At 40.9% G+C, this 111,825-nt stretch overlaps 6 protein-coding genes across 11 annotated transcripts in view; 5 read left to right on the forward strand and 1 right to left on the reverse strand.

The window, feature by feature from the left end:
• Nucleotides 1-4,053: 4,053 nt before the first annotated feature.
• fgf22 (fibroblast growth factor 22) lies at nucleotides 4,054-39,033 on the forward strand. The gene is made up of 4 exons (XM_058073346.2): nucleotides 4,054-4,444; nucleotides 4,565-4,971; nucleotides 34,724-34,827; nucleotides 38,195-39,033. Exons 2-4 carry the CDS (start codon nucleotides 4,614-4,616, stop codon nucleotides 38,387-38,389), a joined length of 657 nt encoding a protein of 218 aa, XP_057929329.2. The 5' UTR covers nucleotides 4,054-4,444; nucleotides 4,565-4,613; the 3' UTR covers nucleotides 38,390-39,033.
• Nucleotides 39,034-47,955: 8,922 nt separating this feature from the next.
• Nucleotides 47,956-49,922, forward strand: LOC131129856 (serine protease 57-like). Its single transcript, XM_058073765.2, has 4 exons — nucleotides 47,956-48,137; nucleotides 48,460-48,589; nucleotides 48,995-49,249; nucleotides 49,670-49,922. The coding sequence occupies exons 1-4, from the start codon at nucleotides 48,043-48,045 to the stop codon at nucleotides 49,844-49,846; spliced, it is 657 nt and encodes a 218-aa protein (XP_057929748.2). The 5' UTR covers nucleotides 47,956-48,042; the 3' UTR covers nucleotides 49,847-49,922.
• Nucleotides 49,923-50,581: 659 nt separating this feature from the next.
• On the forward strand, nucleotides 50,582-56,007 carry LOC131129857 (spindlin-1). 5 transcript variants are annotated; one of them, XM_058073768.2, is made up of 5 exons: nucleotides 50,582-50,696; nucleotides 51,281-51,322; nucleotides 51,876-52,123; nucleotides 53,080-53,313; nucleotides 54,816-56,007. In XM_058073768.2, exons 2-5 carry the CDS (start codon nucleotides 51,303-51,305, stop codon nucleotides 55,019-55,021), a joined length of 708 nt encoding a protein of 235 aa, XP_057929751.1. In that variant the 5' UTR covers nucleotides 50,582-50,696; nucleotides 51,281-51,302; the 3' UTR covers nucleotides 55,022-56,007. The 5 variants fall into 5 exon arrangements, with proteins under 5 accessions (XP_057929751.1, XP_057929750.1, XP_057929752.1 ...); XM_058073767.2 differs by having other exon boundaries at nucleotides 50,586-50,840; XM_058073769.2 differs by having other exon boundaries at nucleotides 50,586-50,840; nucleotides 51,284-51,322.
• Nucleotides 56,008-57,200: 1,193 nt separating this feature from the next.
• micos13 (mitochondrial contact site and cristae organizing system subunit 13) lies at nucleotides 57,201-58,614 on the reverse strand. Its single transcript, XM_058073771.2, has 4 exons — nucleotides 58,438-58,614; nucleotides 57,939-58,095; nucleotides 57,783-57,840; nucleotides 57,201-57,586 (listed from the first exon to the last, which is right to left on the reverse strand). The coding sequence occupies exons 1-4, from the start codon at nucleotides 58,464-58,466 to the stop codon at nucleotides 57,489-57,491; spliced, it is 342 nt and encodes a 113-aa protein (XP_057929754.2). The 5' UTR covers nucleotides 58,467-58,614; the 3' UTR covers nucleotides 57,201-57,488.
• Nucleotides 58,615-59,760: 1,146 nt separating this feature from the next.
• Nucleotides 59,761-66,116, forward strand: hsd11b1la (hydroxysteroid (11-beta) dehydrogenase 1-like a). The gene is made up of 6 exons (XM_058074097.2): nucleotides 59,761-59,990; nucleotides 63,791-63,921; nucleotides 63,986-64,189; nucleotides 64,502-64,595; nucleotides 64,670-64,835; nucleotides 65,389-66,116. The coding sequence occupies exons 1-6, from the start codon at nucleotides 59,906-59,908 to the stop codon at nucleotides 65,570-65,572; spliced, it is 864 nt and encodes a 287-aa protein (XP_057930080.2). The 5' UTR covers nucleotides 59,761-59,905; the 3' UTR covers nucleotides 65,573-66,116.
• A 37,968-nt stretch (nucleotides 66,117-104,084) lies between these two features.
• The window catches only part of rgmd (RGM domain family, member D), a 14,143-nt gene continuing 6,402 nt past the window's right edge, over nucleotides 104,085-111,825 (forward strand). The window contains exons 1-3 of one of the 2 annotated variants that reach the window (XM_058073833.2): nucleotides 104,085-104,156; nucleotides 107,464-107,504; nucleotides 111,065-111,213. In XM_058073833.2, the coding sequence (XP_057929816.2) occupies nucleotides 107,467-107,504; nucleotides 111,065-111,213 (187 nt within the window). In that variant the 5' untranslated portion in view covers nucleotides 104,085-104,156; nucleotides 107,464-107,466. Of the gene's footprint in view, nucleotides 104,157-107,463; nucleotides 107,505-110,945; nucleotides 111,214-111,825 lie in introns of those variants that run through there. The other variant, XM_058073832.2, reaches the window with a different exon arrangement.

Genomic DNA, 111,825 nt, shown 5'->3' on the forward strand with positions numbered 1-111,825 from the left:
GGGATAACTACAACAAACGATTGTTGTCTTATGTTATCTTAATAATAGTGTGAGCAAATCAAAAGATCTTTAACTTTTACTTCCATTACATTTAGAAAAGAGACTACTGGCTCGCCTGCGATGCAGACATGATCACATTTCTTCTTATTTGCCATTGATTTGAGCTAAATGACGGTCTGTCCCCCTATTAACCTAAAGTAAGAAACAAAAGGAGGCTAATGGGCTTTGAGATCTTATGACCGACAACCCGAATCCACTGGGAATGTAAGGCCACAGGATTCTGATGAGTCTGCAATTTGTCTCTATTAGCTACTAGGAGACTAGCTGTAGAAAGGTAGTGTCTCCATTGGAATTCACAGGCATAGAGTTCATGTCTGTAGCTTTTAGTATGATGCCGCGCAAACAACAACCACAATAATCAATTGAGAATTGTTATCTTTGAAACGTGATACAGCTCCTACATTGTACAGGTGTACCTAATGTTGTGTCACGCAAAGAACTGGAAGTTAGACAGTGCAAGCCGGGGGTTGTTAACTGACAACCGGGTCTAATTAGAGGCAAAGGGCTGGTTTTCTTTTTGGTGTTGTTGTTTTTACAAAGAGATGACAGCAATGTGTGATGAGAGCAGCTTTAATGAGGAGCCTGGCGGGAACGTGAGGAGAACCACATATTGTCATACTGGCTCGAAGGGTTGCCAAAAGAGGTGGCGACTTGTCTTTTTCTCATAGTTTTATTTTTATGACGTCTTAAATAGACACAAGGCAGACAACATGTCTCGGGTGTGAGAGGGGTGTATGTGTGTGTTGGGGGGGTAGTTTTAACATGAGTAGGTGTAAGAAGGGACTGTCACCTCTTTTCCCGAGAATGGCGGTCTCCAAGTCACTTCCAGCACCAGACTAGAGTTTGGCCTCAAGGTGCTGCTCAAAGGACTCCTTTTAAAAGGGAGGTAATTGGCATCACTAACTAAGAGTCCTCACGTGAGCATCTTTCAACTCCACACATAAAGGTTAATTGCTTGTTGAGAAACTAAAGACTAGTGGCATTGGAGAGATTAAATGAGGCCATGTTTCGGTTTGCCGTAGTATGATGAGGTTTGCTTTCCACCGCAGGTAATGAGTGTACCGGGGCAACTGATGCTGGGGTTAGATATTTAGGGATGTGGAAGAAACAAAGCAAAAGTCGCAGTGGATTCTGAGAAGTCCAGCATTCAGTGGAATCTCTGTTAGCGTAACTTGCTTTGACTGAAAAACTCAAGTCATTATGACATCATCGGCAGTTGACTCTGTAGTTCCTTGCTTACTAATGCAGTTACGCCACACGTTACTGCTTTTCTTAGTGATCACAGCTGCAAATTTATCCACTAACCAAGTGCCATCACTTTGATAAAAAAAATAAATGTTGATTTGGGGGAAGGGGGAAGCCATTTATTTAGGGGGAATTTACCTACCATCACCTAGTTAATTAATTCATGTCGAAAAACTTGCAAAAGAGTGAGAGAGCAATGTTGGAAACACAATGTTGCAAGCCTGTAATTTTAAAACTACAAAAACATGTTTTGTGTGTCCGAAACTGATTACTATTATATTTTTTTAATACATTGATGTTAACCAAGGTTCGCTGTAATCTGTTCTTGGATCTTCATTTTTAGAATTATTGGTGAAAAAAACCGAGACCTATAAAGTAGGTCTGGAACCTTGCTTCATTGTTTCAAAAAAATAAATTCAAGTAGTATTTTAGCTTTTTTTAAATGTTAGACAAGGGTATCCGAAACACAAAAACACAGACAGGGACTTGATTAGGTGAGAGAAATCAGATAGCGCTTTGTCCTGTCTGTCCATGTTTTTTCGAATTCTGAATTCTTGATGCGATAACATTGGATACATATAATTGAACTGAATCAAACAGTGAACAATTCAGTTTCCAGGGCTCTGACTAGTGGAGCACCTTGCCTGGGTTTAGTAATTACGATGAACAACACAGCAAAATTGCAAAAAAACAAAACAAAACACAATCTACTTACGCAGCATTTTGTGTATATGCTCCATATAGTTCAGTTAAGTAGTTTCTGTGCCCCTAACAAATGTCAATAAAAGCAGTTCTACATGCAAACACGACCCTCTTTGAATACCTTGTCCCAGCCGTTTCATTACACAGCTTGTAAAAGAAAAACAGACAGGACTGTGTGAAGCCACAAAAAAAAAGGTGTTCTTCATTTCCGCCCCGTTTGACCAAATCAAAAACTCCAAACATCAGAGGGGCTGAGCGTTCCGCTGAAATATTAACACAGGTGATCGGAACGTCTCTCAGGCTTCATCTGGACTGACTCCGCTGACACTCAACACACCAAGCTGCTCCGAGTTAGAGACCCCTTGATGGCTGGGAAAGCAGCAGGTCATAAAACAAAAGATTTGATTCGCAGAAGATGAAATAGAGTGCAAAGGTGTCAAAAGTTGTCTCGGAAGCGTCTCTGCAGACAGTAATGGAGTTGATTTGAGCGTGCTACTAAACGGTTTGGCCCTTCGCAACATGGGGAGACAGTAGAGGTCAGGGCATTGGGGATGGGGCAGGGTGGAGGATAAGTAATACCAGGTGTCTGTAGCCATGTGGACCAAAAACATATGTAAGACATTTACATGGGCAACAAGTGTTGTCCCTACATATACGTACATTTAATGATTGGCCACGTGAGTACATCTTGTACAAGGTAATGCTATGCCCTTATTACTTATAAGTATTGCAATTTTTCTCCCAGTTCCCAGTATCTTCTTGGGCGTATAATTCACCAAAGCTGTTCCAAAGTTCTTCCACTCCTCCATTATGGCAACACTGAGCTGGTGGACGTTAGATAGCCTTACGCTCCACCACCTTAATTTTGCTTTATGTCCTACAAGTGCTGAACTGGGTTCAGGTTCAGCAAGGTACTTGTCATTGTTTTGGACTCCTTGTCATGATGGAAAACTGCCAGAGAGCGGATCACGCTCTGCTTCACAATGTAACAGTACATGTTGGACTGTTTCTTGTCAATGCACCACAGCTCCCGAGTGCTGCACTCATGCAGCCCCAGACTATGATGCAACAACCACCATCAAGCTTGGCTTTTTAGGTAATAATGGCAGTGTTGATTCACTTTCAGTGCATAGTAAACCTATATTACTGTACAAGTTACTTACTGTAAGTTTTGGGAGATACCGTTCATCCAGTTCTGGATTCTGTACATAACAGTTAGCGACATCCATTAGCCTGACACATGCAGTGTTACTTTTGCAGAAACATGGAACGGGGCAGACCAGGGTTCAATTCCACCCTCGGCCTTCTCTGTGTGGAGTTTGCATGTTCTCCCCGTGCATGCGTGGGTTTTCTCCGGGTACTCCGGTTTCCTCCCACATTCCAAAAACATGCTAGGTTAATTGGCGACTCCAAATTGTCCATAGGTATGAATGTGAGTGTGAATGGTTGTTTGTCTATATGTGCCCTGCTGGTGACCAGTCCAGGGTGTACCCCGCCTCTCGCCCAAAGACAGCTGGGATAGGCTCCAGCACCCCCGCGACCCTCGTGAGGAAAAGCGGCAGAAAATGAATGAATGAATGAATGAATGGAACAGGGCTTGTTATGCCAACTTTTGATTAAAAGTTTCCATTTTGACGACCATTTTGGCCATTTAAAGCATCTTCGGAACACATCCGACTGGTATAACGTGGATAGAACGTGTTCATAGGTCTCTTAAAATAAATGCCTTATAGAACTAATTACTAATTTCTCAGCCTTTCTCATTTGGCCAAAAAATGGTTATGAATGAGATTGGAGGCCCCGCCTCCACACCCCCTTACCACTCCTGTGCTTTCAATCCTACCCCCACCACCCTACCTTCTTGGATGCTGCGACTAGCCCTGCCCAGAATAAAATACAAGGCAAGTCAACCGGTGTTCCCACTGAGAAGAAGAGTGCCTGGCTGGCTGCACACAAAGCAGAAGAGTGTGAGGCCGTCGGCTTGCTGCTTCACTGCCCCGTGTGAGCGAGCTGACACACACTCGCCCGGCTGCCGTTCACTCTGACACATGCACACACACACAGCTCCCTCCCTCCCTCTCTCTCTCTCTCGGTAATACACACTAACACACGCACACATGCAGACACACACAGTCAGTCAGTCATCAACCTCATTCAACTCCCTCCCAGCCACGGGTCAGCAGCTCAGACAGGCACCTTGTTCCTCTCCAGCTGGATACAGCGGAGCATCGCAAGGTGCATAGACACACACATTTACACACATATATAAACACAAACGCACAAGCATCATCCTTCAACCCAAGGATTTTTATCTTTGGAACGGGAAGGCGGACTTCATTCCGAGGAGGAAACCGGACAAGAGAGCAACTTTCATTCACGGAAGATATGTGAAAGGCAAGAAGATGACCTCTGCAGGAACTTTGACAAGCTTGATGCAGTAAGAAGCCCAAACATCACCATCCAGTGGGTCTTCTGTGAGTGGCTCCCCTTTTTCCTTGACATCTCCTCTCCTTTCTTCTCCATCCATCCTTCCGCTGGGACGTCTCCTGATCATCAGCATGCCTACAGCCTGCACAATAAGGTGCACCTCGGGAGTGTGACCCACCATGTGCAGATGGACGCCATCCCAAACTCACCTCCATCCTCCTGAACCTGCTCTCAGGCGACGCCAACCTCCCCCGCCGCTGACCAACGCGGCCTCCTTCTGCCGGGCATGCCTGGTCTTACTTCTGGTGGCCGCCGGTGCTGCCTCTGGGGCCTGTCCTCCCGGGTTAGGCCACGAACCCCTCCAGGTGGTGACAGGCAGCTTGAATTGCTCATGGACGTTGGAGAGGCACACTCGCAGTTACAACCACCTCGAGGGCGATGTGAGGCTGCGGCGGCTTTATTCGGCCAACAAGTTCTTCCTGTGCATTGACAAAACAGGGAAGGTGGACGGCACGCGGCGGAAAAACTACGCAGACAGTAAGTAGCCGTCAGTGTCATGAGCAGACTTGTGACGTTTTATTTTTATGGTTGGACTTTCTTATCTGCTACCTTTTATAGCCGCTCTTAGGGATACCCTGCAGCTTCTTGTGTTGTGTTTAGAGTATGAGACACACGTTGCTAGGTAAGACACCCAGTGTGGATTTGGGCGCCTCTGGGGACAGCTGCCTTTTTTTTTTCTTGAGGAAAGACATTGAGCATCAGTTGGCAAGGCGGGCATGGAAAAACTTGTGCAAACTGTGAAGAAAGTGCATCAATTGTAAGTAGCAGGTGGACAGGGGAACACACGTTAAGTCATGCATAAGTTGTCTTTGATGAGGAAATAAGTCTGACTGATGCTGTGCAAATGTCTTAGACTACTAGATTGTTTTTTTAAGCAGTAACATTCTCACCTTCTATAGACTTTGTATTTTCTGACTGCTCTTTGCACCCTCATTATCTGTTTTAATGTGCGTAAATGTCCTCAAAAAACAAACATGCGACTTTTTGTGTCTCAGGATTACACAAACTTGTATGCATGAGACCCAGCTAGAGCCAGACAGTTTGTAGTGAGCATGCGGTTCAATGACACCTGAGAAGTGCAGCGGCCGCACCTCATTGTGTCCATCAATGGATGTCTTTCAGACATTTGACCAGGTCAGAGGAGCTGACTCATGAGCTGACCTCGCCTCCATGTCCGTCACTCCCTGACTGACAGGCGGGCCCACTGTAATGACTCTGACTGTAATATTTATGTATTTGTTAATAGCGTTTTTTTTTTTGTTTACATGAGTGGGTGAGTCAGAGTTTTTCCACATGGCTACCGAGGTTGATGGGGAAGGAGCAGCTGTTTTGTTAAAGTCATTCACGGTGCTGTTGCCACTGTTCCTATGTGTTGAGTGACATTTGCTAACCTCTCCAAACGAGGCACATGGAAGATTTTCACAACTATCCAATCCTGTTACAAAGTAAAATTGACGCTACTATGTGGTGTTGAATTGGGATATGTGATGTTGAATTTTCACTCAGTCACCAATTCATTTTTAATAAATATGCATGGTACTTACTGTACTTACTTCTACTTGCTATAGACACTTTTCCATTGGCTATTTCTAGTACCTGGTATTTGGTCAACCACATCTGTCAGTTTAACATTTCACAATACAGAGTTTGAAATGTGAAAAATGTTAGCACACTCTCCACTTTGCTGCTGGCCCTATTTCATTGCTGCCCTCAGTCTCCTCTTGAATAAATAATAATAATAATCTCCTTACTCGTACTATATTACAGTATTATTGAGGATTATAATGTTGGATTTACAGAATATTTTCCAAACAGTACCTGAGTAAGTGTGATAAACTTTTATTTGCGTTTTTTATTTGCATTTTTTAATTGCATTTTCGCAAGTTTCAGTACTAAATAAGAAACACATTTGTCTTTAGTTTTACTGAATCTCATAAATGATTATGCAATTAGAATAAAACAACTTCCAGCACGACCCCATCGCCCCCGGACTGCAAGTTAATTTTATGCCACTGTGGTTAATAAGACAAGATAAGATAATAATTAATCTTTTTCATCTTTTATTACTCACACAATGGATACATTTATGTGCAGCAGCAAAGGGCAAACAACAAGTATGAGCAGGTCAATTGCATTTGTTACCTGATAATGAAGCCAAAAACAATACATGGAGGCAGGAAACTATAACTGAACTTTTATTATAACATTGTTAAATAACAATGCTAACATGTAGGTGATACATTTTCACTGAAATTAATTGAAAGTAAGCTACTGTTTTACTATGATTTAAGCATATTGATATTGATTTAAGCATGATTTAAGATGATTAAAGCACTATTATTACAAATTAGTGTAGCATTAGAGAGCTAGTTACTTCGTTCAGGGCAGTGTCCCAACAGATCCACCACTCGTCACTGCTGTTTTTCTTTGAAGACTATAAAAGACTTATTTTATTCATGTTATACTACTTACTTCAGTATGTATATGACCTTTTATTCCTGGGCCTGTCCAGGGGAACAACACTCTCAACCTTTAGTTTATAAATGGACCCTTAGGAATAAATGGAATATTGTTGTAGCTAGAGTATAGAAAACTGGTTTATGACCTTATGAATATGATTTTTAAACAATTTTAGTTACCTTTACACTCGTATGACCTAATACAGTAGATATAAAAAGAGATAATAAGACATAATAGTAAGACTCACATATCACAGTTTTGGGATAATTCCTTGTTGTTTCTTGTTTTTTACTTTTGGGACTCCCTGTGGTGGTTATTGTCTCATTGATAACATAATGATATCATATCATCACTGACACACATTGACACCAGTGTGTAGCAGTACATACCACAAAGTCATTGCTTTTTCTGAATGTCTAGTTGGATTTATTTAGTCAAGCAATCATGTTAATCTACTATATGTTGCCAGTATTTATGATGGATGGCGAATAGCCTACCTAATTAATTACGATAAAATCGCCACTGTACCTATAAGCGTTTCCAGCATAGCTCAAGTCACTCATACTTCAGGTGGTGTCGATTTCACTCCCCCTTTACGTTCCTTGTGTACTTTAGCCACCATCCTCTCATTTCCTTTGGTGGAAAGAACGGTTCTCACAAGGAGCGTTGGGCGTATACGAGTCAAGCCAAAACGGCATTTAAAAACATTCGAGGTCACTGCATAAATGCCACAATATCGTTTGTTTAGGCTTTCAATCAGACTTAAAGCCTCTTGGCCCACAGAAATTCTTGATACTGATACGGCGGCTATAGATTAGAGTGGGAGGTTGTACATATTTAATGACCACATGGGTGAATCGGATACCAGACGAGAGCTAACTGACTACAAAGGCACAACAGCTGCTTTAAAAGTTGGGCTGATCATTCCTCTCTCTCCGTCCCCTCTCGCTTTGCCCTGTACGGTCCATCCTGACGACTTCACCTCCACCCCACTCAATTTTTCCAGGCTCCCTCTCTCTCAGGTGCAAAAACAGTTGGAATTAGTCAACAAGTGCTACGTTAATTGAGGGCTGGAAAATATTGTATCAATCCCGGTGGAACAGTGGCATGGAGCAGCTGAGGGAAGAGGCCACTGGGAGGGAAAGTGGCTTTGGATGAAAGGAGTGGGACGGGATTGACAGAAGACATCGAAAAGAATGGAAAAAAAAAACAAGGAAGTGTCTTGGGTTACTGATTATGACGAATGAGCTGTCAGGATGAGATTGATGCGCCTTTTTCAGATGCCTCATCGGAACCAGGGAGGTCCAAACGTGTATCACTTACATCTTCAAAGTACTCGCAGTGGGACGTTCCTGCTTTACCTGTGCACACATGCGCATATGCACACAAACATGCACTCAAGCACACACAAACATTAAAGGCTTCGGGTTTCTGCGTCCACGGTGCTAAGCTAACCTAGCCCGATGATGATATTTGTAGTAATTGGACCTTGAACTAACGAAACGTTTTGGATGGTACACCGGCTTGTCTCACATTGTCACTGCTTTTCATGGTCTCTATTATCAGTGGACCAGCCAGGACATCTTGTGTTTTGTGTGTTGTACAACAACCACACAATGTTTATTTGAAGATATGATATTAAGTCAAGGTTGTAAGGGCTCCTGTGGCCAAACTCCGCGCAAAAAAACCCGCAAGAAATGCATTCATGGGCGTTCATGTGACATGATGATTTTTGAGCCATAGACTGGCTGCAGAGTCAGAAACTCCACCCATCCACGGGTCAGACAAACACTTCGTAAGTTGTCCGTACCACCAACCTCTGTACACGTTTTCGTACGTTTTGCTGATGTCCGGTTTGGGTAAGGTGTCAATTTTTTTGTACATTGGACTCCTGTATGTGTCATACGTAATTAGTGTTACTATTGCAACAACGCATCATCAGTAGGGTAAAACTAACCTGTCTCATAATGCAGTACTTCATTATGGGGATCAATTTCCCAGTGCATGCCTTCATGACTGTGCTGCTAGATCCCCAATGGAGGCGTTGACTGGGTTAAGTCACCAGCAGCGACAAATGCCTCATCTAGCTGTTCTACTTTAACTGATCCAGTCTGAGCAGAGTTTGGGGGAACGACAAAATCACACAGCCAAAAAATCGTATGTCCAGTTGCGATTTGGGCTTTACGAAAGACAACTTTTTGCATTTTTCATTTGAAAAGTAAATTCTATCGTTCAACTGTGGGGAAGCATTCATTCATTCATTTTGTACCACTTATCCTCACAACAGTCGCGGGGGTGCCTATCCTAGCTGTCTTTGGGCGAGAGGCGGGGTACACCCTGGACTGGTCGCCAGCCAATCACAGGGCACATATAGACAAACAACCATTCACACTCACATTCATACCTATGAACAATTTGGAGTCACCAATTAACCTAGCATGTTTTTGGAATGTGGGAGGAAGCCGGAGTCCTCGGAGAAGAAGCAGGGGGGAAAAAATGCCAATTCCACACACATAATAGTAAAGATTATGAACACTATTATGTTCACAAAATTTAGTTCCACCGCTTGAGACTTGCTCGGTAAAAAGTTGCTTACTGAGTAGGGGAGGGGCCTTGATATGTTTTTCTTTTTTATTATTACTTTTAAAGGGGGGAAACACACCACAAACACACAACTGTTTACAAAAGTTCCAGAGGCAAGTAGGCATCATTTGCTGTCCTGGGTCAACATCTGCAAGGCCACAGCCAAAAACCACTTCACATTTATGGTATTAGGAAATTATAAAGCTGAGAAGCAATAAAACAATCGGAAAAGCGCATGCAATTAAAGGACTTTGAATTGGTACAGTGAAAAAATAAGGTCACCTCAACGCACAAGTCGGACCAGATCCGCCAAAAAACTCTTCTAACCGGGGCGTGTGTTGTGTTTACTGAATTTCTCTCGGGTTTTCTGAGTTCACGAGCGTGCTTGAGTTGGATGGCGCCCAGTGTGTGAGAGCAGGGGGGGTGGGTGGAGTGGAGTGTCGGGGGAATCTTCCACCCCGATGAAATATGTTGTGGAAATTAGTCAAACTTGTTTTAGATGCTCACGACTTCCAGCCAAGCACTTTACGCCAGGATGAGTGTGCAGTAAGTGTCAGTGCTGACCCTTTCCAGGGTCACAGCAAGGGAGCTGGAGTCTATCCTGGCTGACTTAGGGGTGAAATCCAGACTACACCCTGGACTGCCTGCTAGTCAATCTGCAGGGTCAGTAGGATGATCACACTGAGTGGATATTTATATCTGACACAAGCTGTATTTAAGTCTGCTATGTGAACAACTACACTACCATTTCATGCAACTGAGTGTTGTGGAAACAACATAACAGTGACTGTTCACATCTCTGAAGATGAAAAATTGTGTATCACAGTAGATGTGTATATTAAATAAAATATGAATAAACAATAGTCATCATGCTACATGGAGTCATGTGAAAAATCATGGGTTGTCCTAATTTTGTGTAAGCTTCTGCTCCTGAACCATAGCACACTAAAAAGTGAAAATTTGTCAAAACACAAACCTGGACTGTGTTGCATGTGCTATTATTTTTCTAACAACTTCTATGTTGTTAAACCCTGTAAATCTGATTGACTTGGAATTTCTCACCATGCTCAGTGGGCCCTGCAATAACACCCACTGTAACCTTTGCCTGTTTAACCAAATCACCACTGAATTCGATACATTTAAGAGACTGGCAAAGACATGTCTGTAAAGTTTAAGTAGGTTTGATGATACCCTTTTTGCAGGGGCACAGGCACGACTACACAACTATTTGGCCACAAGTAATGGACCATTTGTCTAATGATTATACAACTTTGAGGATACCTGTATGCTAGCATGTCTTCCAAAGCATTTTTTGTGGCGACGCCACAAATGTCATTTACAGTCATGTAAAAAATTGTCATGTGTCTTGAAAATACAGTCATTAACACAATAATGTCATATAACCCCAAATAAATGAACACATATCTAGTAATCATTACCTCCAAAAAGGATATACAGTACATGCCAGAACACAGGTTGCCAATGAACACTGCAGACAATCACACTGACTGCTTGTTGTTATCCATTTTGAGTTCAAAACGCTGTTGTATCAACAGTAGAGAGCAGTCATATCCACTTCTCCACACAGCAGTAAGTCGGACAGAGCTCAGACAGGAACGCGTGACGGAATCACGGGGGCATAAGAGGGAAGCACCTGGTCTATGGAAGCGCATTTCGGTATTCGGCATCAACAGAATCCGCATGTTAATGAAGCAAGACGAAGGGCAGGGGGGCTGCTCTGCGCGGTATTGAGGTGGAAATTAAAGTGCTGGAGCTTTTCCAGTTGCTCATTAGGCATTATTTACAGGGTGAGAGGGGATTGGTGGATATTCCGAATTCCATAAAATCAATCATCCCAACGGCATAAATGATGACCTTTGCTTGTAAGGTACAGAACATTATTGACCACCTAATACAAGAAGCTCCCAGAACACTAAGTCCTGGGAACACTGTTGGGACAAGAGTGTTGGTGTCGGTTTAATTAACCAAGTATCCCTGCTTTCTGCTGCCAGGGCGCAGTATTGTGAATGGACTCTCGAAATGTAGCAATTAGTAGCTAACAACCTTTGGCAGTCCGGCTCCTCTGCGGGATTTACTGGGTTCATCAGCGGGTTTATAGAGTCTGACTTTGGCTCCGGCAGCCGATTCTTTTATCGTGACATCCTGTGGGTGTGAAGGTCTTCACAAAGGAGACGACTTCACAAGGGCTGCCAACAGGACACTTGGACTTTGAAGCAATTGAACTGATATTCTGACAGGCTGGTACAAATCAGATCAACGCTTTGTCGAATAAATAAAAAGATTCTAATATTCCTCAAGCCAGAGGAGAAGAAAAATATATGAGTTTCGATTTGCATCATTCCCCATGACTAAACTAGCCAAAAGAGTCCAAAAGTTCCTCCCTTATTGATTTAGGAGGATTAGACGCCCTTGTAAAAACAAGCCACCATTAATCATACAATTTTCAAAGAACAAATAGTATTTTTCTGATTGCAACTCCCTACATCAACATGGCAAACATGCTTCAACAAAAATAACCCAATTTGCCATCAAATGTGAAATGTTTTTGGTGAGGGCTAAATATTGTTTTAACAGAATTCACAAACAAGAGTTACAAAATGACATACATTTTCTACTAATCATTATCCCCCTGAAAAGAAGTTGGGTTCCTAGGTTTTGCTATGCCAGATCGATGTGCCAATGGAGTCCTCCAGATCTCTTAACACTCAGCCATGGTCCCAACAATACTTGCACTCCCCTGGCACTTTTAAGATGTGCTCCAGGTCTACCAGGCCCCAGGTGTGCAAGTTGGAACTTGATTTGAGATGGTTCTGCTTTCTGGTTTGGCATCTGCAGAGACTTGAAACTCATCTGTTTAAACTGAAAGGAAGGTACAGTTTGGTGGAATGGCCGTACAGGGCGATTCTGTTCAAGGACTGAGGGAGCCCCAGCCATTTCCTGAGAAACTGGGTGATGGACTCTTGAGAGCCTCTACCATTATTATTGGGACTTTGTGGAATAATAGCAGCCAGAGTGTTCTTGGCAGGACTCCATGCTGGTAGGTCCAGGCTTTGAATTATCCTGGGAGACCAGATGTGTCCATCACTGTGAGCCAGGTGGTTAGGTTGCTCTTGGCTAGTTGTATGGCAGGTGAGACCCTCGGGGAGCTGTCAAAGATCTTGACCAGAGTCCTGACTGGTTTTTCAGTACTTGACATCCGGACTTAGTGGGCTTGAATCAAATGTGATTTATTAAACAATATGAATATATTTTATATGAATGTATATGTACTAATGCTATTTGTTTGGGGCACCTTGTTCAGACGTGGTCCGTAGGGGGACTCCGAAACGTTCCGCACCCATCCTCAGGCGCAGTTGAGGGTTGTCCACTGCTGTCAGTGTAGGTGCTCACCAGGGACTTCTGTGGGGTCCTCAATGTAACAGTGGAGCCTGGAAGGTCCTGCTGCTCCCTACTGTTCCCGCCATCTTGTCTTGATCCATTAAGATCTGTTGACCAATTACTGAACATGCGGGGCAAATGGGCACCAGGATTTGAGGTGCTTGCTCTGCGATCTCTCCGTGAAGGTCTTGTGGAGGAGGTGAGGTTCACTCGTCTGTACCTTCCAAGCAAGAGCAAGCACAACTCCTTCTTGTCTGACCTCGGTTGGGGCGATTCCAGTTAGGGCATGTATTTGGTGGGTTGATGTGGCTTGTAGGCATCCAGAGACTGTGCGAAGGGCAGTGTCAAGCTTTTTTTTACATGAGGACTGTGACACCAGACTGGGGAACAGTATTCAGCAGCAGTAAAGACCATGCGCAGCCGTGGTGCACCTGCCCTGCACCACACCTGAGCCGTGCCAACAGGGTGTGGCCAGCGCACTTTGGATGCCATTGAGCACCCCAGGACCTCAATGGAAATGCACAGTGTCCTTGTTGTGGTTGCTGAGACTGGTTGCAGCTAAGTAGTGCACTCCATTTGTCTAAATTGCTTTAAGACACAATTAACTTCATTTCCTTGCCACACTTGATTAAGCGTTATTATTATTATGTATTGCACAACCAAAAAACAATTGTGTAAAATAAGGAAGCTGAATTTGATTTTCTTTCACAAGGACAAGTGGGTGGCCATGTTGGCCACACAGTCAGGAGATCTCTGTGTGGAGTTTGCATGTTCTCTGGGCACTCCAGCTTCCTCCCACATTCCAAAAACATGCTAGGTTAATTGGCGACTCTAAATTGTCCATAGGTATGAATGTGAGTGTGAATGGTTGTTTGTCTATATGTGCCTTGTGATTGGCTGGCCACCAGTCCAGTCCCTGTATCTTTCCCAAAGTCAGCTGGGATAGGCTCCAGCATAGTCCGGCGATTCTAATGGGGATAAGCGGTATACAAAATGGATATGTGATGATCATTGGTGGCTGTTAGCATGTTTGACTATTTGTCACATTAATATCGCTTCATTCTTGTGATTTGCCGTTACCACAATCAATCATCTGAACTAAGCTGCTCTGTTTATTGTTTCTTTCAAAAATGCCTTTTTTTTCACAATGTACTGTAGATATCCATAAACAGATTTATGCCCCCTGCTATGATCGCATTAATGGCTTTGTTTTGACTCTTCTTGAACTGAGCCAGACGTGTGTCGGAAAGCTTTTAACCACTGGCCCAGGACTAAAGCACCCCTGCTGGATGGACTTGGCATCCTTACTGCACTTTATAGCTTTAAATGTCAGCCTGGCACTACAGAGGAATGTCATGCACCTGTTGCCCTAAAGACAGACAAAACCTCCAATGCCTTGTTTGATTTGGTCATGCAGGAAGTAATAAGTCAGTAAAATCAGGCGTTTCCTCCGGTCTTACGCGTGACGTGCAGGTTGATCTTTTTTCCGATTATTATCACAGGTGCACAAAGAAGCTCCATAAAGTCCCAATAGACTTTAAACACTCTGTCTTCTGTGAAATAACCCACTTACACACACACACACACACTCACACACACAAATAGAGCAAGCACAACATGAAGGCCAAATATTGACTCGCTGTCAGGCAATCATGCCATAAAAAAATCGACTTTACAATGGCAATAGAGTTGAAATTGGACAAATCATGAACACCTCAGGAGAATGTGTGAAAGGGATATTTAGCACATTTACTTGATTACACTCGTCTGTAACCACACACCAGAAAGCACAAGATGGACCAACTGCATCATAAAGTGTTGTAGTTATACGTTTTTAGGACTGGTGTTTTTTTTTTTATACACAAGCCTGAAACTGAAACTAGTGATCATTATACTACCTATAACTTGTCTATATACGTTTTTACTAATAAGTCAACCACAAAAAAACGATTAACTCTTAATTACTGAGAGAAAAAACGTGAAAAAAGAGAGCTATGTTCGAACCGCGATGTAGCGAAGACCAACACTAATTAAATTTTGAAGCTGTACGATAATGAATGGCAAAATTAAATATCCTTACACTTTTTAAGCACTGAAATAATACCCTCCAGGTTTCACTATTGCACAATAAATGGTGTTGCACTGTAGAACACATGCATCTTCTTGTTAGTTTGTTGTGCAGTTAGCAACTTTTTGATTGCGGACCCCACCATGTTTAGCTATGCCCAATAAATGACGTAGCATCATAACCACTGTTGCCAAATCCTCAGTAAGAAAAGGAGGTATTTGCTGTCCTAGAAGTCGCTAGATGGCATCATCATCATCATCGGCTAAAAAAGCTTAACCTCATAGGAGAGACAAAAAAAAGTGATGGAAAGACATCTTATTTTTTTATTCTTGAATATTTGTTCATTAAAAATTAACCACAACTTATAAATAACCACAACTTCTGCATGAAACTTTATACTGGCTTCTTCCTTGGAATAAGTGGAAGTCAAAGGCATGCCTTTCAAATTTTTTTCATTACTTTTTTCTAAAGCAGCTCAATTGTGTTGAGCTGACAATGTGTGTTAAACTCTCCATCTCCTATTAGTCAAGATAGTAAACAATAAATGGCAAATCATAGATGTCTCATATAGTAAAATGATGACCATAAGGACTTACAAATTGCTGGAATGGAGCAGATTGATGTTTCAACAAATGAATATTGTAGCTCTTTGTAGAATGAAAAACTGAGGTTATAGGAATGAGTCATCTTTGACGATAATGAATGCAAATGCGTGTGGTTTAAAAAACATTTGTGTCCTCATATGATCACACATCCACAAGGACCTGTTTTCTATCTTCTCTGCTTCCCAAGCAGCAGGGATGTGAATTTGGCATTGCTTTGGTGCTCTTTGAAGGTGTGTACATTTGTAATGCATGCGCCTGTGTTTATACTTGTGCCATTGCATCAGCATGAAGTGGACCCTAAACTGAAAAAGAAGATTTGTGCTTCCTCTCTAATATGGCTAATATGAGCCAGACTGTAGCTCACACTCCATTGTAATGCACGTGAGTGCAGATGTGAGTGAAGGTGGGTGTTTTTTGTATCTAGGAGGGAAGAGACACTCTTTAGCATCAAAGGTGTTTCCTTACCTTCTGTAGAGGAAGCAGAATATGAAGACACAAATGCGGACACGTCCACCACCACACCTTCTCAGCAGCGCGTTAATGAGTTTTGGCCTAAATTCCTCAAAGTGCTGGAAGCTTTTCCATGTCTCTTGAACATTGCATGGAAGCTGTGAACAGTAACTCGGCCTGCAAAGAAAATCAATAAATCAATTAAATAAATAAAAACATAGCATTGATATTTTCTCCAGCCACGATACATTGATTGCGCACACGTGGTTGTTATCCTCCTCTCTCTCAACCAAACTGGGTGACAAGAGACCCAAAACAAATAAGGCATGGGAGGGTTTGTCTGTCTTTAGGGCAGTATCTCTGTATCTGGTTGAGGTCGACAGGCAAGCCAGTGAAGTATCTGCAGTCATGCGGTCACTGTACTGGATGGTGAAGGTGAAGAGAGGACAGCAATTTAGCCGTGATTTAGCCGTTGTTCTACGTTTCCACCACTCACAAATGAGCTTTGGGTAGTGATCAAAAGAGTAAGAGCAAGAGTTTGCCCCGTAGAGTGGTTGGACTCATCCTAAGAGATAGGGTGAGGAGCTCAGTCATACAGGAAGAGCTCAGAAGTGAGCTACTGCTCCTGCACATTGAGAGGATCCACTTGAGGTGGCTCTAGCATCTAGTCCGGATGCCACCCTGGTGAGATGTAATGGGTATTATCAAGGCATGATGGCGCTGGAAGAGGTGGCTGGAGATCAGAAAGTCGGGTTTCCCTTTGAGATCGCTGGAGAAGAAAATGGATGGAAGGTGTAGCACTAAATGCTGCACTCTTTCTGAAGGCTCAGCCCTGATGAGTCTTGTCTCTGACCGTGCATCTAATAGACACTCTCCAGACACTTCATTTCTTCGGTAAACCCGGTAATGCAAACGTAATAAAGAATATTGACTGTAGAAAAATAATAATGCTCATAATCTGTCAGGGAAGATTTTTTCAAATCAATCACATTTTTGATTAGATTTTTCTTTCTGGATTTTTAATAAAAAAATAGCTAAGCTAATACATTTTACATTTTGGTGTTAATCCATCTGTTTTTGTGATTTTTTTTCAAATTTGCTTACTTTTCCTGAATTTATAAACAAATTATAATAACAATACAATGAATCATTTCTTAATTTATGTGGATATCTAGGCAACCAGAATGTATTCCACCAGTAGTACAGTTTACACAGTAGTTTATACAGTAGTACATTTTAGGTTCATCCTGAAATGTATCTTAAATATCCCTAACTTCTTGTGGGTAGTATGCATATATGTATATATGTCTTACATAATAAACATTCAGCAAAACAGCTTCCGATAAGAAGATATCAGGTTTGGTGAATTTCAAGTACTGTTACACACTGATCCAAATTCTCCCCTAACAGTGTCAAAAACTGAGAATTTGTGGTACTGGTTTGTTTTGGATAGTGTAACTATCCAAAGCTTTGTGTCGGTCAGTGCTTTCCGATGAATCGCAACTATGTCTCTCCCCCACCTACCCCCTCCACGCCTGGATAGTGGATCATATTGGGGTCAAGGCCACCATTTGGCCAGTGGAGCAAGAGACAGTTCTGACAAGACTCCTGACTTTGTTTGGGCGCCCTCTGTCACCTCGCCTGTGTGCCCGTCTCATTTGAATAATAATGGAAATGTCGGCTACGGCGAGGGCACAGTGTCAGTCAGGTCTGTGCTCGCTCACTGGAACACACCTGAGAGTCACACACCGACGCTTGAGGCTGGCTGCAGGTGGAAGTAAATACTGCACAATAAATAGGAGCTGACATGATTGACACAATTAAGAAAATAGTAAACTTGGTAAGATAAGTGGATAGATCTCAGGTTATTGGTACAAATTGTGGTTCAAAGTCAAAGTCATTGGTGTTCTTGCCATGTAACCTTGAATATCACTTAAAATAGTTTGACAATAATGTGACAAGGACCAGCTTTGATTCCAAATACATTCCAAATAAATACAGTACATTTAAAAATCAATCGGCACTTTAGCAATGAAAGGCTGAAGAAGATTAGTTTGAAAATTGTGAGAAATGTGAGTGACAAACCTCAAAATCAATCTGGACTCATTTGATTTGGTTTAAAATATAGTCCCTGCCCTGGAAGTTTAAAGAAGATCTGTGTAGCAATGGGGTTTTAAACCAGTACCAGTCGTGTAGAGTAACAGAGTCATTAGCAGTGCAAAACATTCAGAGTGAGGTGCTGCCACCAATACACTTGACTGACGTTAGTGCTAGTAACTTTGAGTCCAATCTTGTGTATCGTGTTGTCTCGTGAGCTGGGTGTTTTGTGACGCCGCGACCTGTTACCTTAAGCATTTCACCTTAGGTAGCAACAAATACACCTCAAAACCATGCAACATATAATGTTGCATGAATCAAGTGTGTTCTTGCTCTCTAACATAGAACAATAATCTGTGCATGTTTACGTACAAGCCACATATTGTAGTCAAAGCAAAAACATAAAGCAGTAGCAAAAACAGTGGTACTTGCAATGTAAAATATTTTTGAGGTGGTACTGGGTGGAAAGAGTTTGAGAAGCATTGCAGTAGATAATGACATCAAGTCATTGCAGTTTACAACAGAATAAACATTTTTTTGTCATCGCCCAATTGTCTTCCATGCTTGAGTTTGGCTTTGGACGTTCAGCTTAAACCAACCACAGATGCAGCAGCAGTGCGCCAGCTTTCTGCAATTTAGTGGCACGGGGAGGGAATGACCTCAGACTAATGTGGATTCCACCATCCCGGCCACTATTCCCAGGGAAGCAAAGTGCAGGAAACTGCAGAAGTTGTGAGTCACAAAGGCGCTCTGCTTGTAACTATCTGTAAAAGCCTTTGATAGGCGGGCCGTTGGCTTGTTATGGATGTGATGCATGATTTGGAGGGCACTTTGCTCTTGCTGTCTCCCCCCATGCCTTGATTAAAGAAAAGGCCTCCTTAGGCAGGAAGATTGGTACCACACAGGCACACACTCTTGTTTAACCTTTTTCACCTCCGCTATCCATCAGTTTCATTGCCCCCCAGTGCCCCCCTTCCCCCTCAGGTTGCCTGCTAGTTTTACCTTTCCTGGTGGAGTCCCCCTACACGCTTGTAAATTTACGTTTTGATCACCAGAGGGACAGCATGCTGGAAGTTAAATACAATCACATCTTTGGTGAAAGGATTGATTCTCAAACTGTGGCAAAAAATCCAGTAGTGGTTCGCATGCTCCATTTAGTCGTACTGAGGAACACCAGCTAAATAATATTAAAGATCTTTTTTGTATAATGATTGCTGATTTTGTAAGTTTACCTGCTTAAAAAGATATAAGGTAATTTAGGTATGATCCTCTACAAATCAGCAAGCATTCTGACCCACACAGACCAGTAATGTGCCTGTGAAGCACCGAAGAATCGAGAATGAGAACCTCCTGGCCTCAGCCTGAAAATTGAATATGGGTCATACATGGATCATGGCCAAGGCCACAAAGAAGTGGCTGAAAAACAAACATATTAAGATCATGGAGTTGCCAGTTTCCTGAAGTTAATCCCATTGGAAATCTATGGAGGGAGCTATCAAGCAACAGCCTCAAGACCTACAGGATTTGGAAAGAGGAGTGAACCAAAATCCCTCATCTGGTGACTGTTTTGTGATCAAATAATTATTTTTCCATCCATCCATTTTCTATGTCACTTATCCTCACTGGGGTGCAGGGGTATGCTAGAGCCTATCCCAGCTGACTTTAGGCAAGAGGCGGGGTACACCCTGGACTGGTCGCCAGCCAATCACAGGGCACATATAGACAAACAACCATTCACACTCACATTCATACCTATGGACAATTTGGAGTCACCAATTAACCTAGCATGTTTTTGGAATGTGGAAGGAAAACAGCGTATCCGGAGAAAACTCACGCACGCACAGGGAGAACATGCAACGTATTTTTTCCTCAATAACATCCTTTGCATAATGCTATTTTATTCTAGACATAAAAAAATAGATATTTCTGTTAGAATAAACCTCCCATGAAAATTTGATTATTCTAAGTTATACAGTGACACTAAACTGAAGTAACAGTGGTGGTACTTGCAAAGTAAAAGATTTCTGTAAATCTTTTGGGAACCATTGGGATAAGGGATACTACACATGCAGCGTGTGTGCAGACACTAATTAGTGCTTGATGAGGAGTGAAAATGTAAGCCTCCAAACAGACAACCCCCCCAGCGTACCCCACTCAGACCTCTCCAGATGTGGATTGTGGACCACTGGGTCAGCCAGTCTGACTGGGGGTAAATCAGACAGAATAATCTGTCCTACAAGGGGAGGTGGGGATGAAATGGAAGGGGGGGGTAGGTAATTGGTCACATTTGACCCCAGGCCCTGCGGACTGTGGGAACACGGGTCTTATCTACTATAGCGGTAATTGGCTAATGAAACACTTCCGCAGCTCCTCCGCTAAGATTGTCATCCACCGGTTGGGATAGGGTAAAGCATGAAGCGGGTGTGTGTGGTCAATGCGTGTGTGTGATTGTTAAAAAAAAAAGAGAGAAAATGGCAGGATACGGAACTCCCTGTGGCCATCTCTACCACTTTTATCAACAACATCACCAGTCTCATGATGGCTGCAGCATAGCGATACATTGACAGCACACGTGTGTTTGCCATTAGGGCTTACATTGGGGCTCTGGAGCATGGATGGTTAATGTAATTCCGCAATGACATTAAGGCTTGGGAAGCGTAGGGTACCTCAGAATACGATATGTGATACATGGCGCATCATCCATCCATTTTCTATACCGCTTCTCCTCATTAGGGTCGTGGGGGTGTACTGGAGCCTATCCCAGCTAACTTCAAACAAAAGGCGGGGTACAAACTGGACTGGTTGCCAGCCAATCGCAAAGCACATATAGACAACCATTCATGGATGAGGCAAAGTACAAAAAAAAACAATTGCATAGTTTACATTTGGCAGCTTTCAACTGGGGTAGGCTCCAGCTTATCCTTGACCTAAATGAGGAAAATTTGTGTCGAAATTCTAATTGATATTTTGCAACTTCTCATACCTCTCAAGTAGATCAAATGTATTAAGTAGAAGCAAAACAAATGTAAATATTTAGTGTAGTATATTGAGAGAATGGCCTGGGTAAAATTGAGCAGCAAGACAATGTTAGAAATAAAAGACACAATCATTTAGTAATACAATATTTAGCATTTGAATAGAAAAATCAGTATTTGTGTAACTAGATACAATTTCTCTGTGAACGTGGTGGCGAACAAGGTGACTTTGTTGTGCTTTCCATGTGTTGTATGGCGCATCTTAGAGTTTAACTTCACCACAGCCGGCATTTGTTTGGTTTTTCTTCTTCTGTGCCTTCCACCCAATTTTCTGTTACTATCGCAGGGATTTCCGCCTGGATGACATGGAAAATGGTGACTCACTGCGAAGGGATGGTGGAGAACGTTTACAGCAGCTGTATTTCAATAATAATGTAAAAACTAACCATAACCACATACTATATAGTGGAGGGAACTCATCACATGTTGGTGCAGATCCAGATAATAATCTTCTGCGAACATTTTGATTTTTGACAATTTAAAAAAATATTATTTTGAAGAGAACTAGAAAGATTTTTGCAGAAATTTTGAACGGGCCCGGTATTGGTATTGGATCTTTGTAGGTTGTTAGCATGCTATATAAACTGTATAGCCTGTCTTGAAGGGCGGATTCCTAATCAGGTGACCTTTATCATAATCATTTATGCTGCCATGGTTGCACAAATGTTATCAAACATAAATAAGGCCTATCCAGGGATATAACTTCTTTGCACGGTTTGCTCCTCATTAACTGCAACAGAATAATATTTACTAACAAATTATTAGTTTGGGGAATAATAAGGTGGGCTGCTGAGTGTTATAATAATGCATAAATGTCACATCTCGTTCTAATCACTTATGGGTGTGGGGATTTCAGGATCGGAGTTAATATTAAGTTTATTGTATACACATTTTTAAAAAATAATTATATGTCCAGAATGGCAAATGTTATGGCAGGTTGTATAAATGGACGGTATGAAAGTGGTGCAATGGCGTGCATGAATGTGACCTCCCATCACCCTAATCCATGCCCTGTCACATCCACACCTACAGTAGTATACAACACCTCCATAGCGCCGCCAGTGGTCAACCAATTATAGCACTCCACAATTACCCCCATAACAAACCAGATGAACTGAACCCAAACAAAGCGTAAATGGCTCCTGCAAATGTTAAGCCCTTTTCAACAGAGATCACACAAAATTGGTGATCACACCTGTGCCTCCCCACCACGGTTATATATAGCTCTGACAAGTAAAGGCAGAAAATTGTTCAAAAGCAAAAAAAAAATAAAAAATCGGTATACGCATAAGGCTCTATGAAGGGTGAAGAACTGATTTTGAAAATGCTTGTATTGTAAGCCCCTTTTACATAGAATTTCCATAAAGTTGCCGCTTCAGAGATTTAACTGTATGCATTTCACACAGATCTCAGGATGCAGGACATCGCCCTTTCACACAGCGACATGCCATCCTACTATCAGACAATAAGAGGCATGTCATATATGGAGTGCATATGGAGTGACGTATAAAATATACGTCGAATGGCGAGAATTGCTTTCAATACAACAGGAAGTGAGTGTCAGGTGGTAAATCTGTCAGGTTGCACTGTCAAACAGGCACCAGCCTGGATCTGTTATGGCTCTGACACTACTGTACCAAAGCTAGAAAATGACCGGTCAGTGTTGTCCTGCACCATTCCCTGTTGGTGCTGTTCACATACTGTTTTCCTGGCAAAGTCATGCCCACATCAATCAGGAGACAAGAAAAAAGGGTTGGGAGGGAGCGGGAAGTGTGTGTATGTGTGTGTCGGGGGCTACTAAGAGAAAAAAGGGCTAAAGTTACAGTGGTGAGACAATGTCTCTGAGGTCCCATCAAGTGAGCCATTCATGGATGCGGGCCTAGCAGTTTGTGAAGCTGGGCAGACACTCCGATAGAGTGGGGCCCAGGGTGGCCTTGTCTTTTTGTCCCAAGCTGACCCCTGCTCTCCTGCGTGGCCTCTGCGCCCCTCACCTGGCCTGTCCCAGCACTCTGGTAACAGGATACCTGTAATTTGCTCTAATGGCCTTTGAAAGAACCTGGCCCGGGCTAATCCCTGGAGTCTTTCTCCCAAGCAAAAAAGGCTGGTGGTAGTGGTGGGGGACTAACAGGGTGGCGGGGGGCGGGGGGCTGAGTCCTGAAAGAGGAGGACGGGTCTCCTCGAGTGTATGTGTGGGAGAATGTCACCTCTTGCGGATGGCGCAAGGGGACGGGAGTCATCTTTCAGCAGATCCCCGCCATGTGTCGTGTTCACAGGCTCTAAAGACCTTGGATTTGTCCAGAAGATTGTCACATCCTCAAACCACTGCACCAAACCCCACCACACCCCTGACCCCTGCTTGGTCCTGTACTGAGAACAACTCGCATTTGCCTTACTTAATCTCATGGGATTTATAACAATCAGCACGTTTTTTTGTATCATTTGGCACCAACATAGCTGCACTTGATTTTAAAATATTACATCTGTATTGTGAATTTCTTGTAGAAATACAGTATCTACAGTCATGGAAATAATTACTAGATCAATTAGTTTAGTCAGTTTTATTCATTCATTTATTTTCTACCGCTTTTTCCTCACAAGGGTCGCGGGAGTGCTGGAGCCTATCCCAGCTGTCTTCGGGCGAGAGGCGGGGTTAGTCAGTTTTAATGCCTGGTAAAATTAAAAGATACAGTGAATAACTTATCAGAAGTACAATGTTATAGTTATTCATGGAAGAATATAAGTGATTTTGGAAAAATTAAGAAAACCATGGAAGTTGCTAGATATCATCTCTTAAACTCTTATGAATGATGAAGGTTATCATCATTAATAACCTCATCAGGTTCATTCAGGTATCATCAGGCATTAAAGTGAACAAAAAAAACAAGGAGGGTCTAATAGTTTTTTTCCATGACTGTATCTACCTAGGGCTGCATGGTCTAGTGGTTAGCGCGCAGGCCTCACAGCTAGGAGACCTCGGCCATCTCTGTGTGGAGTTTGCATGCTCTTCCTGTGCATGTGTGGGTTTTCTCCCGGGACTCCGGCTTCCTCCCACATTCCAAAAACATGCTAGACTCCAAATTGTCCATAGGTATGAATGTGAGTGTGAATGGTTGTTTGTCTATATGTGCCCTGTGATTGGCTGGCGACCAGTCCAGGGTGTACCCCGTCTCTCGACAGCTGGGATAGGTTCCAGCTCCACTATCATATAATCATATATAATACAAAGTCTCGGTGACTCTGTGCATGCAGGCCACCTACTGTACATCCTCAAGGGTAACGACGCCATTGTATAAAGTCACGGCCAGATGAGCATACACAGTGTCATTTCCATAGTGACAGTCTGTTTATATGTCTGCGAAAGCTCAAACGTACTAAGATGAAAAAAGGCAAAAATGAGGTTCACAAATAATCCTGGTCCTTGTTTCCTTGCCTTTCCTTTGTCAGATTTGATTTAATTAAAGCAAACATGAGCGCATAGCTGAAGGACCCCTGACTGTCCGGGATTTCCGAGTCAAGTTACTTCCAGACAATCTGAGTTCCGTTTAAAGGGAACAAATATCCCCGGATCACACTGGCCGCTTGGTCCATTGGCACAACCAGGTACTGCCAGGTACTATTACAAGTATCTGGTCATCCCGTTGGCGTACAATATGGCATGCATCTTGTCGTTTAATACAGTGTGTGAGTCCAATTGTGTTCTTAACTCATTCACTACCAAAGACGTATTTATATGTTTTTACGTTGTTTCGAGTGGTGATGATGCAACTCTACAATAGAGGAGAGCATGTTTGGTGAAGTTTTACATTGAAAAAAACGACCACAAGGTGGCAGAAATGCATTTAAGGGCACGGCCTGCATCTTCGTAGAAACCAGGAAGTAAAAAGACATCTTGCCGGAAATTTGAAATAGTTCATGGTGTTATATTTGTAAAGAAATTTTATTTAAAACAACCATTTCTGTGTGTGCACTACATGGTGATGCAGACCCCCAAAACGTGATCCACATACATTGAATTAACTTAAATTTCTCACACAGCACACAATCAACTCTACAAATTACCCACTGTATCTTTATGTGGTTGGGCCTAATCACCAGGAAACCGTGTTCACACCTTAAGGGGACTGAATGGTGCACATCTGTAAAATTTGAGTAAATTTGGTTGAAATAGATGGCCGCCATCAAGCATAACATCTTTACCAGGGCAGCTAATTGGCCATAAGTCAGCACTGTTCGTTTGTGTTAACCCAACCTGTCAAGTGTGAACAGAGGCCAAAAGTGCAGGCAGTGTCGGTTTCGGGTTCTTGCAGAAGAGTGTAGGATCTGTATAGCAGCTGTTGCTAGGTAATTAATAAATCATACCCGGAGCGAGTCAATAGGTGTGAAGCACGTCCAGAGGTCAAATGGGAGGGAGGGAAGGAAGGGCCGACAGTTTCCTAGAGAGTGAGGAAGGAGATGTGAGTCTGGCAGATGGGAGACAGGAGTGAAGAAAGGAAGGCAGGTACAGTATAAAAGGAGGTCTAGACCGACAGCTGCTCTTTAACAAAGAGTCGGTTACACACACTCATTAAATTGCACACAGCCAGCTCTCAAAGCGACATGCTAAGATGCTATATGCTACTGTTTTTCAAACGCTGAAAGCAGACTCCACAGTTGGTATTCGTCTTAACAGGAGTTGTGTTATTGTTTGATACACACTTCAAATTGACCAAAGTGGCTTGTAGCGTACTCTTAAACATCATTGCAGTTGTTTGGTTATGTTTGATCAATTAAAGATTGTCTGGAAATGTTGACTTTTTGTTTGATTGGCAAAATGAGCCCACATCTAATTGCTTTAAGGGATGCGATGCCACAATATAACATGCATTCAGAGTTTTATCAATCAAGCCCCCTAGATAAAAAATGCAATGCATCCTTTGTTAGCATCATTAATCCGTTGCAGAGTCTGACTCTTAAATAATGTAAATCCAATTAATCAGTTGCAGAGAGACAAAAAACATAAACCAAGTTGTTTAAAGTTTTGTAATTATACAATTAAATGCATAAAACAATTCCAAATGCATATGAATGAAAGGGATAAATACACATTTAAGGTTACTTCTACCTTCAGTGAAGACCTGATGTTAGTGTTCCCAAAGGCACAGTGTGTCAGGGAGATCAACACGAAAGCCATCATGAACAGTCACACCAAGAATCACATCCTCATTGAAGGTATAAGTAACCTCAAATGTTCATTTATCCCTTTCAGTCTTCATTTACATGCATTTAGAACTGTTTTATGCGTCGAAAACTACAATTCTAAAATGATAAAAAGGTGTTTTGTGTTGGGCTCACCTAATGTATTAATAAGACATGCGGCATATTTTACACTAACTGGAAAATGCACGCAAACTGAGGTTAAATTACTGCATACATTTTCAACATTAACTGAGAAACACGCTAGAGTTTATGAGTTTACATGTCATATGGCTTACAGTTCATGAGGTTTTGTAGAGTCCAACTCACTTCTCCTGCTCAAAGACTAATTTACCTCTACTGTCTTTGTATGACAGGACTTTGGCATATTCCACACTTAAGAAGTGATATATTAAGGTAGCAACACAATTACATTTGGTGGCACATATTTAGGTTAAGCATACTTGTTTCCTGTAAAGGGACGCCACTGTTCTGCAGGACATAGAGATCAGTTTTCATATCACAAAGCAACAATATCACAACTGACCTGCTATCACATGCCCCACTGTCGACACATCAGACTCCCAAAGCACAAGACCAGCCTTAATCTGTCTGCTCACAATCAATATGAAGGCTGGGTGGTGACATTTTACCAAATCAGCCTCAAATGCTACAAATGTTGAGGTTTTTAGATAACATATGCTTAAGTTTGTGGATAATCATAATCACACAGCCATGAACAATGTCATCGCTGTGTTACCACATGAAAATATGTTCATAAATGAATAAGAATAAATGTGTCATATCATTTGGCTGCAGTGATATTAAGACCTCAGTCTGCTTAAAACAAAAATTAAAAAAATTCTTGCACTGCGTCATGAGAGAAACCACAGGAAGTACTGGAAAATATTTTACGCAGCACTCCGACATAAGATCTTAAACCCAAAATGAATGGTACTCTGGGGAGAAATAATAATTGCATAAGCGAATGTTTCCTGGAGTCAAAGAATACATAAACCAAGACCATGTCAAGAACAAGACTCAGAGGAGACCAAGATCAGGTTAAGTCTTATGGGATGTTTGTAAATCCTACAAAATGTCAGGAAAAGGTTGGCGGACACAAACTGAAGTGCAGGAAAGTAGTAGCTTACCACAATGTATAAACATTGGTGTACTAATTTCTGTGACAACTTGGACACCCACTGACAAATTATGCTTGTGTAACAACAGAGCGCCATGCGTACTATTCTTTAAAATTCCCATCTCTAACCACCACCTGTGCAGGCCTCCTCGGCCGCGCCTGTTCCCATGGTAATCTCTCAAGGTGTTTAAAGCAATACGGAGTCGTGCCGCCTTTGTGTGCCACGATACACACAGGCGACCACTTTCGCCCGCTAGTACTAGACCCTCGGAGGGGGTCACAGCAGATCAAACGTGCTGGTCAGACCCGACATGAAAAGCTTGTATTTTGAAAAGGAGGGCAGCAGCAGAAGGAAAAAAAAAAACGACAGGGCCCTCTTTGGTTTTAAAAAGCGAGCAAACTGTGAAATAATTGAAAAGGTGTGTCAATCAAGCACAGGCGCACAGCGGGAACTCCCAGATTCCCAGGCTCGGCTCTGGTCGAGCACTGAGCCATGGCGGGCCGCTCAAGGGGGCGACACAAGAAATTAAAGAAATAAGAAAGGGAAAGAGCGGAAAAATGTGTGTAACTGTTTTCTATTCTTCCACACTATTGCAAATTACCTCTCAGGTGAGTGACAAAGACTTATCATGGGAGGCGGAGGGTGGGGGGGGGGCAGCCTGCACCTTCGCCCTGTACTCTTTTGCACCACCCTTCTCCCCTCATAGCATGAGGGGGACAAAAGGGAAGGAACCCCATGAGAGTTTCACTCGCTTTTTTTTCCTCCAAGGTCAGAAAAGGCTTGAATGATCTGACGATGGGCTAACGTCCAAAAAATGGGGGATGGAAGGAAAAGAAAGAGTATTAAATTTTTTTAAAAGGACCTTTTTCTGTGCCCATAGAGGAGAAAATAAATGGCAAATCCACAGTTGACTGGACATGTATAGTGCAGGATTTGCTTGTAATGGCAGCTTGAGCTTATTGACAGTCCCAGCCAAAACATGTCAAAGGTTAAGAGATCTACCCAATTGCAAGTGGGAAGCCAGAAGCACCTTTTTTCATCAGCTCAATGGGGCCATCAGTTGATACTTGCATAGCAGAACACGCTGGAGAAGGGCCCTTCAGTCCCCCATGCAACTAAAGAGCAAACAGCTAATTGGACTCCAGTGTTTCTTCTTTTGATATCATTTAAAAGACTTGCATTATGTGCGCGCTTAGCTTGTGGACTGTTAGAAATAGAAATGGTATAAGCCGCTCAGTGCAAAGTCCAACCTGGAGGACACTTCTCTCTTACTTATACCAATGAATAAGGCACTAAACATGTTTTTGGGGGTTATAATTACCCCCATAGCACACTTCAAAAAGAGGATTAATAAAATGATGGGAAGAGACAGGCCCGTAAAGACACAGTATGAGCACGGACGTAAACCTGCAGAAGGTTACTGCAAAATAAACACTTTATGTTGACTGTTTCATTTATAATAACACACATCACTTGCAGGTTTTCTGTGTCTGTTGAGATTTCTGCATGGCCAGAAAATTGTCAGAATCGCCTTTATTGTCATTGTATTTCATACAACGTGTCTCTTTCTTCGATTTTGACAATGTTATAAAAGGTTTTACTCATGAAGCTTCAATGTCATTCAAAGGGCAGCGAGACCTTATATTGGAATCTGTTATTGTTATTTTATATAATATAATGGTTCCAAAGGTGTTACAAGAAATGTCTTTTTTTTTGAGAAATTTTGTACGGAACTTCTGAACTTTTCACTTATTGGAAATTTGGTATAATTGTCTAACTTGTCAAATGATTATTTATTTTGTATTTAATTACAATGTTGATATTAAATATAATATTAATGACTAAAATAATCAACAATAATAACAACTATTATTCATACTATTTCAATGATTGTTAGATTATTTATATTGCCTAAAGGGAAACATTCTGATATATTGAATTAACTGGGAATGTTTTATTCTTGTCAAATATAATATTAGTATAGTACACTATTTAAGTTTTAAGTATGTAGTTTAAGTATGTGGTTTCCTCCCGCATTCCAAAAACATGCAAGGTTAATTGGTGACTCCAGATTGTCCATAGGTATGAATGTGTGACAGCATAATGACAGCATAATGATGCATTTCCAAGTAGCCAACATTATAGAAAATCTTATATTTGAAGTCCTATGTCAATATAATAATAAATTAGGGATGTCCAACTCTAAATTTTCGATTTCGATCTCAACCGGTACCAATGTACCGATGTGTCACATATATTTTTCTTGAGTAAAATTGTTTCTTTATTATTTTCTGTCATACCCCCCAAGGGACAGCACATTTTTTTCAATTGTCTGTACTGTACAGACTGAACTTGGTAATGGTAATAGTATCATTTCATTTGAACATGCATCACATAATCAGTTCACAGTTCCACATGTCCAAAAGGAGTAGGAAGAAGCAAAGCATATTAAATCCTACCCCTCCATCTGATACTTTTACAATCAGTAACTGTTACATTTGTTCACTTTCTGCTTTCCTAATATAATTTTTATTTTTGTATTTATTTTATAAATGTTTATTTTATTTGTTATTTTTTGTCACGTACCGAAGTACGAGTTGATATGACCATACAATGACATAATGGGTACCATGGTAATTGTCAATATAGTGATATATATAGCACATCATGACTGGTTCAAGATGCTTCATTTTTGTATTTAGCAAACATCAACTTGAAACTGAAACCAGAAAAATGAAACAAAATGGAGAGCATACAAGCGTATTCAAGAGTCAAATTGTTGAGTACTATAAAACATTTACATGTTGGTCTGGATTGAAATGAAAACATCTCACAGCCCCCAACAGTTGGTGTTGTTGTAAAGGGCTCACATTGTTGTTGGTTATTCTGCATTAGTTGTTGGTACAGTCATATCTGTTGTTATCTACTAATTAGGTTGCTGTGTGATGTCTTAGACCTTTCTTTAAGACACCATAAGTAAGAACGGTAGGTGGAATATTAACCCATCCACGATTTCAATAATGCTAGTGAGGTCATCATGAGCTCTGATGTTGCGCTGCTTGCTAAAGTAGGGTGTTAATTCTTCTTTCCCAGACAATGTTTGATACTGATATCACCTAATATCAGGTTAATTAACGACATTATTGTACATCCCTAGAATAAATGTATAATTATTGTGTCTAGCATCTTGGATTACTTTGAACAGTTATTATTAACAGCTTCATTATTAACATTTAATTTGCCCTTATAGATAAACCTGAAATTGAGTTCATTTCCAGTTTAATTGCACCTGGTGGAATGCATAGTAGTTGTTTTCGACTGTGCATCTAAGTGAAGCACATCTTAAAAATACAGTACCTGCAGAAAACATTAAATGTTCCTTTGACGTCCATTAAATGTAATTTAAAAGTTCAATCCAAAGTGACCTCTTTCCATGTGGTATGTGACAAACAAGCCTCCAACACTCCTACTGTGTCTGGAAGTCAAAGCAGCAACTAATGGCCATCACTCCTGGCACCACTTTCAGGCACCAGCGGTTTTCATTGGCCTGGACTAATCCCCCATAAATCCTTGCAGTGCTCCAATGGCCAGCCGGGTCTGGGCTAATTGCTTATGAGTCGCTTGCACGCTCCAGGTGCCACCACAGTACACCCGGTGTTTGTAAACACAGCTCGTAAAAAAAAAAAAAAAAAAAGAGGAGCGCTACCATCAAAGTATTCCTCTGAGGATCAGAGGGAGTGGAGGAATGATGGGGGTTCAGCTGGTGGTGGGCCGTGTACCTGGACAGCCAAGAGGGGCATTCCCCTGGTCCCCTGCAGCTGGATAGAGCTGAGACCAAAGACACTCAACAGGAGTTTGTGTTTGTTTACCTTGTCTTTTCTTTTGACCCTTTGTACAGCTTGGTGTCTCCGCCGTGATCTCACCTGGCAGGCATGACAAGTGATGTTCTCCAGGCTGAAAAACAATTCATGATGGTTCAATGTTAGCCGTGATGGCAGAAGCAGATGCTTGTGGTGGTGGAAGTGGCTTGCATGGCTTCTGAGTATCAGCACACTGGTCTAGCTAGCTATCTTAAAACATGTTTCTTGTAATATTAGCAGTTTGTATTCATAACATTATGACATTATCCTCAAAAAATGTTCTCATCATATTACAGCTCTTTTCTGTAATATTATGAGTTAATAACATTAAAACTACTACTACATTATTCTTCAACTTTACTCTCATAACATTCTCATACCTTTTCCCCCATTAATACAACAAGTTTATTCTTACAGAGTACAACTATTGTCACGAAAAATCTCAATAGTACAATTCTTTACATGTAATATTACAACCTTTTTCATCTTGTAATGCCAACTATTCACAATATTATGACTTTTTCTAATAACAGTCACGTATGAGTGTATTCCCATCAGTTTTTTTTGTCTTGATTCTTCTACTATACATTGAAATTCACAACATTATAATCATCATAACATTATTTTTCCATTAACATATTTTCTCCTAATATTACAACATTATAACTTAATTCTTATAATGGTAATATTTCCATAGAATATGACAATATGACATTCTCAAAGCATACTGTGTATCATGACTCTTTCTTGAAATTAAGATTCAATATTTTTACAATATTTTTCTTTTGATATGTTATCTTGTTGTCTTTTTTTCCCCTGTAATATTACTTCTTACTGTAATATTACAGAATATGTATGAAAAAAAAAATCTGGCAATTGGTTTATTCTCATGTCTGTCTGTGTTACATGATGCCTCTTGCTGTATTACATTATGCATTATGTTTGGAACATTCACACATTCATATTCACTTTTTCTCGTAATATACTATGTTCTCTGTATTTATTCTTCTATACGCTCAATATATTACAACATTTTAATTCTCAGAATGTTAATCTCATAACATGAATATTACTCATAATATTCTGACCTCCAAGATGTGCATTTTTTCTTGTAAGATTAAAAGTTTATTCTAGCAACTTTCAGACTTGTTTATTCTGAGAATATTACAATATAGCCTAAATCTGTTGACATGATTATTTTTCTTTTCCAAGTCCTCTTTTACCCTATACTTTTAAACAAGCGTTACTACTATGAACTGTACAAGTGGTAAAGCAAGTTAACCGATATGAATACTAAAATCTACAAAATGTATAAAACCATCAGAACTTTGCCGTAGCTGACTTTGTTCATGCTTCTGCCCACAGAACCATTGATGTGGAAGGCGATTTGGATTTAATTATTTATTCTGTGTAAGATATGTTAGCTGCATTTGGATGACATTAGGTGGTAAAATACATGTATATAAGGTGGTAAATACATGTCTAATAACAGTTCTATCCACAATTCTTTTTTTTATTATTACGACTCCTTCACTGCCAAGATGATTAAAGCGATATCTTTTCATGCAGTGTTTAGCTCTTTTCCATTGAGGGCCCGGGGATAAAAGCTCGGGGTCACCAGATAAAGTCTCCCCATTGTCGTTGGGACAATAGTTACACACCTCTCTCCATTCATCCATTTTCTACACAGCCTACACTCATTAGGGTCACTAGTGAACTGGAGTCTATTAGTTGTCCATATTTTCAATTTATATCTATTTGTGCGAACAAGGAACATTGCCCTAATGAACGTGATCCTGCACTGCAAAAACTGAAATCTAAACAAGATGAAATAACTGAAATCCGTTCATATGGTCTCCTATAGAGCAGATACACACAATAACCCACACAGAAAACTTTTAGATTTTGCAGAAGCGGCACCTATTCCAGATGTATTTCCTTTCGATTTGTGCTTCCTGCCAAAATGGTCTGTTTTAATTTATTCCACCCACAGCCCACCACCAGCCCACCTCCAGGCATGCCCACTCCTCTGTGATTGGTCACACACCCAAAGTGAACCATGCAAGGAAGTCCGCACCTCTGTGACATCACAAAGGGGCAGTTTTACCACCCCTTTTGAAACCGAGCATTTTGAGCCATTCCAAACTTCTTTAAGGGCACGCTTCCAAATCCCCCAAACTTCATTTGGTATCGTTTAACACGAGAATACCACATTCTAACTACATTTATAGGTCAGAAAAGTGGAAAAGGCTTAATAGGCCCCTTTTAAATAATATGTACTCAAATCTAAGATATAGCAATGAAAATAAGCAGCATAGAACATCAGCCATTATGACAAGAAAGACTTCCCACACGCTTGGTTTAGTGATATAACACATTTTCCAGTCGGAAATAATGAAAATAAAATAATCAGTTCCTTTGAAACTGTGATTCAATTGTAAAAAAAGTTAACCATTGATAATGAAAGTTGCACATGTCATTTTTACTAGTTACAAATGTAAAAAAAAGTAAACCCCTATAACATGTGATGCTGCACATGGTGACACTCAAATAACGTCCTGTGTATTCCTTTGTAGTATGCACACATTTTAAAACTGGAGGATGTAGGTGGGTGATACAATTTGTACATTAGAGATGCACCAACCAATCCATGGCAGGTCAGTGGTTTGCCTTAGTTTTGGCATCGAATGCCTTTTCTGACACAACTGCCTTGGAATCAGCACTGGACATCTCTAACACTTGGTTGTTGGCGCCCAGCTGAGAATTGAACCTGCACTACCACACGAAAGGCAACAGCATGTATCCACACCACTACACCACCAGGATAAGTCTAATATCTATTAATACTGTTATTTTACAGCATATAAATACCAAGGGCCAATAAAAAATAAGCTGCCGGGTCCACAGTTTGGACACCCGTCTCATTGTTGTTGCCGTGACAAAAGTAACGCACATTTTATGATTATTTTTTAAAGCATGCAGACAAAAGCCAGATGAACCATAAACCACATGGCACTTGTTTGCAAGCCGATGCCTGAGGAAACAATTAGCCTGCAAAAGCTTACCAGCTTGTTCTTGGAGTGCTGGGGAGACCAGCAGACAAAATTTTTTGTTGTTGTTGTTGTAAACAACTATGATCTTGATGGAGCGTCCCACCTGGAATCAAAAGAGAAACACGCAAACAATTCTACAGGAATCCTCTCTGCAATATGATCCAATTCAACTCATGCATAAAAAGCTTTGTGTGCATGTGTGCTTTCTCTTGTATTAACCACAAAGCATCTGGCATCCTATTGATTGAGCTGCTTTTGATGAAGACGCTAACTCTTGTTCTTCTTTATCCCCCTTTATTTTGCAGGTCTGATGGAAATACGATCTGTCAGTGTGGGAGTTGTTGCCATCAAATCTGTCAGCACCGGGCTGTACTTAGCCATGTCCAAGAAAGGCACGCTCTTCGGATCGGTGCGTATAAAACCTGGCAACCGTGTTTTTGGTTAGAATTAGGGCCATATTGGGAAAAAAGGCGGAATATTAGTAGAATAAAGTCGGAATATTACATGTCATGTGTGTCGGAGGAGAACTAGAGCTTAGTTTTTCAGAAAGGAAACTTTTCTCCTACTTCAGGCAAGCTTTCATTTCAAATGTGATGGTAAAACAGAGCAGTTAAGCATTTAGAATTTGCAAGTCTTTAGCCCTTCTCATTTCCACTTTCCTTACCCTGCACCATCCAAATGCTCAAGACCAAAGGTCACATAAGAAGTCCCCCCCTTTTCATAGCTGTCTCAGGCAATGCCTGTAACATAGATTTATGAGATTTATCTTGTAAATTTACGACTTTGATCTAAAAATCTCAGATTATTTCGATACTGCCTCGTAACAGGGATTGTCTGAGACAAAGACAACTATGAAAAGGGTTGACTTTTGGCCTTGACCAAAGGTCATATATCTTGCTACTTTTTTTTTGTAATTTTACAACTTTATTCTCGTAAATTCACGACTTTGAATTAACTTTCATTAATTTAAATAAATTTAAAATGTGAATTATAAAATTTCAATCCAACATCTACACATAGCTTTGATTTTAAAACTGTCCAAAAACAATTACATTATTAGTTAAATTAATAATTCTTTTAAATTAATTATTATTTCTTTCAGACATGCTGAATGAGTTACATTGGCTAATATGATATGCTTCATAAATTACAAATATTAATGTATTGGCCTCTATTTTTGTTTTGATGTATTTTTGTTTTTGTTAGCATTGGTAAAGGTAAGGTAAAGATATCAAAGTGACCCCGGATCCATTTTCTATGCGACCTTTGCGGGAAAACATTTGGACACCCCTGAAGTAAAGGGAAAAGTAGGAGAAGTTAAACTTTCCAAGATTTACCTCAAACAGGGTCAGCGTGTTGCTATCCATCATGGCGCTAACACCTGGCTGCAGTAGCATGCTATACTGTCAAAATAGACAGCAGACACAAGCATTGACAAAGAGACACCTGGCTCCTTTAAAAGTCTTTGCGTGCCATCCCCTTTCTTTTTGTCCTGCGCATTTCAAAAGTATTCCCGACTCTTTGTGACCTGAGGTGTGCGGTCTACCTCCCCCGGAAAACCAGACATCACGCAATCAGTGATGAGAATCAACCTGCGTCAAAGTAACGCATCCTGATGGATAAAGGGAAGGTGGTGGAATCTACAAGAAGGGATGTGTGTCTATCTGATAAGGAGCGCTAACCACCCGTGGAAGAGTGGCTATGCTTTGCTTGCATTAGCTTCCTTACAGATCTGTTTATCTTCACGCTAAACTAACAAAGCTCAGGGTCAGGTCCCACTTAAAGATACAACATGTGTATTCTTTTTAAATCGTTGCCAAGTTGGGGGTTTAAAATGGGTGGCAGGTTAGTTTTTTCATTGCTATTTTAACAAACTCTCAAGTTAATACAAAATGTATTGACAGATTGTAAGATCAACTACTGTAATCTGACTTGGAAAACTATGTTATTGTAGAGTAGACCACAAAATAAAAAAATTTGAAAAGTTTAGCAATATTTAAAAAAATTAAAACAATTAGAAAATTACAACACTGAAAAAAACCCATATGGATTTGACCCCAGAACTCCCCGGCCCTCTCGAAGGCAAAAAGAGTAATAATCAATTGGTTCTTGTTTTGACGTCGCATAAACATTCCAGAGAGTTTGAAGATCAGTGGAAAATCATGCCTGACAGTGTTGACAAGGAACATTTCCCTAATGAGTTGCTCTCACGCTGCAAAAACTGAAACCAAGACCAAGTGAGTAATATGCAATACGATAAATATATCTAATAAGCACCTGATCTGCTGACATACATAACTAACAATGTTACTACCCAAAAGGCCATTTTACTTGTTTCAAGCAATTTTCAACACATTTTTCAGTAGAAATATTGCCAGGGTCATATTGCCATCTAAAACCTGTATTAACTCTACAGACTTAGGTTAGATAGTGCATAACCCATCATAAATTGTATATCAGGCTGGCTTCTTGACCTGGGGCATATTTAGTCATTTGGGGGGCCCAAGTCAACCCAGTCATTGGAGACCTCCACATCTTTGCACTGCACTGACAAAAAGTTTTATTCTCAAATGATTATTCTTATTCTGTTAACGTGGCATCACTCTCAGCTTCATATGCAAAGTTGCATGGAACGGTCTATTGCATGACAAGGGATAGGGGGACGGTTGAATTACATGGAGATACAAAATTGTTCATAGGTGTGGATGTAAGTGTGAATAATTGTTGTTTGTATGTGACCTGTCTGGCGAGCAGTCCTGGTTGTACCCCGCCTCTTGCCCGAAATCAGAGCACTCGAGACCCTAATTAGAACAAGCAAGGGAAAAAATGGATGGAAGGATGGATGGATGGGGCTATTCTACTTCGAAACATTCTTTTGGAAGAAGTACTACAAAAAAGCCAAAGAAAAAACATGTTGCACAAGCCTTTTGGTCACATTGTAGAACCTTAAGGATGTGGAAATCCCAATTTGGTACCACAACGTCAATATGTAGGTACCATACTATTGTGGAAGGGTGCCAAAATGTTGTGAATTACTGTACTGTAGAATACTGTTGTGAATTACTATTACTGTAGAATCCAAATATAAGACGGTATTTTTTGTCTACAGAACATATTTTTTTTGTTTAAATGGCCTCAAATAGTTTGCCAAAAACAGGTCTTGAAAGAAAGGGTTGATTTATTTTCAGAGTTCCATGCCTGACTGCGATAAATGAATTTCCACTGTGCAGGTATAGGATTCTAATAAATGGAATATTTTCATACTTCGATCATAGAAAACCTGCTTAGGACTTTCCAAATATGTTTTTTAATATTATTAGAGCCCTTGTGATGGTTCTTTGCAAGCAAGCTAGTGAGTGAACTAACCAGTTAGCCTAAAATGTTTTTCTTCTAAACTTAAGAAGACAAAAACCTACCACTTCCACACGGATTGGGAGGAAAACTGTCGTGGGACATGCCATGGCTAGCGTTGTGGTTATGTAATGTAAGGTAATGTAAAGTAAAGTAATGTGTCCATGTTTTGTGTCATTACTGCCGCCTAGTGGGCAGAATACTACATATTACTTGGAATTTTGACAATAGCCTACCATTTATTAATTAATTTCTGAAAAAGGGAGCGATAATGGAACCACGGTATTGTCAGGGGCGACTACTTCAAAGCAAACAGTGATACTTCTAACATACAGTAAAATTTGATCACAAATTTGGGAGCAGCAGTTCTCCGCCAAACCAAACTTGTCTGTAACACCTTTTCTCCTTGTTCGGTCTCCACACAGGTCAAGTACAACCCCAGCTGTAAGTTCAAGGAGCGCATCGAGGAGAACGGCTATAACACCTACGCCTCCCTCCGCTGGAAGCACGGCGGCAGGCAGATGTTCGTCTCCCTCAATGGGCGGGGCAAGCCACGGAGAGGTCACAAGGCTCGGCGGAGACACCCGTCCACTCACTTCCTTCCGATGCTGCCCTCCTAGCTCGGCCGTGTTTAGCCTCCTCGGACTCGGATGGCCTTGTTTATTTTTATCCTCAGTTTCTCGCACCGTGTCAGATATATGTACATTGGATCAGATCTGTGACATGTATTTGTAGAGGTAGTTTGTGCTTTTAAGTTATTTTCTAAAGACTGTAAAGACAGTAGTATCTTCAGGCTGTGTGTGTGTGTGTGTGTGTGTGTGTGAACACTCAACAGGAGCTCCCATTTAAAGAAGCTTCATATGGACTGCTTTTAGTTCAAAGTCAACAAGAAGGGAAGCATCGAAGCCCGCAGGGATGAACCTATCATCCCTATCTTCACCGTCGCCTTGGATATGGGACTTCTAGTGAAAGGACATCAATTAACAAATGACAACTTCATGTCTTCATGTGATGAGAACACAGTGGAAATAGATGGACAATGACTAGCCTTTCTTTTTTAGATGAGCTGTATGTAAAGCCTATGCATGCAACCGTCAAGATGGCTTCTTCTTATTGTGTCTGGATGTAAAGTAAAACTAACATTTCCACCACACCATAGAGACCGCACTGTTAGCTCCACTCCATGTGGCTGATGTAGCAGCCAGTTCACAAGCATTTTCTACACTAAATAAAAAGGTTCCTGCTAACATTTTCCCGATCTACGACAAGCCTAATAAAACATTTAATATATTCAAGATAGTTTGTAGTCTTAATTGTCACACAGCCGTAAAAATAAGTTACCCACAATAAAACCAACTCTTGTTCAGGTACTCTATGTGTTCCACAGTGGATCACATACAAAATAAGCATTTTTTTCAAATGGGCATTTTTATAATTCAAATGTATTACTCTTTTGAACGCACTTAACTCTTTACTTAAGTGCCACCAGCAATTAACCAGAACTATATTTCTCTTCACCAAAATACGTCCAGAACTTTGCTCACGGGACCAACAGGGGAGAGGTCCCAGTTGATGCACTACACTGCAGATGGAAATGTCGTACAACTTTATGTGAAAAAATCTGAAGTATCCCATTAACTGTGACAACGGGAAATGCATTTGAAAAAAATAAGAACAAGTGGAACTAAAACAATGTACAGGGGTGTTAAACATGGAATTTGTTTGGGTCGTGAAACAACTGTTCCCATCACTATCAGTATTTCAGTATCATTTCACCTTATACTTTTTACTGCTTTGTATGTGATTCTGTTCACTTTGTGTAACTTCCTGTATATATTCGTCTTAATGTGTTTCTTTAAATCTTCTTCTTCTTCTTTCTCTTTGGGCTTTTCCCTTCAGCAGCACCACAGCAAATCAACCGCCTCCATCCAACCCTGTCTTCTGCATCTGTCTCTCTCACACCAACTACCCTCATGTCCTCCTTCCCTACATCCATAAACCTCCTCTTTGGTCTTCCTCTACGCCTCCTACCTGGCAGCTCTAAACGCAGCATCCTTCTACCAATATATTCACTATCTCTCCTCTGGACATGTCCCAACCATCTCAGTCTGGCCTCTCTGACTATCTCAAAGGCCTCTAACATGTCCCTCTGATGTACTCGTTCCTGATCCTATCCATCCTAGTCACTCCCAATAAGAACCTCAGCATCCTCATCTCTGCTACCTCCAGTTGTGCTTCCTGTCTTTTCCACTGTCTCTAGACCAAACAACATGGCTGGTCTCACCACAGTTTTGTATACCTTTCCTTTCATTTTAGCCGAAACTCTTCTTAATCTTAATCTCGTTCTTTAGATATATAATCAAAAAACAGCGACAAAACAAAGTACCAGTAATGGTGGTAGCACTTTTTTGTTCAATGACGTCCCACTTTGAACTATGAAGTAACATTAGAGGCATATTTTCTGCCCAATTCTGAATTGCACGACTTCTGTGTTGTTACCATGGAGGTTCCAGTTTGTTATGACACTGTGAAACATGACAATAGCATTTAAGCCTACAGTCTCTGACAGTTGCTAACATCTCCATCGGCGCTCTCTACAATAATCCCTCCCTCCTCCTGCTTCTTCTCATCGCCATCATCATCATAATCATGACAAGAATCCCAGCGGGGGCGGCGCTTATGATCTACGCGGGGGGACATCAAGGTCATTTAGACACAGGCGAGCGCTCCAGTGGCACAGGAGGCCACTCTGTCTTTTCAGCCGGTAGAAAAGGAGAGCGGGCGATGAATGGCGGCCGTTGGGAGGTTGTGAATAAAGGCCAAGCTTTCAGCACGTCTTTATGCCAGAACGCTGGGACAGGGAGGGACACGTCTGGCCAGGAGGGCGACGCATCCTGATTATCATCATCATCATCCTCATCATCACACTGTAGTTCAACTCCAGATAGCAGCATGGGGGGTCCTATTCAGCTGTTCCCCCTAATGTCCTTCTATCTTTTTATACATTTTCTGGCTGTGTGTACTTGTTTGTGGAAGCTTCTACTTCTGAACCGCTGCAGACAAAAGGGTGAAAATTTGTCTAAACATGAACCCCTACTGTGTTGCTTCTGTAATTATTTTTCCAACAAATATGCTGCATGGTGGCGCTGTTATTAAGCCCCATAAGTTGGATTTACTTTAAATTTCTCTCACAGCTCAAAACACTCAAAAACATCCACTGTGACTTTATGACGTTTACCCGCACACACATTCAGGAGACAAACCAGCAAATATCTGTCAAATTTGAGACTGGTTGAAACACCAGCAAAAACTTTAACACAAAGGCGTAGGTGGGACTTAACAACTAATTACCTACACAGTAAGTCACCAGCCAATGATCTCATGATTATAAAACATTGAGGATGTCTGTATTACATGTATGCTAGCATGTCTTCCAGTCTATTTTGACCACAATCTCATATGTGGTTCCACAAATGTCATTCACAGTCATGTTTGTAAGGAAAGTCAATTTGCCGGTGTTGAGCCATAAACCATGCATACTATAAAGGAACGGTGGACTGGCCTGCTCATCAGCCTCTCATGTCCTAAACTATGTAAAAACTGGACACACCAAAGAGGTGACAGGGGCTGCAATTATCATTGTGCTGACAAAACAAGACGCTTTGGGGCAAAACCAACATGGAAGGTCCCTGAAGGATCAGTGAAAGGATGGAAAGGATATCGGGATTGATGTCAAAAACACAAGGGTCCGGTCTCTGCTTGATCAGACCATGATCGCTGCTGCCAAAGTGTCTAATGCCAATGCACCAGGGAACTCAGTGGAAACATCTGCAAAGAGCGCTACATCTCTTCACAACCTCATAAAAAGCAAGCAAAAGTAATAGAATGGACAAAATCTATAGGGGCCACAAGTCATGCTGCCTCAGTGACAACAAGTGGAACCTTTGAAACCCTGTGTGGTCATTCTCTCTCACAGCGGTTGAAAAGAACTGTGGTGGGTGGGAAAGAAAGAATGAAAAAAAAATCTTATGTATGTAGAGGAAAGTGGAGGGTAGCGGTTTTGCAGGGAGTAGGGGGTGGGGTGGGTCGTCAGACAGGACCGAAGCACGATGTTTAAAGCGCTTATTGAATTGCCATTACAGCTCCTGAGACTAATTGTGGCTGTTGTGTGTCTCTCGGTGGCCTAGGGGGCTCTGGAGTGGACCCTGTATGCTCTTACCCAGTGGGGTTTTCAGACTGAGTGGCCCTGAAAGAAAAAAGGACCACCGTAGATCAATGGCAAACCTTTCACTCTTTCACGGTGCCCGGGCTAATCCGTCTCACTTGTCTGCCGTTTGTCGAGGCACATTCATGACTCCCCGAATTTAGGATTAGGACTTGTTTTGTTACAAAAACAGCCCAACGTATAGTGCGCCACTGAATGGGCCGAGTAAAGAGCGGCCGATGGAGAGACATGTATGCGAGGTGTCTATGCTGGTAGCGCCATTATTAACAGATGTTCACTGTCTTCTTTGCTTTCACAACAGAGCAGAAATTATGTAATATCACATTCTCCAATTTGTTGTACTCAAAATCCCCTTTCACACAGCCAATTGAAGGTGGGATATGTTCGCCTTTTTCATCAACCTGACACTTTGCCGGCTTCGGAGGTTGTATCAGAAGCGTAACAAAGCAAGACACTGCCTGCGTGAAAGGGTATCATGCAATGCTAAAACAGCGATGTGACATTAACTCTCCAAAACACTGCTTTCTTCTGGCTTTTGTCGATGTGGCTGTTCTGGTTGAACAGCACCAACATGAAATGGATGGTCAAACTTGACTCACTGAATTTGACGCCTTCTGAGGTTGCATCACAGAGGCATAACAGAATTCAGAATGTGAGGTTTAACATTCATGCCGCTCTCAGCAACTTCCCCATCAACAGCTTCTGTATAAAAAGCACAGGTGATTAAATGCCAGATGTAAGGTTTCGCCATTTTGTGGCATCCCTTTGTGAAAGCGACTGTAAGGTATTTCAGTATAATGTAACCATATTTTGGAAACTTAAATCCCTTTCACGCTGTCTCATAAAAGTGAATTCTTCTGATCTGTATAACCAGTACTGACACAGAATTGTCAACCTGGAGATTTTCCACCCTTAGAGGTCTGTGTGAAAAGATTTCATACAATTCTGTGTGCCAGGGGTGTAGACTTTTAGGCCCTTTTCACACAGCTTTTTATCGCAAGCTTTCCCTGGCTTTTTTCTGTGTGGGTATTCTGTGTGAACAGGAACATAGAATGAAATGTCATCTTGGACCTTCTAATTTTTATACATATTTCATCATGTAGACAAAAGATACAAGAGTCAGATGTCCATATCCTGATCTTGCTTTGAAAGTGAAATTTCATAAAGCACAGGAAAAACTTGAACGAATGGATTTAGCACAGTCAAACACCTGCAGAGGAAATTTCACCGCTTCGATCCTCTCTGTCTGAACCCTTTGCGCTTAGATCGAATTGGCACTGCCGCTGCTGCTTCACTGAGGCGCTTTCTTCTCTCTGAGGGCCCTTGGCGGACATTAGAAGGAGCTATACCAAGCCGGCACACTCACCAGTATTTCTACCCCCTGAAGCATTGCCATGCTCTGCAGAGGGATTGTGCACGGTGCACACACCCCACATCGGGCATTCCCTGGATGCCTGTTGCCTTGCCAGACACCAGGTTGGGGTGGGGGGGGGGGGGGGGGTGGCGATGGGTGAGGAGGACTGTATGTTGAATCGGAAGGGATGAGGGGAAAACAAAGGCAGGAAATACTATTAGAAGAATAAGATGTACTGGTGGAATATATTTTAAAAAATCATATATTGGCCTGATATGTTAGTATGAGGATGCATATTTAGTATACTAAATAAACTAAATACAGTACATTTTGCCTATTTACATTAGTGACACTATGTTTTTTAATTTAAAAACTGAAATAAGTGTATTCTTTTTTTATTCTCACAAGCAAAGGGATGACTATGTTGAAGGATCAAAAAGTATGGAAATTAAAGAGACCAGGACCAAGCTACAGTATCACCATCATAAAGCCTTCACTAATTGTACAGGCAGATAACACTTTAGTAATGCTTTAGTTTGTATCCAACATGCAGTGACATTGAAGATTACAATTCAACGACTCCGAAAAGCAATAGGAAGAAGCCGAGTTTTAATCCTACACCTTCTCTGTGACTCAGCAGTTACTGACAGTGTGTTCACTTCCTGTGATTAACAAGTTACAAGTTTCTTATAGCAAAAAGGTAATGAGATTCAAGCCATATAAGTGTAAAAAGAAGTAAACCCCTGTGCAACAAAACTAATTACATACTCTCAGACAGATAATGTCCAGATAGTGTAAGGGAAAGTATGGCAATAATGTTGGCAAACTTCTCTGGTCATTTCCATTTGCTAAGATGCTATTTGTATTAGCATCTGCTCTGTAAAATGTATTTGTGTATGTATGTAACTGACATGAATTAATTGTATTGCTTATATTTTACTAAGCAGACAGACCCATTCCTGTGCCACACAGTCGTCCTTGTCATATCGTCAAAGTTTGTGGCTTCGCCCTGTCACAGTTTTTCAAAAACAAACAGTCGTCCCTCGTTTATTCACTTGGTCTCAGTAATGGTACTGTAATGTTCAATGAGGCACCCAAGTATCAGACTTGATCGCTGGAATAACAGACTTTCTTTGCAAGGTTGAATTATTTCATCTGTAGAATAATTATAAGTATATAATAATAGTCATACATACACACTCAACACACATTTGACATACATAAAACGTCATAAAAATAATCATAATAGTAACACAGGCTACTGTTGCAGCAGAAACCCACTCCAAGCTAAAACTCAACTCTGAACCCCCAACGCCACTTCATGTCCTTCACACACTACACTTTTATTGCAACACACACAAGCATGAGGCTTATTTATGTCTTAAATAGATTATTTTCTCTGATTATGTCTACTACATTGAGTAATATACATGTAAAGCTGACTATGGGGTGTTATTTTGTGTCTAGAGGGCTCTAATACGGTTTAAACCCATATTTGGAAGGTTGTAAACAGGTTCATATGCTCTGAGTACAAAACTATTTTAGTTAAAAATAAGGAATCCTACTTCCCAGGGATTCACTGATCACAGTCAGGTCTAGAACCAATTTACCACGATAAATGAGGTATTACTGTATATCCCAGAGTAGTAAATATAAGTTAACCCCTGCTTATCATAAAATGTCCAACAAAACATCTAACCACTACCCTCACCTTTATAACAATGATGCATAAGCCACTGCAAAAGCAAAATGCATGCATAGAATTAATTTGACATGATGTTTGAAAGCCAAAGTTTAGAGATGCATTTTTCGCAAACAGTTCCGAATGGCCTTTAAGATTTTGCACTGTATAGCAATCCTAACAAAGCTAATAACGGCAGTTAGAAGAGTCATGCTGAGGCCCACCCTGTTGTCTGCCGTTCACTGTTCGAGTCCACATTATTAGTCACTGGCAAAAGTCAGAGCAAACAGTTTAATGCCTACCAAATGCAAGCGAAAGCAGACATCACTCTGCCTTTTGTCACTGCATCGCATGCTGACAGTTCTCAGCATTGCACTCCTTTCTGCACTAACATTCTCGGACATAAAGCTAATTTTTTAAATGCACAAAGCTGTTTTCTATTTCCTGACACTTACTGAATGAAATTGGAGAATGGGTTGCAATAATTTAACATGCACTCCAATTAGATACCACATAGTATCCAGAACAGAGTAGATTCTGAATTTGGATCCGAATAAAGGTTACATTCTGGAAACAGCACAAAAGACCACACATGTAATAATCAGGTGTGTTATTGGTTTCAACAAAGTTAATTGTAAAATACAATATTATGTTTAGATATAATATATATTTTATACCTTATACATACATATATAAAATTATATAATAAAATTAAGGTATGTTTTTGTATTTTACATTAAACTGCTATCGTGTCTATCTAATGCATGCATATAAATGACCAATAGTCATTCTTTTCATTAAGAATGAGCGTTATTCTCACAAAACAAATCAAACTGTGAAGCATCATTGGTCAAATGGTATGTAATTTTCTGTACAGAATATATAGTCTTACTATTTTGTTTTATAACCTTGAAGTTAGGCAAATTTTTAAATTGAGAAAGGGCGTCCTCTAACGGTATTCATTGGAAGAGCGTTATACCTCTTCTTGTTGACTCTGTCACCCCCTGCTGGGAAATACAAGTAATTACAATGCATATAAACAGTAACAGACATAAATGTATTCTCTAATGTAGAATTACTCACTCCAAGTTTATAAGATATTACAATGGTACAGCACAGACCTGCGCCATAGTAATTTGCAGTGCACCCCCAAAGATACCATCCCCTGCATATTGATGCTGTATATTTCATTATTAGGTACTATATATGGGAAATGAAATACAGTATGTTCTTTCTTCCACTTTTAACCAAAAATATTTGCACCTTTATACTGAATTGCACTAAAATTGTATGTGTTAATCTTTGGCCTGCAAACTGACAATAAGCAACAAAAAGCACATAGAATGAGCACAAAACGTTTGTTGTTTAAATGTGCCCTTAACATTCAGATTTACAGAAAGGTAGAGCACATAGTCAGAGTACACTATTACTGCATGCATCTTTCACAACAACCGAAGCCAAAGCAGTTGGTTCATGTGCTGTCCTGCAAGAGGAAAAGTTGACACAATCCTATTCGGTTTAACTCCACTTACAGACCACAACATTAAGTACATTCTGCAGTAACAAGCTCCAATACTGCTACATTGCTAATTCTACATTTGCGTAGATTTACAAAAAACATTTTCCCGTTTGATGGAGTCATCATAGAAAGTGAATATTGTTCTATCAAGGTGCATTCATTCTAAGGCTGCATTGAGCAAAATGTCTCACAAAAACACACTAAAGTGCCAGTAGTGCTTGCAAAAGACAAAGGGATGCATTGCGTTCAATAAACCTCATGTGCAATACTAGCACGTTTTTTAACAAATGCTTCATATGCATTATACTTATTTCCTTCCTCTGTAGGTTCATCACATTCATACAAACTTTGTAATGCAAACACCAATATCAAGTTCGAGTAAAACCGCCAAAGTGGAACACAATTCTTGAAGTTTCAAAGTGTTGCCATCATCGGAAAATTGCTAGTGGTGTTTTATATAACATTTTACTGCCATATATCCATCCATTTTCTATACAGCTTATCCTCATGAGGGCTCTTGTTGGAGCCTATTCCAGCTGTCTTTGGCTGAGAGGCGGGGTACACCCTGGACTGGTCACCAGCCAATCACAGGGCACATATAGACAAACAACCATTCACACTCACATTCATAGCGATGGACAATTTGGAGTCGCCAATTAACCTAGAATGCTTTTGGAATGTGGGAGGAAACTGGAGTACCTGGAGAAAATCCACGCACGGGGAGAACATGCAAACTCCACGAGCGGGGAATTGAGTCTCCTAGCTGTGTGGCATGAGCGCTAACCACTCAAACACCATGCAGCCATTACTGCCACACAAGTATAAAAAATAAGTTAAACACCGTGTAATGAGACTAAAATAAGGCAAAAGTACTCATCTTTTGACAGTTAATGGAGACTAATAAATGTCCCTTGTCTATTTCATGTTTGCATATGCTTGGTATATTGTGTGGTGTATGCAATTGTCATATTTAACAAATTACATGTCTCATATTGTCCGAGAGTTGCATTTCCTGTTCCATGGTTGTCATCACACTTCTCCTCTTTGCCATCACTGGTGGCCTTCTTCATTGGCATTAGAAACAATACAAAAAAAGTTTTTCAGGTTAACTTTGGAAGTTCCAATTCATTGTGGCTGATGAATTGTGTCACCCTGCTCTGTTATGTAATTTCACCAACTTTGCAAAACCTTCAACAGCATGTTGGTAAATGCAATGAAGCAACAACCACACAGTTAGTGCCCCCCCCCCCCGCCCCTCTCAAAATAAGAGAAACAAGAGTGAGAGGAAAGTGCGCACTTGACCATGGCGATCATCCTCCTGCTCTTCTTCATCCTAAACGGTGAGTTTCAGTCTACAAAAACTCAGCACTGCTGCCTTACAGGCTTCCACTAATGACAGATACAACTGAGTAATAATTGTTTCTACCTGCTTAAGGAGTTGATGGCACTCACATTGTGGGGGGCAGAGATGCTCCTCCGCACTCACGGCCCTACATGGCCTCGCTGCAAGTTCAAGGTCAGCACATCTGCGGGGGTTTGCTGATCAGAGAAGACTTTGTCCTCACTGCAGCACACTGCAGGCTACGCCGGTGAGGTTACTGTCAATGTGTCACACAAGAGATACACATATTTTTAGAGTGTTAGGGACAAAGGTTTACAGGAAAAAAGTTATTTATATGGTACAAGCTAAAATGTTTTTTTCCCATTTAGTATTATCTCATTGGCATATCTTGTTCTACATTGGTTAAGTGCAGTTTTTAATGTTTCCATATGCGACCCCTATAATTTAATGTAATTTTTGTTTGTTGTTAAACATCAGAATAACCAGCATTTATTTATTACTCTTATTGTAATGCTGTCATTTCTGTCAGCCTTGACTGTATTACATTTCCAGTCTTTCTTGCTGTCCAGGGCATACACAGTGGTTCTAGGAGTAGACTCGCTGCAGGCTGATGAGCCAACCAAACAGGTGTTTACTGCCGCCAGGGATATTCCGCATCCTGACTACGACGGTCATGCAAACGACATCATGCTGCTGAGGGTGAGGGCATTTGCAAACTGAAAAAAACATTTTAAAACAGTATTAACTATTACACAAGAGTAAAAAGTAATGATGGCATGTGTGATGGAGCTACGGCCAAAAGTATTAGGACAGCATTACTTCTTAAATGTGGGCGTACTTACTTTTTTTCTTATCCTTAATTGACATTTTTCTGATGGAAAAGGCGCAAAAAAGCCAACAAATGTGCATGCTTTAATATTTACTGAACTTAGCGTTGTCATGCACGTGGATGGTCCAAGTGTGACAACAAAGGAAAAATCGAACTTTTTGTAAACGGTTATAACAGCCATTCTTAGTTTCATAGAGATTCCACCGTACTATGCTGTGACATATGTAACCGTTTCAAAGTCTGTACATCTCATCTCATCTTTTTTTGCCTTGCAGCTTAATGCCAGTGCCCAACTGTCAGAGGAGGTGCAGCTGATTGCTCCCAAAAGAGACCGACTGGGAAGAAGAGGCTCTTGCATCACAGCGGGCTGGGGGGACATTGGTGACAACAGGACCTTGGCCAGCACTCTGCAAGAAGTCAACGTCACCTTGCTATCTCAGCGTACATGTCGCAGGCGATGGAGGGGGGTTCCAATCGCCAGGACGATGGTGTGCGGCACGGGGTCGCGAGTCGTTCAGGGCTTTTGTTCGGTAATGTTAATTCACCACTCCTTCATTTTAGGATGTGTAGTGAAGCCCTTTTAAAAGCTGTTCTCTGAGTAGTGGTAGGCATATACACGAGGCAGGCTCATCTAGCTCGGGATGGGGTCAGGACACATCTTGTCCAAGCAAATTTGCATGGTTTTACGGCCATGCAGCAAGTGCAACCAGAACTTGGCTTGTCGGCACTCTTTAGAATGCAGCATTTACAATATGTGAAAATATAACCCTATGAATAATAACACATACGCAATTATCACGTACCAGTTATCCATTTTTAGTGTCTGTTGCTTTCTGCAGCTAAGTAATTAAACTCCTTGCCTACTATTTATTTCTAAACAAACCAAATTTTCAGCCAAAATACAAACAGGTTTTGGTAAAATTGTTCTTGTTTGTCCACTACATCTTTAGGGTGATTCGGGTGGCCCACTGGTCTGTGATGGCGAGGCAGCAGGTGTGGTTTCGTTCTCTGGGCGACGATGCGGCAACCCCAGGACCCCTGACGTCTACACACGCATATCGTCCTTCTCAGACTGGATTTCCAGTGTGCTGAACAGCAATTCAACAAATGAGTCCTCATATGATTGAAGATGATGCAAGAGAATTTGTTGGTGCTGAGGTTGTGTAAAAGAATGCTAATCAATTATATTGACTGTGTGTTGTCTGCTTGTTTTTGCTTAATTTGGGGTGATTTTGCTTTGGTAGGGTTTATTAAGCATGCTTGCTTTTGGGTCAGACTAAGTATTTTCTTGTTGGGTTGACATTTTTTTAGGTTCACTGAGCTATGAAAATGCATTTTTGTGTCACCACCCAGGAGACTTATAGAAAACATGAGCAGGTTTGAACCACTAATTAAAGGATTGCTTGTTTTTCTTCAAACTATGGTAAGTTGCCTCTAACAAATATTGTCCTTTATTTACATTCTACCAATAATAAATTAACTATTATAATTATTATTAAATTAATTACATTTTAATACTTTGTAGGGCGAATTAACTATATTTAGTAACCTAATAATAATAATAAGATATTAACAATAATAATCATCATCATACTAGCCACTGTAGGTCACTGGTTCTCAATATATTATTGAGAAACATGTTATTTATTTATTTATTTAATATTTATGATTTTGAAAAGTACATTACATTACATTCTGCGTAGTAAATAAAAACAAAATATGTAAAATACATTTACTTACTCTGCCTGCTGAGCTGGTCCAAAGAGCACAGATTTCGCCGCCATTTCCCAGTGTCCATTGCGCGCCTACTAACGTCTTCTGCCACTGTTTGTGACGCTGGGCATCTTGGGAAACAGAGTACTCCCCCTTCTCCAGCTCCACAAAGGTTTCGCGAGATTTGCCGAGTGTGGTTGAGGTGTGTAGCAACATTAGTGTGACAGAAGAACCGAAGCATACTGATATGAAATCTACGTAGAGGTGAGACAAACATGAAGTCCACACAGCGGGGATGTATGGTCGTTAGTGTCCATTCTTGTCAGTATTTTTTAGCAGTGGAACTTTGGAGGGGCGGGTGTAGCCTTTTTTAGCCGCCCCCTTTGCTTCTGGAACGTCTGCATTCAGGTAAAGCTAAAGACAAGAGAGGTGAAGTATTAACACGACATGACAGTTTGACTTATATGTCGGACGGCATCCAGCACAGCTGAGACCTTTGGCCGCCTTCTAGGCTCTTCTCGTTACATTTGCAAACATGTCATGTCGCTAGTACTTGATAACACTGTATTTGGAAAGAATTTGTGTATTTCAACAGTGTTATTAGCTACAAACTCTGCTAACTAGAGCATTAGCCGTACCGTACTCCCACACACACATATGACAGCCATTGCGGCTGCATTTTAGGCAACCTTAGTACACAGGAAGTGTTTCCCTCGGACATGATGCCATTGGCTGCTGGGGCTGTCATTTTCGGCTGATTTTGATGACGTCAGTAGCTAGCGACACTTTTCTTGGTATTATGTCATAAGTGTGAATGATAATATTGTGTCTTTTTTTGTTTAATCCAGTAGCCTTTACATTTCTGGAGGCATGTCAAAGAAAAGAGGCAGGTATGTTCACACAAAGTCGCTGTAAATGATGTACACTGTAAAAACTGCAATGTACAGAAGCACTCCATTTTATATAGGAAAATAGCATTATAAGTTGTTCCAAGAATTCCAAATGTCGATGCATTTGTGTGAAGTTGCCTCACTTGAGCCTACAACAAAAGTCTACAATCTTGACCCTGTAAACGTTTATTACGTTTAAATCTTATTAAATAGTGGGGTTTTATGACAAACGTAATTACAGAAAATAACACCCCATATATACGTGAATGTATTTTAGATATGAATTCATTAAAATTGAATATTTTATTAAATTCTTCATTTATTATTTTGATTATTAATATATACTTGTATATTATCTTTAAAAATATAGACAAAAATCTGTATAATGTATTGCACCATTACTCCAATTCTGCCACCAAAAGAATAGTAGACATAATAAATTTATACCTGTTCATGAAAAAAACTTGTTTAGGCTGATGGTACATATACAGGTGTAGGTGTACCTAATGAAATGTCTCAAAGTCCCCCCTCAAGGCCATTAACTATTTTGCAGAAAGCGAAGCAGTGGGGAACTGAGTGACACACTAACCCCCGACCCCAACTGCATCCTGGGACTTCGCATTCAGCACAACTGGCGTGAGAAGGGCAACCAAAGCAAATGGAAGGGCACCGTGCTGGACAGGCTCAGTGTGAACCCATCGCTCTTCATGGTCAAGTACGATGGCTTTGACTGTGTCTACGGCATCGAGCTCTTCAAAGACGAGCGAGTGTCCAACCTGCAGGTCCTCTCTGAAAGCGTTGGTAAGCTAATGTATGTTTAAAGGGGACCTATTATGCTTTTTCCACTTTTCTGACCTTTAATGTTGTATTCTCGTGTTCAACGATGCCAAAGCTTCAGATAATGAGTTTTGCACTTTTGGAAGTGAGCCTGAAAGAAGTTAGGGATGGCTCTGAACGCTCAGTTTCAGAGAGTTTTTTTCTAACAGACTCCCTTACATGGGCGTGCCCTCCCCCGGCGGTGCACTGTTTCACAGCTCTGATTTCACCATGTTACCACGGAGCAATGGATTCTAGGAAACATTTGTTCAGGTTTGAAGGACAGCTAACTTGTTGGTTGGTTGAGTTGCAGATTCCAGGTGAAGAGAAAATTATGGGACTGTTTTGTGAACATGAGCGAAGCTGAATTATCCGCCAAACTGTTGCAGTCCAATGGCTTTCCAACATTAGGTGGTCATGGTGAAGAGTCAGAAGCGCAAGTTGTAACAACTTATAAGTGTTATAAGTGTCCTAACTGTTTATTTTCTGTAAGTAAGCAGATATCGTTGTAGCATTATAGAGTGCTCACACAGGGAGTGGAGTGCAAATTACAAGCTCACCGATGTCTAGAGTTGCTAATAGCCTTTTTCCACCACCAGTCAGTGGTCTACCAGTTTTTGAAACATGCTTAGTCCCCCCCAAAAAACTACCAGTAGCTCCTAACCACTTTTCAAGTAATTCTCCAATGGGTTTATTCATTTATTATCAATTTCAATTATCAAAATCCTGATACCGACAAAATTAGAAAGCGGGCTTCAGCAGTAGTCCAGAAGTCTTTGGGAACGTTTGGGAGTGGGAATCTGGAAGATCTAGAAAGTGTTATATGTGTAGCTGGTTGTCCACAAATTAATACAAATGGGGGAAAAACGAGCATAATAGGTCCCCTTTAAGCGATGCAGTTATCGTTATTGTTGATATCATTAATATATCTTTCTCCATAGTAAACAACAGGATCAAGATACCCCCCGGGGCAGAGGAGCTGGTGGGAAAAGCTGTGGAACATCTTTTTGAAAAGGAGGATGGAGAGAAGAATGAGTGGAGGGGCATGGTCCTGTCCAGAGCTCCTGTCATGACCAACTGGTACTATATCACCTATGAAAAGGACCCAGTGCTTTATATGTACCAACTGTGGGACGACTATGCTGATGGAGACCTTAGGATTTTGCCTGAAGCAGGTACTAGCAAATTGTGCGTAAATGGCAAATCTAAACGTGGAATGGCCTTGTTAATTGTCACTCGAGGCTCTCAATTGAAAGCGTGGAAGAACTAAACTGTGAAATTATTTGACCAGCGTGCACAGCCATTCTGACAAGCATGCCATATGGGTCAACAGTATTAGCATTTCTACCTTATAAGAATGTCATGGGATACGGAAAAAAAAACACTTGAAACGATCATATTGACCCTGAAATGAAGACAATTTCAATAATTTTTTTCATCCATTTTCTATGCCGCTTAACCTCATTATGGTTGTGTGCTGGAGCCTATGCCAGCTGACTTTGGGTGAGAATAATACTAAAAATAATATACTAAAAATATATATTTCAAAATGAATGTAGTGAGCAGATCTATAGTAGCTAGAGATAGAACTTATTACAACATATGTACGTTCTCCTGGCTGATGAGTACAATAAGTCAATTACGAAAAACAATTGTCACTACATGTGTGTTTGTCAAGTCACTCCACATTACAGGATGAGTGCGTCATGCATTGTTTTTATGTTTACTTTTAACAAGAGTTTTATTGATTTTCCACTTTTACAACAGTTAATATGAATTCATTTTTCTACCGCTTTTTCCTCACGAGGGTCGCGGAGGTGCTGGAGCCTATCCCAGCTGTCTTTGGGCGAGAGGCGGGGTACACCCTGGACTGGTCGCCAGCCAATCACAGGGCACATACAAACAACCATTCACACTCACATTCATACCTATGGACAATTTGGAGTCGCCAATTAACCTAGCATGTTTTTGGAATGTGGGAGGAAACCCACACATGCACGGGGAGAACAGTTCACATGTGATTCCCTATTTTTTTAATATTCATGGGAAATTTTCATTCCACATTGGAACAAAACAGGGGTACAGTGTGTGGCACAGTGAGCCTCCCCCACATTTGAAACTGGTTTTCTGAAACATATTTGTGGACCTTTCTACTTACCCCAGACTCTCCCTCTTTTTTGCTGTAGCAAGTAAAAATAAATATGCCTTTAAAATTTGATCATACCGACCGACTGATATTGGCATAGAAATGAGATATCGCTATTGCCAAGAAGCCGTCTTCCTTCAATACTTACAATATAATATCAAACCTCAGGTGGAAACACTACCAGTCACAAGCAGTGTTTTGGCACTTTTTTTTTAGAACTTGTATTGCATTTGTCTTATTTTGCACAAACTCTATTTGTGAAATGCATGCAATAGAAGAATCACAATTTGTTCAATATACAACTTTAGTTTGAGGGAAGAGCTGCTGCCTTTATCGGTGTTGATTGATGTCAGTATTGGTAATGAAGTACTGGAAGATATCGGATATCAGTAAAAAAGTCAATATCGAGCAGCGAATTGAAGTCATCTTAGCGGGTTCGAAAATTATTTCTGTTTTTCTCAAACTGCTGTGCCTCCCACAGGAGTTCAGTCATTAAAAGGTGTGTTTGCTGTTGCCACCTCTTGCCCCCAGAAAACAAGCACCTGTTGCCTGCTGACAGGAAGCCGGGAGAAGAGACGGAGAGCCTAGTAGGCAAACAGGTGGAGTATGTCACCGACAAAGGCGTGAAGAGGACAGGCCTCGTCATCTACCAAGTTCCGGCCAAGCCCTCAGTCTACTACATCAAATATGACGATGACTTTCACATCCATGTCTATGACCTGGTCAAAACCACCTAGAGGAGAGACCCCTACCCCCAACTCATCCTTTTTATTTAAAGCCATAACTAATTCATGCTTGTGTGCAATCTTTCTTTGCTTTTTCTTTGTATGTTTGCACAGCACAACTGTAGCGTTCGCTGTATTCTATGTACGGCATGGAGGGAGTGCATACTTGTATTGTTGCTGCCGATTGGAAGTCCACCAAATAGCCTTCCCCCGGAAAGCCTGGATCAAGACATCCTCAAAAAGGTACTGGCTATGCAGAATCATAGTCCACACTTTTAAGCGATGACCAAAATAATTGCACAGACAGGTTACCCAGCTAACAAGCATGGCACAAGTCGAGATAGACAACCCTCCATTAAGTGGATTTCCAGACGAATGCTTTACAGGACATTAAAAATGTAAATGTCATTGTCGTACGGCATCTGCTCCTTTTAACTCAAGCTCCTAGGAAGAACAGCACATTTTTTTTGTTTATCAAGCTGCCACATGCTTGCTTCCCAATTACACTAGATGCCACACAAAAAAAAAATCATGAAGTGCCTTCAGGCCTGTCATCTTTTGCAATATTGTACATATCTTTCAAAGAATCATCATGGCGTATGAAGGCTATTTGTGTCTTATTAATAATAGGCTGCAGACAAATTTGTAATAGTCGGTGTGCCCTTGTGTTGTGTTTTTGCCTCTAAATGCAGTATGTTCTTTAAACCAATGCAACGGTTGTGTAATCTCTGATGTTATAACCAGGAGCACTTTATTGTACAACGTTTACATGTTTAGATACGTAGATATCCCCTCTTCAAAATGATGTGTCCAAATATGCTTTGTTATATAGGCATGATGGTAAAAAAACAACAACATACAGCAGCACTTTCAGTATTTGATCCCGAAAAATTGTGTACAATTGTATTAAGTTGCCTGTTGTGATTATTCTCGTATGAATATGTCATCCAAACAATAAACAGGCAGTGTGGCTCACACCAACTCTGGTTCTACTTATGTCATTTCTACGCTTGCCAGTATACAAGCTCTTTAACCTTTTATTTTTTAAGGATTTTAGTCCTCAGTAATAAACTCATAATCCAAATTAGGCACAGCTACACAAGCTGTACACAACTTTTGAGAGAACATTCTTCCTTTATAAAGATGCTAAATTAATATTTTTTTAGCTTGTTTTTAGCTTTTTATGTGCCAGCAAGAACCTACACAGGACTTGTAGGCATCCAACCGTGTTCCTCGAGTACTTTTGTGGGGAGTATAGCGTACCAGACGAATGAATTCAGACTGTTTGATCCTTAGACTGGGGTCAGATTTTGGTCCGCATTGCGCATAGGTCAGACTATTTTCCAGTGAGGGCTGCACTCCACAAGAGCTGCCCTTTGTCACAGATTTTGTTCATTACTTTTATGGATAGAATTTCCAGGTAGAGCCAGGTAATTGAGGGGATTTGGTTAGGTGGCCTCACAACTGAGTATGACACAGCTGGTATCCAAGTTCAGAGTTTCTCACCCAGAAAAGAGTGGAGTGCCATCTCCATGTTCTCCCCCAAGTGGAGGAGTTTCAGTATCTCGTGAACTTGTTCACGAGTGAGGGTGGAATGTGACAACAATGGGCAGATTAGTATGGCGCATGCAGTGGTGCACACTTGGAATCGGTCTGTTGTGGTGAAGAGGACGCTGAACTGAAAGGCAAACTGTCAATTTACGTTCCTACCCTCACCTATGGTCATGAGCTTTGGGTAGTGACCAATAGGACAAGCTTTACAAGTGGCCTAAATTAAGTTCTCTCTGTAGGTTGGCGAGGCTCTCCCTTGGAGACAAGGTCAGAAGCACTGCCATCCAGGAGAAACTTAGAATAGAACTCCTGCTCCAAGAGGAGCCAGATGAGGTGGCTCAGGCATCCTGGGGAGGTGTTTAGGGCACATTCGACCAGTAGAAGGTCTCGAGGAAGACCCAGGACATGTTGGGGAGACTATGTCAACTGGCCTAAGAATGCCTCAGGATCCACCGGGAGAAGCTGGATGAATTTGCTGGAGAGACATGTCTGACATTCCCTGACCTGACATCGGATAAGACAAAGAAGATAGATGGATGGAAATCGGATCAACGGCGAAGCATTTGACACACAGTTCTTGTATGTCATTACACTGTACAGGTACGTATACCCAATGTGTCTATGTAAAAGAAAGAACATATTGAGAATGATGCCTTATTTACTCACGCAAGTGCAAATATACACAAATGTAAAAAGCATTTGTGGAATAGATACAATTTAAGCCATTGTATTTTTTTAAAAACATATTTTCACTTTATAGCATTATGTACAAAGTAATCCACACTTTACTTTCTTGACAGAACCATACATCCCTTTAGTAGGACAAACCTGAATATAACAAGGTCATGATGGATGTTTCTTCCATAGGCATTGAGGACATGTCAGTTGTGTGCAACATCTTAAAGATGAATAATAATAACCTAATAATCTACTTTGTGAGGTCTTTAACATACTGCAAGCCCTGACTAGAATATTCAGCTGCTTTCCTTGGAGCATCTGACAGAGCTGAAATGGACCACCGCACTCCTGCAATAGACAGGAGACATGGTTACTTTCTTTTTAGACTTAGATAACTATTAATAACGCTAAAATGTTACTTGAAACATTACCTGTGTAGTTCATATAGGTTTTAAGATGGGGACTGGTGTTTACAATGGGGAAAGCTGTTCAAAATTCTAACTTGGGAAGTTTGAAGTGATGTTTTCAAGTAAAAACAACTCACCAGAGTTCCAAGTTTGGACAGGAGAGAATTCAACCTTGGGTACTGTTGGGAGTTGAGCCTAAGGAATGCAAGTAAACATCACAGATAATGCTTTTAATGTAAAGATATAGTTGTTTGTTTGAAAATGGTTGAGTATAAACCACAAGGTGTCAGTACCTCCAACCCAAAGTACTTCATCCACTCCTCCACAGCGGGCGGTATGGCTGCTCTGGCTCGTCCCAAGGCCTCAGAGCCCTGTTCACCGCTGCCCAGGAGCCCGGAATCATAGGCGACGTAAACAGCACCCCCTGCAATGGTCACCTTCGTGACCAGTCTGGAAATTAAGAACATTTAAGATGTAGCAAAACTTGTCACAATCATTTATAACAAGAATACAGGATTGTAGCGTTACTTGATTACTCATAATTGTCTTACACTGTGGATTAGCTGGTTGACCCGTGCCATTGATACGAATCTAATGTAAAATACAATAAAGCAGAAATCTAAAACACATAAGAACATTTTAATGTATGTGACCAAAAAAGCTTTCGAAATAAGAACAGCTAATTTTGACATACTACTACAGGGAGACAGAGCTAGATTAGCTAGCTATTTTGGCGTCTCGCTTTATCTTGGGCCTAAATCCTCTACAACGGGTGTAATATGAAACACTTACTTGATCAAAGGAAACATTTTTGCCGCCATGGTCCACAACGACCGCTTCCCTTTCAAACCAACACCGATTCGAAGCTCAACCGTAGCAAAAGTACAGCGTGAAGGGCACTGTATTTGTTTGCAAGGTGGGTGTCAATAAAGCTTCATTCAATCTTCTGGTGAGTTTTACGGCAGATGTCGCAAATAAATATCACTCGCTGTCGTCTCCTCAATTTGGCACATTCTCGATTAACAAGTTCTAATCATTATACTTGTCTTAGTGAAGTTAATTTGTAAAGTCATTTTGTAAATCTTAGTCTCGCTGACAACTAATTAATTTAATTAAATTTAATGTTTCTTTTACCATCCTTCCTTTGCCGTTCTAAATACCTTTTATCGATATTCCATTATTGTAGTGTATACTTTTTTGATACGTATTTATAATTGTTTTCACTTCTTCAAAAACGACGATTAATTGAAAATGCGTGTTCTGACTCGCTCACTTGTTCCTCTTCCAATCCCTACACTTCTGACCAGGGACTGTAAATAGAATAGGATGTGTAAGGTAGCGTTGTAAGTACGCCATGGCGCAGAAGGTTCGCCATGATGGGAAGCAAGAGAGCTGGGCGGGGCAAGGCGAACAACAGTGTACAATGTATTCACTTGCTCTGAGCTGAGTGTAAAATAGTTACGCGCTGTGCGTGCACTTTATGAATGAATGTTATTTACGGAGTACAATTCATATGTATGTGTATATGTATATATACATATAAATGTGTAAAATACATTATACTGCAGACATGTGACTTGCACGTGACAAATCTGGTCTTTTGGACCCCCTACTGCAGCAATTGATGACGTAAAAAATGTACCGAGTACATAAGATGCGATATTTTTGTATTCTGCTCACCGTCATGGCGGCCAAACCTGCGCAGGGCGTACTACGGAAGCTCCTTTACATTAGATTAACCTATCTAACGACAGTGCTGTTTTTATGACGTCAAAGTGCCGAATTTATGTGTGTGAGGGGTGGGAAATATCACCTGAGTCACCTCTCTATCTCTACACAGCATTCTTTACTCAAGCGAAGCTCGCAGTCACACATAAGTGTAAATATATAAACATTAGAATACATTTTATAGAGCATTAATGATATGCAACCACAAAATTGCGAGTTTAGATCTAAAATACCCCCAAGAGAAGTGAGCTAACCCTATGTCCATACGATGCCAATAGTGGTGCCATTATAAAAACATAAATATACAACATTAATGGTTTCCCCTAGTAAACACAATTCTGTCTGAAGGAGGTCAACGGCTATCAAGGTTCAATTAACTTATCGGAACGACACACCCCCTGCAGTTACAAGCCAAGAGGGGAGGGATCAGATAAAAAAAGCTCTGGATTATACGATTCACTCCTTTTGCAAAGTAGCTCGGAAATCCAGGGATTTACTCGTCATTTAATGTAATTCCAAATTAGTGTACAACATGAAAACATTGACAAAAGTCCTGCTAGCAAGTGTTGCTGTTGCATTCCTTGCTGTCAAATGGACTGCACCCACTTTCAAAGCAGGTAAGGTGACTTTCTTCTGCACTTACTTATGTAAGTTTTTCAGACAATATGACGAAAATAAAATGCTTGGTTTATGAGAGGCCAAGCAGTAGTGCTATAATATGTAAATCATTGTCCCACATGAAAAGACATATGATCATCCTGATGATTTTCTCTGGCTTTGGTGTCCATTAAAATGTATTTGCAGTTTTTTGTGGTCCAAATATTAAGGTAAACCATGTTGATTTGTAGAAATTATTATAACATCATAATTTAAAATATGTACAACTTTGTGGTGAATAACAATATCAATAATAACATTATACATCATTTAAAAACAGATGCTGAGTATTGTTATTATTATATTATTATTATTTATTTGCCTTGAGCTATCACTGGATCATATCAAAGATTATTTGTAATTTTGGAATTATATTTTGTTTAAAAGTGCGCTTCATAAATATAATAACAATAATAATTATTGTAATTATGATTTTTATTACTAATTAAGTAAGCTTACTAAATAAAAATCTTGGATTTCTTTACATTTATTTATAAACATGACCCTTCATTGTTCATATGATAAGAAAAATGCCTATACTGTACTGTGGTGGTTGAATGCATGGCCCCTCCAGCAACAATTACAAGCGAAACGCCTGCATACTGAATGTGATCTTCTTTCGTCTTCTTCCGTCCAGGTGATGGGAAGTTACAGATTACTATACTCTCCACTAAATACAGTATCTGTCTTTGGAGAACACGTTACCACTGGGTGATATTTGCAGGGAAGTTTAACATTACCCAGCGGATAAATTGGTGAAGAGATGCTCAAAGTGAGCGTGTAACCGCACATTATTCGACATGCTTGTGACTGTAGAGTGCATACTGCATTTATTTAACACGATTTGAGAATGTAGCCTTCAGTCCAGCATCTGCAGGCATTTGAATTACACAGTGGGGAAGTCATTGGGCTTGCACGTATGCATGTCTAATACAGGGTATGTCTATAGGGCTGGTTGCAAAGCATGCATAATGCCTGCAAGACTAATTAAACACTGGTTACCAGTCACTGCTAACTGGCGATAAGATCGTATAATTTGTAAAAGCAGAGTGGGAAACTGGTCAAAGTACAAGATTATAAAACTGCATCTGTGTAAACAGGCAAATATGTGCAAGTGTATCCCGCCAAAGCGTTGGACCTTAACCTACAGTCAAGCTACTTCTCACTTCTATTAGTATTATCACTTTCTATTAGTATTAGTGTCAGTTATTAGGAAAACTTGTTGCTCTATTAGTGGCACATTTATTCTATTGTATATGGTTATCTTGGAATCTTTCTTTAAATTTGTATTAGTTTAAACTCCCGTCCGTCAATAGCAAAAACACTGAAATATAAAGACAGAATTGTCCAGTTTCATCATTAAGTCTTGGTTTAATTTGCTCATTCTTTTATGATTTTATTATAGGTTAACAGAAAAAGTGACCAAATCTGCTGGGTCAAAAATATACATACAGCAATGCTAATATTTGGTTACATGTCCCCTGGCCATTTTCACTTCAATTAGGTGCTTTTGGTAGCCATCCACAAGCTTCCGGTTGAATCTTTGACCGCTCCTTTAGACAGAATTGGTGCAGTTTTGTTAAATTTGAATTGGACTTGTTTCTTCGCCATTGTCCACATGTTCTCAAAAGTCAGGACTTTGGGAAGGCCGTTCTAAAACCGTAATTCTAGCACGATTTAGCCATTCCATTACCACTTTTGATGGATGTTTGGGGTCAATGTCCTGTTGGAACAATCTACTGCGTCCAAGACCCAACTTTAAGGCTGATGATTTTAGAAGAATTTGAAGGTACTCCTCTTTCTTCATTATCCAATTTACTCTTTGTAAAGCACCAGTTGAATTGGCAGCAAAACAGCCCCACAACATGATACTATCACCACCATGCTTGATGGTAGGCATGGTGTTCTTCGAGTTAAAGGCCTCACCTTTTCTCCTCCAAACATTGCCGGGCATTGTGACCAAACAGCTCAATTTCTGTTTCGTCTGACTAGAGAACTTTCCTCCAGAAGGTCTTGTCTTTGTTCATGTGACCAGAAACAAACTTCAGTCGAGCCTTAAGGTGCCGCTTTTGGAGCAAAGGCTTCTTTCTTGCACGGCATTCTCTCAATCCAGAGCGATGCAAAACACGCTTGACTGTGGACACTGACACTTGTGTTCCAGCAGCTTCTAATTCTTGGCAGATCTGCTTTTTGATGGTTCTCGGTTTTCACCTTCCTGACCCATTTTTTTTCTCAGCAGCAAATGATGGCTTGCATTTGCTTCCTGATCGTGACAAACAGTGCCATGCACATTATACTTACACACAACTGTTTGCACTGTTGCTCTTGGGACCTGCAGCTGCTTTGAAATGGCTCCAAGTGCCTTTCCTGACTTGTTCGAGTCAATGATTCGCTTTTTCAGATCCGTGCTGAGCTCCTTTGACTTTCCTATTGTAGCGTTTGTGGGTGTTTGTATCCAATGAGCCCTATTTAAATGGTCTCAGTGAAGTCACCGGCTGTACTCGCTCATAATCACTCACAAGATGTTATAAAGCTTATTTCATTTACACAACTTTCTAAGGCATCAAAATGGCTAATTCATGTTGCTGTATGTATATTTTTGACCCAGCAGATTTGGTCACTTTTTCTGTTAACCTATAATAAAAGAACGAAATTTCATGAATGTTTTTTGTAACAAAGAAGTATCTGTTCCCATCACTCTATCAGAGAAAAATCAGAGTTGTAGAAATTACTGGAAACTCAAGAGAGCTATGATATTATCATCTTTATAAGTGTATGTAAACTTTTGACCGCAACTGTACCATGCCAATGTTTACAGCTCCTGTTGTTGGTTAATTAGACTTATGTAAACATGACTTAACTGATTTACCTCAAAATTTTATCTAGGTGCACCCAAAAGGCTTACAGTAGTATGAAAAAGTATGGCCACCCCTGATAATTTTCAAGATTTTCCTTTACAAATCACTGGTTGCTGTGATCAGCAATTCCAGTTAAATATATCATGTAGCACTGCATCTCTGGAGAAGGCAAAGTTTGACGTCTTTGACTTCAGCTCATCAAAAATAAGTGTTGCATCTGTATATTTGTTGAGTGTTGTTAGAACATACGTATAAAAATATAGTAGATGTAATAAGCATTTATAGTCATAAATAAGACCCATGTTCGTGGGTGTTGTTATAAATGTATTCCCTAGGGGAGCTGAGTGCCGGGCGGACAGGTAGTGATGTTGGGGTTCAGAGTTCAGTTTTAGCTAGTCATTGGTTACTGCAGCAACAGTAGTGTTTTTATTAGGGATTTTTATTTGGGATTATTATGTCTGTTGTGAGATAATCAAGTAAATAATAATGTAACATTACTGACACCTAGTGACCAGTGGAGGTTACACTATATCATAATTTATTTGAATGTGTCTTCTGAATGTCTTATACTTGCATTTTATTTTATTTTGCCAATTTTATGCTTAAATTAGGCAAAAATTGGTTTGCTCCAACAGTATGTTTCAATTAGTAATGGGCCGTATTCAACCACAAAACAGCATCATTTATTCATTGACATATTTTTTTAAATGTCATAGAGTGAAGCTGTGAAATTCGATCCCTTTCATTGATGACCATTATCCTAAATCATAACATCATAACATAATCATAACTGCTTTTTACATACAAAAAAAACACTGCTCCCCCAAGCTCAACAAAAGGGTGCTGGTAAATATGGTTTGGTTATTTTTGGAGCCAAACTGTAGCATTTGACTTTATTCCAGAATCCCTCCGAGGTGCCAAGGTCTTGGTGACTGGCGCCAGCACTGGCATTGGTGAACAAATGGCCTATCACTACGCCGCCTTCGGTGCCCAGATTGTTATTACAGCTAGGAGAGAAAAAGTCTTACAGCAGGTAAGTTAAAAGATGATCTTTAGAGTTAACAACTCTCATAGTTGACTCTCATCCTGGCCTCTAGGTGGTGGAAAAGTGCCTGAGCTTAGGAGCCCAGAAGGCCGTGTACATGGCAGCGGATATGTCTAGTGAATCAGACCCAGACAGAGTGGTAGAGTTCGCTGTAGAGCAGTTAGGAGGTCTGGATTACCTCGTTCTCAACCACATTGGTCCGAGTCCCTTCAGCATGTGGGAGGGAGATGTACAGCACCTTCTGTGGCTGATGAAGGTAATAACACACTTAGGCGTAACTGTAGTCAGTACTTCCTGGTTCGGTGAGAATGGCAAACAGATGGGATGGTGCCATTTTTCATACTGGTTGGTGATCGTTAATTCCTGTATATGGAACTTTTTTCCACATCTCCATTACAATGTAATCTTTGGGCCATAAACCACCACTGTGCAAAGTTTCCCAAAATTCTAGCCCCCGTGCCCTCGTGAGGATAAGCAGTAGAAAATGAATGAATACATCAGTAATCATATTTAGTTACTTTGCAGCACTGTGGCATCCCTGTGTATAAATGTGTGTCCTTCCGTAAAGGTCAACTTCCTGAGTTATGCTCAGATGGCCTGGAAAGGTCTCCCTTTCCTGGAGCAAAATAAAGGCAAGCTTGTGGTCGTGTCATCTCTTTTAGGTAAGTAACTGCACGACTGTTATTGCATATTGTGTAATGATAATAATGGTAATGTTGTTGTTGATGCTTCACAGGTAAAATAACCAGTCCTTTTGTGGCTCCATACACCTCAACCAAATTTGCATTGAATGGCTTCTTTGGGACTTTACGTCATGAGCTGGCCCTGAAGAAGAGCAATGTATCCATCTCCATATGCACACTGGGCCTCATTGACACTGACGCAGCCATGGAGAAAGTCAAGTATGTCTACAGAACAAAACAAAATGGCCAATATAAAAGCCCTATTACTTCATCCTTTGGAACACACCCACCTGTTTTCAATACAGTTAATGTAACTGATAGAATTGCCATATTGACAGGTATCTTATTGATAAACAATGACAAACAAGAGCAATGACGACAAATGTTAAACATACTTAATTAAGAAATACTAGAAGACAGCCGAGAAGAAGATAGCCTTTTCGCTGTCCTGACTTGACTTACTGATCTTTAAAGGCTTACAACAAAGCAATTTATCTCACGAGACAACAAAACCATAAAAAAGTGTGTCATTTTGGTGATTTTGCGTTCAAATCACACGTTAAGAGACATAAAAATACATGCAAACCTATAACAATCATGTAGAGTATTATTAACTGTAAAGCACTGATTACTACAGCACAACCATACAAAGAAAAAAAAAATTCCCATTTTTTCTCAGCAGACGTTTGCACATATTGCTTAAAAAGAAAAATGTGCAGAGACCACACAAAAAGTGCCAAGTGAATTATTCATCCATTTTTTTAAATCCTAGGGGTGTCACTAACATGCCAGCCTACCCCGCCAGTGAAGCAGCATTGAAAATCATCATGACAGGAGCTACCGGAGAGCGGGAGCTGTTCTACCCGTGGTACACCTACATCGTCACACTTACTAAAGACTTCTTCCCCTCCATCAGCGACTATGTAATACAAAGCTCCTACAACAATATCCCATAAAAACATGGAATGAGTGTGTACTTTGACTTGATATTTAGAGGGGACCTATTATGCAAATGTTTTGGCTCTTTGTATTGAGTTGTGGACTGCCATTGAGCGTCTACACACGATGACCAGCACAGAAAGCTTTCTAGTTCTTCCAGAATCTGCACCTATTCAGCTGTATTTCTTCTGATTTAATGTTTCCCGTGAAAACGGTCTGTTTTAATTTATTCCACCAATGGCCCGCCTAAAGGCACACCCGCTCTGCTGTGGTTGGTCACACTTCCGAGTGCTTAGAAGGATAGACGATTTGTGCTACTAGCTGCAAAACTAACTTTATAGGAGTTGATAATAAATAGTCATGTGTCTTTTTAACCTGCTTTTAACATACATCCATATGTGTTGGATATTTTTGTTTTTTTTCTACATTTACTTAATACCAAGGTACTTATATAATTACACTTCTGGTTGGATGCTAACTGCATTTTGTTGCCCTGTACCAGTGACATGAGCAATAACAATAAAGTTGAATCTAATCTAAACTAATCTAATCTAATCTAATCTAATCTAATCTAATCTAATCTAATCTAATCCCGAATCTGATCTGGAAATAGAGACTGGACAGTCCGGAGTTTCTCAGGAAAGAGGTTACTTCAGGACGTCTTCAAGAATTGTAAAAAAATGTGACTTTCCCTTACGAGTCATTGCTAACAACATAAACAGACAAGCAGAGCTTGGGGGATGGCAGAGAGCTATCTGACTTACAGCCATGCCCATATAAGGAAGTCCTCTCCTCTGTGGCATCTCAAAGGCAGTTTTACAACTCCTTCTAAAACCGAGCTTTTCGAGCCATACCAAACTTTTTTCATGGCTCACTTCCTAATGCGCAAACCTCATTATCTGAAACTTTGGCATTGTTTAACATGACAATACAACATTATAACAATAAGGCGCCCCCTTTAAGTTACAGTGCTGTGAAAACGTGTTGGCGCCCTTCCTGATTTCTTTTTTTTTATGTTTGTCACACTTAAATGTTTCAAATCATCAAACAAATTTAAATATGAGTCACACAACAGAACAAAAAATGCATTTTTTAAATGAAATGTTTTATTACTAAGGGAGAAAACAAATCCAACCTATATGGCCCTATTTTTGCTTGAGATTAATTGAGATCAATCAGTCTGGAAAAGGTTATGAAGCCATTTCTAAAGCTATGGAACTCCAGCGAACAGTGTCCACAAATGGCAAAAACATGTAACAGTGGTCAACCATCCCAGGAGTGGCTGGCCAACCAAAATTACCCCAAGAGCGCAGCAACAACAGACACAAGTTTAATTTTTTGGAAATTAATACAGCGTTTCTGAATATCAGACCAACAGTAAAATATGGTGGAGGTGGTGTGATGGTCTGGGGCTGTTTTACTGCTTCTGGACTTGATAATCATCTGTTTGTGACCTCAAGCTGAAACCAACTTGGGTTCTGCAGCAAGACAATGATCCAAAACTAACTGAAGAAAAACAAAGGAGTGGCCTAGTAAAAGTCCTGACCTGAATCCTATTGAGATGCTGTGGCATGACCTTAAAAAATTCATGCTGGAAAACCCTTGAATGTGGCAGAGTTATAACAATTCTGCAAAGACGAATGGGCCAAAATTCCTCCACAGTGTTGTAGGAGACTCATTGCAAGTTATCGCAAACCCTTGATTTAGTTGTTGCTGCTAAGGGTGGCCCAACCAGTTATTAGGTTTAGGGGGCAATCACTTTTCGCACAGGGATATGTCTGTTAGGATTTTTTTCTCTCTTAATCATAAAGTGTTTCAGTCTGTTCTGTAAGAGAAAAACAGTTTACTTTGATGTTACTTCCGTTATGTAAATACCTAACACTTCTGTCTTGGAGGGAATGCATGAGCTCATAAGCACATACAGTAAAGCAACTATAAAAAATATGTCTGAGTGAAGAATGTCAATGAATAAATATTGTGCTGAAATGACTGCTCTTGTGGTTTTCTTCTTCTGTATTAATTGCAACAAATGATTACTGTATTTGAATACAGTAAATCATTTGTAAGGCAGAATTAAATATGAAGTTGATGTTGGTCATATTTACAGTGTCACGTACAATTATTTATAACAGGCTTAGCAAATGGCTACATCACAGACATGAATGAAAATACAGTGACTATATGAAAGATGTATTTCATATGCGTGCATGGCGTTGCTGTATGTGTTCCATCCACAAAGATGTCTTGTGTCTGTCACTGGGTCATCAGGTGGACTGGTGCATGTCTCCACTGACCTCGTCATCACACATTTGTTAGGTGTGCAAGGATGATCTCCATTGCCATGTCACTAACCCTTTCAAAGAAAATTTCTTTCTCTCTTTCTCAATGATGTCAACACAAAAGACCTACACTATAAACTTTGTAAAGAATGCAAATATAATAGTTTTAATATACTAAAGATAATAATGACTGCCGCAGGTATGTGGAACCACCATGGAACCATCACTGATGGCCTCCAAACCTTCTCCTTTGGCTTCCTGCACATCATCATTATTTCACCTGCCCTCCAGCTTGATACAGTGAAAGATGCTACATTGTTATAGTACATCATATAAATCATATATGGCATCAAATAATACATATATTGTTGCTGATCATAGTGTTGTACAAATGACCAAAGTAGGCAAACAGTAATAACTAAATAAAGGAGCTATTAATATTTCTACAATTTAATATAACAACTTTGCTTCGAAATGTTAATTTTGTTTGTTCGCTTTCACTTTCGTTATGTTACTACTTAAGTCGCGATCAAAGGCAGATGTAATTCTGTAAAGACGTCACAGGGTAAACATGAGACCACGTGACACAACCAGGAAGTGTGAGGAAGGCGAGACCGTCTGAATTCACAAGGCTAGTACGCGGCTGGAGGAGGAGCCTACGAACGTCTGGCCTTCGTAGACCGGGTAAGCTACTGGCCTAGTAGGATGCAGACCCCGAATTCAAATGCAGCCAGCGTCTATCTCCCTGTCCAAAAGTGGGCGCTCTAATCAGTACCTTTAATGTCCATATGAGGGCAGTAGTGCCAAGGCAGTTAAGGACTGTACAGTAGTCCACGTTTCCAAACACTTCAAAACCATATTCATTTTAAGTCCATACCAAAAATTCATTGAAAAACATTTAATTTTAAAATAATCAAAAACTGCAATTTTCCAAACATCTAAGCCTAACTGCATCGATACTCCCTTTCTTATTATTTTATTTTTCACCATCCCAGTATCATAATGTTGTCATTCTAAAGGAAGCTGACCACGGTAGTGATTGCAGACTTCCAGCAGAGCAGTGCTTTCTCACTGGGTTCCTTTTGTGTCTTTGTTCGCTTGGGTCCAAAGGCACCACAGGCATCCTGTGAAGCTGTTGGATTAATCCATCCTTGGTGGTCTTGGCTTTATTGTCCTACTTCCTAGAGGGTACCCTGCTGATAGAAAGCAAAGGGTGGCATGGGGTCGGGGTCGGGGTTCTACTGTATATCAGAAGTGAGTTGTCATTGTCATAAAAAAAGATGGAAAAGGTAAACAAAATTCAAAACAATGTTTTGGGGGTTTTTTTTTGCTGAAAGTTTCACCTGCAGATGTTGCCAGGTTTGGTCACGCGGAGCAGCAGAAAAAAACTATCCAATATTTGAGTGGGGGTAATGTGTCTCTGCTGGGCATAGGAAATGTTCTGGCATTGTTGTTTTGAAAGTGAAGAAATTGAAAACGAGCATCTGATTTTTTCCATAGGTCATTTTTTGGTGATTAGTTGTGAAAACGGCTCGTCTCGCCCAAAGTCTCAAAGCCTGATAGGCTTCGGCATACTCTCATGATCCTGGTGAGGTTAAGTGGCATAGAAAAAGGATGAATGAATGGATGGATGGATAGTTGTGAACAATAACATGAGCAATATGTGCAAATATGCCATTGTGGTATCATTTGAGGCAATGTTTGTCTGAAATGTTTGTCTGGTGACTGATTGTAAACAGAACCATGTGTGAATTGTGGATAAGTACGTTTATCATTAATTTTAATAGTTTTATTATTTTACTTTTTTGATTGTTTAAACCATCCATACATTTTCTGTACTGCTTATCCTCACGAGGGTCGCAGGCATGCTGGAGCCTATCCCAGCTATGTTTGGGCGAGAGGCAGGGTACACCCTGGACTGGTCGCCAGCCAATCACAGGGCACATATATGTAGACAAACAACCATTCACATTCATACCTATGGACAATTTGGAGTCACCAATTAACCTAACATGTTTTTGGAATGTGGGAGGAAGCCGGAATACCCGGAGAAAACCCACGCATGCACGGGAAGAACATGCAAACTCCATACTAAGATGCCCGAGCGCAGAATCGAACCCAGTATCCTAGCTGTCCGTTTTCACATATAATGGTGTCCTGTTTTTCTGTTGTTATATATTAGCTTGGCTATATTGGAAATCACCTCGTTACCTCCACATACTTCATACTGGAAGGTCTGGGTTGGAATCTGTTGGATTTCTCTCTGTGGAGTTTAAATGTTCTCCCCGTGGGTGTGTGTGGGTTTTCTCCAGGCACATTCCCCACATTCCTAAAATATGCATGTCAGGTTAATTGGAGACTGTAAATTGTATGAAAGTATGAATGTGAGTTTGAATGCTTGAGTATGTGTGCACTGCGATTGGCCCTGCCTTTGCCCAAAGTCAGCTGGAATAGGCTCCAGCATAGCCCTGTGAACCTTGTGAGGACAAGTGGTATAGAGAGTCAATGAACGGTCATTTATTTATCTAATAAAATAATTAAATGTATTATATTCATCATGCTGATATGACCTACCTAACTTGTAAAAAGTATCAGTATCAGATCGCATATCAGCCTGAATTTTACTGAGTATCAGATTAGACAGGCATTTTTCTGCCTTCCTTCCACATTGTTATTCTATGAAAAAGGGAATGGAATAGTGTGACAAAGTTGTCCTGGTACTTATCTGCCTTCAGAGGTAGTACTCTCTATTGTTACTCTTTGCAGAGTTCTGTATAAAAGGCACATGTGAATAAATAACAGATCTTCCATTATGACTTGAAATCTGTCATGTCAACAGTCCAATATAACAAATTATACAACCGACACTATTGTGATATGTCAATTGATATGACTGATAGGGTTAGTTATGAAATGCATGTTCTCTTTGTCCTTATCTCAATACTCGCCATAATTTGAGACGCTTGTGGTGATAGTTTAATCCCACTGTGGGAGACAAAGAAAAAAAAAAGTCTTGTTCTTTTATCTGTCACAAATATGGTGCTGGGGCCTCCCGGCTAGGAGCAGTAATGGCCTCGGAGAACAGCCACAAACACCTGCAACAGATTAGTGTCCATAATGCTGGGTAATAAATCCTCTCACCCTTCTAGAGCATCTCCATCTCGCATATTGCAGAGGAATTGGGTTGTAGCATACTTTATTTACTGTATATTAGGTTATGCACATGTGGATTAATATAGCTGCGGCACAGATTAGCATATCAATACTACACATGTAAAATCAAATGAAATACAAATGTAGTTTTATATACAAGCCAGCTATATTTGCTTGCTCATGCAGCAGAAATGTAATTTGCCAGGATAGAAATACAGGTCCTTCATTCATGGTAATAGTTCTGTACACCTCAACCAATCAAACGGCAGCATCAATTTACGATTCTACGTTGTCGTGCTTCTTTGAGCATGAAGGATAAAGGGTCCATAATCCTCTATCTAGGGGTCAAACAATAGAAAAAAAAGTCAGGCTTGGCACACCTGAAGAAATGTCAGTATAAATACTTTAAATATTAGTATGGTAGCAAATTAGACAAGTAATTGTAGTTCATTTTTAAAATGTCAATTATGTTTCCAATGTTTTGGAAAAATATGCATGCTAGGTTAATTGGTGACTCCAAATTGTCCATAGGTATGAATGTGAGTGTGAATGGTTGTTTGTCTATATGTGCCCTGTGATTGGCTGGCGACCAGTCCAGGGTGTACCCCGCCTCTCGCCCGAAGACAGCTGGGATAGGCTCCAGCACCCCTGCGACCCTCGTGAGGATAAGCGGTAGAAAATGAATGAATGAATGAACTAATTAATCTGGTCTTATTCTGACACAGTATAAGTCAGGGAGTTATGAGGATCTAGTAATGACCACCTATTATTAATCAAATAAAACCAAACAAACAGATGAATTATTACCTCCGGGAAGTATAATGTTTACTTTTTACCTCTTCAAGTTAAATTCTGCCATTGAACCGCAACATTGTGTGAGGCGATAATTTTGAAAAGAATGTTAATCTTCCTGAATAACGAGCTTGTGCATGACCTCTGAAAAGTTTTCACAAAACATTGAGCTACGATAACAAAAGGGCGAGAGCGAGGAAGAGGAACGGCAGGGGCGACACAGGGGAGGGAGGGTGGTTTGTGTGGGGTTCATGTTGGAAAACCTGTGAAAGGGAGTGCCAGCGTGAATAAAAAGTGTGGGTGTGAGAAGGTGACTGAAGTGGCCCTGTGGCCCCTGACCTCCCTCCCCCAAGATCCATTCTCAGTGGCACAATGGTTGACACCTGTGTCCTTTCAGTAACACCGCTATTATTATTTATATCAGTCGCTCGGCTAAGCGAGGGGGGGGGGGGGTGAAAAAGGCACACCAGCACCTTAAAACTCATTGTCTTTTAGCTCAAGGGCCAATATTATAGAAAGTAAACTTTGATATACTTTAGAGAAGTAAGCGTGTATAGCAGGATCAATTTAATATCCACTGAAAATGGCTCAACACAGCTCTTATTGCCTCATAAGTGAGTAGCAAGGTTATTGTGCCTAGTCTTTAGCTAGGCATGATGGCAGTAGCACTGTTATTCCCAGTGGGAATAACATCTGTGTCTAACATCAAGTAGCTCCACCAGGAGTGGAAATGAATTCCAGTTACAACCTGTGCAGGTCTGTTGAATTGAATTCCATGCCCCAAAGGATTAAAGGACAATAATGCTCATAATAAATATTCACATTTTGGACAAAATGTGGACATTGGTTCACTGTGAAGTGCATTCACTTGTGTTGCCAAAGGAAGAGGATCACGACTGGCTTCAGAATAATACAGTTTCCCTCAATGAACCGCAGTAGCCCAGTGCTGGCAGCACTCATGCAGCCCAAGAACCTGATGCAACCACCACCATGCTTGACTGTAGGCAAGACACAATTTTTTTCGACTCACTTTTGTTGCCAATATTTAGACAATAATAACTTGTGTGTTTAGTTCTTTTCAGTTGATATGTCTTGTATACTGTATACATATATATATGTATACTGCTATACAATTTGTACATTTACATGGGAAGAAAAAATAATAAAATGGATGCTCAAATGTGGGGTACTATACTGTATAATGTTTCAGTGGCAATGTTATATATTGTGTGAGACCATTCGTTGATCTACTGCCTCATTCTAGTCAGAACACATGCTGCCTGCCAATTGCACAAATGGCAGTGGATGGACAACAAACACAAATATTGCACGTCATACTTATTTTTTAACAACTCTACTATTTTACTACTCTGCTAGTAATGTGAATGCGGGTGATTTTTGCAACACAATCCTGTAGTTTGTTTTCTTCTTGCCATGTTCATCATGTCTTTCTGCAATAGTGGTGGTAGGCAGAGTCCCCACGAGTATGGGTGGCAGGCCCGAATTCTTCTTTTTCCTTTTTTTTGTTTCATGAGCTGGGGATGAGGGTGGAGGAGGGAGAAAGTCCAATTAACAAAGGATAAGAAGTGAACCGTAAACACCCTCAACAAGGCCCAACAAACCCACCAGAACAAGAGCTCTCTCGTTGGCCCTCTCTCTCCTTCTCCCTCCCTCAGCTCACCCCGTCCCTACCTCCCTCCCCTCACTCACTCACTCTCTCTTCCACTTGGCTCACAAAAGGAAGGCTCAGAGCTTACAAAGTGCCAATTAACACTGAATGTTTGGCCCTCGCACCTCCCTCTCTGAACTGCTGACAGCTCTGGTGTTTGGGTTAATACTAAAGGCCTGCAAAGAATTATAATTCTCCTCCTTGCCCCCCGCCTTCTCTCCCCTCTTCTATCCTTTTATTTTGTTTCCAATGGGGTGGTTTTACAGTTCAATGAACAGTCAAAGGGTGATATAAAATGACTTCCCAAAGAATTTCATTTAGGGATAAGAAGAGGGGCTGTGTAACATCGCAGCAATAAGGGGTGGGGCTTGCAAAGAAAAAATAAATTGAGGTGGACAAAGGGACATCACTATCCAAAATAAAGCTTTATCAAATATTCCTTCGTATTGAAAGCCCAGCATATTCACATACATTCCCAGCTACTCCATCCCATAATGAAGACAGCAGCTTGGGTCATATACCTGTATCACAGGCGAGGCTGACGCTTGTTTTTCTCCCTGGTGAACTCCAGTAAATCAACCCCCCCCCCCCAGCCCCCTTTGAATAAAAGGTCGACCAATGAGATGGGGTTAAAGGGTTAAACTCGGGAGCACGCTGGATGTTTTTTAGAGAGCTATTCTACTGCCTGACCGACTTGGGTCTGCCTAGACAAATTTATGACCTCTTGGGACCGGGTCTAGACTCTCGTCTTTCTTTGCTCGGCGATGAGTTGCCCCATTAAAGTGGGTTTAGTCTCAGCCATGCTCAATGGATATACAATGGGGTATGATCGCATGAAAACACTGGATTGCCTGTATGTAAAGAGGTAGTTCAATATTCATTATTAAATCTACTGTCAGCTAACTTAGCTTAGGGCTCAAAATAGCTCACTTAACACATTTTACATGGCATTTATCCACATTTAACTTTTCCAGTGAACCCAGCAAACAATACTGCATCTCACAATCAGATATGAATAACATATATGAACATATGATTCACACAGCAAAAGACCAGCATTGCTTTCAGATTTTCAGTTTTGTTGTAATTATTGTGCTAATACACACTCGACAAGAGCTTTTGGATATTTGGATTTCACAGCACCAATGTTTTTATCACCGATCAGACAGAAATGCTTTCAACAACATCCAGGAAGGTACGGATGAATGTGCGGTCTTTAGTGGATAAAATGGACAAGTTACGATTCCACATGACACACAGTAAGAGACTTTTGGACTGCAAAGTCATCATTTTCACCAGGACAGGACTAAATAGCGGCACACCGGACAACGCTATTGAGCTAGTCCACCTCCACACACTTTAAGCTGATAGAAAAGGTGCTGAAAACTATGTAAACTGCGTTCTGTTTTCAGTGTCATTAAATAAATATAGGTACTGTTGTTTCACACCTACCATTTCAAATTGTTTATCTGAGTGGTTTTTGTTTTTGAGGTTGCAAATGATCACCTATATCACCTATAGTCACTGGTTGCAAGTTGTACAAAAGCAAAAACAATCGGGTTTTCAAAAAATATTGGCATTAACAGCTGTGGTTGTAGACAATTGTACTGTTGTTTACAATGAATGCTGCGCTTTGTTCCTTCCTGATAGTACAACTTTACCTTTCCACTTTATTTCTGCCCTCCAAAAATAATAACTTCATAGTGCATATACAGAAATCTCTGTATTCTTTGCAATTAAAACTACAAGCTATGCTAATTTTATGTTATCATATTAGATATAATGACAATCTAAACCTTGTGGAACTACATATCAAAAGTTAGCATTAGAGTCGGAATGCTACTGGTGATGTGGCACCAAACGAAACTGGTTTTGTTTACATTCAATCTCACATGACCTGACAGTTCATGGTTCCACTAGTAAAAACCCGGCTGGGCCGACACCTCCACTCTGAGACCTTGAGGGTCAAAACCATCAGCCACCTTTCACAGATGAGGGTGGCTGCGGAGACATGTGATTGGGGTCTTTGCTTTAAATCCAGATTTAACTAAGATAAGAGGACCACAAAATGGGTAGGGGGCTTATACCAGAAGGTCATAAGATGGAGAATTCAAACAAGAGTGTGAAAAAAAATTGAGAGGAATCCAATTTCCACATTGCCCGTCACAAGATTAAGTTACACTATCAGTGCAGTTTATGTGAAGATTTATTCGGAAACAGGTGCTCCCCTCGGACGAGGCAGTGATGTCTTGATATCATCTGACCCAGTCTAGTGCTAATCTTACCACTAATGGTCAATGATGAGACCATGTCAAATGAGGGTCATGGAAATATGAGCATGAAGATAATGTTTTTTTGTTTTTTTTTTAGAAAAGCTAGTTTTCTTGCATTTCATCTACAGATGACAACAAAATGATCTGCATTCCGACAGACCTGCATAAACAACTAATAACACTGCCATGTGCATTCCAGCATCACTTTGTAAAGAAACAGCACCCCAACTCCTTTGGGTTGCGATGCAATAATAATACATAGCATAGCTTGAACGCTACCCCAGCACTGTGTTCCACCATTACCATTGGGACTGTACAATACGCAAGCTGGACGTACATGTGCACATTGATTTTTGGCTTGAAGCCCCTTAGTCATCAATCTCCTATTTCCCATCATCAAGTACAATTTCCTATATTCCTTATACCTCCCTTAATTTCTCTCTGGAATTTAACTTGAGGAGACAAGAAACGGTTCACACCAACATCTTGAAAAATTGCAGCATCAGACCCATAAAAGTAGATCCCATTTACTTTTCCTTACATTTCAGACAGAACCAACCAACGTGGAACATTGCCATAACGCTTAAACAGCAACACAGAATCCCACTATTGAATAATAAAATGCGTGATGACTGGTGTGATGTATAAAATAACTTACTATCGACAATCGATTCCCACGTTTGTTGTCTTGGTTGTCAAGTATCACACATGATATGATCTCTTCTTCTTCTTCAATTATGGCTCTGATACTACCTCAAAATCCAGAAAATAGTCAAGTCAACTTGGTCAAACCCTTCCTGTCCTTGTGCCATTCACAGACAGAAACATTGCAACAAGTGGGAAGAAGCCAAATATTAAGAATAGTGAGGGGCATGTGAAATTCACATAAGCAAAACACAGTGGACATGAACATGGATAGTGTAGTACCGTGGTTCCCAAAGTGGGGTACGTCAATTGGCATAGGAGGTACATGAATAAAAATGAAAAAAAAAAACAATTAGCGCCCAACACTCAAAATTATGAGTGCGCCTGAACGCCTCACAGTACAAGGAGACTGTGGCAGGAAGGAGACAGCGTGGCAAGTTGTTCCTTGCTTTGTGTGCATCATATCAACATTTTGTGCATTAAGAGTGTCTTTATTGTTGGTTGTGTGTATTTTTGTATTTCAGATACTATTATGGGTAGTGGTTCTTTTAGAGTTGGGACATCCGATAATGGACACTTCATACTCAACAAGCGGGATAAAAACTTGCTAGGCTTCTGTGCAGATTTAGTTCCCACTCAATGTGATGGGCTGGTGACCAGTTCAGGGTGTAGTCCACCTTTCGCCTGTAGCTGGCCGGGATAGGCTACAACTCCCCATGACCGTGAACAGGACAAGTCACAGAAACTGGATGGATGGATTGTGGAATGCTGTGCAACACCATGAAGCTGCAACATTACTCAGCACCGCCTGCTGTGGTTTGGGACAGTGTGGAGTTAGGGGTGAATTGTGGGTCAGCCATGGAAAAAAAATCTCCTTTATTGTCTGTGTCATGGAATAAGGGATGGGCGGAAGAGATGGATGGTAATTGAAGAGCATGGATGAGAAAAGTGGGAGTAAAGGGTGAAATGTTTGATAAAAGAAAAAGTTTTGACTTGTCAGGGGATGAAGACACGAGTCAAACCTTGACAGTCGATAGGTGAACATGTCCAATTTTGTCAGTCTTCTTTGTCTGTTTTTTAACGTTTCCATATGCTTGACTGAGGCACAGTCAACCCCCACCCCTCTGCTTTCAAACATAGCTAGAAGCATGTGGCTGTATACGTACCTTTAAAGCTCAGCCAACACCCCTGACACACATATTTGTATCCAGCAGTGGATCAAAAGCATGTTTTCCAGCATGTATGCATGCCCCACACCGAAAGTCATGGACGTATGAAAATTACTCTTGACAGCTTGGTGCACAGAATAGCAATGGCAGGGGCACAGCAGGAAGGATACAGAACCTATCATATGCAAAGGAGGTCTTTAGACTTCTCCGGGTTATCAAAAAAAGATGATTTGTACCAGATTTGGGGGTGTCAGAGTTCTTTACCGGGGGTGATTGATGGCTGCGGGGTAATTGTCCATTGTGAGGAGATGTTGGGGGAAGATGGTGTGTCACCTCGCAGTGAGAGTAGAAGAGCCGGAGAATGGAAGTGATTACGTGTAATATTCTCCATCTGGCAGCCATTGCCTCACAAGACAAGTTTCAAAGAGAAGCAATACAACGGGGAGAAGTAGGAGAGCGCCAATGCAAATTTGCACAGGGATTTACAAATCTCCTGATCTCCAATTTGGGTGCACATCTTGTCGTAGTCTCACCAGACAATCACTCATGAAAGGAAACAAACAGCAAACTTACATAAATAACACTGTTGAGGCTTTATGCCTCATTGCACAACCTCCTGAATATATTGTTGATATAGCTGGCTGTTTTTGTCTGAGAGCAATCACAAAGCACCTTACAAATGGCTGCCAGTGTGTCAGAGTTGAGCATCAGCAAGGTCACAAGTGATCAAAGCATGCGGAGGAGAGTGAGGGAACGTTATCTGGTCCCAATTACATTAAATCACGGGCAATTTGGCAAAGTGCAAAGTCATACAGAGCGAGAGGAACTCCACAATGAGAGGGGGAGGCCAAATGAGCCGAGGTTGTCCCTCCTGACATTTCCAACAACAGAACCTGGATTTCATTAGATTTTTGCTAATTGTCATGATAATCATAGAGTCACACATGAAACCTGCTGCAACATAGAGGTGTGCATGGCTCAACAATAATATTAATTAATTCATTAGTTCATTCATTTTCTATCGCTTATTCTCACAAGGGTTGTGGGCGTGCTGGAGCCTATCCCAATTTGGACTCACCAATTAACCTAGCATGTTTTTGGAATGTGGGAGGAAACTGGAGTACTCGAAGAAAACCCACGCATGCACGGGGAGAACATGCAAACTCCACACAGAGATGCTGAAGGTGGAATCGAACTCAGGTCTCCTAGCTGTGTGGCCTGCACACCGTGCAGCCTGACCAATAATAAAATTGAATAATACATAAAATTACTAAGCGGGTGTTATGCACAATGGCTAATAACTAGCTGAACATGAAGCATGACAGTCATCAGTGACAAGCAACAGCAAAACTTGTATTTTTTCCTATGTCACAGCCAAAATCAAAGTTCAAGTTCAAGTTCAAAAACACTTTATTTATCCCCGAGGGGCAATTTAAAGGACACAGAGAGCAGCATATGGAATAAAAATGTAGAAAGCAGACAAGGACAAGTAAAAGAGCAGACACTACTGAACACACATGTACCTACGAGAATAAATAGTAATTAAATAATTTAAAAAGTCTAACAAGCTAAAGGGAGGTTGTGTGAAATCTGGATAGGGAGGGGTCCAAGTTCAGAAGCCGGACTGCTGTAGAGACAAAGGTAGCCCTCCTCCTTTGTGTTCTACATCGTGGCCATCTTAGTCTACGACCCGATGGAAGCCACTCAAACCCGGGGTGTAGCGCGTGGGATGGGTCCTGTAGGATCCTGTATGCAGTCCGGGTTATTTGTTGATCGCAGTGTGTAGAAAGAGGTCTCACAGGATGGCCAATGATTTTGGAACAAACATTTGAAATACTGGTTAAACGAGTCCGATCCTGAAGATGCAGTGAATAAAACCATGAAATGAATGAAAAGGCCAAAGTGTTCTCAATAAAAGCATAATAGAAGGTCAGCAAAAATTTTTTGTTCACTCCAAAGGAACTCAGCTTCCTCAACATGTACAGTCTCTGATTGCACTTCTTGAGGATCTCCTCTGTATTAGATGAAAATCTCAGAAGGCCATCAAATATAGTGCCTAGGTACCTATACTCCTCAACCACCTCCACCGGTTCCCCGCCAATGATGGTAGTGATTGCCTCTGCAAAATGCTTGGCCATCAATTACTTAAAGGCCCAATATTGTACCACTTTCCAAAATGTAATGCTTACAGATCCCACAGTAATGTATTGGAAGTGTGTAGGCCGAAATCCAGCCTTGATGCTGGAATGTACATAGTTTAAAGATGCTTTTAGGAACTGAAAAGTCATTGAATGCAGGAGCAATGTTTATATTTTATAATGTGAACAGCAATAGCGATGTGGCCTACGATGCTAACATTACACTTGTGATTTAACAGCAACATCGAGCTAAGTTAGCCTAGTCACCGAATGAGAACAAACTCCCAGCTCCCACTTCTTTAGCTGACTGACTGATATTTGAGAAGTCCCACGCTTTACTTTAAGATGTGTAGTGAAGCCTGTTTTTTTTACATTGAAATTTATTTTTTTAATTAGAATAACCTAGAAGTCAAGCAAAGTCACAATATTGATCCAATGTATATTTACCTTAAAACCATCAATTTAACGGAAAAAACATGAATATGCATAAATGAGTTATACATCTTTTTATTTACATTTATTTGTTTGTGTTCTTCTGTTGTTTGCGTGTTGTGCTGCTTAATGGTTCACTGACAGCACAAACCATGACTATAAACCTACTAAGAGCTTTGAATAATTAATGATGGCTAATGTTTGGCAACATCATGATAAGTTGAGAAAACTCTGACAAGCCGATAATGCTCAAACAAAAGCTTGTCATTGTCTAGCAAAGGAGCTGAACAGACTACATTTCCCCGCCTATTGAATGCTGATAAAGTCAGTAGAGATAGCCACCACGGCATAACAAAAGGGATTTCTCTCACTAAAGATTTGACTCTGATTTGTCAAGTGGTCCCCTCCTCCCTGATTGGCCCCACAAAAAAGTGCGCCCCACCTCCTTTCATCCTCCTGCTGCACTGCAGCCCTCACCCATCCCCCGCCTCTCCTTCCTACCCGGTCCCCCACCTCCTGCCCTTGTGGCCCCCCACAACCCCTCACCACCCCCACTGCCATTCTCCCTCTCTCGCCTCACGGCTTGCTGTGACCCATCTTGCACCTCCCGAAGCCCACAACAGACGCTTGGTGTGTGAAGAAGGTCAGGAGTTCAGGCTGGGCTGAGGCTCCAAACCTCCCTGTGCACAGAGGAGGCCTGCCCCGTGGGTTTATAATTATCTGCCGTTGGCATTCAGCACAGGTTCAAGCGCAGTGCAAGCGTTGGCACCAGTGTGGGGGGATGCGCTTGGCTAAACACTTGGTGATTAGTTGTCCCTAATTGTCAGCTTCTTGTTGCTATTATTTTCTCTCCCACTGTCTCTCCACCTCAGCACTTTCTACATCTTTACATAAAACTTTACACTTGGTTTATTGTTCCAAAAATTCACTCGGCTGTGCTGCTTACTGCTTCATTATTCCTCCATTTTTTGTCATTATTTGAACAAAAAGTCAAGTAACTCTCATTTTTTTCTCCTAATTTTGTACTTTAAGGCTAATTAGAGGAACAGCGATGGCAACTGTACAATAAACATAGAAATCTCCACATTATGGGTCAAATTTCACGGCTTCTCTCTATTAATAAATCTTGCTCTTTTGTGGTTGAATCCTGCATATTATTTGTCAAATGATATGCACATTGAAGCAAATATATGTATTTTTTTTACTAGTTGTAAATATGTTTTCTGTACTCCAGCTACAAAAAATATTCAATTTATGAATAAGTAATCCTACTTTGCAGAAATTCACTCATTGTGGTTGCAATAAAACGAGGAGTTACTTTATTCACATTTCTGATGCTCGAGCCACATCAACTGGCTCCTCTCTACTCTAAGACCCTACCGGATGAGTGAGCTTGTATCCGCGATGTCGTTCTTTCGGTCATGACCCAAAAGCTCATGACCATAGGTGAGGGTGGGAACATAGATCCACCAGTAAAGTGAGAGCTGTGCCTTCCGGGTCAGCGCTCTTTTCACCACGATGGTCCGGTATAGCGACCGCATTACTGCAGACGTTGCGCCGGTCCACCAATCGACCTCATGCTCCCACCTTCCCTCATCCGTGAACAGGACACCGAGATACTTGAACTCCTCCACCTGGGGGCAGGACCTCAGTTTAATCCTTAAAGAAAAATAAATGTTTTGCTCTTAACAATTATCGGCATTTTAATCTGTTCCAACATCGATCATGTGAATGAGGAGTAGTGCACAAGGGGTCGACATGCACAAGCACGGAAAAGGAAGTGTAAACCACGGCCCCTTTATGAATGTCTTAACTATATTGTTAGTCACCACAGATTATTTTTTAAATTTTTTCCGACAATAATTTTATCTCCAAAGTGGGCAGCGTTAACTTGCATGATTCACATTAATTCAATCAGGGAGTTTGCCCACATTTATGACTAAAGTGAATCGTAAGCCTGACGTGGGCTCACAGGTTTGATGAGTCGGGTAGGTGGACTTGATGCGCGGGGTGACATAGACACCGCATTGATTGCTGAATAATACGTCGATGTCACCACCATATTGGATGTGGCAAGAGTATAGTTCCAGTATACTCTGGGCCACAATCATGGGGAATCCGGTCGGATATGAACGTAACATATCCTTGTCTCTGGTTGTTTTCTTCTGGGTTATGTACTTTTTTTGTCCTTTCAAAAAATTATAGTCTGTGATCTGATGGTCCCCCTGAATGGTGTTTGTATCCATCATGCAGAGATATTAGCAGTGACAGCCTACATGATAGATGACATTGGATGAAATCATTCTCAGTGCCTTCAGAAATACCTCAGCCCAATTGGTCACTCACACTGGACATCTGTGCAAGAGTCTATCATTACTGCTCCCAGAAAAACACATTTCTCGACCCTGAAGTGGTCTGACAACTGAAGCAATCCTGTTGGTGAAATACTGTAGAGCAACAGCAGCTGGGCAGATGTGAGGCCTGGATGGCTGCCAAACAGCGGTCCGCTATTCCAACAGTCGGGCCTTCATCTCAGTGTGAGTGAGGGAAGGGGGTAAAGATAACAGCAGGGAGTGTCAGCATGGAAAAGTGGTACAGGGATAGACCCTTTTAACAAAGCACAAGAGATCCTCCAAATCACTTGGCGACATTACAGCATGGTTGCACATACGCGTTCAATCAGACATTCTGACTGATCAGATGGAAAAAAAAAAAATTAATCCTGCATTGTGCAAACACAGACTGAATGGCTTATTATCCTCTAACGTTTTAGTGGAAAGCAGAATTAGTCCTCAGAGTCTTCCAATAAAATCTATATTTAACTCCTGCACAGGTGGTGGAAATAAAAACCCACATTTACCTCCTTTGTTGCTGCAAAAGAAAGAAATTGAGACTCCTGTGAGGGATGAGACACGGACTTTTGACAGGTGTTTGTTTGAATATCAAACAGAGCCGTGGAGGGAGGCCTGCCTGCAGATGGTGGGCAGATTGCATTCCAACAGCAACAGCAGCTTCAGCCCTGCATTGTCAAGGACGAGGGAGTCTTCCATGATCCTCCGGAGGGGTGGATGATTGAGCAAATCCTGTGTCATTGATGCATTACTATCCTCATCAATGCCTCTACCACTGAACATGAAAACTCATTGCACGTCTGGATTTGCAACGCTTTCTTGTTTTGATGCGAAGATCTGAAGACAGTGACTTCATGATCGCACACAGGCTATAAAATTATCAATGCAACTTATTACAAAATACCGGAAGTTGGCAGGAAAATCAAAGACGGACAGTAAATTCATGAGTGAAACCAGCATAAACATCACTTTTAAAGACTTCCTGTATGAAATACAACCTCATGTGTGTACCATAGTTGTTCTGATCCAAGGAACATTTTGTGCCGTTCAGTTCTTTATTGTCAAGATATTTTGTTGTATATAACTGCAAGCATCAGCACAACGTTTAATGGCTAATTTTCTGCTGGTAACATTGCTGAATCACTGTTGGTGTGTAAGGAACAGACGGAGCTACAGCTTTTAGTTTAGACCAAGGGTCAAGGGAAAAGAGCTATTTTACCCCCTTTTGCCCACTAAAGAAACAGAGCCTAGAACCGCAAAACATACATTTAAAACAACATCTTAAAAAGTCAAAGAAGAGAATACAACAAATAGAAGTGCCGTGAGTGTGCATGTGTAATGGATGCCACTACTTGTGTTATCATGGTATCATCTTGGTTAAACCTCACTTACCTGACACCAGAAGAAATGTCTAGCACAGTGAATTGACAGCCTGTTTCTTTTAGCTGGCAACCAATAGCGGTGATGAGTTCACATGCAGAGCTAATTAGGAGTCTCCCACGGTTTTGGTCGTCAAATTTGGAGGGAATTTGGAGTATCAAAGTAGTTCAGATAAGAAAAGACGAGTTGATGAAGTACTCTTGCTAATATTGGAGATAAAGTTACATAACTCTGGGAAAAACTGTTGATTTTGTTAATACTTGGGTTGTTTATATTGTTTATTTTTCTATATTGTGTATTTTGTTCTGCTTAACTGATTCTGTACTCTTGCTGCTGTGCAATGCAAATTTCCCCACTGAGGGACGAATAAAGGCATATCTCATCTTATCTTATAAATGTATGTGTAAATTGCTGTAAACTTACCTAATTTGTTTACTCTTGCACAAACAAATGCTAAATGATCTCTCATTTATTGTTTCAAAATGTTATATAGCTCTGATAGAAGTATTATATTTTTTCCTCCACGTTTACCTGTGTGAGGGAGAACTGAATAGCATCCTGTATGCTCATCCTTGTGCTCAACCAATCACCAGGACTCAGCCAGGATGCATTCATGGTCTGACACAAAGTTTGACTTTTTAAAACTTATTACAAAGACGTGCATTTTTACAACTCGGGTGTTAAAAAAATATTTGAGCATTGTAAAGGGAGCCACAACAAGGAGGCTGAAGAGCCACATGCGGCTCTGGAGCTGTGGGTTGCCGACCCCTGGTTTAGACCACGATGCTGCATGTGAATTCCTCCTTTACAGAATTCGCTGCTCTTCAAGCTCAGATTTGTGTGACTCCTTTCTAAAATGGAATCTTCCTGTGATTGAATTACTAATCTCTGTCGTTTTTGTTGGGGTCCATTTTCCCAGTTGAGTGGACTAGCTGTGGCTAGCTGGCGAAATGACTGATTTGCTGGAGAAATAAAACGAGAGTGGGAGGAAGGTATGAATAGCTGGCAAGGTGCAGCCTGGTGAGTCAACAACAAAGCTCTGCCAGAAAAGGTCCAAGCGCACAGAGGCCAACGTAGAAGGAAAGTTTGTTTGTCCTACACTCAGTACCGTTTACAAATCACACTTGTTTGCTGTATTTTGTCCCATTTGTGCCCAGTGTCCATATCACGCACAGTTATGTCGGCAGGAAGACTCAAGAGTTTGTGTGTCAGAAACTTGGGAAATAAAACCAAAAAAAAAGCGGTGTTTGGACTGCACACACTCACACCGAGTCTTCTGCAGACCGTTTGTGAGGCCAATGTCAACAAGTGCCAGGCCTCAGCTTAGAGTTACTACCTACGCATACATCACCTGTTTGGACCTGGTTACATAACTTCTTCAGAGAACAACCGGACAAACTAAATGTTATTCTTTAACCTCTGCTGGGTTTTTGTTGCTTGTTCGTCAAATTTCACCTCCAATATGGTTCTCCATCTCCAGAAACCAGAAGGAATAAATCCCACTTTGGTCTTATTTTTTGCTATTATTTTTTTCCAGAATTTTTTTCCAGGCAATTCATGACCATCTGCACATGTTAGAAAGAAAAAAAAGGTTCCACACAACATATGCCAGATGTGCTCGCTTCCAAAGCCAAGTCTCCATCAGCTTGCACTTTTCTCCCCCTGAGGGTGGCAGAGCAGCATGCGTAATGCCTGAGCTGTTTCATGCAACAGGTAGCTTCCATTTCCACGTTCATCCCCACTGTTTCGGAAGAAAGGGACTTATTTGTGAATCTCTCACTGTGAGGAGAGGATCTGTTAACCCCAAAAGCTCCATTGTGAGCACCCCCATGCTGATTTCTACTATAACAATGAAACGGATGGAGGACCCATGCCTGACCCCGACACACACTGAGCTATAGACATGAGGCTATTTTCATAGAACTGTTATACAAGACAAATAGAGTTCCTATAGGAAAAGGGACCAGTGACAATTTTGTAATGGTAATGCTAATGGTTTTATTTCATTTGAACATGCATCAGATTCCAATTGAGTGCATCACATAACCAGTTCACAGTTCCACATGTCCAAAAGGAGTAGGAAGAAGCAAAGCTTATTAAATCCTACCCCTCCATCTGGTACTTTTACAATCAGTAAGTGTCACATGTGTTCACTTCCTGCCTTTCTAATATAATTTAAGTATTTTTTCTATTTTTATCAATTTTAAATTTTTAAATTTAATTTAATTTTTTATTTTTTGTCACCTACCAAAGTATGAGGAGATATGACAATGCAATGACATAATGGGTACCATATTAACTGTCAATATGGTGATATATATAGAACATCGTGACTTGTTCAAGACTCTTCATCCTTGTATTTAGCAAACATCAACTGCTTGTATTGTTTCTTGAATTGGCTCATCGTTGTGCATTGTTTGAGGTCCTTACTCAATCCATTCCATAGTTTGATTCCACATACTGAAATGCTATGGCTTTTTAACGTAGTCCTAGCATATAAGTGTTTCAGATTTAGTTTTTCCCTTGTCTTTTAATACTGAAAATATCACTTTGTTTGCTCAAATGTTAAAATGGGGGGGGGGGGGGGGGGGGTAGCTGAACTGAGGACTGTTTTCACTTTTAGGTTTATTTACTCCTATTTGGCAAATTGTGCTTTTTATGACCTGCTGAAAAAAACAGCATTGACCAGCTACCAGCATAGACCAGCATACATTGTGTTTTCGTGTTGGCATGCTGGTCTTGAGACCAGAAGACCAGCAAGACCAGCAGACATTGTGTTTTCGTGCTGGTATGCTGGTCTGGGGACTATACAAAACACAACATATGCACAAAACATATGCTGGTCTATGCTGGTTTTCCAGCAGGGTGCTCCCATTTCCACTTCCCCCACTTCCCACCTTTTGGTGTCTGCTGGTGTGGTGGAGTAGCCTACCAGCATGGGATGCTAGTAAGACAAGGATAGACGATGCTGGTAACCAAGCATGATGCAGCTATGAAAATATCTGGTTAGCTTCGCTAGTTTGTGTTCGCTTGTCCCACTCCTAAATCTATATGACATTGAGCAAATACAGTTACAGTGTATATTTTATATAAAGTGGACAACAGAGCTTGTTGGAGCCACAGTCATGGACAAACACAGCTCATTAGCATTAAAGCTACAGACACACAAATTGCTACGTTCTCTGCAGGGCTTAGCAAAATAACTTTTAAAATCAAGTTCGAGATTTTGGCCAATCCACACTTGCGGAATCTCTGAGACTAGATTTTGAAATGCTGTAGTATAAAGGGACCATTAAGTCATTCAATCTCATGTGCCAAGAATTCTTCCTCCTCTAAACATTTTCCATGCACTCTGGCAGAAACCACATGACATGGGTAATTGCAAAAAGCTAATAAAAAAGCCCACATGCTACTACAGCCCGACATGATGACAACAGAACTTGACCACATACTGTAACCAATTTAAGCAAGTGGCTTCAGTAATTCCTACTGATAGAGTCAATCCAGTCTCAAGTGACACACGGGTGGCCAATAAGACAGTGGTCCCGCAGACTTGTCCTGACAGTGTGGCTTCCTTGGTTGCACTTATTTACAAAAAGAAAAAAAGTTCAAGGTGAGGAAAAGCCATCCAATAAACACAAACTTTGAACAAAAGAGGGACGGAGGAGTCTTTGTAAAGAATTTGGCTGCTCTTTCAACGGCTGGTGTGCTCTCTTAGCACCCCCTGTCAAGAGGAGAAAAATCCCAGGAAGAAACAAACTCAAGAAACGCAAAACAATGCCAAACCTCCTGCTGCCTGATGATGGATTGATTAGGACTTCCTTTCTCTCCAAAGGCCCAGAAGTATAACCTCTATGGTGAAAAGCGTTTTTACATGTCATGACAATTCTTGACCACTGTAAATAATACTCTGCAAGTCTTTAGACAGTTTTTTTTGCTTTGACAAGAAAAGATCAACACAAATCATCGCTACTAGCAACCAAGTGGGACTGGAAGGGAGAGGCGGTTGGGGGGTCAGCAGCAGTGGTTGGTTATTCTATACCTTTGCAATAACACACCCAGAGTTCAAAACATGCCTTTGCACCACTATTTTAGATTTAGGCCATGTCCACACAAGCCAAGTACCATTGTTTTCAATAGGTACTGCAGTTATCTTCATTTTGTCTTTGTCTGCATTCAAACTTTACATAGTTGAAGTTTATTTAAAGATGTGTTATATTTTACTAGTATGCCTCAGGCAGGATGCCTCCTCTGTATAGATACAACATTGTTTTATGACAAAATAATATCATAAAAAGGCACAAGAGCACTATGAAAAAGGGCACAAATCCCAAACGTTCAAAAACCCTAAAATGATTGGAAAAACAGAATGACACAAGAACCTGAAGTCAAATGCTTGAGTTTTTGAATGTAACCAATATTTTCAGGAAAAATGTGCCCTATGAAGTTGCAGGAACTTTAGGAACGTCCCTGATATTGAGAGATTTCAGAGCGCTAAAGAATGAACAAATTATTGCTTTTTTCGTTGGCTTTTTGGTAACACATTCACATAGTTGCCTACATGCAGAGGACCCTAATGCCTGTCCATTTTTATGGCACGCTGAAAATCAATGAAAACAGGCTTTTTCAATCATTCATTCATTCATTTTCTGTACCGCTTATCCTCACGAGGGGTGGGCGAGAGGCGGGGTACACCCTGGACTGGTTGCCAGCCAATCACAGGACACATATAGACAAACAACCATTCACACTCACATTCATACCGATGGACAATTTGGAATCCCCAGTTAACCTAGCATGTTTTTGGAATGTGGGAGGAAACTGGAGTACCTGGAGAAAAAACACAGAGAGAACATACAAACTCCACAAAGAGATGCCCGAGTGGGGAATCGAACCCGAGTCTCCTACCTTTGTGGCCTATGCACTAACCAAGTTTTGACTTTAATGTTGTTTTGACTGTTAACAACATGATAACAGCGTTTTGGACCCTAAAAATGCAAACACTGATAACGGTTACGGTTTCTGTGGGAGGACTGGAAACGGTCTTCAACTGGGGTGCAGCAGCTTGACAAAAATGAAGAAAAATATATTTTTCAAGCATGTTAAATATGCTTCACTTATGTGAAAGGCAAATTGAATAGATTTTTTAGTTCTGACAGTGAACAAGCAAACAGAAACTTTGGTTCTTTGGTCTGGATCGCCTCTATTTGAAAGAAAAATCCTTGAGAAAAAAAGTTTCTGTTTTTACCAGATTGTTGCCATTAACTGCAGACCCAACAACAAGAAAAGCCTTTCCATTTATTCCCCTGTGTTGATTACTGCACCCCATCAAGAAGAAATGATTATAAGAGGTACTGGTGTTAATGTTCTTTTTATGGGTTGCCATTATGAGTAGGCAAGTGTCTTGTATCCTGCATCCGGTCTTCTGATGCACGCACAAAAGAAGAGCAGTCAGCCATTAGTGACTTCCGTTGTAGACACTTATAATGGTGAAATAGCGGTCGGGGCGATTAAGAGGCAGCTACTTTCGTAATTATGATAATGTCAATTGAGCTTGTCAAGGATGAAAAATTTCAGAGGAGACAGTAAAATACACCTAACGAGACTTTTCTCAGTGGTAAACATGCAGCTTTTAAAAGTGTAATTAGCCCTTTAATGCCAAACACATGGCTCGCAAGACGTTCATGAGCCCAACTTCCCCTCTCTCCCCCAACTACTCCCACCCCCTCTGCTCAGTCGGACACACTTTTCACATAGCTGGATATCTAACCACACAAATAGGAAGCACTCTCAGTTGGGTGGGAGGGGGAAAGTTACAGGCAAGCCTCCTAACTCAGCAATTGCGGGACAAATTGTTATTTTCCTGTGCTTAAAAATAAATAGATACACATGCAAAAAAAACCCCACACATTAAATTGGCTGTGCTTTTGCTCCAGTTGGTTTTAAAAGTGAAAAATGATTTATTTGTTACGGTTGTAGTTAACAAGTTACATTGGGTAACACCACATGTTTACACTTGCACATTTCTACATGTCTAAAAAGGAGTGGGAATAAGCTGAACAAAAGTACGTTTTTAAAAAGCCCTCCCTCAAACAATACTGCACCTTGGTCCTTTCCCCCTCTTTCCCACAACTGCATCCCCTCTGTACACCCACCTAAAGCATTTAAGAATTCCCCCTTGAGAGACAGACAGAGATAATTGGTCACAGATTTTTGTTGGCAGGACACAAAGGGACCTCCTATTCACCCCCTTGTGCAGCTGTCCACTTCCCATTCGAACATCTCTGTTCCCCACTTGCTCCATGCCCCACCATTGCTTCCCAACCAGTGGGGCTAACGCCTGGCCCTTCCCATCCCCACCATAACACAGCCCCTTTCACTGCCACAATAAAGACACTGGGACACATGCCTCTTATGACCCTGACCCAGAGCTTCCTTGTGCCCCGAGGCCTCACTGACTGGCTGGATCTGTTCATAAGTTGCCTTTGATAATTAAGAGATCCACCAGACTTGGTCGAAGCACCTGTAGATAGGGTCACGATACAACCTTTTTCGCTTCCAGTACGATACTGATATTGCAGCCTTGAATATCTGCCAATATCTATATCAATCCAGTAGGTTGGATTGTTTTGAACCATAAGCGACCGGGCCTTCTCCTCCGTGGCTCCAAGGCTGTGGAATGCCCTCCAGACCAGCTAAGGGTCCTAAACACTGTTTTTGTTCTTTTTAAGACACCTAAAAACCCATGTTTTTAAAAATCCTTTAAATATTGTGTACAGGTTTAATTTAAATTCTGACTTCATACTATACTCCTGCTTTGCTTATAAACATCATTATTTTTACTCTATAGCACTTTAAGATTGCCAAAATGTAAAGTGCAATACAAATAAAATGTATTATTATTATTCATGACATCGAAACAAATCATATGTACTTTTATTACTTCTTTTGTAGCTTGGAATGTTAGAAAAGAGTCAGCAACAGTAGGTATGAGGAAAAACTGACCCATTGGCGTCTTTTATCAACAATAGGCTTGGGCTACTCAAGGAAGCCTTTAAACTTGGGTTGTTGAATGCAGTTATACAGACTGAGCCGTAACGTATTTAGTGTTTCAGTGGTTATTTTATGGTAAGTTGTACTGAAGGTTCAAAATTTGGGTTAAGGCCAAGTCCTATAAAATTGACTTTAGCCATCACGATTGATTGTGGCTAATATTTTCACAATAACATGTATTAGAAGTATTAGAGAAATGGCGATGTACAAAATGGTGAGTAGTTTGTAAGAATCGATGGATGATATGCGCTCAGTTTGTGTTGAATACCAGGACGACTAAAACAGACATTAAAGGCATGAAAAGACACACAAATACAATTCCCAGAGGGAGTGGGGGATAGAATGGAAGCTCTTAGTTTGGAGAAATATAGAGTGATTACAATTCCAGTCACAACCAGCAGCAGTTTCTGCAACGATCCCTGGATTTCTCCAGCAACAAGAGCAAAGCCACTCCCGAGGGGCTCATGGGAAGCCACAGGTCAACCACCTCTTTCCTGACTCACCACATGTCCAAGGAATTCCACGTTGCATTGTGGGATATGACACCGGCAACCCCCGTGAACACACTGGCAAATTACTAACACATACACTTTGAAACCTTAAAACCATAAATGTAAAAATGAATGTTGATGATGGCATGAGGGGGTATGATTAAAAGAAAATCATACAATGTATAACTGGGTTTTTATCTCATTAGATAAAGATAGGACAATGTTTAAGATTCACTTCTTATCTGTTTGCCAAAGTGAGACAGCAGAAAACAAAGAAAACGGAACCTGATTGGAGAAGCAAACGTTTGACATTCTTTGGTCTTTCTTGTCTTTGAAAGTTGAGTTTTCCTACATTTACAAGAATGTGTTTGTGTGTAGGAGTACGGAGGACGGAAATGTGTTATATTTCCACTTTTTTTTTAAGAAGGAACCAATAAAGTGTTTTGCCTGATTTGGATGGATTTACGATCTTTCTTCTCTTCTCTTTTCTCTCTAAACAGAAGCCAAACCCCTGTTGTCAGGAATCATACCTAAAACCAATGGCTTGGAACTATCTGGAACAAGCAGGCGCATAATAATTGGAGGCTGATCAGTCACAGTGTAACATTATGGTTCTGCAGTATACATTCATGCTATTCATGCTGCAAACATCATATTTTAATGTTTTCAACAGTCTCTAGTTTGAAACTATTTTTCCCATAGGATATAATGGAAATTGTGTTAATCCTTTCCATGGTCAAACTGTGGCCATGATACGCGATACACCCTTTACCAATTTTTCATACAAGTGAAAAAAACATCATGTTTTTTTCAACATTGTTGTAAAAAGTTAACCACTGGGAAATAAATGTTTGAAACACAGTCATCTTTATATTGATCGTGTCGTGTATTTCAGATGTGGTGCAGGAGATGTCTACTTTTTCATCATACTTATTTCATTGTTACCGTCAATTTACAGTAATACGGCTTGTACCATGACAGAGATGCTGAACTCTTTCTTTCATTCATTCATAACCGCTTATCCTCACGAGGGGTGCCAGCGTGCTGGAGCCTATTCCAGCTGTCTTCGGGCGAGAAGCGGGTACACCCTGGACTGGTTGCCAGCCAATCAAGGGCATATATAAACAAACAACCATTCACACTCACATTCATACCTATGGACAATTTGGAGTCACCAATTAACATAGCATGTCTTTAGAATGTAGGAGGAAACCGGAGTACCCGGAGAAAAACCACACATGCACGGGGAGAACATGCAAACTCCACACAGATGCCCAAGGGGGAATCGAATCCGGGGAGCTGTTTCAATAAGGTTTAATTACATCTCCAATTCATCTTTATTTCCAGGCGTCATCACACTTTTCCTGTTTCTGTGGTCATAAATAGCCAAAGAAAAAGCAAAACAGAATTGCTGATTTCATCCTTTAGATACTCACTGAAATGAAGTCTCATCAGATATGCAGACGCTTTCAGTTTTTCATTCCAAAGTGCATGGATTTAGAAGATCAACTGTATCAGAATACATATGGGGGATGCTGGGATGCACCATGGCTGACTGACATCCATCAGCCTGGCAAATACAGTCATTGATAAGAAAGGCCTGGCAAAGAATGTGCGACAGATATAGGAACAAGAGCAGAGCTATTTTAATAACTCGCTGAAGAATTTATGCTTTCATCTGCATGCGCCGGAATATCCCTGACATCCACAGCCTGAATCCCTGTGAGCCTAGGAAGGGACTATATGGAGCCACAAAGGGCCAGAGGGAGGATTCAGACACAAGTGGTGCACAGCAACTATGAGAGGGTCTGTGTACGCAAGCACACTCTCAGCCTGCACTGATACACATACCATCCAACTGTATGTATATAATGTATATAAATATATATACTGTATATAAATACAGTATATACGTACATGCACATGGCACATGCCAACATAATTGTCAGAATGGAAGATGCAGACAGAACCAAACACACCCAAAGACACTTCCACAAAATATTGATCACAACACTCCAACATGAAGGTAGATTTTCTTTCTTTTTTTGTAGAATTCTAAGCACATCTGGTGTGCACACATGTGAGCACAAAGCGTGCCTGTCGCTCACAGGCAGCAGACTGAGATTGTTTTTTCTTCACGGCACAATGGTCTTAACACGCACACAAAGGCAAATATCACACCTAAGTTGGATCAGGCTTGAGAAGTGCACACACACACACATTGGGCAGCTTGAACAGGAACATTTTAAAAAAAACTTCTTCCTACTCTGATATTTGAAACCTTCAGTCTTAGTGAACATAACTGTTTCTTGGGGACAAAGTGGATAGAAAACATGTTACAATGATAACTACGTTTTTAGAATGCAACAATTTGAAAGTTTTCTAAACCAATTGCATGAATATTTGAGTACAATACCCCACAATCAAAACAGTAATGGTGGAACATGATATTGTAGTAGCCTATTATTAGTATTACTAGTTTCTCCAACATAAAGTAGATTTATGACATCACTACACTACAAAACATGGAAAATCCAAACAAGATATTTATCTGAAATTGGGGTCAAAAGTGCTTATTTTTTACTCAAAGGTTTTGGTTTTGTGCCCAGTCACTTTCTATGTTAGACTGTCAAAAGAGCAAGTGGAATTTTGTAATTATGTTGGCAGATTTTTTGGTTAATAATTTTTACTTTTACCGATTTACTTAAGATGAAAGTGACCTGCTATTTTTTTAGGCAATTAACAATTAGCACTTTTGACAAGGTGTGTATTGTTCCATGATAATCACAGTTCAATGTGTACTGTACATCAATTTTAAGAAGACAATTCTAACCATAAAACTACTTAGCTTGGCAAACAGAAAGAAGCAAACATAAAAATTGTATTCTGGTCTTCTTCTTCTTTCTCTTTGGGCTTTTCCTTTCAGGGGTCTCCACAGCAAATCAATCTCCTCCATCCAACCCTGTCTTCTGCATTTGTCTCTCTCACACCAACTACCCTCATGTCCTCCTTCCCTACATCCATAAACCTCCTCTTTGGTCTTCCTCTACGCCTCCTACCTGGCAGCTCTAAACGCAGCATCCTTCTACCAATATATTCACTATCTCTCCTTCGGACATGTCCCAACCATCTCAGTCTGGCCTCTCTGACCTTATCTCCAATGCCCCTAACATGTGGGACATTACATATACTCGTTCCTGAACCTATCCATCCTGGTCACTCCCAATGAGAACCTCAGCTTACTTATCTCTGCTACCTTCAGTTCTGCTTCCTGTCTTTTCCTCAGTGGCACTGTCTCTAGGCCAAACTACATGACTGGTCTCACCAAAACTGTATTCTGGTAGCAGGTATAAAATAACTCCACTATCAACAATGGCTTTCCAAAGGCTGGACTAAAATTCTCATCCACACTATGCTGATTAGTAAATAGTTGCATTCAGACAGTAATGGATAACTCGGAGAAAATAATGTAATACACAGGGAACACCAACATGGGGTGCTGTGAACACATGCGGACCTAACCACGTGACACACCAAACCATAGAAGTAGAAATAACGCATGAGCATATGTCCGTCGTCTTCCGCTTTCCAAGACTTGTCTAGACATACAAGAAGTGGAATTACTTTTGCAAATCATTGTCTGCTGACAAGCTAACTTCTCGTCACATGACAGTGACAGTGTGGTGGCATTGCTTCTGATAAAACCACGGTGCGGCTGTCTTATATGAAAATGGCAAGCGGGTGTTTTCAGATTTTTCCTCTCTGGAAGATGTTTTCAAAAAAACACAGAATGCCGTTTCTGTACTTTCCTCAAAGTAACCTGTTTCAATTAGTTTGATGATGGAACACCTCCTCATCATTCTTTCAATGTTTGGGCGAAAGCTACAGTAAATATCGCAGCTCTGTGATAGGGAGATGGCATGTATGTGCAAAATAGTTGACAAAACAGATTCCGGGTCAGTCAGTCAGCTCTGAGAAAATACAGCGTTGGTGATATTGCAATACCTTTTTCTTTTTTTCATATATATTTATGCTGAAGAACATTGAGTATGGAAAAGACAGATTTAGCAGTTGGCGTGCTGATGCATATTTACAAAGGGCTATGGCCAACTACTTGCCTGGAAGGCATATTGCACAGTTTCCCATTATTTCTGCTGATCTGTGTGAATGTCATCATTTCTGTCAAAACAACAAACTGCAGAAGATATAGTAAACACTTTCCCAGCCAGGCTAACTGTTTTGTTAGTGAGACTAACAATGACAGCAATTTATCCCGAATTCCAAAGCAATGAGGCAACAAATTAAAACAGGCATTAGCGGTGAATTAGAGCTCTCTTCCTCTCTCTTGCTCTCTCTGAGTAATAAGACACATGACTGACAGCAACGTTATGCAAAACCACTTACAATTGTCCCTTTTATTGGTTCCAGGATTCAAACTTCTGTGGAGAGTCTAGCTATCCAGATTGTGGTTACCCGAGGAGGGTTGAATTGTTTACAGCTGAATGACGACAACGAAGTGTCACGTAATTGAAAGCCTTTTGTCGATGCTGTAGATATGATGCCTAACAAAATTGTGGCTTGAGAAAATCTATAAAGTTGATCTCGGTGGGTGGGATTTACTCAGAAGAATGTTGCAACCGGCAATCCTCTCTCTGTTACAAAATAACATGGCAAGACACAACACAACAGTTAAAACGCTGGATTACAAATTCCAACCACCTCTACATGTTTTTCTTATTAGCATCTAAGAGTGTCACGTGTCCCTTTGTTGTGCTAATCCGAATCAGAGCTTGCCTCATGCCCCTTGTTAGCTACAGTCTTTGCAACAAGGCCGTAACACTGGTGACAAAAATGCAGCAGTGTGACAAGACCTTATTCACTTTTTAGACCTATCACATCATAAATAGACAATCCCGCTACAGCAGCTCACACTCAAAGATAACTAGTGCCTTGCTGATGAAGCTGAGGGTGATGGTGTATGTCCCCTTCAGACATGAGCGCATTTGAGCATCTGTGGGGCATCCTCAAGCGGAATGACGATGGAAGACCTGTGAAACTGTGAAGCTGTGGTGAATTCCGTGTCCAAGAAGATTAGTGCAAACAAACTTATTGGACACATATTGAACATGTTCACTGTAAGGTAGGGGTCTCAAACATGCGGCCCGCGGGCCAAATGTGGCCCGCAGGACACTAGTTTGAGGTTAAAGGTTAGATAACTGTTAATAGTTATCCTCCCTATCCATGTGGAAGTGGTAAGTTTTTGGCTATTTAAGTTTAAAGGAAATAACTTGAAGGCTACCGTTTAGGTCGCTAGCGCTTTAGTTTCTAGTTCGAATAATGCTTTGTTAATTTTAATCTGAAAAAAAATAATTTGTCTACCCACCAACTATATGTGGTTTCTTAAGTTTTTATTATTTGCCGTTTTATTATTATTATTATATTTATTTATTTATTACTGATTGATTGATTTTCCTTATTCTTGATTTGTTTATTTTTTTTTCATCTTATTTTGTGAAGAAAAATAAAAAGCAAGATATTTGAGAACAGTGGAATGTTTTGTTTTTTTTTGTTTTTAATAAATGCGTTTTTTTTTGTTATTTTTTTTTTAAACCTGATGCGGCCCAGTCTCACCCAGACCCGAGCTCCAGTGGCCCCCAAGTAAATTGAGTTTGAGACCCCTGCTGTAAGGTGTACTCACTTGTGTTGAGAAAGTGAATACTCAATGCATGTCCTCACTTGCACTAAGACAATAATGGCAATGTGTTGACTCATTTTCAGTGGATAGTCAATATATACTACAAGACAAGCTGCACACTGGCTATTCTAAAGTATATCCACATAGTATTGCCCCTTGAAAATATACTATATAATAAACTGCTTGATGCCTTTGTGGGATAAAGTTAAAACTGATTTTTAGAAGAAGAAAAAGAATAAAGCTGGTGTTCAGAGTAAAGCTATAATTTATGACATGTCTCCAGTAAGGTATTTAACTTTTCTTTCTTTACTTAATCCTTGTCTTTGTTATGTTTTTGTGTCCATTGTGAGCAAAGATGATAGATTTAAGGTGTGTGCAAGCAAATAAATGCACCCCCCACATTTGGCTCAGTAAGTAAGTCAGTAATTCATCCTGCTAATGCTGATGCATGAACGTTAGGTGGGTGGTTATTTGTCAATACTGCAGGCCTCGTCTTGCCTCCCGTCTTCAGACCTCATACTGTATATCTCTCATCACTTCATGATGCTGCAGGCAAAGAAGAGTTGAGCATTCATGTTGGAGATGATCATCCTACTTTGCTAGTGTTTGTCTTGTGTGTTGAGGGGAAGTGGGAGGGGGGCAGACGGGAGGAGGGTTTCACTCAAAAAACTGACAAATTGCTGAAAATTGCCTTCCCACAGCCATTCCTATTTGGACACACTTGGCACATCTGGTTGTGATCTGGCAACAAAGGTGCCGTGCATGGCAAAGGGCTCAGTTCTCAGAGTGGTGCTACATATTATGCACTCCTCCTCCACCTTCTGGTTTTGTTTGCAAATGAACTGACACACCAAACACCCCCATCTGCCTCCCTGTGGGGTGGGGTACTTGTCAGTCACAGCATTCCTGGGCTCCTCTCAAAGCTTTAGGGGTGTCTGTGGATTGTATTTGATGTGTAAGCGAATATGAATTCAAGTGGTAAAACTCACAAAAGGGGGACATTGCTACCTTCTACCACAGACAGCCCCCAAAAGATATAACCTCAGCTTGGTTAAGCTGCATATATTGTACCCTTGCATGAACTTGTACCATGTAAACAGCCCAACCACTCCCCACCCACCTGGGGGACGCACTTTGGACAAACCAGCAGCAATAGATGATCATTATAGCATCTTGCTCAATGATTTTTGAACAGGAGCAAAGAGAAATCAAATAAACAAAGTAGCATATATAGCATATATTGGGTTTACTATAATGATTACCACTTCAACCACAGTTGTAACCATGACATCAATAACTGTGGCTATAACCGATACAATAAACATCACCTTACCTACAACCAAATCCATAACATCACCACAATTTGTGGCGACGACCATAAAAAAACAACATCCACTACGAAACCATAACGAAAACCAGTACAACTACGACTGTAGCTAACAATTATCATAAACAAAACCTTATGCATGACATAGCATGACTAAAACCATGACCACAAACAGTAACACTTGTAAAAGAAAATAAGAAGATTCACTTAAACCAGGGAAAACATTTGGACATCTGAGTGTTTCCGTCAAACCCTCAGAATAAAATGAATTCAGGATACAGTCCTGGGCTATAAAAGTAAAACACGGATGGCACCAAATCTATTGGGGGTGGGTCATTTTACTGTGAAAATCTGAGGCCGCCGCACTTTAGCGCCTTTAACTTCACTAGCCTCACATTCACAGTGAGATCACACAGGCAACTAGGTATTAATTAATAATTAAGATAGTGAGACAAAATGCCGACAGTCGTCCGTCAGCTTGGGACCAGTGCTGAAATCATGGTCCATGCAAGCTGTGCACACTCATGAGACAGCTGAACCGGGGAAGTGCAGAGATTGACGTGCACCCACCACAACAGTGCTCACGGAGTCAGAAGTGGTTGCAGAGGGCAAGCGTGTCACACGTCATCCATCGCCCAACGCAGCCCTGCACACAACAAAAGTTCCTCCTGCACTAAAAGTGCTGCATAGTGTCTACATGCAGGTGATACTCATCCCCAAATTTTGACCATACTTGCAAGTACAGCGAGTTGGGACAGAAGCTTTAGCCGCTGCTTGACAGATGATCACATCACAAGCCTTTAAAAACTCACCACACTCTGGTACGTGCTCACCCTCCTAAATGCCACACCAATCTATAGCTTTTTATTTTGAAGGACGGTCACGGAGGTGTGTCCTGTGTGTGTACAGCTGCGTTAAAAAACAAACATGCTTCTTGTATTTCTTCACTTAGAACCTTCATGTCATCATCAGGCATTGTGAAAAGTTCCATTAAAGCTATAAAACACAACACGGTGAAAATATATTCATGGATCCTGAGTTGCACACCCACAACCACACAGGCGTGCTAAACTCAGCTAACTCCTGCTAGTTTCCATTCAACTCGTTTCAGTAGGGAGGAGTTTGTTCAGTGTTAATGAGTTTGTGCCACAATTGAGTAAAAATATATAATATTATTTTCATTTTATCTATCATTTGGCCCTCACAATTTCTACTAAGAAAAAATTGGGCCCCTGCACAAATATAGCTGTCAAAACCTTTAATACATTGCAACCTTGAATTTCAGGCCCCCATAAAAATACTTTCATTGGTATGTGACTCAGACGGGTGTGTGGTGCAGCGTGGATCATGTAAATCCTCACCTCATTGTTTCACTGTAATTTTTTGACTAATATGAGTGCTCTGCACAACATCTGCTGAGATGACTGCATGCTTTCTTTGTCAGCACTGGCACTGCCCTTTTTTGTAATGTCGAGAGTGAAAAACACAACATGAATAGACATTATTATGTCTTTGGAATATATTGTACATCCTGCATTTATTTATACATGTATATAATGTTTCTGTCAGTTTTTCAAATGTTACTTCATTAAGTCCAAATAAAGCCATGACCATTACAATACATTAAAGACGTATCTAACTGTTGTGAAGGTTTCTTGTTCACATCAACATATGCCAGAATGCAAAGTAGAGGAGAGGTCATGGGTACATGAAGCATTGTCAGTCCCGCAGCTGCAAGAGCTGGGAAGTGAAAAACTTTGAGTGCACAGCTGCAAACTGAGGCCTCAACTTCTCAGGTTGCTTCTGCTTCAGTTTCCTGCCCCCCCTTACCCAGCAGCAGGATTTATTAGACCCCTCCCTCTTTCTTAATCTATGATATCACCTCATGCTTTAAGGTGGTCCTTTTCCTCGCCATAATCCCTTATTTGTGCCACCAACGGTTGTTTACTTGAAGAGAATCCGTTCAGCTACGGTTCTTCTGTTGTCTGTCCTGTCCATTGACTAGTATTGGCACATCTGCTTCAGTTTTGACTTCTCCCAGTCTGTTTGTCCATCTGTATTTGTGTTTCTCCACCCCCTCCTTTCCCTCTGTCCCCCATCAGTGAAGGAAGGCTGAGGAATGATCAGTCGGGCTTTGATGCTGCTGGCCTCTGCCCTGGCTTTTCCACGACATGAGGGCCCGAGCAATTATGAGAAAGCGCTCCTATAACTGAATGCGATTATTCTCAAACAGTCTGAATGAGGTGGAAGATGAGGATAAGTGAGGGTTGACAAAGGAGAAGAAGGAAATGAGGTGTAGGCCAGAAGGAGAACATTTGGCAGATGGGATTTTCTAATGCATATACTATAAGGCGCAGCTGATTACAACATTTTTACAAATTTTGGAACTGTACACATAAGGTGCACCGGATTGTAAGGCACATTGTCAATTACCATATTGTGCCAAAAATACGGTTAATAAAACATTTTCTATGGTTGCATGTAATTGCATATAAAAAGATGCCAGGAAAATGTGTGAGAAATATGCATTCTTAAATCACTGCCCATGCTTCACATTTTAACACAACAGATGGCTTCAAAGGCCATCCATGGTTTTGGGCAAAAAAAATGCTTTGGCAATAAAGGGAACATGTAGACCAACAACCATTCACACTCACATTTACAGTACTCAAGTACTCTGACTTCCTCCCACCTGCCAAAAACATGCATGTTAGTTGAAGCTAAGCTGCAACAGTAGATCCGGCCTTTCATACAGACCCAACCATGATATTACTGGAATTGTTCACACAGTCAAAATTGCCGCCAAAGTATCGAGTTGTAGTCTATGTACCAGGAACTAAAATGTGATGTTTTTCTTTTTCCACGACCAATAGAGAAATCGAGAAAGCCTTTTATACTGTATTTCTTTGAGGAGGTATTGGTACAGCGTCTCCTATTACACAAAATATCTTTGGTCTTTGCCATGGATTAATGTAATTAATTAACTCTTGCTTTTAAAATCCTGACAGCAACTTGGCCAGTCCTCACAAGGAGATTTCTGCAGGCAAATAATCTTCAATGAATCAGCTCATCACGCTGATTGCGGCATGAATGCTCAGAGGTGCATGTGATTTGTACAAATCAGCTGTTGAAAGAGGCAACGCCACCGCCGTGCTTTTGTAAAGCCGGTTGGCACGGTGTTGGGGGATACCATTATGTGAGGAGAGAAATGCCATTGTTTACTTTTTCCATAAAAGTTTTGACGTTAATACCCTTTCATAGTTCATAGTTCGGGTTTTTCGTCATGAAATTGTATGACATCTCCGCTACGACAATGTTGATGGGGATGTCATACAACTTCATTCATTCATTCATTCATTTTCTACCAATTATCCTCACGAGGGTCGCGGTGGTGCTGGAGTCTATCCCAGCTGTCTTTGGGCGAGAGGCGGGGTACACTCTGGACTGGTCGCCAGCCAATCACAGGGCACATATAGACAAACAACCATTCACACTCACATTCATACCTATGGACAATTTGGAGTCACCAATTAACCTAGCATGTTTTTGGAATGTGGGAGGAAACCGGAATACCCAGAGAAACACACAGAGGTGGCCAAGGGTGTCATACAACTTTATGTTAAAAAATCCAAACTACCCATTTAATTTACTCTGAGGTTGTCAGTGCCATGGAAAAGCTACACCCTTGTACTACACCCTGCAACTAGCTGGTCCACTGTATTAATGCACACCCCATGAGTATTACATTTGTTCGAGGGCTGGTATTTGAACACCCTTTTTCCCCCATAAAAGTCCCAGAAGAGCACACACATTTGAAACTAAACTACATATCAGGCAAACCTCCCAACTCTGCGACACCCTCCCTGCACCTGTTGTGTAGCTATGAAAGGGGGCAACAACTGCTTACATGTCCGTGTGTGTGTTTGTGTGCGACTGCAAAGAAGCACAACTGAACGTGCAAGCTCACGCGCAATGCTTTGTGCTTGAGCTATACCAGAATGGTGCCTCGTGGCACACGGCTCGATATAACCCTCCACAGAATGCCACAGCGACGCCAGCCAGACTTTGTGTAGCCGCATACCTCTAAGAAGAAGATATGGAAAAAATCTGCGGCCCAGTAAATCTTTGGAGATTACGTGGCTCCTCTCAGCTCTGGCTTCAGTAATGCCTCAAATCCGATAGTGCCATGTCGCAATTTGGGCCTTTTATCTCCAGCAAAGAAATCAATCTCAATGTCCACTCCCCATCAGCATGTCATTGTGCGTGCTTTTAAAAATTCCTACACGTGTTTGTGTGTTGCAAAAAGACAGGCGAGGCATGGGACAGGGGGATTACATGTAGAAATAGCAATGGATCAACTGAAACACAACATTGGCTTGATTTTTTAATTGCGATGAATGCCTCCTGCAGCTGTCTGTGGGAACAGCTGCTAGCCCAAAATGTTTGGACAGAACACACTCTGAGAGCAGGGTGGCAAAGAACAATGCTGGATGAATCATATGCAGTTTTACGCGTTCAAGGAAAAAAAGTATTTTTGTTTGACGCTCTCATCTGTTCCTTGCAAAGACACATTTTGTGTGCTGTCTGGCAGACGGTGAAACAGTAACATGCACTCACACGTGAAGTGAAATAATACAATGTCCTTTTTTTCCCCACTTTCGGCATTGGAATTTTGGAGTGGAATTTATAGCAGTTAGAAGAAGCAGGGGGTCTGAAAGATTCTGAAAGACAGTGCAGTATGGCATTTTTCCGACTTGAATTAAGCAGTGTTGGTGTGCTCTCGCCCCCTCACTTAGCCCTGAGGCCCTATGGCTGACTTTTTCTGCATCTATAAATCACCAGGAACACAGTCTTGTATCAAGCAGGCAGGGTGCAGAGTCAGTCGCTACCCAACTAAACACAAAACATAAAGCTTTGAATCATTGCTATTCAACTGGCGAACCACTGGCCAAATCCGGCCTATGAATGGCATCTGACCAACCTTTGAGTTCAGTTCAAAACTTGGGAGCAACTAACATTCTTGCAGGGGGATAGAGGATCTTTGATTAGCATTTTTGTCATATAGAACAGTTAACCCTACAACCATTTTGTGTCACAAGCAGAAGATAACTGAGAGTTTTCAACTGACATTGCAACAACAGACTTCCAGTCCATATGAAACAAAATAAAGGTCTCAGAAAAGTGGCTGGGCAAAATTTAAGATAACACAATATAAAAAAGTATATAAAAGTGTAGAGACAAATGTAGGTGGGGCCAGGGTTGTAAAAGTGGATCAACAGACAGAACTCTCTTTTACATTGCACACATGCTTGGCTTACGCTGGGGCCAGGCAGCTACCATACTCTGTTGTTTGTCCGATGGAATTTTAGAGAATTCAGGAAGGTTTCCAAATGTGACATATGCTTCCAAGCCTTCCAATAATCTATAAACCCCCTAGATGTGGTGTGTGTGTGTGTTGTTGCAAGCATTGTGCCTCTATCTGATTAATGTGCTTCAATCTTCTTTCCATTCGGTGAGAAGGGCCCTACCCAGATATGTTGGAATTAGGCCTCATCGCTCACTACCATGCTGCCCTAATCAAAGTGCCGATTCTTGAAACAGACAGCTGCTGTCATGTGCCTTGACTCCAATGGCTATCTGTCCCCGTGGCTGCCCGAGTACTTAGTTGGCCAGCTGAGGTTGTCAGGGAGCGAGGGCTAGCAACGTTTGTCCATTCATATTGCAGCTTATATACCACAAGCGCATACAGCCAAGGTAAGTTTGCACTTGTTTTCTCTGTTTTCCATCTTCAAAGATGCTAATTGAGATTGTGGGGAAACAATGTTCATGTTGATAGGCCACTGAAAGTATACTTTTCAACTAAAAATGTTTATATTGTGCGACAATGGGACCACTAACAAACTAGCTTATTAGAAGTCAACTGTGGGTTGCATGGGCCTACTGATTTTCTCACTTTTTGGGTAAATGTGAGAAAATCTGCCAAAGGCAAAATAATCTGAGACTATTCAAAGATAATTACAATACATACATCATTTACCAACAATGGTTCACTCTATAGGTCTGTATCTATAGCTGTGCTTGTACTGTAAATGTGTGCACACGCCTGCCACGTTCCTCCGCATTTAACATCCACAGTCAGGCTGGGCATAACATTCCATGAATGCTTTCTTAGGACTAAACTTTTGGAGATTAGAGGGGCTAAATATAAATATTGTTATATGTATTAGTTATTGTCTGCTCATCTGTTCTTGGTGCAGGACTGTTGACCTGGAAGGCCCAGGACAAGCAGAAATAATAGCTACTGTTGCATATTAATGGAGTATAACATTCTATTGAAGGTTGTGTTGACTCACACAGTAGCTTCAATCAACAATCAACATAATACTGAAATTAAATACAATTCCAACACAAAACAATGCACAGATAATCTCTGAAATCTCCACCTCAACGAACATCTAAAGCAAAAAAGCGTGTGTGGCTTTTCCATCCATCCATGCCACTTATCCTCGGGGGGTATGCTGGAGCCTATTCCAGCTGTCTTCAGGCAAGAGGCGGGGTACACCCTGGACTGGTCGCCAGCCAATCACAGGTCACATATAGACTAACAACCATTCACACTCACATTCATACCTATGGACAATTTGGAGTCACCAATTAACCTAACCGGAGTACCCAGGGAGAACCCACGCACACACGGGGAGAACATGGAAACTGCACACAGAGATGCCCAAGTGGATAATCGAACCCACTGTAGGTTCCTGACTGTGTGGCCTACATGCTAACCAGTCATCCATCGTGCGGCTATGTGTCTTTTGCTTTAGCTTTTTGTGTTTTCTTTGTGATGCCCACTGAAGGGTGTTTGTGATGTGATCATCCTTCAGGCAGCGGCTAAAGCTCCGGGCCCAACCCAGGTGTGGGCAAAATTTGGGAATGAGTACCGCCTCAGCACTGATTTGGGAGCATGCAAATACTATGGACACTATTTAGCACTTTTAGTGTAGGAGGAACTTGCCGAACTGCGTCAGGCATGAATGACGTGTAACGGTAGTGATATCGGCGCACGAGTGCTGACATAAACATCATGAATCGACATCATGCATTGCACAGTGCCTTTGGTTGTAATTTTCTGAAATTATTTTAGTTTGAAAGTTTTCAATTTCTGTTGGCTGCCATACATGTTTGTTATATGTCATCAAAGGGCTTGTTTACTACTTTTACTACAAATTTAAGGTTACTTAAAACGTTGACCCCAGAGGTTCCACTGTATTTTTGTAAGAGTAGAACCTTGATTTCAACTCAGAACATTGAAAAAGGGGTTGCATTGTTGAAAAACACAAAGAATAATTATTCAAGATGGAGAGGAGCTTAACCATCAAAACACATGCACACAAACACAAAGGCAGCCCTGAGTGTCAAAGGTCATCTGGGCCTGAACTCTCTCTCCCTCCCCCACTACCTCTCTTCAACTGAGAACATCACAGGTCCCTCTGTGTGTTGCTCTCCATTTATTTTACCCATCATCCCTCATCGGTCCCGTGTGACCCCCCGACCCAGGAGGTAGGGTTACCTTGTCAGTTGACTGTCTATTCACAAGCACGGCTTGACGCTGCATCAACAGTGGCACTGCGGAAATAGAAAAAGAGGGAAAACAAAGACAAAATTACGACATGGTCACAATAAATGTTTTAATATGAAATTGAATGATTAAGGAAACTAGGATGGAGATGATTCACATGTGGTAAACCCTGAGTGTAAACAAAGGCCTGCTTAGATACCTACCTGTTGAGGGGTCCCTATAAAAACACTCGAGCAACACCCCCTCCCTCCCTTGTGTATGCTGTCAGCTATCATTCAAGATGCTGTAAGTGGGATCTTTGAGTGGAGATGCTATCATGGCTGGCCCCTATGCATTCACACCACAGTCGCCCTTATCTCCACTGCAGATAACAGATCTCCTGCACAGGCGAAACACACACACTCACTTTCTAAATCTCACTCAGCTATTTCATAGGCCGCTTCATTTCAGAGAGCTTCCTTGAAACAAACAAAAACACACACAATTTGTTCGACTTCCTGTTTAAAATTCAATAAGTGCATACTCTCTTACAGCCAAAGCTGCTACTGATTCCGATCTCTGACGTCGGCCTCTCAGTTGACAGCTCTGGACGAGCGTGAAATGTAGCAACACGCAGGAAGCATGACAGATCAACAATTTCCTGCCACAAATTAAATTTTTATCACTTTGTAAACATTCAGGTAAACAATATTGCTGACGTATTTAACGTCCTGTGTAAACAGCCAGAGTAGATCAGACGGGTCAGTGATGTGCGATGAGTTGATATTTTGTCACCGTAAACAAAATGGAAGCTGGTGGAGATACTATAATAAGTCACATCAGTACAGTTCTTGAGTTTGAATCTCAGGATATGGTCCCGAAGCTGGTGCTGTTTTTCAGGCCTTCCACCAGACCACAGCACACTGGGCCTAATAACAAAAACAAGCATCCCGGTGTGGAGCTGGTCCCACAGTGTGAGGACCTTAATGAGGAACATGTGGAGCTGCCCAGACACACAGTCAGAGGAAACCTAATCCTTCAACCCCCCACCCCCCGGCTTTCCTCCACCCATCCCCCATTCCTTTCTCACTTCACGTCACATTCTCACTTGGTAAAGTTGCTGTGCTTTTTCAACAGTCTCTCTGCTGCAGTAAAACTCTTAGAGACATTATGTGTCATAAGTGATGCACACACTACTTTATATATTGAAATTCTACAATATGCTTTAGAGCTAACAGTCGTACAATGCAATATGCTCATGAGGAAACACAGAAAAGAAAGAAAGAGGTCTTTCTCCCCACTGCCTTTGACAGGCGGTCCAGGACTTCCTTTCATGTGCTGAAGTCATCCTTACCATCCACCTGGATCAATTAGCTGTTTGCTTCAGTGATCATCAGTCTCGCATTCATTTAGCAGGGATACAAAGATCAGCTCTATTGTTACTAAAGCTTTTTTTTCTGTTTCCTACTGCTTTAACCCGAAATCAACTGTGTTTTGTCCTTTTAGGAAATGCTGTCAAATGATAGAAAGGATGAAGAGTGTAACAGGTGAGCCGGTGTTTTATTAAAACCATCAATCACGCCAAAATAGCCACATCTAAACTGCCATCATCATTTAGATTGAGCTACCGTTTGGATTGGTAAACCCTGGTTACCGAATTGAGACAAAATTCCTTTCCTTTAAGCTCTGTTGTGCACTGGGTTATTACGACCGAACTGCATCTGAACATTGGCATGTTGCCATGTGGCATCGCTTCGTAATTCAACGCAATCAGAGAAATGAATACATTTAAGACATAAATAAGACTTGCACTCGTGTTTGTTGCAGTAAATGTGTTCCGCACGTGTGGAGAACAGGAAGTGACTTCAGCGATTCTGGGTTGAGTTTTATCTTGGAGTGGGTAATGACCACAACAGTAGCTTGTGTTATTATCATGATTATAATTATTATTATGTCATTATTATTGTTCCTGTTTCTGAACCTGCAATAAAAGTCGTTCAGGCAATAGTCTGATGCTATCACCAAAGATTACAGCATCATTACTGACACCTATTGACCAATGTGTGATACTATTTCGTGTCACGTTTTTGAATGCATCTGCCAGATGCCTCATATTTGTAATTTTTATTCATCTAGCCATTTTCATGCTTGGAAAAGTTATATGTATATATACATATAGTTATATATCATATTCAACCATAAAGCAGCATGATTTAATCATGACGGTGATAGAGTGAAGCCACGAAATTCGAACTGCAATGTGGCGAGGGACAACTTTCTAATGTGCAAGGTGGAGGTTATCATGAATAACTAATTATTTACTGTATAAGTCTATAATTTGCTGAACTGACACAGCTCAAAACATATCTCTTGAGCATTTAAAAACGATGTCCATCCGACAATGACAATGAGTTATCTGACAAAAACCTGAAAACAAGGATGCGAGTCAAGTGTTCAGTGTAGTGGGCTAAAACAGGACACCAGAGTCAAAAGAATAGTGATGGAGCGCAAGGCTCGTCTAACAAAGTGTACATTTATGACACTGCTAATATGTCATAACACCTCATACATACTAGAGGTATCAGCCTACAATAGTTGCGATTTTTTGCTTTGGAACATACCAAGATTTAACATGGTACAGAATGAGTGTGGGAGGGGGAAGTATAACTGCCTAGTCTTTGGCTAGCAGGACTCATGGCTAGCAATAGTGCCAAGTACCAAGTGCCAATGTCAGAGCTTGAAAACTTTAGTTTTCAACGTTAATGTCTCCTGTTTTGGGCAAATTCCCCTTCCCAGTGAAATACATAAGCAAGCAAAGACAAGTGGATAAGACATTCAACATACAATTTCTGCAGGGCATTGTTTACATCTGAATTAAGTTCTTGTTTATAACATTCCACATTTGTCCAAAGCTTCACAAATGTCCAATTTTCCTCACAAAAATTTTGTCATTGTGAAAAAAATAACCAAATTGACACATTGTTTATGTGTTGTAATTTTCAAACAGTCTTCACAACAAACAGCCCATTAGTGTATGTTGTTTTGGGGGGGATTTAAAACATCACCATACAGCAAACCCCCCAAAATTAGCTGAACAAACAGAGTCAGGTAGAGCTCTCGAGGGGGATAAAGTTGGCACAGTGGTTGCAGTGTGACAGGGCCCCTCCTTACAGCTCAGAACAATCCAAAGGTTCCACTTGGGTTGAGCTGTCTTCGTTTCCCCCTTCACTATATATATCAGCCCCACATCAACATGGGCCCGTCAAGACCTTTCACGAGACTGACAGGCCACCTGAATCACACAATTGTGTGGCCGGAGGAGCCGGCATGTGTACAGAAGAAGCAGTGATCCAGTAACTGTCTGGGTTCACTTCTCTTCTCTCACATAAAGTCAAGAGTGAGGTCTGAATGTTCCAGCTACACCAAAACAACACATTAACTTTTAATCCAATTGGAGGAAAAAAAATCTGCAACAGTTGGGTTTATATAACGCCAACATTTCGTACGGTAATGGTCGGGCACATTAAAATTCTTGCTTTGCACGGCTCAAATAGCCCGCAGCATGTCCCAGGTGAGGGGCTGACGGCTTGAGTCGCTGTGCCTTGCAGATGGTCCGGCCTCACGGCAGCTGTGCAAATGAAAGACGAAGTGTCGTTGAAGGAGTGAGTGAGGTGGAAAGTTGGCCACAAAAGGGAAAGAGTAACATACAAGTTGCTCGCTTAAAAATGTCATGGAAAAAACCAATGGTGCTCAGTGAGAAAATCATTGACTTTCTTTTTGGCCTCAATAACAGATAGCAGCCGTGGTTCAACACATATGAATACAACTATGAGCCAATTTAAACAATTTAGATAAAGGCTACTATCTCCACCTTATCACTTTTCATGCCAGCTATTAAGCAATTCAAATTTCAAGCATCATAAAAAAGTTTTCTTTATGGAGGCCAGCAAATAAAGTATGATATAGATATCCTGTGTTAGTTTGCACCCACAACTGTGTCATTGAAGCACCTTCAGGAGTGAGAAAACAACAGGTGATACCCGCCCGCCTCATTCTGAAAACGTGCCAACATTTGTCTTCAGGAGGGTGGGTGGTAGGGAGTGGTGGTGGAGTGTCAAGGGAGACAGATGTCCTAAAGCCTTGGTACTTGCAGTCTGAAGCACAAGTACTGCATTCAACAATACATTTTGTTTATTTATAAAATGTTATGCTGCGTAATGAGGATAATGTGGAAATATTGCGAGAAAAAAGCTGGTAACAGGTTGGAATAAAAGACAAAGGATGAGGATAAATGGTAGAAAATGAATGAATGAATGAATGTCATTTTACAAGAATAAAGTTTAGATAGGTACGACAAAAAAGGTGCAACATTTCGCGAATATAACCATAAAGGAAAAAAGTTTGAATCCTGAAAGAATGTTGCAATTATAAGTATTAAAAAAGATCTCTCGAAGCTGTAATAATATGAGATAATTGTTGTCATACAATAAGGGAAAAAATGACAGAATGTGAGAAAAAGTCAGAAAGGCATGAAGATCACTTACGAAAAAACATATTAGAAATAAGTCATATCATTAGGAAATTAACGTTGTAATAATATGAGATAAAAGATTGCAAAGGCAAAATTGAGAATGCATTTATAGGACGAGAGAAAAGTAAAGTTGCTAGAATAAATTTCAAATATTCTAAGAATATTAGAATGGTGATGTCATGAGAAAAAAAATGCAAAGTGGTGAGAATAAAGTCTACAAATGAGGGGTGGAAAGTAGTTAGGGGAAGAAAGATGATATGCTGGTAGTAACATTTTTTAAAAATATATTTTGTAGCAAAATCTCTTCAACCTCTCAATGAATTCCAAACAGTGTCAATGAGAAAGACCCCAATGGGCACTTTTGCGGTGTCCTCACCCCACTACATGTAAATATTAAGTGGTTTGTTAGGGAAAAAAAAGAACAAATTAGTCCTCCATTGGCCAGCCATTACTTCGGGGCGCCCCCGGTCTAGGCTCAAAACCCCTCCCTCGGTAGAACCGCCCTGAAGACGGGGGCCCCTTTTGAATGACAACCGCTTGGTGGAAGAAGACAACATTTTTTGTCTTGATTTTCAGCCGCGGCGTCGATGAGAAGCAGTCGAGGAACTCCATTCTAACTGAATGGATTGGCATGGGGAGAAGCGGACCTCAGATCACGGCTAAGCGGCAGCTTTGGGACTGTGTGACGCTGACGATGGTCGTGATTTCGCTGCTCTATCCATCAGGTAAGCGCTACGGTCTCCGCTCAATCCGTGCTGCTGCAGTTCCAGCCCGGCGTGCTGAGCTGTAGAAATCCGCTACACTCGACCAGAGTGCAACTGGTTTCTTACTGAATAAGTCAGAAACATGTTTCCTAGCGTTCTGTTACTCAATCCTCACTCGCTGACGTTTTCCCAAAACTAAACTACTTTGTTGTACAAGAAAAAAAAGTTTTTAAAAAGTACTGAGCCCACCGCGGAGACAAAGTACCCCTCTGCCTTCACTTTGCTAGCCAACCACACGAGTTTACTAACCATGACACCGTTATGGACCAAAACAACACCTTAATAACATTATCTAACACGCTCTAAATACCCCACGTCTCATTTTAATTACATACTCTTCTCTTTTTGGGATAAATCGCCATCGTCCAAGTTGTAACCCCACTTTCCGAAGTTAGCTGCTAGCTAGGTCGCTCCACAGCGTCCAGTAATCAGGAGGGGGGGAAAAATCAAGCTTAATTAGTTTTTAGGGCACAAAGATGGACACAGAAAGATTGTTTTGTTTACTGTTGTCACTACTGCAACGTTTATACATACCTTGTCGTCGAATGTTGTCGGCACTTTTGAGTTATTATC

Source organism: Doryrhamphus excisus, linkage group LG4 (genome assembly GCF_037039965.1).
Source record: "Doryrhamphus excisus strain RoL-2023G ecotype Guam linkage group LG4, RoL_Dexc_Guam_v1.1, whole genome shotgun sequence".
Taxonomy (NCBI): Eukaryota; Metazoa; Chordata; class Actinopteri; order Syngnathiformes; family Syngnathidae; genus Doryrhamphus; species Doryrhamphus excisus.

Excerpts from the sequence above, each read along its gene's own strand:
- fgf22 (XM_058073346.2), top strand. The coding sequence starts at position 4,614 with ATGTGCAGATGGACGCCATCCCAAACTCACCTCCATCCTCCTGAACCT. Across the intron at positions 4,972-34,723 it reads GCGGAAAAACTACGCAGACA|GTCTGATGGAAATACGATCT; the intron begins GTAAGTAGCCGT and ends TTTATTTTGCAG. Across the intron at positions 34,828-38,194 it reads AAGGCACGCTCTTCGGATCG|GTCAAGTACAACCCCAGCTG; the intron begins GTGCGTATAAAA and ends GTCTCCACACAG.
- LOC131129856 (XM_058073765.2), top strand. The coding sequence starts at position 48,043 with ATGGCCTCGCTGCAAGTTCAAGGTCAGCACATCTGCGGGGGTTTGCTG. Across the intron at positions 48,138-48,459 it reads GCACACTGCAGGCTACGCCG|GGCATACACAGTGGTTCTAG; the intron begins GTGAGGTTACTG and ends CTTGCTGTCCAG. Across the intron at positions 48,590-48,994 it reads ACGACATCATGCTGCTGAGG|CTTAATGCCAGTGCCCAACT; the intron begins GTGAGGGCATTT and ends TTTGCCTTGCAG.
- LOC131129857 (XM_058073766.2), top strand. Across the intron at positions 52,124-53,079 it reads GGTCCTCTCTGAAAGCGTTG|TAAACAACAGGATCAAGATA; the intron begins GTAAGCTAATGT and ends CTTTCTCCATAG. Across the intron at positions 53,314-54,815 it reads TAGGATTTTGCCTGAAGCAG|AAAACAAGCACCTGTTGCCT; the intron begins GTACTAGCAAAT and ends TCTTGCCCCCAG.
- micos13 (XM_058073771.2), bottom strand. The coding sequence starts at position 58,466 with ATGGCGGCAAAAATGTTTCCTTTGATCAA. Across the intron at positions 58,096-58,437 it reads AAAATGTTTCCTTTGATCAA|ACTGGTCACGAAGGTGACCA; the intron begins GTAAGTGTTTCA and ends CTTAATTTCCAG. Across the intron at positions 57,587-57,782 it reads TGTCCAAACTTGGAACTCTG|GAGTGCGGTGGTCCATTTCA; the intron begins GTGAGTTGTTTT and ends TGTCTATTGCAG.
- hsd11b1la (XM_058074097.2), top strand. The coding sequence starts at position 59,906 with ATGAAAACATTGACAAAAGTCCTGCTAGCAAGTGTTGCTGTTGCATTC. Across the intron at positions 59,991-63,790 it reads TGCACCCACTTTCAAAGCAG|AATCCCTCCGAGGTGCCAAG; the intron begins GTAAGGTGACTT and ends ACTTTATTCCAG. Across the intron at positions 64,596-64,669 it reads GGTCGTGTCATCTCTTTTAG|GTAAAATAACCAGTCCTTTT; the intron begins GTAAGTAACTGC and ends GATGCTTCACAG.